This window comes from Equus caballus, chromosome 1, assembly GCF_041296265.1.
Source record: "Equus caballus isolate H_3958 breed thoroughbred chromosome 1, TB-T2T, whole genome shotgun sequence".
Lineage (NCBI taxonomy): Eukaryota > Metazoa > Chordata > Mammalia > Perissodactyla > Equidae > Equus > Equus caballus.
Window position 1 is genome coordinate 115,036,868 of NC_091684.1, and position 144,179 is coordinate 115,181,046.

Genomic DNA, 144,179 nt, shown 5'->3' on the forward strand with positions numbered 1-144,179 from the left:
TGTTCCTCCATCTGATAAAGATCATCTGCAAATAACGTATAGTAATATCATATTTAAAGGTGAAATATTTACTGCTTTAATATAATCAGAACAATAAAATAAAGATTCCCACACTTACAATTTTTATTAAGCTTTATACTAGAGGTTCTAACTGCTGTAATAAGGAAAAAGGAGAAATAAAAGATGCAAAGACTAGAAAGGAAAAAATAAGATTCTATTTGAAGATGTCATGATTATTTACATTTAAAAATTCTGAGAAATCTACTAAAACTAAAAAAGTGAAATAGAAAGGTCTAGGGTTCAAAGTAAGAGACAAAAACCAAATGTATTTTTGTATACTAGCACCAAATAATTAGAAACTGAAATAAGCCATTTATAATAGCACCAAAAACATAAAACACTTAGACAAATTTAAAAGAGATGTATGTCATTTATACTGAAAACTATAAAATATTGCTAAGGGATATTAAAGACCACCTAAATGAATGCAGAGATGTATTATTTTCCTGGATTAAAAGATGCAGTGTTTTTCCTCGAATTGATGTAAATGTTCAAACTAATCCTAATCAAAATTCTAGCAGATTTTTTTAGAAAAAAAGTTCCAACTTTGAGAAGATGGTTCTAGAATTTGTATGGAAGTTCAAACCAGCTAGAAGAGTTGTATTTAAAAAAGAAGAATCAAAATATAAAATGTAACTACTTGATTTCAAGATTATGTGGTGTTACTGAAAGAACAGACATTCATATAAATAGAACAGAATAGAGAGTCTAGAAATAGACTCACACGAATATGGCTAATTGATTCATGATAGTTGGGAATGAGAATTCTTTACAATAAATCACACTGAAACAACTGGACATCTGCATGAAAAAAAAAGTGGCCCTTATATCACACACAGTATACAACATTTACTAGAATGAAGCATATAAAGAATGCCAAAGGTAAAACCTAAAACAAAGGAGGCAAAAACTTTTACAACATTGGGGAAGGTAAAGATTTCTTAGCTTGGACAACACACAAACCATTAAAAATGATAACGATGACCGTTTCAAAATAACATGTGGGTTTATTTAATAAAATGAAAAACAAAGCACAGAATGATAGAACAAAAAAGTTTGTAATTCATATATTTGGTGAAGAACTCCTACTCAGAATATATAAAGAACTCTTATCATTTAATAATATAAAAAAAGAAACAACTTTTTAAAAGGCAAAAATTCAAGCATTCTTCACAGAAGAAGATACATCATCAAAAGATATCACTATATATCCATTATAATGGTCAAAATTAAAAAGACTGACAACACGAAGTGTTGGTGAAGATGTGGAAGAATGAAATGGGACAGTTACTTTGGAAAACTCTTTGCAGTTTCTTAAAAAGTCCAACATACACCTACTTCTAAGCATTTACCTAAGAAAATACTTATACTTCTAGTATTTATGTAAGAAAAATGAAAGTATATGTCCGCACAAACACTTGTATAAGAACGTCCAAAGCAGTTTTGTTTTAAAGAGCCAAGAATGGAAGCCACCCAAATGTCCATCAAGGGTGAATGGATAAATAAAATGTAGTTTATGCACAATATAGAACTCTACCTAATAATAAAAGAGAACAAGTTAGTGACAAGCAATATGCATCTTAAAGTAATTATGCTATGCTATGTTAAAGTGAAATTTTAAAAAGTAAATACTGCATGCTTCCACTTACATTAAATTCCAAAAAATTGCAAACTAATCGACGTTGACAAAAAGCAGATCAGATCGTTGGTCTCCTTGGGGCAGAGGAAGGAATTGACTGCAAAGAGACATGATGAAACTCGCTGGTGTTGGAAATTACCAGCATCATCATTGTGGCAGTGGTTTCACAATTAGATGTGTTTGTCAAAATGCACCGAATCGTCAATTTAAATGGATGAGTTTACTTCATATAAATTATATCCCCCAAATTGATAAAAATATTCTTCTGCAGCAATAAAGAGGAATACATCTTACCGGATATTGAATTATAAATTATCTGTAAAGAAAACTGTGTTTTGGTACATGCATAAATAAGCAGATGAATAGAACAAAACGTAAAATGCAAAAAGAGGCCAAATGGAAATATGGCATATATAAAAGTGATATCTCAAAAATTGGTGGGAAAACAAGTGAACTTTTTAATAAATGGTGTTAGGATCATGGATCACCATATGGAATATGATAAAATTTGATCTGGCTTCACACTTTACAGCATGATACATTCCAAATGGATCAGAGATTTTAAAAAGAAGTGGAGAAACTCTTCTATAACCTCAGAAGGCGAAAATTTTCTAACTATGACTCAAAATCAGTAAATAATGAGGGAAAGAATTATAAATTTGACTATAACAAAGAAAATGCATTAGAATAAAAGAAAAACACCAAGAGTACAGTAAAAACGCAAATGTCAAACTTGGGAAAATATCTGCAATTTATACTACTGATGAAAGATTTACATCCTTAGTATGTCTAGACCTGTTGAAATAGAGACAAAAATGACCAAGAACCTGATTGAAATATGAGCAAGAGATATGAATTGCCAGTTCACAGAAATAGGAAACCAAGTGACCCTCAAATATATGAAAACATACCAAACTCACTCATAAAAAGAGAAATGTGAATTACAACTACTCTGACACACAATTTCTCACCTATCAGACTGGCAAAAGTCTGAAAGTTTGGCAACCTGCTTTGTTGAAGTGGCTGTAAAAAACACTCACTTTCGAAGTTGCCAATGAGACATACTACAATTAAAATAAGTAAATTAAAAAACACACTAGTACAGCCATTTTGGAAGACAGTTTGCAGTTTCTTACAAAATAAAACATAAGCTTACCAGAGAATCTAGCAATCCCCCTCCTAGGTATTTTTTCAAATGAGTTCAAAATTTGTGTCCATGAGAAAACCTACCTATGAATGTTTATGGCAACTTTATTCATAACTGCCCAAACTTGGAAGCAGCCAAGACGATCTTTTAGTAGGTAAATGGATAAACAAACTGTGGGCCATCCATACAAGGGAGTGCTACTCAGCGATAAAAAGAAATGAGCTATTAAGCCACAAAAAGATGTGGAGGAAGCTTAAATACATATTTCTAAGTGAAAGAAGCCAACCTGTAAAGGCTACATACTATATGAATTCCAGCTATATGGCATTCTAGAAAAAGACAGTATAAGCTCAGGAGTTTGGCATAAGGAAGAGAAAAATGACTATGTGGAGCATAGGGGATTTGTAGGGCAGTGAGACTATTCTGTGTGACACTGCCATGGTGGATATATGTCATCATACATTTGTCACAACCCATAGAACTGTAGCACACCAAGAGTGAACCCCAATGTAAACTATGCACTTTAGTTAATAATTATGTATCAATATTGATTCATCAATTATAACAAATATACACACTAATGCAGGATGTTAATAATAGGGGAAAGTGAGGGGGGAGCTATATGGAAATGCTATTTTCTGTACGATTTTTATATAAACATGCAAAATTTTTTAAATAAAGTATTTTTAAGTAAATTAGGCTAAACAATGATGAATGCTTTGGAATAAACAAAAGAGAGAATGGAGAACGGGAGATGGAACCTTGAGGTAGTGCAAGGGGGCAGGAAGGCTGGGTGTGGTATTCATGGTGGGGGTAGGTCTCATGGAGACGGTGAGACTTGAGCAGGTTTGGAAGGAGGTGAGACAGTGCATTTCAGAGGCAAGAGCATGATGGGGAGAAGGAACAACTGAAGGCAAGCTCCCAGAAGAAGAGGCTTAGCAAAGAGCCAGGAGGCCAGGGTCACCGGAGCCGGCCATTATATGGACAGAAGACTTGAAACCTTGAAGAATGAAGTGACTGGCCTGAGGTCACATGACTCACGATTTTCAGATTGGTAGGAGAGAAACACAGCAACTCTCATGTTGGGCAGCCCTGTGCCCCGTGGCCTCAGTGTGAGCTGTGTAACGGGGCCTGCTGAGACACCATGCAGCAGGATCTGCAGAGCTGTGCACGGTCCCGGACAAGCTTTCCTCACACACCCATATGAGTATTTGGCCTCTTCCTCCAATCTGCAGACCATGTGGTTTCACTTTATTTCTTACCGAACTCAGATGGCACCCTCAACTCCTTGTTATTAAACTAAAGGAGATAAATTATTTTTAATCTGAAACCCCTCATTAAGAGAAAAGAGGCAGAAATTTTAGCTCTTGGCTGGAATGCAGACAGCAGGGAAAAATAATTGATCTCATTCACAATGTGGCTGGAGGCAGGAGCAGGTCTACAACAAGACAGGAGGACAAATACAGTCTTTTCTAATGTTTCACTTAAATGTCTCCTGAGTATTTTTGATGGCGAGTGTCAGAGGCCCTTTCCGAGTCACAGAGGGCAGTCACACGCTGGAAGGCAGTTGGATTGGCAAATGCCATGATTGAAACAAGTCCTTGTGTAAACGAAATGCCAAAATAAGTCCGCTTGCTTAAAAATGACATCAACCCAATTTCTGCTTATGTCTCAGCTCCCCTATCCCAGAGAAATGACGTAGGAGAGATAGCTAATTCCTTTCCACTCTAGAAAATCATCATCATTTCTTAATAGGCTTTGGAGGAAGATTAAGCAAGTTGCTGTGTGTAAAAAGCTCACCAGCGCCTGACAGAGAACGAGTGCTCAGTAAAATTTACCCTAAAAATGAAGCTGTGGACCCTGATCTGGGCACAGGCTTCTCTTTATTCTCACCAGCAAAGTAATCATGAAAGAGGAGAAATGCTTCCACAGAGCCCAGAGAAGGTTCATGTAGCTTCTTAAAGAGTGATGCCAAATTGCCATCCTTGCAAATCTAGGGTCCCATGAAATGTTAATAGCTGTTCCGTGGTCAAATGTACTTGAACAAAATCTGTCAAAACAGAAAAGAAAATGAGTTTCTTTACTTTTTTGTAGATTTGAATAAGTTAGTATTGAAGATATAAAATGAAATGGCATGCCTTGGCCTGAGTTTCAGAAGGATGACTTTGGCACTAGGACAGGTGGCTGGAAGGTCACCAGACTGGACAAAGGGATGAGAAATGATGCAGGCCATGGGAAAGGGCATGACGGCATGGATGTGGGCTACACCGGAAAGCTGGTGCCCGGCGAAAGGTCAGAGGCACACAAAGGAGGAAGTTTCCGTTTTCCTTGGAATGTGGCAAAATCTAAGACAAAGAACAGAGAAGGAAGGGAGAAGGTAACAAAGAGAAAGAGGAAGAAAGGAGAGGAAGAGGCAGATTCTTTGTCTGGAGTTCACATTACACAACAAAGATTATTAGATCCTTAGTTTACTTCGTCCTCAAATTTCCAAAAGGTTAATATTTATCATCTCCACTTTCCAGAAAAGAAAACCGAGCCTCACAGAAATTACTAACTTGCTTGTGTCTTTGGAGCTAGTTATGAGCAGAGCAGACTCTCAGATCCATGCCCTTCCATCTACTACAACCCTCTGCTCATGAGTTCGCTCGTAATATGGCAGCTTTATCAGAGAGTTACCGGAAAAACTGTAAGAAAGCTTCATCCCTTTTATTAAACCACCTTAACTCCAGAGAGTCAACTTGAAATCTATTACTGTCAAATGTGTTTTGAGTGTGGCTCCCTGCTTGGAGCAGCAGAGACCAGCTCTGCTTTTGAGCTGAACTGATCGTCCTGAACTGGTCGGAGCACAGAAAGGTGCTACACCCCTATCTTGATCCCTGAGACTATCCCTCCATGAAAATATTTCATGTAGTTCCACAAGACTCAATTTATCCCGTAAAATAAATAGCCAGGGGCCGGCTCCATGGCTGAGTGGTTAAGTTCCCACGCTCCGCTGCGGCGGCCCAGGGTTCAGATCCTGGGCGCGGACATGGCACCGCTCGTCAGGCCAGGTTGAGGCTGCGTCCCACATCCCACAACTAGAAGGACCTGCAACTAAGATATACAACTATGTACTGGGGGGGTTGGGAAATAAAGCAGAAAAAAAAATAAAAAAGATTGGCAACAGTTGTTAGCTCAGGTGCCAATCCTTAAAAAAATAAATAAATAAATAAAAAATAAATAAATAGCCAGTCCAGGCCACTGTTATTTGATGATCAAGTTTGAGGAATAAGAACACATTTGAAGGTATGTTAGAGATAATGCCTTCTTTGTTGGATGAAGGAATGGTGTGGTCAGGAGTCTCTTGTCCAGATAGCCCCCTCTGCCAGAACCCACCTAATGACCCTCAAGGGCAAAGTAGTTCCACTTCTGACCCACCTTGTGAGGTGTTTGTGAGGATCAGGTAACTAACACACCAGTGAAGATACATCCACGTGGCACATGTGAACCCCCCCAAACCAAGGACACCAATTTGACCCTTTGCTTTTCAAATGTATCCCCAAATCCTGTGATGTGGGAGTGAGCACAAGTGTGTCAGAGACTCACTTTCGGCCTCACGGGCACTCTCTAAGGAGAGTCATGAGCGGTTTTGCTTCATAAATCTCCACTTTTCCTTTGGTGACATGAGAATAACAATGATCTGTCCTTAGAGTGGCCAGGAGAAACGAATGTAAATCACTGATCAGCCTTTAACAAACAAGTTCCCTCCCACCAGGACTGGAACAACGCAAGAACTTAAATTAGGATGGTGGATGCAAAGGGGGCTTCTAGTTACTCTGGAGGCCAAATAGTATGCCCAGCTTCATCAGGAGTAAGACTGGTAGGACCTGCGTCCATCCCCCTCACTCCTATGGGTCTCGCCACACCTTCTGCTACCCTTCCTCCTGCAAGCACCATTAGGGGAAAAAACAATTAAAGCATAATGTCAAAATACATTTGACTGTGTCATAACCTCGGTGTAATATGACGCAATGTAAATTTAAATTACACAGTATGCTTTAGTCCAGAAGACCAGAGGCATTGGGGGCACCCCTGAGTAATTAGCAGCTAATGCAATCCAGGCAGGCACACGGTACTCTATGGTCGTCAGCATTTATGCCCACTCGGAGGGCAGCCCCTTTATGTAAATATAAAAGGGTAATTACGATGGGAAAAAGATGGAGCAGGTATTGTTTATTGCAGCCATGAGGAGGAGCGGGGTTTTGAACGCACAAAGCAGCCAGGCAGAGCGCAGCCACTTCAAAGAGCGACAGAGAGTGGAACCCGAGGCTCAGCCGCTCCAAAATCCTTCTCTGCTCAGGACGCATCAGTGGCAAATGGACACACGCAGCGAAGAAGTTGCTGGAGCTTATTTATAGAAGCTTTCCCTCATGCCTTCTTTAAACATAAACAAAAGAGAAGTCACAGCACTGATTGGCTTTATCAACGGCATATGGAATAAATTACGCCTCATGACAGGCTCCAAGCCACTTTGCCACCACGGCGCGCGGATGCTGCGCTTAGCGGAGTCCCGTTTGCCAGTCCAGCCACAGGCTCTGAGAGTCCCCTGTAACTGCACAGATGAACGGGGGAGTGGAGGGAGCAAGGCTGGCTAATTGAAAAGGGGGAGCACTTTACAAACACCATTACATGAAATGTGAGAAGTGTAACGTGGCAGGAAGCAGGCAGCACCTGGTGTCAGCGGCTAATTGTGTTGTTTGGTGGCATGTTAGCCCAGCGCGCTCCTGCGAACCCCAGCAGCTCACTTGCCTTGCAGGCGCCTCGTGCTCTGACTCAAGGCTTGGATTACAGGATGGACCAGTTGGGTGGCAGCATCCCCCAGGACTCAGGTTTCATTGAAATGGACGCATGCACAGATGACATGCCTTGCTCTTACCCTTGCGGGGCTAGGACAAGAGTCATTTTTCCCACTTACGTGGAGATGTCTGGTTAAAAGAGGAAAAGTGAATTCGAGGAGTTTATTGGATTTTAGTATGTTCGAAAAAAAGAATATAAAATGATAAAAAGAAAAAGAAGAAAGGAGGGAGAGAAGGGGGGCCTAGGAGGAGAGGAGAGAGGAGAGGAGAGAGGAAAGAAAATGGAAAAGGACCGAAAAAAAAAAAAAAAAGGAAATCAAGCAAGAAAGCAATCAAGCAGAAAAATGAATTTTGCATACAAGAAGATTCTTTTCAATTATAGTCGATTTTCCATAAGACATGGTAATATCCATAAATGTCCCCCATCCGTTGTTAATATTTGTACACACAGGCATAGGAAATAAAGACAAATCTTTTCAGCAGAAATTAATCATATTCTCAGGGAAGATTGACCTTTGGATGCCCTAATATTCCATTTATTCCAAACCCTAATATAATGTGCATGTGCCCTGTTTATTCAGGGTTCCTTACTAGAAAATTAGCATTCAGTCAAAAATTTATATTTACAGAGAAAATTATCAGAATCAGAAGGAAAACTAATGAAATGAGATATTTCATGTAGTTTTTACATAGTAACAGCTCATAATCTGTGATGGACATGTGTAATAAACTAACAAAAGTCAAAATAATTTTTAAAAAGATCAAATTTTACAATTTTACATGCAATATATTTTGGCTAGTTCTGATTTTCTAGTCACTTTTTTTGAAAAGCTTACAACTTCTGGCAAGTTTATTTTCAGATTTAAGTCTAAGATACATTGTTAAATGTAAAGCAGTTTCAATGGATGTGACAGACCTTGTCATTGAAAGATGAGGCATTTGGGAGTGAAATAGTTCAAGCCTATAGTCCCATTTGCAATAATTTATAAGCTGTGTGACTTTAAGCATGTAGCTCAACCTCTCTGAAATTCAGTTCCTTCATCTGTAAATTATGAACAATAATGTCCATTTTGTAAAGTAGAATGAGGACTAGAGAAAAGATGAATAGAAGGCTGAGCACAGTACCTTTCGTACGTTCAACTTTAAGTTGTTTTCTTTTTTAATTTGAAGTACTATTAGTATTTAGGAGAAAACCAGTGGATGTCTTCTGATTTTTAAATAATGTTAAAAAAAATACTCCAAAAAAGCACCCAGTGCATGAATATATTCTTCTAAGCTTCAAACACCAAATAGAAATGACAGACAATCTCTCCTTTGCCTCAAGATAATGTAAATTCCGCAAGCAGACGTGAGACTTACCCCAGAGTGGATCTATATCGAGTGCTTATCCCCAGGGACATACTGTATACGTAACTTGATGCGTCTGTTACTGTTGTAATTGGGAAGAAGGAAAGCCACGGTTGTGTAGAATGAGAGGCGAGGCTCCCTGCAATGTCAATGAGGTAGGATCACAATGACATTTCCAGCATAATGTTAGCCAATTAGATGTTGGAAATATGTATGCACTGCTCTGAACCACCTGTCATGTGCCTGGGTTCCTAATGGGGAACAGGAGGAGGTCATCAAAAAGAAAAGCAAAAAGCAAGCAAAAAAATGTGAGGGTATAGGCAAGATGGGCTGAAAACAGCAGCACTCAGGGAGAAAGTTACAAGGAAAGTGGCCATTGAATAGTTTTTTGGAGAATTGCGATGGTTGCCCAGGGTCTGCGTCAGGGTGCCCTGTTTTGGAGAAAACTTTGTGGTTGCCCTCCTGGCAGCTTAATGAAGCAATGCTACAAATCATCTCAGAGGCAACAAGAGGTGCTAAAACTGGCCCCTTCTTAAGCTGCCACCGAAAATTTTTTTTTTTTAAAAAAAGCCCATGTTCTCCCAATGAGGTTTTTCAAAAATGAATTACGCCATTAAGTGCCAAGAAGAAAATTAGCTATGAGCTTTTAAATTTAAAATGATCCCCTTTTTAATTGTAAAACAGTGGCACTTAACTGCTATTGATCCTGCTGAGACACATTAGGGAACAGGGTCACCATAACTGTTAATATTCACTGCTTAGTGAAAGAGCATCAAAGGACATTTTAATGTCACAGACTTTCTTGGGGAGTTTTTAAAGAAGGTTTGAACCAGCCAGCCTATGAATGAAAAGGACATGAGGTAGACAAATGTAGAAACAAATGTGATAGCAATTTTCTGCTAATCAAATCATAACTCAAGATTGATTTTTTGGCAAAACTTTATGTCATATAGATTTCCAAGGCTGGTCGACATTTAAAAGTCAGAGTATATATTTTCTATAGACTGGGATTTTTCAGAGCATTGTCCAATAGGGAATTTTTGTTTGTTTTGAACACAGACGTGTAAGAGAGAGCTTCCCTTCTGGGGAAGACCATTCCACTTTGGCATACTTCAGAAATAAGGGGTGTGAAATGTCAATGGCATTTTATTCAAAACTCAGTCTGCCCTACTTTTTTTATTGGATAAGACAATAAGCCACAGGTGAGTGTTCAGTTTTTCTAAAGGTAGAAATTACATTTTTAGAACACATTCAGAGGTTTTCTCCTTTTGCCCAGATCCTACATTAAATTTGAAAATATTGAATTTGTGGCATTGTTGACTTGTAGAATGCTGAACTTCACCCAGATAGGGAGCTGAATAAATGTGCTTGCTGTTAAAATTAAAACCCCTTATTTCAAAGCCCTCTGTTACAGTCAGAGACATGTAAAAAGGTAAATTTAACATTGCATTGGACTTTAAAAAAAAAAGAAAACTTCAATCTTTATACCTCAACTCACGTCTTTACCTCTTTCCAGTGCACATTTCTCACTATGCTAACAGACTCTTGCTAAAATAGTTCTATCATTATTTTAGTCCCTAGTTTAAAACTATATGTTAACCGCCTACAGAAACATTTTTTCAGGTATAAATTTTGCCAAATAAAATCTTACAGGAATTGCCAAATAGAAAGCTAATTAACAAAAGAAAATAAATAGCTTCTTTGGGTGGTTTAAATTCTCATTGTTTAGAAGAAGAGATTTCATTCTTTCTGGCCTCACTGAGGCGTTCTCAGGTGCACTGGGGACAGGTAGAAAAGCACCGGCCTCCAGAATGTGTTCATTCGTAGATTCATGTACCAAAGGCATATTCTCTGATATGTTGCACTGGGCCCTAAGGAAACGAGGGAAAACAGGAAATTCTGGTGTGAATGATGCCCTAACACAGTTCAGATCAGAGTCCTGTGGGAATGCAGAGGATGAGCACCTAGCTGGATTTGAGATGAGAGAAAAGGGTTCCCAAGGGCGTGATTCAGGGGCTGGAACTCTGAGGATAAATTGAAATTGGCCAGATGAAGACTTAGTCTTTGGGCATTTCAGGCACACACACACACACAAAAAGCGAAGATGTGGAGCTAAGAGTGAGTATGTGAAGGGTACCAAGTCAACAAGGAAGACAGACGCCAAACCACATCTTGCTGAGTGTGAATTTTACGCTGTAAAAGAATGGGGGAACCATAGAAGAATTGTCAGCAGGGGAATGACGTCACTAGATTTGTTATGAGAGTTAGTAGTTATTCTTCTGGTAACATGGAGAACAAACTGGAAGGGACAAACAAGGTTGGAGGCAGAGACCACAGTTGGAATGCGTGGCAATCCAGGTGAGAAGTGGTTAGACACTTAACTACAGAAAGAGCTCTTGGGATGGAAAGAAGCCTGGTCTGAGTGATTAACTGGAAGTGGAAAGAGAAGAGGAGAGAGGAGGGGGTGCCAAGAGAGTCTCTCAGATGTCTGGCTTGTGAATGATCTACCATTCTACCATTTACTGTAGTTAGGTTTACTGAATGATTCTGCTATCTACTGTGACGTGAAATATCAGAAAGAGAGGTTATTTAAAATGCATAATGAGTCTCATTGGGGGCGTGTTGAGATTATCATCAAAGTGTTCGTGTCCATCAAGCAACTGAATACATAGGTCTGGAGGTGAGGAAACAGAATTAAGATCCAGCTAGATTATCCAGGAGGAGTTCCCAACCCCAGAAGTCCTCAGATGGGCTTCAGGACCCTCTGAGCTCTCTAAAATTCTTGTGGAATTATGCATTCTTCTATGTACATTAATATAAGGAAATTCATTATTTAAATAGATTCTCAAAAGGATCAATAACCCTCAAAGAACTATTTGTATACACAATAAAAGAGAGTCAGATGTGGAATTCTGAGCATTATCAATTTTTAGGAAATTGCTGTTTGCCTAGAATGTGAAGCCCTTCAAAATTTGTCTCCATTTCTGTTTCCAAATTGATACTGTTTTACTCTCTCTTCTCCAGTTAGTCAAATAGCTTTACTGTTGCCCGAGACACCAACGCTGTTTCTTGCTTCCAAACTTCTCCCTCTCGATGCCCTGTGTATTCCTCTGCCCAGCCTAGTCTCACTCTACTGAAAGATCTAACTCATGAAGTTTGTGGGGTTTTTTCTTTCACCAACACAAATGTCCCCTCCCTCTTCTGAATTTCAGCAAGAGCACTTACGAATAGGTTTCATTTGTTCCTTACACATGCCTGGCACTAGAAGATTTTTTCAAAATACATATATAAGTCATACCTTGAGATAGCTCTTGATATGCCATTTTGTATGATTCTTTAATGATATGTGTACATATGTATTTGCATATATTTATATATGAAGAATATTTGTGTGTATTCTGCTTGCCAACCAGACAATAAACTCATTGTTGGCACTGTCTTTATTACATTTATAAGTATAATTGTGAGCATATATTATTTACAGTCTAAGGGGTCAGGAAGATAAAGATAAAGGGAAAGAGGTGGAACACCACATTCAGAAGAAAGAGTTTCAAGCTGGATTTGGAAATCTAAGTACATATTCTGTCTCACCCACTTTTAGAATTTTTGCCCTCTAAAATAAAGAAAAGATTCTTGTGAAGATCAAATGATATAACATATATAAATACGTTTTATAAAATGGAATAAAGAAGGGTCAATATTAATAAATAGATATAAATAAATTAATTATAGAAGGAAATGTTAATGGTAGTCCCTAATATTGTTATTTCATTTCCTAAGTATTAAGCACAGTTTAAAATAATTATAAATTAATTGAATGATCTTTTAACGTGAAGTAAATGGGATCACAGTAAAATGTTTAGCAAAATTTAAGTGGCCTACTCAACTTCTGTAATTAGCTAACAATTCTAGCTAGAACAAGTTAAAAATTATAATTCCCTAATTCTGGTGAAAATAAACCAATCATTTTTAGAAGAGGTGGAGTGTAAATATCCTGCAATTTATTCAGAAAGAATGTTTCCAGAAATTGATCAGAAATAGATTTATGGTAAATCAAAATAATTTATTTAGAAGAACTAAGGGAATTCAATTTAGAGACTCTGGCAAATGTCATCCTGGAATAAGAATAATTTACTTCCTCAAGAGATTTTTTGGTTTAGATTTTACATAACAGTTTGCATTAGAATCTATATTAAATATTCATAAAGTAAGGGCATAACTTCACGTTTGTTTTGCATGTCAATGATCTGTTTGTTCCTTAGTTAATAAACACTCAGAATATACTAACTTTTACAATGAGTGAATTAAAAGGAGTAGGTGAAAATCTTTATTTTATTTATTTTTTATACAAAATTCGAGTCCATGCAGCCGTATTTCTGGATACCTTTTACAGAAATAATTTTGGTTCACATATATGTGAATTAAGTCACTGTAGTTGGGATAGTTAAAAAATGTTTTGGGAAAGGAAAGGACGTGAATAGTGCAGAGCAGAATAAGAAGAGATGTTTTTGGAATGATCTCTTCAGGGAGATTATAGAAGCAGATTCTAAATGAATCTCAGTCTCTGAGCTGTTGTCCCAGGTGAATTACTAGACACTGGCCTAGAGATTGTGAGACGGGCAGATGAACCAAGTGTGGACTGTTTTCCACCGTATCCTGAAGCCACGACTCCCAAATCCACATTCATCTCTTGACCTTGCCCTCACAGCCATGAGAAGGTGTGATTCGGGCTTTGTGGAATCTGAAGCATATACTGTTGCGGGAGATCACAGCAACATTCTTGCAAGGCTTTAAGCTTAGCAAGAACAAGTTACAAAATGGGTGGCTGAGAAATATGGGATCTGCTGATTCTCATAAATTACTATGCTAGATTGTTTGTGCTTTTGATTCAAAGGCCGGAAGGGAGTATCTTATCAAACATGAAGGCAAGGGGCTTAGGAACGCCCGGCCCTTGCAGGAACAGAACGCCTCTGCATAACTTGCTGATTGTTCCTCGGATACTCCCTAAGGAAGGAAGACTAGAACTGCTGAGCTTTGACTTGCATATCCCTGCTGGCATGAGTTCCTGCTGTGCTTGTGTTTCTTTGCCTGCAAATAAATACGTGGCGATCAGAGGGACCTCACCTCAGTCCTTGAGGCTGATGGTCCCCTGTCCCATTAAATAATATAGAGTGTGTTGTGTCTATTACATAGACTGTGTTCTGTCTATTAATTCCGTCCGCCCCTTCAGCTGGCTGCCTAGCTGGTCTCAGCAGCAATATACATCTTAAAGAAAGAAAAAAATGAATTACAAATACAAAATTAGTTATGAATAGAAATATTTATTTAGAATAAGAAAAGAAATCACAGATTTTTTGAGCCATAGATGTTTAGGTCCATTTTCCTGAGGTAGCATCAGGCAGTTTTCTAGAAATGCTTGCAGAGCAGTGGTTCCAATGGTAAGGTGGCTTTTTCTTCACCTGGAGAGGGCTCAACTCCTGGCACCTCCCAACACTCACAGGGACCCACTCACAGAGGCCCTGAGCCTAAATTCCATGGGCTTTGCTGGAAATCCGCCTGTGGCACTGAGAATCGATAATGAGTCTTTGGCTAGTTACCTTTTATGGCTCCACATTCATTCAGTTCATCCCCTGTTATAGGCTCAGGAAATGTTCCATGAAAAAGACAATGTCTGCATCTTTGAAATTCCAGTCTCCCAGGGAGGAAAAAATGTTACTGTGGAATGGACTGTGGGCTTTCGATTCTTGCCTCCAGCTTGCTCACCTCACTTTGCATCTGTCCCGGTGCCTGTGGAGAGAAGTCTTCAGCCCTCCCATTCTGCGGCCATGTGGGTGTAGAGCTTGTGTGTGTGGAAGGGAAGGTGTGTTCCCAGTTGTTCACAATTTGGTCCTCATGCTGCCAATATTACAGATGAAACGTGGCCCAAATCCAGTTGATTGCAACTGTTCAGTAGTCACAGTTGGCAGCAATGGGCCCAGTCATGGAGTTGCAAGTGTGAAGATATGAGTTGATTGGCCTAAACCTCCAACCTGACAGGAGTCAGGAAGTCACAACACCTTTCTCTCTGTTCTCACAGGTCAATAACATTAAATTTGCTCTAAAGAAGTAGGGCATCATTTAAAACATAATCAAATCGCTTCAGTAACTGACAGCCAAGATAGTTGAAGAATGTGATTAAGGGTGTGGACTGTCCGTTCCAGCCTCTCAGACAGGAGGATGGAGTGCGTTAGAGTGGAGAGGTTCAGAAAGATTCACCTTGCGGGTAGATGAGAGGGCAAGACAGGAGAGGGCCAGACAGAAGACAGAAATGGGATGCAGAGTATCAGAATCCAAGCAGGCAGGTGGACATGGCATTATCAGATAAAACACAGGACACCCAATTTCTAAATTCAGATGCACATTAATATTTTTAGGATACATATGTCCCCAATATTGCATGGGGCATATGAATGCTAAAAAAAGCATTTCCTGTGTATCTGAAATTTAACTTTTACTCAAAGTCTTATATTTTTATTTGCTAAGTCTGGCAACACTAGCTGAAAAGCCAAATAAAAGGGAGACCCTAAATTAGCCAGGTCCATTCAGTTCGAAGAAGTAGAAAACCATGCCAGACTAGTGAAAGCAAAAATACAAATAAACGTTGAACAAATATATGGTCAATTGGTTTTTTACAATGGTGCAAATATAATTTATTTGGAAAGAAAAAAGTGCTGAAAGACCTGGGTAATTTCATGGAAAAAAAGTAAAATTTGACCCCTTATCTTACATCATGCATAATAATTAATTTGAAATAGATCATATGCCTAAATGTAAATGCTAAAACTATAAAACCCCTATACTCATACATAGAAGAATATCTTTACAACACGGGGTAGGCAGAGACTTCTTAGGGTACAGAAAACAAACTGAACATAAAAGAAAAATTGGTATTAAGAGTTCCTTAAAGGCAGAACCCGAGACGCGGACTCTTGTGTGAGTCACTTTGAGTGAGCGCTTGCAAGCGACATCTGTAGGGAAGAAAGGGGAGCAAGACCAGGCAGAGGAGGAAACTCAGCAAAGAAGTGGGGTCAGCTCAGGTCCAGCCTCTGCCTGATCCCACAGGGAACTCCAGAACACAGATGGCACCTCTCTGTTGTCGAATACAAGTGTCCCACACAAGAACTAACCACTCTTACATACAGCGATATAGATATACCTCAGAAACACGTTGAACAAAAGAAGAGAAACACAAAAGAGTAACCATTTCATGATTCTATTATGTGAAGTCCAAGAATAATCAACTAATCTATGGACCTGGACGTAGAAATCAGAATGGTGGTTGCTTGTAGGGTGGAGCAGGAGAGTGAACATGAAAAGGTCACAGAGGAACTTTGTAGGTGATGGAACTGTTGTATGTCTTGAAAGACGAGGTGGGTTGCAAAAGTATATATATTGGCTAAACTGTATCAAACTGTATACTTAATATCTGTCCTGTGTGTTTTATATTAAATGCAAACTATACTTCAATAATTTGTATTAGTTTATATAACCAGAATTTTAAGGGCTAAATGGGTTTCAACGATAGCTGGATCCCAGAGTTCAGACAAGGTCATCAACTCCCTCCCTCCAACACCTCCACCTCCACTTCTTTTTCTCTGCTTGCCTCTTCTTGCTTCCCCATGTCTTGATTCTGAATAGCCTTGTTCCCCAAACCCGTAAGAAAGCACCGCACTGCTTTTAGGGATCATTTGATGATCCACAATGTTGACGTTACCCTGGGACTAAAATGCTTTATTGGCTGAACTTACGCACATAAGAAACTCAGCACATGGTAATTCTTGTTTTAATTGAGCTTCATAGCTAATTGTCTGGGCTGCTGAAGTTGTTCTTGGCAAACCAAATCTTAGAGTGGACACTAGTCGTGGCTTCTCTGATCTATGCAGGTAAGTGAAGTACCAGTTTGGAGATTGCCCCCAGCCAGTTTAAGAGAATACTCACATGTTATTTGGAACTGCTCATTTATCTGGACATGTATTGCTGTTTTTATAAAAGTCATGATAGGCCTTAAACATATCACAGCCAGGGGTTTTGAGACAGATGCATTATTGATTTTGCTCTCTGAAGAGGTCACATTGAGAAAATGGAACAGGTCTGAGCGGGAAAGAGGATGACTCGGAGTTTCATTTCAGACGGAACTGTGCTGCATAACCAAACAGTAAATCTCTGTCTTTTACTCCTTTCTGTTTACAAATTTGGTTTGGCTTCTATATGCTTCTCTTCCTACAAAAGTTCAACAAGTTTTTCTAGAAACCATTTGCCCTGAAGTCGCCAAATAACGTTGTCAGATCATTTCTTTCTTAGGTCTTCAGCCAGCTGAGGATAGACTTTTTTTTTCCTACAATTTTTTTTTAAACTCAAAGCTAATTTCCTTCATTTGCTCTTTACATTCCTTAACTCAGAAAAATTTGCCCTCCTGAAGTTCCTTGCTTGACTTTTTTCCTCTCATCTTCTATATCTTTTTTTTTTTTTTTTTCAGAAAGATTAGCCCTGAACTAACTGCTGCCAATCCTCCTCTTTTTGCTGAGGAAGAATGGCCCTGAGCTAACATCCGTGCCCATCTCCCTCTACTTTTTATGTGCGACGCCTCCCACAGCATGGCTTGAGGAGCGGTGCCATGTCTGCACCCGGGATCTGAACTGACGAACCCCAGGCCGCCAAAGCGGAACTTGCACACTTAACCACTGTGCCACCCAGCGGGCTCCTCATCTTCTGTATCTTACTTAGGAGGCACAACGTCAGGATTCAAGGGAGTAAGACTTTGGATGCTCGCTCCCTCTAGGCTCTGTCTAACTACAGCCCATAAGGCAAATCTGGTTTTGTAAACAAGATTTTATTGGAGTGCAGCTTCACCCTTTTCTTTACATATTGTCTGTGGCTTCTTTCATGCAACAATGGCAGAGTTGAGTAGACGAAAATGGTACAGTATGGCCCACAAACTACAATATTTACTACATGGCCCTGCAAAGAAGTTTAGCCACCCCTGACCTACACTAGCACCTGCCCACACTTCCCTGAGCAATGGTAAATCTTGATCATTCTCCTTGGAATGGAAGCAGAATATCAGAGCTTAATAGAAAAGCCAAGTCACATAGGGTTGTCTGTATCTCTTTATCAGGTACATTATTGATACAGAAGAGTGTCTCATAGGGAAGAAAATCCCATATCAGCTAACTTTGGGATTTTGCTCTTCTACCAACACCTTAGTGACACTTAAGAGCAGAATATGCCAGCAATTCTCTCTGACCCACCTACTCACCCGTTCAACCTTCCCCTCATCATCAGATCTCATTGGAAGTTAAATTTTCATCTGGATATAAATATGTTCTAACATATATATGGTCTCTCAGAAAAGGTTTTCTGGAATCTCCTGTTAAACCTAACAATAGGAATTGTGCAGAAAATCCTTAAAAAGATACTAAAATAAATTTTTTGATCATGGAAACAACCTTAAGAAGTCAATAAACAGCTTGGCAATGGAAGCCTGGTGTGGGGAGAAGTTTGGTCGAGAAGGATGCAGAAGAAAAGAGGGACTCATAAAGGAGGCTCAGAGAACTCAAGAGAGTTGTTTCCCTCTAGATTCACAGTGTGTGCAAGAGTAGGAAGAGCCTTTTGAGCTGGCTTTCTGCCTGGTCATGCAGAATGAAGGTCCCAGGGAAAAGGTAATAAACAGTGAACACCACTGTCTGAGTATTCCCATGGGAACCGATGTCTTAGGACTACATATCCTCTCCCCTCGGAGATGGACAACCTCAAACAACGAGCAGAGCTGTGCACAACTCTGCCACTGACACCAACAAACCCACACGCCCGTCACCATTATCACCTCCATCTTGAGTAAGGCACAGCAGAGGCCCCCCCACCCTATTCCCAGTGCTCTTTTTCTCTCCCCAAATCATGTGGTGTTTATCATGCCCATGCATTTTTTACATTTTAATACATCTGGGTCCACAAACAATGTCAGTTTTGCTTTTCAGTTTAAATAAATTTACAGCATTGTATGTTTCATTCTACATCTTGGCATTTCCACATTATGTTTTGTTCTGTTTAAGATGCTAATATATTGTTTCATTTCTTCAAGAAGTTAATGATGATACCTATATGAGTGGTCTATATGTTTTGATGCTGTGTATTATTCCATCTGTTATGATAAATATTCAGGTTACTTATGATTTTCCATGATTGAAAAACACTGCTCTCTGGATATCTTTGTCAGCTTATCCATGTGCTGTGGACAGGAGTTCCCCTAGAGCATACCTACCTTTCAATTTTCCATTTTCTATTCAGGCTGAGTGTCATATTATATCATCATTGGCCATTCAGATTTCTTCTTCAGTGACCAATCTGTTCACATTCTCTGTTCTTTTTCTATTGTTTTGTTCTTGTTTAATTGTAGGTATTCTACATATAACCTGACCACTAATCCTTTACTTGTATTTTGTGTTGTAAATATTTTTTGTCAACGTCAAGCTTGTCTTTCAATTTTTATTAGTTGTTTCATTATACTGAAGTTATAATTTCTATGAGTCTAATTTATCTTAACTTTTATTTATTCTTTGTAATATTTTTATCTTAGGTAAGAAAAAATTTTCTTTACAAAGATTATGGACAAATTATTCTATATTTTCTGAAACTTTGAGAGTTTTATTGCTCATGGTTATATCTGTAATCCATTTGAAATATCTAGTTCCCATGTGTATACCCAGTGGTCCCAATGCTGTATTTGACATAATCTATCATTTCTGCACTTATTTGCAGTGTTACCTCTGTCATATATCAAGTTCACATATATTCATGGATCTGTTCCTGGGATCTCCATTGTTGGCACATTTATTCCAATATTTTAGAATCAGCTTGTCCAATCCAACAAAAAAAAAGTCCTCTGGGGATTTTAGCTGACATCTAATTTACTTCGTAAACTTAGTTTAATAAGACTCAAATATTTAGACTGCTAAAACATCCCATCCAATAACATCATAATTTCTCTAAATTTAGATGTTCCTTTTGTTAGATTTAGTATTATGTAACTCAGTGGTTTTCCTGGATATGCAGCACACTTTTTGGCTTTTACAGTATTATTTTTATGATGATCTTATAGCTAGCCAACTTGTTGAACTTCCTTATTAGTCCTAATAATTTGTCTATATTGTTTTGTGATTTTATATATATGGAAAATCATATTGTCTATGAATAACGTCAATTCTTCCTTTTTAACATTAATACTTATTTCTAGTATTACAGTATTATCTAGAACCTTGAACACAATTATGAATAGTAGCATTAATAGCAGATATCCTTGTCTTGTTTCTGACCTTAAATAGATGAATCTTAAGTATTTTAATTGTTTTATACTATTAATATAAACCACATAACCAAGTAAGGAAGTCCCTTTCCATTTATAATGGACTAAAAGTTTTTATTATAAGTAATGTTGAATTCTGTCTAATGGTTTTTCTTTATCTACTGATATTTTAATATATTTCTCCTTAATCTGACAATTTAGTAACCATATTAATAGGCACTCTAATATTGCACCATCCTTTCATCCCTGGGTTAAACCCTACTTGTTTATGATATTTTCATTTTAATACATTGCACTGTTTGGTTTCTTGATATTTTATATAGAATTTTTAACCATATACCTATTTGTGAACTATACTATCCTTGTCTATATTTAATAGCAAGATTATATTGGCTACTTAAAATGAGTTAAACAGGAACAGCTTCCCTTCTTATTCAGTTTCTGAATTATTGAAAATATGATGATTAAATCTTTCCTTGAAACTTTGGTAAACTCACCTATAAAACCATCAGAGCCTGATGCCTTTAGGGATTTTATTGTTTCTTTGTTTTTTATTCCATCTTTTACTTTTTTTTTTAATTTTTGTTTTCATTTGCCCCTCCTATTTTTTTAAAAAGCTTATTCATGATGTGAGAATTTTTTTATTTGTATTGGCTCATTCATTTTCAGCCTGTTTTGTTTCCTAATATAAGCATTTAACATTCAGATTTCATTAAAATACTCATTTACAAGTTTTATTGTATAAAACTATTCTTGTTGCTTGGTTGTTGCTTATTTCTAAATACTTCAGTAATTTCCATTATGATTTCTCCTGTATCTCATGAATTATTAAGAAGTATGTTCTATGTTTTACATTAATGTTTATGATAGGCAGGCTCAAAGATGGCCTTCAATGACCCCACCTCCTGGTAGTCATGCCCTTGTCTAATCTCCTCCCTGTGCATTTAACTAGAACTAGTAACTCTTCTGGAATTCCCTTCTAGTGAATATATTATGGAAAAAATGATAGACTGCCCCTTCCAAGGTTAGGTGACAATAAGACTGCCTTCTGTCTTGGGCATTCACTCTCTCATCCTCTCTTGCTCACTACTCTGAAGGAAGCCGGATGCCTTGTTGTGAGTTGCCTTTCAATGAGGCCCACATGGCAAAGAACTGAGAGAGGCTTCTAGCCAACAACCGGGGAGCAACTGAATCCTGCAAACAGCCAGATGATTGAGTTTGGAAGTGAATCCTGCCCCACTTGCCAGGCCTTGAGATAACTATAGCCCGGACAGTTTGACTACAGCTTCACAAGAGAACTTGCATTATAGGACCTCGCAAAATTGAGCCTGGATTTCTGACCTACAGAGACTGTGAAATAATAAAACTTTGCTGTTTTAGGCGCTGGATTTTGGTGTAATTTGTCACACAACAATAGATAAATAATATATATTTTGGATGTGAAAGTGAAATGCTACTGTAAGGAAAAACCTAAGAGGTGGGGCTGGTTTTAGAACCATACAGTGAGTTTTGGAAGTTCACAAAAGCTTAAAGTGCCTTTGACACACTATACCTAGAATTGTGGACTTTGAGGACACTGCAGGTGGGAAACCAAAAAGACATAAAGAAGTAATACTGAATAATGTCTTCTATTTCAATTCATAAAAGAAGAAATAGTTTACGCTTGCTAATATAAATACCATTGATCTGCCATAATGATAATCACTATCATTAACATATGTAATTATTGATTGCATACTACTACTATGCTCTTTCTAGTTTCAAACCTTGGCTCCTGCAGGAGCTAATCATTCTACTCATGACCAAAATAACTATACATGAATCTTTCAAGGGGGCTAGTATGATCAGATTTCTCAATGAGCTGATATGATATTATGGAAATACCATATGCTTACCAAGTCAGAAAGTCCTAAATTTGAATTTCCTTGAAATCAAGTGCTTCCCAAATCAGCATAGCTTTGTTTTTTTCCTTCAAATTTAAGGTTCTAGAAACTCTTCCTGTTTGACATAGAGCCATGATCTTCAATCCAATACAAAACTCTGATCAAATAACTTCGAAGGTGTTACACAGCCTTTCTCCATTGTGGATATTTACAATGGACATCAGCACTGTGGTTCTGAAAGTTCAGTCGATCAACTCCTAAGTCTTCTTAAGAGGCTTTCAGGACATCTGCAAGGTCAAAAACTATTTTGATAATAATATTTTATAATAATAATACACATTATTTTTCTATGTCACTGCACAAACATTTGCACTGATAATGCAAAATTAATAGTTGGTAAGGCTGCTGGCACCTCAGCAGAAATCAAGGCAGTGACATAATAATGTACTAGTAGTCATATTCTGCACTACACATAAGTGCAGTAAAATATATACATACAACAACATATATTCTTACATCAAAATGCTAGTTCCACAAGAATTTCTTGAAAAAGCAATAAAAATTATTAATTTTATTAAATTTCAATATTTGAATACATGTCTTTTTAACATTTAATACTAACAAATGACAAAATGGGATGTACCCTAAATCCCTTCTACCTACCTAGACACAACGGTTTTCTTGAGGAAAAGCACTTGTGCAATTGTTTGAGTTGCAAGCTAAACTAGCCATCTCTTTCACAGCACATTGAACTTTCATTAATCCATCATGAATAGTTGACAGACATTTTCTTGAAAATAAGCTAAGTAAGCCTATCATTTTCAAGGACAACTTATAGTGCACTGATAAAATATAGGTTTTCTAGAAAAATCAAGAAGTTTGAAAACCTTGTATCTTGATCTTGACAGCTTCCAAATATTTAAAGGCTTTTTGATGAAATTGGTGTTGATGTTAACAAATATAAAATTTTGATATTATATACTGACTGAAATGTGTTAACATCTGGATGCTCTGCATAACTTTGCGATTCAATCTTTTCTGAATAACCAGTGCATGATATTACAAAACCACGCGTGGGTAAAAGAACTATTTAAAAGACAAGACAGAATAGTGGATTTTAATACAGAGAGGTGAAAATTTCATTGATATTGTTTTAATATTCAACATTGCAACTAATCTTTAATAAGCTATGAGTTCTAAGGTTTCAGTATATTATCAAAAAGCCATATCCAAAATTGTCTATAAATAGCTTGCCCTTTTCCAACTATGTATAGTATAAGGCTAGATTTTTTTTATGTATTTTGACTAAAACAATGTGTCATAACTGATTGAACGCAGAAGCAGAGTTAAGGATCGCGCTGACTTCCATGAGGCTAAACACAAAGTAATTCTTTTAACTTTAAGGCAATATAACTGTTCTCATTAATTTTTTTGTTTTTGAAAATATAGTTATTTTCATAAAAATAAATTATTTTAACATTAAAAATTTTATCATTATTGTTTTTAAATGAATTACTATTTAAATAAATACTAAAATGCTCAGCTTAATTTCTATTATAATAAGCATTGACAGATAGAACCCTCCTAAATGAAAGCCCTTTGGATGTATCAGTAATTTTTAAGAGTGTTGGGTATCCTAAGAATAAAAATTTTAGAACTATTGTATTAGCATATTAAAAACCATGAGGAGTCCAGTGGTATAGAGACTTGCCTAACTTTGTTAAAGCCCAATGTTTTCCAAACATATGTGACCATAAGATTGTTTTTTCACATAATGTCTCTTTACTAGCAGTGAGGTGACAATGCCAAGCCCCCAAATCAAGCATGTAAGTGAGAAGTGTGTTTCTAATTTAAAATGAATTACATATCTGTACCTGTCCTTCAAATTAATTTAGATAAATATAATTAACATAGTATATCATTATAATTAATCACGTATATATGTAAAATGGTATTGTTACATGTTACACCGGCAAGAAAACACATTTAGAGTTAGGTAAATTTACATCAAATCCCCACTCCATCACTTAGTTAACCTATGAGGATTCATGGAAATAGTGTTATCTGCTCTGTGGGTTTCAGAGGTTACTCTGATCAAGTAAAGAAACACTAGAAAAGCCTAGCATATCAAACACGATCAACACATTTCTGGAAAATATTTTCTAATTGTAGGCAAATAGAATATGTAAACTAGAGCCTAGGATTATTTTCTATCTTTGCCACAAATTAATCTGAGACTTTTCTTTTTTTAAAGATTTTATTTTTTTTCCTTTTTCTCCCCAAAGCCCCCCAGTACATAGTTGTATATTCCTCGTTGTGGGTCCTTCTAGTTGTGGCATGTGGGATGCTGCCTCAGCGTGGTGTGATGAGCAGTGCCATGTCCGCGCCCAGGATTCGAACCAACGAAACACCGGGCCGCCTGCAGCAGAGCGCGCGAACTTAACCACTCGGCCATGGGGCCAGCCCCTTAATCTGAGACTTTTATTTGGACACATGTTAAAGACTAGGAAATACTTCTTTGAGAGTAGGTAAAATGTATATTATGTATATTGGGATTCTCCCATTTTGGGACTTTTCTTCTCTTATGACCTGTATATTTTTATTGCAGTGCTTACTAAATTGAATTATTGTTATTTACCAAAATATTGACAGTATCATGATATTTTGAAGAAAAATAAATGAAACTGGAATTTTCTGGGAAAATCATAGCCACATGGTCGCAAAATGTTTCCTTCCCCTAAGATCTTGCGGTTTCATTGTAAGCATGCAAAGACCTTACAAATTGATCACCTTAACTCTGTATTATGTTGAATTTCCCTTCCACAAAGATTTCCTTTGCTTTGATATAGAACAGATAACTTCCCAACTCAAATGTTTCTTATTCATGACTAAGGTATTTTCAGTTGTTCACAAGTGTCATTAAGAGATGGAAAGAGAGATATTGGCAAGGTTGAGAAAAGAGGAGAGGTAGGAAAGGAGTAGGGAAGGGTGGATGTATGGCCATAGAGAACAAGATCATCAAATTAGGAAGTCTTGTCAATCATGAACAGAGCCTATGACTTGGACCCAACTGGAACATAACCATGTTCCGGAGCGGCAAGAAAGGGAAGAACCAGAGGGTGACTGCAAGCTTTGGCCTAGGGAACAACACAATTCAAAATCAAGGAAGCCCAGATCAGTCACCAGCCCAGGAGGCAGCCACAGGCACCCAGCAAATGCAAACACAGAAACAGAGCTGGGAGCAAGGGACCAGGAGGGGAGGAGTTGGCACCTCTAACACAGCTGCCGCTGGGAGGTCTTCAGAGTCAAGATCCTTCAATGTGGATGTGGGCTTACTGCTATCTGTGTTGGGGACAGAGGACACAGTGGCCAGGGAGACAAGTGAGTCATGGAATTACAGACAATAGGGAGCCCAGAAAGGACCCTGGACTAAAGCAGGAGTCGTAGAACTAAGGAAATGACAAGGTGACAACATCAGCTTTCACTGATAGGTTCCTACCAGGCAAGGAAGAGGATCTGGGGCAGTGTGCATTCTCTCTGCTATTCAGATGGGGATTCCGAGTCCACAGATGATGGCAGAGAAAGGACCTATAATACAATTTTCATTTCATAATTGAAAATAAGATACAGTGTGAGTTTAGGTTGGGAAAATCCAAGCATGTGTTGGTTGGATTCAAACTATTTCTTAAATTGAATTTGAATATTGGGGTATATTGTTCCCATTTCTCACTTTTAGCAAATTTTATGGCAATATAATAAAGCATGGGCATATTGACCATTACTCATTTATCATCTTAGAGGACTATCTTTAAACTAAATAAGTCGTATTACGTAAATTAAAGATGCAATGCACAGGCAATATATTTTTATGTCTTCACATCTGAGACTGGCAACGTCTGTCAGCAAACTAGTTTTGGAAACTTGAAATTTGTTTGGCTAGATTAGCCCTGGATTGTCTCGGTACCACATGAGTGGTCTAGCAGAGCCTTGTTATGGCCTCTTAGATGCTGGCAAGCCCAAGAGGTGAGCTGGAAACAGGAGGGACTGTGGGACCGAGAAGACTTGGACATAATGGTCACTCGGTCCTCATCAAGCTATGTGACCTCGGGTGACTCTCAGACTATTTCTGAGACTCTGCTTCTGCCTTGATGAACGGAGGAGAAACACCATTGGCTGTTGGCAATCTCTCACCTCTCTACAAAAGTTAAATGTGAAGCTGTTATGAAAATTCTCAAGACCTCTGTAAATAGAACTTACTTTTATTAGTGATCTGTGAGGTATCAACACTGATCTAAGAATTTGGAGGCTCACGCAAAATCCTAATCTAAAAGCAGGATGTATTTGGGATGTCCTTAGCTCTAGGAATTGCCTATGTCGACTCTTGCAATTTGTCCTCCATCCAAATACATCTTCTAAGAAAAGTAACTATATATCATCTAACTTCGGAATGACAATAAGATAAGAACACACTCCTGAAGCCAGTTGCTGGATATCAGAATTAAAAATCCAAGGGGAATGGCAGGTTGGCTGGAGTAGGATGTCTAAAGCCAAAGGTAATAAGATAATTAGAACAAAGAAATAGAGCCTAAGAAAGGTTAGAGAATTAAGGAACTAACAGGGCAGAGACACAGATTGTAGTGGATGGAATGGGAGGCGGCACAGTTAAAGAATGGCTGAGTTTTTATGTAATTCTACCAAAGAGTTACAAGGGCAGTTGAGCTCCATTTGCAAATTCTGTCTCCGCTGAATCTCAGGACATGAGCTCTATATTATAATTATTTCTGTTCTATCAGAAGTTTACAATCTGTATTTAAGTTTTCGAAAGCACTATTTGTCTAAGGGTGTATCTGTATCTGTGTAAGAGTGAGTTGCACTGTTAGGAAGATGTATTGAATAAATTAAAGACGCTTTGGAAAAAAAGTATATGAGTAGTTTCTGAGTGAGAAGCATAGTGATCAAGGGGTCCAACCCTTAAACTGCAGGAGTAGAAGCCCGGTGAGAGGCACGGCAGAAGCAAGATGGGAGGAGGAGGGTGGAACAAAGGACAGGCACCCTCTATGTGTGCTCTCTGCTGGATTAAGGCCATTGGATTTGGAGCCCCATGAAAGCTGTCCATATCTGACACTTACTATCACGGATCTAACTATAATGCCAGGGACAAAGCTAGATAAGAGGAGACGGGAACCAGGCCAATCTATGATTCAAGTGTGATTTGTCAAACCCAGGGTACAAAGTGACTCTTTGATTTGACCCAAGTTAATAAATCTTTTCATGGAGACTGGTCCCAAGGTTGCAATCAGAAACCTCAAGACGCTTTCTATAACCACGAGTTCCCGGGACCACACTACTCTACGCCTACTGAATCTGGATCTCCACAAATAAGCCTGTGAATCAGTTAGGGTACTACAGAGCGGAAGTAAGAGAAGACTCATCTCAGACTGGTGCAAATGAAATGGTTTATTATCTCACACAAGTAATTCAGAAGGAGGGCAGCTCAGCCACATCATCAAAGACCCAAGAGCTTCCTCTCTGCCATCTTCAGTGTGCTGGCTTTTGTTTTCAGTCTGTCCCTTCTGGTTACACAATGGTTGTCAAAGCTCACATCTTTATACAACATGACCACAACTAGAAGAAAGAGTCCCTTCCTTGGTCCTTAGTCTCTCCCATTTGACTAACTCTCACCCGCCTTTAGTCAGAATTGTATCTCAGGTCCATTCCTGAATAACCTCTGGTTAGGGAAATGGAATTAACACTATTTGTAACTGATTAGGATTCTCCACCCTGGATTTGGGGCAGATCTAGTCTTACCTGACATGTATGGCTGCCTCGTTACCAAGGGATGCTGTGGGGAGTTATCACTTGGATAGGCAACGAAAAATGTCCACCACAATCTGCATTTGTTACAGATCCCCTGGTAAAGTTTAGGCAGCCAGCCTGGCACAGGTCTATAGAAAAGCAATTTCCTGAGTTCCTCAATTCCATTAGGTTATATTTCGCCACACAATTAAATGCTTGACAGCACACGTCTTTAGGGTGGCTCTTTTTCCTACTTCACAACACCTCACACCAATCCAGAATTGGGTGGCTTGGGGGGACCAAGAGGAATCACTGTTGTCCTGATCAAGGTGACTACTGCCTTCAGTAAAATTGGCATTGCCCACTCAAATGATGCTGCAAGCAGAGAACACAAAGGGTAGGTTAGATGTAGCTGTCTCATTAGTACCCTCGAGGACCCTTTTGTCACTCCCCAAAATATTGAAATTGGGGGATGGTGACACTGCAGGACAACTAGAAGTCTTCAGTGGCAGATTGGGCCAAGAGCAGAAAATACAAAATTATTAGTAAACACTTGCTTCAAAAGCAAGAGGTCATTTGGGAGATTTTACATAGACAGATAGATATATGATACATAGATGGATAGAGAGTTGATCCTCATTATTCACAGATTCTGTATTTGCCAATTCACCTACTCGCTAAAATTTAGTTGAAACCCCAAAATCAATATTCATGGCACTTTTGCGATCATTTGTGGATATGTGCAGAATGGCAGAAAATTTGAGTCACTTGATATCTGCCTGGTTCCCAGGGAAGCTGAATAAAGCGATGTTCTCTCTTCTTGTTTCAGCTCTCATACCGTGAACAAGTGTCCTTTTCACTGTCTCTCTCACCAGTTTTTGCATTTTTGTGTTTTTTCTTCGTGGTTTTATTGCTTAAACCCCCCCCCCTCCCCCCCGCCCAAGCATAGTGCTTAAGTGCTGGGTAGCATTCCTAAGTACATGGTTGTGATGTACCTTATGGAGAAAATACGTGGGCTAGATAAGCTTTACTCGGGCACGAGTACAGTTGGTCATGATTGCAATGTCAGTGAATGAATGATATATATTAAATAAGATGTTTTAAATAGAAACACACACAAAAGGAGGCTGTGTATTGATTGGTTGACAAAAATGTGAGCAGAGGCTCGCAGGAAACTAACCCTGGATTTCTTCTAAGAGCAATGGTTCAGCAGTCACCAAGTGTTCATGGTAACTTTGTAGAACTACCGTGAATAATGAGAATTGACTGTAGAGAGAGATGGATAGATAGAGATAGAGATGTAATGTAGAAATTATATATATTCGACTATATATAAAATTAATCAAAAACTCTATATATTATTATATAGTAATATATATAACAATGAGAAATATATACATAGATATATAAAAATCTCTCTAGCAGAACTTTTTTTTTCAGACAGAATCATAATCCCTTTATCTTTCCCACCAGTACCTCTGAGTTGTCGGGAATATATAATTTTACTGTCTGCTGGGGTCCAGATTTTAACATAAGGAATTGGGTATATGGGTGCTGGAGTACTTGAACAAAAGAAGAACACTGTGTTAAATAACCCAAAGATAATAACTGGGGGAGTAAAGGAAAGTGGTTGTGGGTATCAGCACCTGGGAGCTCAGAGGAGCATCTCCATGGTGCTCAGGCTCAGACCTGCAACGACGGACCGCCGCTGAGCTGCTGCTCAAACCTCTAAAAGGGCATAATGAGGCTCATTCTGTAAGTGGCACGTAAAGCTGCGCCAGGAAACAACTGCATTGTTGGAGTAAGACTGAAAGCAACAGGAAGCAGAGGCAAGAGCTAATCCACCTTCCTCCTCCAGCCCTACCATCTCTCTCTATCGCCCCCTTTTGGCAGACTCTATAACAGGGGCTAGGAGCAGGAGCCGACAAAGCCAACGTGTGGTTTCAGAGTCTCCCCCTGCCAACCAGACAGAATGTGGGGTTGGAACTGGGAGACAATATGTAAATGACTGGCATTGCATTAGTTTCCTTCCCCTCAGCCTCCAATAATATATATCCAGGGGAACAATGATTTTAGTTAGAATTCACTCAAGAAACATTCTGGGAAATAAGTTAGATACTATCTGCTCTGGATATATTTAGCACTGACTGTTTCAAAAAAGAAAGACAAAAAAAAGCTAATACAGACATTTTCAAAAACAAAAGAGTGTTTATCTGGTGATTGCTTTTGTACAATTGATCTAAAATATTACCTCTTCGGGCCAGCCTTGTCACCGCGTGGTTAAACTTCCACGCATTCTGCTTTGGCAGCCTGGGTTTGTAGGTTCGGATCCTAGGCATGGACCTACTCCACTCACTAGCCATGCTGTGGAGGCATCCCACATCAAAACAGAGGAAGATTGGCACAGATTTTAGCTCAGGGAAAATCTTCCTCAAGCCAAAAAACAAAAGAGGAAGATTGGCAAAGGATGTTAGCTCAGGGAGAATCTTCCTCGCCAAAACTATAAAAAATATATATATATTATCTCTTAATTCACTCAGAAATACAATTTATTCATTTCTGATATGTATGATATTAGTTTATAGATCACTAAAAAAATGAAATAAACTTAAAACCCTCACAGTATATCTACCTTTTGTTCTGTATGTCTCTCACCAGCCTGCGGACAGAAGCAGAACAGCTCTGGCCTGAAACATGGGAAAACTTCATGAACACAGAGCATATTTCAGAGAACTCTAGTCACAGGTGTGCTCATTTGAATTTTTTTAACAACATTTCCTACATGTGTGCTTAAAATCTTTCTACCAATGAAAAAATGAGTACTTTCTATTAAATAAAAATGTCTGCAAGAGCTCTTGTCTCATTGGGCTGTAAAAATACATTTGGAAGTAAGTAAAGAAATTTGTTGCCAAAGCATATGACCTTTATTGGGATTTCATCTCTGAGTAATTAAAAGATTGATTATGTTTTGTCAGCGATTGAGACAAAGTTTGAGTCTGAAGTCAATAGAGGATTTCATTATCCAACTCTACTGCTTACTTATCAGCTTCCATAGAGGAAATTTGCAAAATAAAACGAATATATTGCTGCATATCAGGTTCTTTGTGCCTGGGTTGCTGACTCTCCTCTTTTAAGTGTCCATAAAGATCACCCCTCACAGGGACCACAATAGAAGGGAGATGCAAATAACCAAAGGAGGAAATAACTGGACTGCGTCTTTTTACCCTATGAATCGATTTCCTACTCCTGCTTATCACAATGCTATGAAAGAATAGGAACCAGAGATATTAGCAGAAAAATAGAGAGACAAAAACTAATTTGCCAGTCTCTTCAGCAATGTTAGGGTGCTTATTCATTTTTCTCCAGTATTAAACTAAAAAGGAAAAAATATGATTTGTAACCCACTCTCACCCTTATATTCCACCCCACCATAAAAACTCTCCTCATGAACAGGGAGGCTCCATCATTTCTCTCTCTCTCTCTTTCTCTCTCTCACACACACACACGTGCGCGTGCGCACACACACACACACACGCACACATACACACACACACACACACACGGCAAATTATGTTGCACTGAAGGTGATTCCCTGCCCTCCAGGCTTGGCTGGCAAGGAGATTTTATCTACAAAGACCTTCAACTTGAGCAGTTCAAGTGGAGCTGCTCTTCACAATGGGATGAGGATTGATAACTGAGCCCATTCTCTTTTTCACGTACAACATCAGGTCATTCTTCACTCTTGGAATCTGTAGAGTTTGTTGTACGCAATGGGGCAGTTAGTCCTGCCTCTGTAGTAAAGATAATGTAGTTAAAACTCTCTGTGGAGTGAACTAAAGCCAAGGGAGGAAACCATAAGTCTATCCTGGAGACAGAACACAGGAGCACATTGTTCAGTGGAAATGTCTTCCATCGTAAGAGAGAGATGGAAGGACAAAGGAAGGATTAGACTGTGAGTGATGAGGGGATTCCAAGTCTGCCTTTCTTCCATACTATTAATACTTTTCTTGTCTTTCTCAACTTCAGTCTTGAGAAGAGCCATTCAGGGAACCTAGAGTTAGAGATAAAGGAAGGGGAAAGCCCAGTGGGTGGGTGGAAGAGAGCGCTACCCTTTTTTTCCCAAAGGCCATTGGTACCATTGATAGTTCATTTCTAGAAAAGTCAAATAGGTAATAGTCTTCTGGGGTCTGCATGCAGACACTCTCTTTATCTATATCTGTGTCTCAGGGTATAATGTCAGGCTGTGTGGACCTGTTAAAACAAGGGCTCCTAACATAAAACCTGTCTGAAACCATCACTCTGTTCCTTGCCCCCATGAGGTACTTATGGCTATGGACCTGAGATCCAAGGTCATTCTGGTTTTAGGGACCGAAGGCAAATGGCTTTCTGGCCTACAGAGCAAAAAGGAAGCATAGAGTGCAATTCCGGTGATCCTCTACACCACCCAGAGTCCAGGAGGGAGCACTCATCCTCCAAGATGGGCTGCACAGTCCAGGCTGTGATATCTTTTAAATATTTAAATATATGGCATGTGGCCTCCAACTGTGCTCTTTCCAGGGTACGTGAATTTTAGGGATGGCTTTGGGAAAGTGCTTCATAACTCTTGGTCAGAACTGACAGTAATTAATGCTAAATTGCAATTAGTTGTGATCTCTGAATTGTTTGTAAATCCATAATTTAAAAGTACATGTTTTTAGTAATTGTCTAAGATACATATGCTAAATGCTTGTCTATATGTGGATGGAAAACATGTCTGAACTGTTGAGGCAGGCAATCCCAGTTGACCGATCTCCAGCTGAGTGTCTTGAATTCAACCCCAACATGTGAAGGGCATTTTAGCTATGATTGTGTTATATGCTGATGATAGTGATGATGATGATGATGATGATGATGATGGTAATAGTTTTTATTATTATCACATGATAATAGTTATTTTTAAACAGCTACTATTTGTTAAGCATTTACTAGGCTCTAGTTCTAAGGATCTTATACATGTTAGCTAATCGTCACAACTACTATATATGATCGATCGATATTTACCACCATTTTATAAAAGAGGAAACATAAGCACAGAGAAGTGAAGTAACTCACCCAAAATCACACAGCTAAGAATTGCAGAGCAAGCATCCAACTGCAGGCAGTTTAACTCCAGAACATGGACGCTTAACTAGCATGCTGTAAAGTAACTCTGAGGAGGCAAATCTTCCATTTAAAAGCATCTGAAGAATTTTGCAATGTACCTCCAAACTCCATCACCCAAGCTCAGTGGGGATATACTGTCACACTAGAAAGTGAATTTCAGAGAACTGAGTGCTAGCAGTTCCTAGCTAGGTAATGTTTGGAAACATCTATCTCATGATGAAGTCATTCTATCATAATTAGGTCAGAACTTTTATCCTATGAAGAAGAAAATTTAAGGAAATGGGAGGGTATGGTATAATCAATGGGAGAAGAAAAATAGCGAACCTACAGGGGGATTGGGATGCCACCCTTCAGAAGGAATAAAGAACCACTGAGGCGAGTCATGCCTAACTAGAGGCATCATAGGGGTCAAAAGTCTACACACATCAGAATCCTTCCAGCCCTATTCTCACTAATCAGGAAACTGATGCTAAAACAGGAAGAGGGATGGCTGAAAAAGTCAATCTAAACTGAGAATTAGCTCTAAGTTTTACACTGTCCTTGGCCCTTCAAAGGAGAGCAGTGATGAAATTCTAGGGCCCTGAAGTCAGCCAGTCCCTGGTTCCCACCCTGCCTCTGTCACTGACTCTCTGACATGACTTTGGCAAGTTACTTTGACTCTGTAGAATGGGGAGGATCTTTACATCTAACTCATGCTGCTATTTGATGATTGCATGAGTGAGATAGTGCATACGGAGTGCTTAAGACAAGACCTAGCACAAAGCAAGGAATCAGTAACCTTGGCCAAAAATCTTGGAGTGATTCTTGACTCTTCTCTTTCATCCCCTACATCAGATCCCTCAGCCAGTCCTCTGCCTCTACCTTCAACACGTATGCAGGTTCAGTTCTCGCTCCTCTCCTGCGCCATGGCCACCTGGGCCAACCCGAGGCGTCTCTTGCTTAGATTATTGCAATAACCTCCTAACTGCTCTCCTGCCTCTTCCCTTGTCCCTTTCAGACAATTCTCAGAGAAGCCACTCTATTTTGTTAAAACCTTAGAACATGTCACTTCACTGCTCAAAACTCTCCAGTAGTTTTCCATCTAGAAAGACTTAGAGCATGCCCCGTCCATCATCACCTCTTTTTTGCTGGTTTCAGTTCCTTCAATTCTCCCCCAGACAAAGATTCTCTCCTGGACCAAACTCCAGCCAGGCTCCTCTGAGGCCTCTTCTCCACTAGGCCCCAACCTTGGTCTGTAAAGTCTTGAACAAACACTAACACAGCTTCTAACAGCTCAGGGTAACATCCCTAGGACAACCCTAACCCCCGTAAAGTCCCTGCCTGAGAAAATTCAAGGCTGCTAGCAGAATTTACTGTCTGTTCCAGCCAGGACCTGGGGATAGGGCCCCCATCTCCCAGCCTCTGTGGGAGGGTAGAAGCCTAACTTCTGTGTCAGTTAGCAAACCCAGATGGGTTTACATGGACCAACCCTCCTTCCCACGTTTTGCAGTTTTTCACTTTCCTGACTCTGCTGAGCCTCTGCTCACCTCCTCCCTAATCCCTCATTCTCCCTTTAAAACGTCCAGTCACCTCCGTACAAATTGAAGTTGAGTTCAGTTCCCACTGGCCTGCAATAGTATATTACTGATTTAAATTTATCATGACCACTTTAGCTAGTGGTCAGCTCTGTCTATCTTTGACACCCACTGCCCTCCAGTCATCCGGGGCATCCGGCTGCTCTCCAACCCTCCGGGCACAAGTCCTGTCTTAAGGCCTTTTTACCTGCTCTTCCCATGGGAAGGTACTTGCTAGTCATGGTCACAGGGCCCCTGCCCTCTCCTCCCTCAGGTCTTTGCTCAGATGTCAGCCTCTCAGGGAGGCCCCACCTGACATACCCGGATCTGCCTTTCCTCCGCCCTGCTTTATTGCTTCCCCCCCACCCCCGGCACTCACCACCATTGGGCACACTGTATAGATTTCACTTGTTTATTTCTTGCTTATCTCCCCTCACTACGCTGCAGGCTCCAGGAGGACAAGGATTTGATTACCATGATATGCCAGTGCTGCACAGCAGTGCCTGGCACACAGTAGGCTCTTAATAAATGCTTCTCAGATAAATTGATGATTAAGTACTATCAACTGTTATTTTTCAAGAAGTACTGTTATTTTTAAATGGCAGTAAGTAATTAGCTGGCCAGTAAAGCTGTTCGGCCAAAATGGAATAAATCTGACGTGCTGTCAAAAACACAGGACATGCAGTAAGGAAGGCACACCCACTGTCTTCAAGAATCCACTTACAGGAACATCTCGGGGGGTGGGACAGAGTAAGAAAGAAGAACACTATTTGCAAAACTCATCTCTGCCTTAAGAAAAAAATTTATTTCACATAATAGTAACTACGAAGGGAAGGGTCTCAAGATATATCAGAAAATATTTTTCTATTGTTACTTTTACTTTAGCCATGTTTTTTGAAGTAGTTATTCTGACAAACTGCTGTATCGTTGTATTTACTAAGGGGTAAACTTACTCTCCCTCTTCAGTCCCTAAATGAAAGTCTCATACACACTGGTCTTCACAGGGCCTCAAGATTAGTGAAAAGATTCTGTCAACTTGTTCAGGTCATTTCAGCAATGAACTAAATAAGCGTCTCACAGTGCAGGATTATTTATTATTCATTTATCATACATAGGACAGCGTAGCATAGGTGAAAAACAATGGGGGAAGTGCAAACATCCTCCAATGAAGCAAGTAGCATCGGTTCACACTGGCACCAGGAAGGCCAATGGGCAACCCATATGGTGGAGGCAACAGTTCCTGTCACAAGGCAGCCATTTCCCTATGGAACTCAGAGATGAAATCAGGAATTAGCGTAACCGAAGATGAATCTAACAGCAGCTCTATCGTCTTATTCAAATCTAATTCATTCTAAAAATTTCCATTTCCCAAAGAACTGAAGTCTCCTGACCTGTCTGCCTAGCCTCTTGGGTTAGTGATACACCCCAAGCTATTCCCATGTTACTCTCACACCTCTGGGAGTACACATCCGCTCGCCACCTCTGGCCCAGATGCACCATACCACCTATTCAACACAGGGGGTTGTTGTCAGGCATAAAGCTATCTGAATGCTGACATCAACTGTAGGGTATAAATGAGACAGCCGCCTGCCGCCATCCCATGATGCGGAAGTTGAGTCAACTCAGTCCTTTGAAGCTGACGTCTCTGTCCTGTCATAAATCTCAGTGTCAGAGATGAGAGCTCTCCCTTCTACCTGCCAGGTGGCACCTGACGTCTCACCTGTCACCAAGGCCCCTTTGTGACAACTAATTCCCTGTCTAAAACTTTCATACCAAGGAAGGCCCATCCCTTTGAGGTGCAGAGATGGAAACCTGATCACTCCAAAAGCCGGCAAACCACCTTCCAGGGGGAGGAAAAGCTGCCTGTGAGCTTCCCTCCAGGTCGGGTGTGGCTCACCTTCTCTGATCAGGGCCCTGATGACCCCGATTCTCTCCGCCTCAGAGCCGGAGCACCAAGACTGCAGGCTACCCGGTTCCCACTCTCCATGCAATGAGCTATTTATAACTGCAGGATGCTGGCTTGCACAGAGCAGTATGACACTTCCAGAAAGTCACACTGCTATTTTAGCCGTCTCCTAACAAAGAGCTCTAACAGACAATCCTTGTCAGGCAATGGGAGTAACAGTGCTCAGGAAGAGGAAGACTGTAATTTGGGTTTGTGTGTTTTATTTCTTTACCTGGCATACCATTTAGAAATCTTACAGGGGCTCTCCTCCTCAGCACCAGCCCCCCAGCCCCAGATGTCTTGATTAGTGGCTCTGTGTATGCTGGTCAGATCTGGGGATTAATGATGGCTAATTTGCCCGAGGTTGGTGCAGCCCAGGCAGGCAGCAGACTCTGCACGACCAGCTTTTGCTGCCATATGGGCGGAAGCAGCTGTTTCAATTACTTTCAGCGCCCAGATGTGTCAGACGAGCCACAGTTCTCTGCGGGGTACACAGCGCATGGCAGCTAATTGCTTCAATCGCGGTGGAAGCGTGGTGCTGGGTACTGTGAAAGGGGGTTTGGGGGACAGCCGAATGCCAGCTGTCGTCACAGCTCACAAGGCCTGCAAGCAGAGAGGCTGTGACTAGACTTCCGCCTCCACTGGCTGGCCCACATGACACCTGGGCTGGCTGTGTCTTTGTCAGGTGCACACCACACAAGGACAGACAGAGGCAAGTAACACGCCCCGGCTTTTGATGTGTCTGCCTCCCTGTAGACCAGATATGCTGGGAGCAAACGGGTGTGGGGCTATGCTCTGTGGATGCCAAAGACATCCAAATTGCATGATTTCAATTAACATGCAATTCAGGTTGATCATTTGAATCTGAAGCTTCAAGGCACATTTTTAAAGGTTAGCATCCCCCTCCTGGCGCCCAGACAGTGATCAATGAATCAATGTGTGTGTTATGTTTTCTGGTGTATCAGATTGAGGCGAGAGGAGAAGGGAAATGAAAGGTCGGCTACCCGTTCCCCCTGAATTCCCCCTTGGTTCTTGGGAAAAGAATTCAGAATGGAATGTCAGGCAAGGATGTGTCTTCCCGTTGTCTGGAGCAGGAGTGATGAGGAGAAAACCTGGGATAAATAGGAAGCTGTTATCTTCATCATAATACATCTATTTAGGAAAAGAATAAACATTTGTTTTGTGCTAATTCTATGGTAATCAGGGTGATTGTACTGTACTTAGCTACTGGTTGTTGCCATGGTTATTCCAAGCAGTTTGTGCTTATTAATGGCCTGGAATAATCCACAGTGCTCAGTTTGAGACCCTTCATCAGAAACGTGAGTGTTAACTTCGTTGTTATGTCTTAACCATTTTGGAGCCCAAACTAAGTTTGCTTTCTCTTAGTTTTGTGTTAGGTGGCATCTAACCTGTATTATGAAATGGGCTGCTCTCCTTCACATTGCATCTCATCAAAAACACCCTTTTACTACAGGCCCACAGGGTAATTAACAGGGCTCAGCATTTTTCAAATTGATCTATCGATGAATACATATTAATGCAACTTAGCCAAAAGTGTGTTGAAGGAATGGATGTGTAATCTTTGTTTAGGAACTGCTTTCAAGTAGATAGGCCCAGAGCCTGTGAACTGCACAGGAAACCAGAGTCACAACTGATGTTGAAACCGTAGGGGAGGAAGACATTTCCTTTACATTCTCTGGGTCCTTCTGGCTGGAGAATGAATTAAATTCACATGAGACAAAATAAAAGGAGAAAATTAAACAAAGCTTTATAACATGTATACATGGGAGAGGCTCAGGCAACCTGAGCAATTCACCAAAATGGCTGAAGCCACCACCTTAAATATCATCTTCAGCTAAAGACAAAGGAGGATGCTGGGGTGGGGGTAGTCAGTTATGGGAGGTTACCAGACAAGTACAGCAAACAGGAGTAAGATTATTATGCAGATTTAAATCCTTGCCTTCTGCATTAATAAGAGGCATTGATAGGAGATTTTAGAGATAATGTCATCCCCCCTTCTTCCTGGTACAGAGAGGAAGACATTTTTACAGATGGAGATTTCCCTTACAAATGTAAATGTCTCTTAACAAAGTTTATTTATTTTTGCTTTTCAGAGTTTCTTTCCTGTCTGCAGTTTTTGAAAGAAAACAGCTCAAAATAATCCTCATGCCAAAGAGACATATCTTGGGCTGGCCAATTCTAGTCCCCCATAAAACACAGGCCTCTGTGCCTGTTATATCTCTGAGTTGAGTCTTCCTTGACTGTCTAGCACAATCACTGACTCTCCTTCTCAAGCTGGACGTTCAAAGCCAGTCACAATGTATTGCTTTTTTTTTCATGATGGGTGATGGTGGCGGTGGGGTGTGTTCCTGTATGTTTAAGTTGATAATTATAAAGAACTATGTTTCTTAAGAAAAATGTCATCAGAACTCAGAGACTGAGCATTGACTGAAATACTTGTGGTCACAAGTACCAGCCAAATGGCACCAGCTCTTCCCAAAATCAGGAAGATGGCGTGCGTTTCACCTCTGTTGTTGCATAACAAAGGACCTCCAAATTTAGCGGTGTAAAACCCAGTGACCTATTTCTTATGCCTCAGTGGTTGGCTTGGACAGTTCTGCTCCCCACACTGTTCACAGGGACCCCTCAGGCGGTGGCATTCAGCTGACATGGTCTCCAAGCTGGCCTCCCACATCTACCTGGGTCTCATTGCCAGCAGGACCAGGCTCTCTTTCCCACGGCCCCTCTCTCTCTATGGGCCCTGTCTCCTGGGCCTCTCCACATGGCCTCTCTCTAGCAGGGGAACCAGTCGTCCTTGTTGACAACTGATTTCCAAGAGTTTAAAGTCAGACTCTCCTAAACTTTTTAAGAGCTAGGCCTTGAGCTGTCACAGACCATGTGGTCACAGCAAATTCGAGGACCAGTCCGGGTTCAAGGTGGAGAGAGGACACTCCAGCTCTTCATAGGAGGATGGCCTGCATGTACAGCGAGGGGACCAGGGGAGGACTGTGGTGCCTGCTGTGAAGTCCCCAAGTGTCTGTTCAGAGTGAGGGTGTGCAGGTGGGGAATGAAGTGATTCTATTTCAAATAAGGAAATAAGCTGGATTGTCCTTATATTAATTTCATGCAATTTTTTTTAAAAGAAAGCTAAACAAACCAAAAATCCTTTGCATTCACAGTATTATCGTGTTTTGTTAGAGCATATAAAAAACTGAAAAACAGAGGTTTTCTTCTTTTTAAATCTGGCTTCTGAAAACTGCCAAGTGATATTGATTAGAATATTTCCCATGTCTTTTGTCTGCCTTTGAATAGTACAAATTGAAAACCATAATTTACTCTGTAAGAGAGGCTCAAAATTGTCATTCATAGGTGACTAGAGGAAGAAACTCTCCGAATATTCTCACTCGCATTTGTGCTCAGTTGTTGCAGAGCTGAGCGTGCGTGTCGATGCTCTGGTGGCAGCTTCTTCCTGATGGCAGGAAGATGCTACCTCCGCCTGATTGTGGAGTGAGCTGTGGGTTAGGAATGACCCCATTATCAGAGCCACATGCATCTGGGGGTGGGGTGCAATCACGTAGCTGAGTATTCCTCTGAGAAACTGTGCCCTTGGCCACAGCAGAGAAAGCAAATCTGGCAGTGTCACCAGGCTCTTGACTAATGCAACTTGAAACTTTTAAACAGACAGAATCAAAAAGTAACCATTGCAGGGCCGGCCCCATGGCCAAGCGGTTAAGTGTGCATGCTCTGCTTCAGTGGCTAAGGATTGCACCGGTTCAGATCCTGGGCATGGACATGGCACCGCTCATCAGGCCATGCCGAGGCAGCATCCCACATAGCAGAACCAGAAGGACCTACAACTAGAGTATAACTATGTACTGGGGGGGCTTTGGGAAGAAGAGAAAAAAAAAAAAGATTCCCAGCAGGCGTTAGCTCAGGTGCCAATCTTTAAAGAAAAGAAAGTAACCATTGTGCATAATAGTGATACTTAGCCAAGGCTGTACATTAGAATCAACTGGGAAGCATTAAAAGCACAAACAAGGGGCCAGTCCCGTGGCCTAGTGGTTAAGTTCAGTGAACTTCTCTTCAGCAGCCCAGGTTGGTAGGTTTGGATCCTGGGTACAGACCTATACCACCTGTTGGCTGTGCTGTGGCAGCAACCCATGTATAAAGTAGAGGAAGACTGGCACAGATGTTAGCTCAGGGCTAATATTCCTCAAGCAAAAAAAGAGGAAGATTGGCAGCAGATGTTGGCTGAGGGCCAATCTTCCTCAGCAGAAAGAAAAAAAAAACAAACAAACGAAAAACCGGCTGCTGGAGTCCCACTCCAGGAGAATTAAATTAGAATCTTTGGAGGAATGAGCACCCAGAGTTGCTGATGTTTAAAAGCTCTTCAGGTGAAATTAGAGGAAAGAATAATCAGCTACCCATCATTTTTACTTTTAATGAAATAAAATTTTGTACCGATAAATCCATGTTCAAACCTTAGTGTTCTTTTTCTACTATTAATAATAATAGATAATGTTTATTGATTGCTGACTCTGTGCCAGGCACTATGCTGAGTTCTTTACATATATTGCCACTACTTGATCAATACCTCTATGAATTAAATACTAGGGTTATTCCCATTTGCTAGATGAAGAAACTGTAGTCATGAAAAGTTAGGTAAAATGCCCATTGTCACTCATCAAATAAGCAGGGGTCCTAGATGTGGACACAGAGTGTTTATGACCCAGGGCACACTTATTTTTAAACTCTTTATTTTGAGAAAATTTGAATGTTGGCACACAGTTATGCAGAAATAATAGAGATCCCCTGCACCCTTCACCCACTGATAAAATCTTATGTATTTTAGTAAAATATCATAACCGAGAAACTGATATGACAAATTGACATCAATAAAACCAACTGACCATATTCAGATCTCACCAGTTTTACATACACTCATTTGTGAGTGTGTGTTAGTTCGAGGCAATCTCATCTCGTGTGCAGGTACACGAGACCACAATCAAGATACAGAACAGCTCCATCACAGGAATTCCTTATGCTGCCCTTTATAGCAAGTCACCTCCCGCTCTCCCTGTTCCCTAAACTGACAAACCAACCACTAATCTCTTCTCTGTATCTTTAGGTTTTTCATTTCAGAAATATTACACGAATGGCATTATGCAGATGTAACCTTTTGGGACTGGCTGTTTCCACCCATTATAATTCCCTTGTGGTTCATCCCAGTTGTTGCGTGTATCCATTGTCCATGTTTATCACTCAGTGCTATTCCGTGGTCCGGATGTGCCAGTTTGTTTAGCCATTCACTGTTGAAGAACGTTTGAACTGTTTCCAGGTTTTGGCTATTATGAATAAGGCTGCTGTGAACCTTCCTGCACAGGTGTTTGTGGGCCATAAATTTTCACTTCTCTGGGATCCTTGCCCCAGGTGCAGTTGCTGAATCCTCTGGTGAGCACGTGTTTCCTTTTTCAAGACACTGACAAACTCTTCTGAAATGACTGTACCATTTTACATTCCCACCAGCAATGCATGAGTGATGCCGTTTCTCCGAATTTTCACCAGCATTTGATGTTATCATTCTTTTGTTGATCTCAGTCATTCTGATGGGCGTGCCGCAGCATCTTATTCAGTTCGCGTTTGCATTTCTCTAACGGTTAATGATGTTCAATAGCTTTGGCTGGGCTTATTCGCCATGTGCATATGCTCTGCAATAAATGGTCTGTGTGAGTCTTTTGCGCATTTTCTAATTGGATTGGATTCCCTCTTTTGACCCCGTTTAGAACTGAACAATTAACTGCATTTTAACAGTCATTTTCTCAGTAAAGAATAGTTTCAATTCCACAGGCTAAATAATGGGACATAATATTTCTAACTCTTTTCCTCTGTCACAAATGAACACTGGGAAACTAACAAATCCTGTGTTTAACATCTGACAACTTCAAACTCTAGGAGAAATTGCCCGATTTATTTTTTAATCCTAAGGAAAGACTCTATTTACCTGACTCATTTGTATAATTTTATTTGAGTGCTTTCCCCTGGATCAATTAGCTATGGGGCTTGAGGAGCATCGTCCTGCATATCTACAGCGAGAACCACATCATTAGGATGGCGGATATGCAGTTCCCGCAAGGAAGAGCATAACGAACCTGAAGAAGATGAGAACATAAATTAACTAATCAATTAGTTAATAAATTAAGTTTAAAAATTTCTACTACAGTCCACCCCTTGGCTTTCCAGGAGACGTGTATCCTTCTTTTCATATATATGATATTTCTTACAGTGCCCTGGACTGCTCTAAAATGACTTCAACATGACGTGCAGGAGTGTTTTCTCTTCTTTTCCAGGATTTGATCATTTTTCTTAATATCATGTACTACCAGAATGTGTTTATCTCCAGCTATTCCAAATAGGAATGATCTAAATGCAAAATAGCTAGTTTATCCAGAGGCGATTTCATAGGCCCACTCTTTCCTTTCAGAGGTATTCCTATTCCTTGTACAGTTTAGTCTCAGTCCCTCTGCATAGAGCTCCTTCTGCACCTGAAATGTATGACATAAATTTTAAGTTAACTAAGCCCAGATCATTGGAGATACAATGGTGAAAGGCAAGCAGAAACAACTTCAGTAAAACTCTCATTTAGAAAAAGAAAAAAGCAGAAACAGCAAATTGTCTACCCTGCTATACTGCATGCCATTTCTTTCCAATCAGGAATGTCAAGAGAAAAGATTTGTTCAAAAAAGCCTTTGGGTATCCATTAGTTGATTCACTTTCATGATAGCAAAGTGAATTCTCTCCTCAGCCAATGTGGTTTCCCCATCCTTTGCCCAGGGTGATGTTTTCCTCATTCAGTATCTTTCATAGGTGGACATCAAATGGAAAATAGCACGAATTCTCCCATGAAGAGTGTGCTCTCCTAGTATTGCATTTGTACTTGGTGTGTCTAGGGTAGAGTGAGGAATGACTTAAAGCAGTCTCCCCAGACCACCAGCATTGGAATCTAGGAAGGTTAAAGATTATAAAAATGTAGCTGATTGGGCCTTAACGCAGACCTGCTAAATCTCTAGGTGTGAGGCTTAGCAGTTGACCTGTTAGCATGATCCCTGGTTAATTCAGTAAAATTTGAGTGCTACTACAATTGAGCTTAATCAATCAAAGTTCTTCTGATTAAATCTTAGTCATCTGTGTATCAGTTTGAAAATGATGGTCTTTCTAAGCTTGCCAATAATCAACAATATATGTGGACTAGCCACGCCCTTTGAATCTGGATTTTGCACTTTAGTTTCAGTCTCGTAGTCCCAGACTTAGAGACTCCGCTTTGGGGTACATTTAAGAAAAAATACTCTAGGCTACCCAAAAGAGAGCTGATCCAGGCTAATGAGAGTCTGAAGGAGTCTCTGGAGGGCAGGAAGTTAACGGCGATAGGTGCTTGGACGAGAGATGGTAAATCTGATTTTCTGGAATTCTTCTGGTTCTTCTGGAATATCTCTATTCGAAACTAAAGATTCCAAGATTCCAAGTCAGTGCTCTAACGTTAGGGAAAGGCAAGAATTTGCTGAACTTCTAAAAAGACTGTGGACTTCACACAGAAAGTGCTTTGCAAATACATTTTGATAATAAAAAAAAATCCTAATACTCGCAAATAAAGCTAACCAATAAAAGGGATAGAGTGATCTTTATTGTCAAGTTTGGGGACTGGCTAACAAGCTTACCTGAGCGTCAACTGGCCATTTACCATTGCTTAAGGTATTTTGCAATCTTTTAAAGATTGATGTTCATTTGTACAAAACTGATAAACTATAAATGACTTTTGTCCAATTGCAATACAAATTATTGCTCAGTAGTAACGCAAATGGTTTCTATCTTATAATGATGAAAATGCTTTCTGTTCAGTACAAAGATGACCCTAAAGTTTATAGCTTAATTTCTCCGTGGGATTGTTTATCTACCTCAGCAATGCGTTGTCCAGCATTTGTTTTCCTTTCACTAACTATATATGTATCATTTTCTCATGTCTTTCTCTAAAGGCAGCAAAAAACTTTGATACGTTATCACAATGTATTTGAATGAAAATTATGTATTTTTTAAATCTTGAAAATTATGCTTCTTGACTATCTACACTGGTCTTTCTCTTTCCTGCTCGCTTTCAAATAAGCCAGTTTCACTGGCACCTTATTAAAGGCCAGGAGTAGCGGGTACACTCAATGTCTCCACATTCTATACCAAGTTGCCTAAAGCTACAGACTTCGCGGACATATGGTCTGAATCCCAAGGGACCACTGGCAATAGCTGAACTGACTGCTTAGCTACAGCATAATGAAGACAAAACTAACTCGCCAGCACCAAACAGAAAGATTCTTACTGCGTCCCACCCCACCTGAGCTGGGCTAATTCTGCATGATAAGGGTTGCCACATAAAACATCTCACTTTGGTCTTACACAGGATCCTGATGTTTATCAGTGAGAGAAACCCAATTATGGCCAAATTAAGGAGACTAGCTCATGAAAATCAAATGTTGAATATTCCAACAGTGGGACACAGCTTCATTTTAAGATTAACTAGGAAGAGACACAGGCAATACTACTGTCCTTGCTTTTCCTTTCTCTCTCTTTCACACACAGACACCCTGCTCCTCTGGTGCATGGCTATTCTTCTCACTCTCGGTACAAAAGCTTTCTCCATAACGTGGCTGCCAGCAGTTCCCACTTTTTGTCTTACAATTCCTCCCATCAGAAAAGAATGACCTCTCCTTCAAAGTCCCAGTTTAAAAAAAGAAAAAAAACAATCCTAGAGGACGACTATATTTGGCCTGGGTTAGGCTCCCATCCCTGTCTAAACCTAATGTGGCAAAGGTCATGGAGTGACATATGCAAATGCCAGCTCCTAAGTAACCCTCTGGCTGGAATGTGGGGGCCAGCCATTCTCATAGAAGCCAGAGGCAGGGCAGAGAAAACAAGAGGCGTCCCCTGCAGGAAGGGTCAGTGAGAACCAGGCTAATATAGGGTCCCGGCTATGAGGGGAGGCTTAAAGGAACAGAGGGTATTCAGGCAGGGGGAGTCAAGTTGCACAAGGGGAACATCAACTCTGCAGTGAATAGTCTGGGGTCCCAGTCTCCTTTAACGCAGCTAGGGGACCTGAGGCCATCGCTTCTCTGAACGCCAATTTCTTCATCTGAAAGTGTCAATAAAGATCTCTCCCAGGCTGCACTCTTGACAGGATTCAGGAGACAATTCAGGGAACACATCAAGCATGTGCCTTGTGCAGCTCACATTCACTAAATAGAAGCAGTTATTTCATCTAGAAAAGAAAAAGCTCGGGGAGGGAGACCTGAGAACTGCCTTCACATTTTTAAAAGCCTGTCATATGCACGTAGGTTTCAACTTTTTCTGTGTACTCTGGAGCATAGAGCTCTGTCAAGAAGTTACAAGGCAGTGAGTTTTACTTCAAAAAAAAAAAAAAAAAAACAGATTGAAAGCACAAATGGACTGGGGAGAGCTGAGTAAATTTCTCCAAAGATTTTTCAAGCAAATCTTGGCTTTCTCCTTCCCAGGGATAAGGTAAAGAATTCGTGAGTCATTTGGAGGTTAGCATAGAGGGCATCGTCAGTGCCTCCCCGCTGGATGTCTGTGCTTCTCTCCTCAGGGAGTGAAGGGCATCCAGCCCAAAAGCCAGAGGTGACACCTCCAAATCCAGGTGACACGGCACACCGACATGTGTCCCCATCCACGTGCAGCTGGCTAAGAGAAGTGTAGTAACTGCAACTCCATTGTGCAGTGCTGTTTTTAAGTATCAAAAATACTGAGTTATAATTTATATCTCTGTTGTATCCGGAGAGTTATAGTCTGCCTTACCATCTGAGATAGAACAAAGATGCATTGTTTGAAACAAATTCGCCACACCCTTCCCTGTTCAAGATCATTCCTCGTTCCAAAGCATTATAGTTTTCATTTAAATTCCCGTTTCCCAGCTTATTAATAAGATTAGGCATCTTTTCTAATGTGCACGAATGAAAAGTATTTCCCGGAGAACTGGTTAAGCCTCCCTGTACTCCAGAGGTCTGGGGGTGAGGAGTCAAAGAAGTGGTAAGGAAAGCAGGAGCAGAGCGTGGTGACCGGAACAGGGGGCAGGGGCCTAGAAAGCGATGAAGAGGGTCGCTGGCACAATTCCTAACCCTTCCAGTGGAACCTAGCCACATGCCCTTCCCAACTCTCTGTTCCTCCAGCGCCAGATCCATTGTTTTGGAGCTAATCTGCTCTCCCCTCGGATATTTTATTAGACCTCCAACCTTCTTCCTTGGTGATCCTTTCTGGGGGAAATTCCAGCAAGAAGCACAGAGGACCTCCGCCTTCCACCTTGGCTTTCTCTCAGTTGGAAGTGTAGAATTTTATAACGGCAAAGTCACACTTTTAATAATGTATCAATACCAGTACTAGTATTCTAGTATTATACTTTAGTACTCCTTAGTACTAGCGTGGTTATTTTGCCCTCGTTTGCAATCACTACTGGCTACCTAGTTCCCACGTTGTTATAGTCGGAGGGAACAATCGTGTGCGTGCGTGTTTTTCTTTTTTTTTCTTAAGAACAACAGAAGGTACAGTATTTCTAAGGTTGTTCCTGTTCCAAATGAGTCTATTCTTTTGGAAATAGTCATGCAATTCTTCTAGTGCCAGCCTTCAGGTCATAGGCCAGGGTCCAGGTATCCAGGGAGCTAGGTATCCATGCCTTTGTTCCATGTGTTGGGTGCTCAAAGCAATTATTGGAGCACCTTCCCAAGATCAAGTCCGTCTCAGGCATTCTGAACACATTGTCTTCCAGCCTGAAATCCATATAGAACCGCTCTCTAGTGATCTTACTGATAAGATGATAAAAAGCCCAACTAAACAGATCACTGTAAGGCGACTCAGTGATTGAACCTCTAATAACACCAATACAATCTGGCCATCCTTTCTAGGGTTACATTTACGCAAGTTTGCTTAAATACATTTTGCTGGAACAGCAAGTTTATGTAACATTTTGCAGAGAGACACAGGAGTGGGCAATAAAGGGAAGAGAGCAGAAGGAGTGGCAGATTTCCATGTGACATTTGTATGTGATAAATCAGGTAAAATAGATTAACACCACGCTTAGTATTTTAAAATGTGTTGTAATTTAATGGAGAAGGTTAGCCTCTTCAACAAATGGGGCAGGAGCAAAGGACATCCATGGGCAAAAACTTCAGCATCAACCTGAACCTCACGCTCTATACAAAAATTAAGCTAAAATGGATCACAGACTTAGTTGCAAAACATAAAACTTTTAGAAAATAAATAAGAGAAGATTTTTGTGATATGCGGCTAGGTGAAGAGTTCTTCAACTTGACCCTAAAAATATGACCTATAAGACGAAAAAAAATTGATAGATTGGACTTCATCCAAACTAAAACTTTTGCTCTATGGAAGACCAGTTAAGAGGATGAAAAGATAAGCTACTGAGTGGAAGAAAATATTTGCAAACCACATATCCAACAAAGGACTTGTATTGAGAGTATATGAAGAACTCTCAAAACTCAACAGTAAAATAAATCCAATTAGAAACTAGCGCAAGGATGTGGATGGACATTTCACTGAAGAGGATATACAGATAGCAAGTAAGCACATGATAAAACGCTTAACATCTTTAGCCATTAGGGGAAGACAAATTACAACCACAATGAGATATCACCACACATCTTCTAGAATGGACAAAATAAAAAAAAGGAAAACAATAACATCACATTGCTGGGAAATGTAAAATCATAGAGCTACACTAGAACATAGTTTGGTGGTTTCTTACAAAACTAAACATGCACTTACCATAAAACTTAGCTATTGAGCCAGAAAAACAAAAACTTAGGTCACACAAATAGCTGTACATGAATGTCTATAGCAGCTGTATTCATAAACGCCAAAAACTAGAGACAACTCAAATGTCTTTTAACGAGTGAAAGGTTAAACTAACTGTAGTACAGCCATACAATGGAATACTACTCAGCAATAAAAAAGGAACAAACTATTTATATGTGTAATAATTTGGATGAATCACAAGGGAATAACGCTGAGTGAAAATGGTCAACCACCAAAAGTGACATACTGAGTAATTCTATTTATAGAACATTCTTGAAATGACAAAATTAGAGAGATGGAGAACAGATTAGTGGTTGCCAGGGTTGGAGGTAGGTGAGATAGAGGTGGCTGTGACTATAAAAGGTAGAAGGAGGGATCCATGTAATGAAAATGTTCTGTATCATGACTGAGGTGAGGTCACACTCATCTACATAAGAAATAAAATTACATTGAACTAAATACACACACCCTTATACACAAATGAGTGCTAGGAAAACTGGGTAAATCTGTTAGGAGACCATAACAATGTCAATATCCTGGTTATGACATTGTACTGTAGCTATGCAAGATGTTACCCATCGGGGGGAACTGGGTGAAGGGTATGCAAGATCTCTCTGCTTTATTTCCTATACCTACATGTGCATTTGCAATTTTTTCAGAATAAAGTGTTTAAAACTGCACCAAGGTATGAGTACTGGCTGTGGGTGAGCCAGCTCATGCATCATAAATATATTGAAAATATCTGGGTCCACCACTTCCCTATTTTCCTCCTGTGATCCAAAGCCACTGGGGCTGTGTTTTGAGAATCAAGGTTATGCATTAAGAATAAAATAAAGAATTTGCCATTGTTTGTTCAGGATTATGCTGGGTATTAGTGTGTTCTGTTCCCCTTGCCTGAGAACACTGTTCCCTCGGGGCTTTCCCTTCCCGTGTAACATAGCTCCGTGAGTCTCTCCTGCAAGAACTTCTCCAAGTGGAGAGGGAGGGAATAGAGGTCCTCCCAGTGTTAAACTCAGGTCAGTCCAAAATAATCCTGAATGAACAATGGCAAATTATTTTGTTCTTAATGCATGAACACGATTCTCAGAGCACAGCCCCAGTGGCTTTGTTAGGAGAGGATTCCAGCCTCAGCCACATTCAGTATCTGGAAGTGCTACCTCCCCAGATAGTTCAGTTTCGGTATTTGAGCTTGGGTCTCCTAGTTTAGACTTCCTCCTGGGAGGAAGGAGACCCTGTGGCATTTCAGATGGGATACCGCTATCATCAGAGATGCTCTATCAATGTTGATCTTCAAAAGGATGAGGTGTCTGAATATTTATTCTTTTCTTCCAGAAGCTTCCTTATCCCCTTTGCACACTATTTCCCAGCTATCTTCAAGAGTACATAGGATGCACAACATTATTAAGACAAAGACATATTCTATTGTTCTAAATGAGATCATGAGAACAGCGGGATGGTTTATTCTACACACAGAGGGCCTCACAAAACCAAGTGGGCTATGTTCTCAAACTATAATAATAATTGTAATAATTTGGGAGTACTCAGAAAATGCCAGGCTCCTAGCTGAAAAACAAGCCAAAGCTCCAATGCCAATTCGGATCCCGAATAGCTCTTCCAGACCTGAACAGAGAGAGAGTTTGTTTTGTTACTCTCCAAATTGACAGATGAAAAGCTGCCATTTACCTGACTGCAATTATTCCCTATCATCGCAGCCTCAGGTCCTCAGAACTATTTGCCAAAGCCCAGTCTGATGTTAGGACTTTTCCGGGCAAGCTTCCTGCCTTGCTTCTGACCTCCCTCAGATTCTCCAAAGCTAGATCCCTACAGATAGGCTCTGGGTATCTTCATAACTTGGAGTCCGGGCCAATTTGACCCCATTCCAAGTAGGATACTTGCTCTTCCCTCTCCTTGTCCCTTGACCTTGTCCCAAGAGTGATTTCTTCCTCGGACGATTATCAATGGGAACATCCATTCCCTTTGGAGCAAATACTACTACAAATTATCGTAAAGTCTACGTTAGGTAGCTATGCCATGGTGCTATGTTTGCTGACTTTAGGACTCAGCGTAATTCCAACAGGTCAATGCCGGAAATGGGAATAAAGTTGCAGACAGGGGAGACCCCTGGCCCACGTGCATCCACTGTGCACACAGGACTCAAAAGAGATGAAACTTCCAAAAGGTAGTTTGGGGCCAGAGGCGGAAGGTCTTGAATGCCATGCTGAGGAGCTGGGGTCTTATTTGGCAAGCTTTTCTAAGAAAGATGCAAAAGAAATGTGCCAAATTGTGAAGAAGGCCCTGCTCTAACCATTGCTCCAATGTCCTTCCCAGAGCCAGGCTGTTAGAACGGCTACTCACCTTCTAATTAGTGGCATTAAATGGGCTTCAGTAATGTCTGCATTTCTTGATTTAGATGTACTTGAGCCTGACTGTTGGAAAAGTGAAAGTGGCCTTGAGGAGAAACTTACACCAAGGACAGAATGATAAATAGGGGAAATGCACGCTCCAAGCTTAGGAATATGATTTAACAAAAAAATCTGTCAAGCTTCCTGAAAACCAGGTGGTAAAGGGAGATTGTCAGTAAAAAGGATTCAAATGACAGTAGAACCTTTTCTAGTGCTTGTGCCTGGGGATGAGGAGAAACTGCCTTTGCCGGCAAATGAGAGCTTTGTCCATATGGGGCCACAGCTCTCGGGGTTTCCAGACAGCTCATAGAACGTTATTCTGTTTATTAAAGCTTGTTAATCAAATGTTTGATTGAACATAATTTTATTTTAAATTTCTTTAGAAAACCTCTCAGATAAATAAACTTATAGAGTAGGGGCGGGGGAACACACCTTGTCGGGGCATGTGTGGCAAAGGCAGGTTTGGTGACCCAGGCACCATGCTGCCATCTCAGGGGGCAGAGTGCTGCAATGATGGCAAACAATGAACACAGGTGAGCGAACTTCACCAGTGGTGCCCTCTCTAGAATAACGTGAGATTATAATTAAATCATACATTTGTTTATTCGTTCAAACAAAACAGATTCAGTGCCTCTCATGTGCTATGCACTGGGGCTACAATGACAAACAGGACAGACACCATCCCTGCACACACAGAGCTTACAGCCTAGGAAGAGAGGGACCAGAGGCACCCTTCAATGAGCAGTGACCGTCAAGTGGGTGTCACGACAGGAGAACAGCCTCCCAAAGGATCACACGGTGGCACCTACGCCAAGGTGGGTTTTCCAGGGGCGATAGCATCTGAAACTTGGAACTGAAGTTAGTCTTTTAGGCGGGGTCTTTGACAAAGAGAAGGGGGTCCAGTGGCCTGGAGGGGAGTAAGTGCTCAGTGCATTTCAGCAAGGAAAGCAAGGGCGGGGATAGGAAGAAAAGATGAAGGGCGAGCGAGGCCAGATCTGCCGGGCATCGGGAGCCGTGGCAGGCAATTCGGACTTGACAAGAATAAGAATAGGAATAAGGTTTGCGCTTCTTTCCCTTCGCTTGACATAAGCTTTTGGGCAAGAAATCTTGCATATCACACAGATCTCCATTCTTTGCTCTATAGTGAATAAATTATCAAGGGCACTTTTGTGTCTCTCATGAGCTTATATTGCTTAACCTTTTAGTCCTTAGTACTCATAAGTGAATTTCCCATTATCTATAGTAGGTCCCAAAAAGTATTGAACTGTGGTTTCTTGAAATTAACTCTTCTTTGAAGAGAGAAAGTATACACCCACGGGATTTCTAGTGTTTGGCCTCTCATTTCCTTTTCTTATATAGAATATTTGATTCACTTAGTTTCTAAAATGCTGTTTCATGAAATCACCTATCCATTGATGAAAGCTGACTGTGATGCCAAAATTATATCCGATTAGATATTGTACAATATAATAAAATGTGTGTTTACACTTAAATTCCGTGAAATATATTGCTTTTCTAGGTTTTTAGTAAAATTACAGATTACCAATATTTTTATGTCAATTCGGTTTTTCCCCCTTGGAATTCAATATGAGTCCCTCAGACTGTGGAACCTTGAAACTTGGCTGCTCTGTCATCTCAAGAGACAATGGGGTATAGAGTTGAAAGCATGAGTATTGACACAGGTTCAAGTTCTGCCTTCACTGAGTGACGCTGGGCAAGATGCTTACCCTCTCTGTTCTTCAGTGTCCTCATGAAGAAAATAGTGTCCTCATGGGTTATTGTGAGAATTGCATGAGACAATCACGTCAAGTCTTCCAAACAGAGCCTTGAGGGGAGTAACTTCTCAAGATATGTGGATTATTAATGTTTTTATTAATTATTATTTCTTTCTAACACTTACGTAGCGTTACTGGAGGATAATGTATTTCTAATGAGTAAATTTTCTGGTGATTAAAGCTTAACACTTTGAGCAGCCAAACATACCCCTTTTTGAATATTTTGGGATGGAATTCTTGCTCACTGTGCAATGTGTTATTAGCACATAGCAAAATAATTACAGTCACCTTTAAGAATCTTTATCCTGAATATCAAATTTAGCCATAAGCTGCAATAGAAGTGCCCTCAGGAAGACAGTTTACCCCTACACTAAATGACCCTAAAAATTCCTGTTCTCTAATTGCTACTTTTTTAAAATGTTGTAGCTGTTTTTTCAATCCTCTCTTGCTCCCAGGCTATCAGTTGGCGATCCATGTGGCTGTCGGTTTACCTGCCTCTAGTAACCTGTCAAAACTTCTATTTTTGTTATTAATATGCTGTGAATTAGGAAACCAGGGAGATTAGCTTGTTGTAAAAAGAGTAATGAAGATTTCAAGGAAAACCTTTGCAATGAGTCAAGTCTATATATTTTGTGCTCCAACTTTTATGGTTTCTACCTTTTCCCCCCAAATTCCTGCTGGTACGGTTTCTCTTTTAAAGGTATTTTATATTGGAAGAACGTGTTTAGTTTATAATAAGGAACTATAGCCCCTCGTTCACTCTGAGAACTGTCTAACAGGTTCGTGCACTCGGAAAAATAATGAAAATGAAACAGACAACTGCTCACCCCATTTGAACCTAAGATGGACTTTAGGGCATGTCGACATCTACAATGTGTAAGTTAAACTTAAGGTCTCACTTAGAACTAGAATAATCATATCAATATCATTACTTATTTAAGTGTATTTATAAAAAGGAAACAGTTTTGTCTGTTGAACCTGAAATCAAATATACTCATACATACACAAATTCAACAGCGACAACCCATTTTTACGTTTTTCTTCCGTTGATCAGCTGCTGAAGTGTTTGGGCTACAGCCGATTCTTCAAATTGAATGATGAGTAGAATTACCGCCGAGAGATCAGCGATAGGATTAACATACATGTCCATTCTCATCTCCAAGAAAACATCCATGTTTCACTAAATACCCGATTTTTATGGTGAGTTTGATAAGGCACGAGGCAGTCACGCTGTGGAGTGTCGATGGTAACTCCAGGTCGTCGTGTTTTGCTGTCTGCCCAAGTGGCCGGTTGCTTGACGTCATGCAGGTTTGCACCTGTCTGAACAATAGCAGCAGGCGAACGATGTATTTTAGATGAGTTACTTGTTCCCAGGGCTGGTCTAATAGCAATAACTGCAGAAGTAATAAATTGCCAGGTTGGGTTTTTAAAGGTTTGGTTTAGAGGTTAAACATTCATGTTAACTCTACTGATTGAAAAGTGAGACTTTTCGGGGCCGGCCCTGTGGCCGAGTGGTTAAGTTCGCGCGCTCCGCTGCGGTGGCCCAGGGTTCGGATCCTGGGCGCGGACATGGCACCGCTCATCAGGCCACGTTGAGGCGGCATCCCACATGCCACAACTAGAAGGACCTGCAACTAGGATATACAACTATGTACCGGGGGGCGGAATTTGGGGAGATAAAACAGAAAAAAAAAAAGTGAGACTTTTCAAGTATTGTTTCTGCTTTCAGAAACGGAGAAGGCAATTTAGTTCATGGAGGGACCGCGAAAATTCTAGAAGAAAGTTGGAGTCAGATGGTACCATTTCACCTGCTAGAGGTTTCTGGTAACAACAACAACAATAGAGAAAATCAATTCAAAGTAAAGTTTAGCTAAATGAGCTTTAAGGAAGGAGTGTAATGGTGTTAGAAAAGGACTATGTGCCATTAAGAGCAGTAAAGAGATGGAGTGAAAAGCCCAGATCAGAAATGCCAAGAAAAGTCTCAAAGAATTGGGCAGGAAGTTATATAGCAGTTACACTAAGAAGTCACAAATATAAACTCACTAGGGGCTGGCCTGGTGGCGCAGCAGTTAAGTGTGCACGTTCTGATTCTCGGCAGCCCAGGGTTCGCCGGTTTGGACCCCGGATGCAGACATGGCATCACTTGGCAAAAGCCATGCTGTGGTAGGCGTCCCATGTATAAAGTAGAGGAAGATGGGCATGGATGTTAGCTCAGGGCCAGTCTTCCTCAGCAAAAAGAGAAGGATTGGCAGTAGTTAGCTCAGGGCTCACCTTCCTCAAAAAAACAAACAAACAAATATAAACTCACTAAATCTTCAAAATAACCCTATGAGGCAGGTACCATTATTTTCTCCCAGGCATCCTGATCATCATGTTTACCCCCTTCGCCATTTGCTACTTTGAAGGCAGCCTGTCCTTCATGTCTGTGTCCGAGCACCTCTCCCTCGCCTGATGCAGAACAGGCACGAGGCGCAGGTCTGCGTGAAAGCATCTTGATAGCGGGAGTGAGCATCAACTTCAGAGGCCAAAGAACACATGCTGGCGTAGAGAAGGAACACTGGACAGATTGTTCTGCTTTCTGTTTCAGCAGAAGCCAATCTCAACCCCTGCTAGTCCAAAGCTTGCAAGGCAAATCAAAAAGGAGGAACTGGTGAGAATAGGGTCAGATTCCAAGTGAGCTCATGGGTTCATTCTTCTACTCAGTTGCAGTGTTTAGAGCAACCTACTCAGGCTTATGCATCTATTTCATGGATATTTATTCTATGACTCCTTGGTGCCGGTTAAGACAAGTCAGGGCATAGAGAATGGGGGGTGGTCAATAAGTAGAAAATTCAAGTTTCCTCGAGAAGGTGACGTTTGGGCAAGGATGTGAACATTAAGAAGGATCCAGCCATCCAGTGAGCTGGGGAGGGAAGGGCGTTCCCAGCAGAGAGAACATCAGGTGTAAAGATTCTGGTATGCTCACAGAACAGGAAGGAGAAGGGCAGGTAGAGCCTCCTGGGCAAGGGGCAATAAACGTGGGGTGCAGGCAGAGAGCAGAAAGGGCCAGACCATGCAGGACCTTGTGCCCATGGAAGAGAGTTTGGAGATCGTTCTAAGAGAAATGAGAAACCTTGGGAGAGTTCAAAGCAGGGAATCATTTATGTTTGAAAATGATCATCACAGATTCTATGTGGAAGATGGATCAGTCAGGGCAAAAGTGGAAAGAGGAAGGACGTTGCCGTAGGGTCTAGGAGGGAAGATGGCTCTGGGGAAGAGAGCAGAGGATGACGGAGAGCTGGAGAGGTGGTGAGAAGCTGACAGGTACTACCAATGAGATAAAATTGCTACTGCGCCGTATTTGGGGAATAAGAGAAAGAGAGGACTCAGGGATGTGTTGAGCAGAAGGGGTTAAAGTGACGGCGTGTGTTGACGAGAAAATACAAGGGAAAGCTGAGGTGTGGAAGAATAAGTCAAAAGCTAAAACTTTAACAACAAATAAATACGGTGTTTCACCTGATGGAAAAACTCTCTTGCAAATCAGGGTTTGCACAAAGTTTCAAATGAAAGTAATCCTAGCCATCAATAAATATAATACAGTAAATGAGATATTTGATAAGATGATAATAAAACCATCTCTTTGAATAAAAAATACTCAATATTCGGAGGTCAGGCACAGTGACTACTTCATACTAGGTGTTCAGTAAATCTTTGTTTGTTCAAATAAATCCAAATTAAAGTCAAGTGGTGGAAAAAACCCAAGTCAGGAATAATAAGGTTATTTCTAGGCTCTGCCACATCCCGAGTGAGTGACTTGGGGGAAGTTAAACACTTTGAATTTCAATATTCTCATATGTGGAATGAGGATAGTAACAGGAGATCACAGTGGTTAAATAAAATATTATATTGGACCAGCCCCGGTGGCCTAGTGGTGAAGTCTGGCACACTTCACTTCCACAGCCCTGGTTTTGTTCCTGGGTGTGGACCTCACCACTCATCAGTGGTTGTGCTGTGGTGGTGACCCACATGCAAAAAGAGGAAAATTGGTAACAGACGTTAGCTCAGGGCAAATCTTCCCCAGGAAAAACAAAGAAATTATGTAAAACCAGGGGCACATAAGGGAACCCTCAAACCCCTGTACTCCTTTCTACAGCTTCAGTACATTTGCTCCCAAGTTTGTCTGTACGCATTTTTACACAATCTCTACATCTACTTTGATAAAATTTTGTCTTAGCATCTAAGACAGCATTGTGCATAGAGAAGGAATTTAATTTCTCTTTGCTGATTAACCCATTCCTTTAATTAAATATAAACCCTCAGAAAGAACACATAAGTAGTACAATGTACCACAGTCTATAAGATTCTGTCAACTGTCATTGTCCTAAAGGTCCCCCTTCTGCCCTCTTCTTATTGACAGACACCGAAGAATGAGAATTTGCCTTTCAGTCTATTGTGAGCAAAGTGAAATGATTCTCTTCCAGCATAACAAACCCTATATGCAGCTGTAAAATATAATTTCCTTTCAGCTTCTTGACAGACTTGATATAAATTTCAGTGCACAGTGAAAAAAGAAAAAGCAGGGGCCACTTTAAAATATAAATTTTATCATGTATGTCTGACAATAGTGTATATGTTCAGAGGCCCCTTTATTAAGAGAGAGAGAAAAAGACTATGCTTTTAAACAATCAAAGGTTAAAGTTAGCTCCGTCATTCACGTGGTCTCATTCTTTTATGCAGATTGAAATACCTCAGAAAGATTTATAACTCTGGTTCAGACAGTTGGAGTTCCAGTAAACGAGTCCCCTTTTTGAAGGTTAAATATTTATGCTCCTATTTTCCTGCCTGATACAGACAAGAGCAAACCCACATTAGCCAAGGAGCCATGGGGACAGGCCTGGTTAGGACGAGAAATGGCAGCTGACCCAAGATCCAGAGCATCTTCCGCTCTCTTATATTCTTAGAATGAATGAGTGAGTGAATGAAACCTCACAGATGAACAGTCCCCATAATCAGAAGTAAATCTCTTTGGAAAACCTAAGTCTGAGCTAGTCTGAAATTCCCCGTATGTCCAGCCTAGTGACAGATCTTAGAAGATGACAATAATTATCTTTTAGAATAACAGCAATTATAGTGAGTGAAATACTTTTATATACACTTGAGCTTCACAGAACTCTATGAAATGGACAGACAGAAATTATCATTTTATCTTATAGATGAATAACTTGACGGCTTAAGTGTGTGGATGACTTGATCTGTGTCACATAGTTGGTTAGTGGCAGGACTACGACAACTCCATTATCTTGATCTGTATTATGGTGATCTATCCATTGTTTGTTTCTAATTAGGACAACAATAGCAATAACAAACATTTATGTAGTGAATTACAGTTTAACAAGAGTGTACCGTGTTATCACATTCCATCTTTAGAGCAATCCTTTGGGTGTTTTTTTATCTTATTTTAGTTTTCACCTAACGTTCATTTGTATAAAAGCAAAATAGTTATATTATGTAAAGTCCAATAAAATGGAAACCAGCAGATCCTTGACTCTTCACCCTCAAAACCTATTCCTGAGAAAAAACCATTTTCAGCTCTCTCACGTAGTGCTTCTGGTACTTATCCCCATGTTTATAAACGTGATATTTTTGCATTGCTGTTTCCCAGCTGTTCGGTTTTAGACATTACCTCTTGACTCCTACTACGGCACATAAGAATCAAATACAGAGCTCTCTTCCCCAACGCACACAAATACACACTCCCCAACTCAATTTCTCAGTGTAGTTATAAAACAATTGTGGTTAAATCAATATTTAGCGAGTACATTGCCATGACCACTTACATACTGTTTGCAGTTATGGCAGAAAATACTAAATTTCCTTTATTGCTCAGTTTTGCTCAACTCCTTGTTTTTGTTTCTTTTCTCTCCTGAAGTCAATAAGGGCAATATTTTTTCTTAGTTTCCTATGTCCTTATCAAAAAATTACTCCAAACACCTCTCAATATGGTGATACATATTATCAGGTAATAGTACTGTGGTTTTTAAAAAAACATACATTCCTCCTGAGCCCTCAGGCCCATCCCAAATTGGACAGTTTGTTCTCCAGGCCACAGCACAGCTGTGGTCTGGGCATTTCCTGCCCCTCCCTGTGTATTGCATCCCTATGTAATGTTTCTCTTCTCTCCACTTACTTCCTTATTTGGGTGGAGCACATCCTCTTAGTTTCCTGAGAAAGGAGAATGGAAGATAACACTTTGAGAACTTTTAAAGCTAAAATTTCCTGTTTTTGTCCTCTCACAATTGATTAGTGGTCTAGCCCTACCTTAGGTTGAAAAAATTTCACCCAGAATTGTGAAGACATTCCTCCACTTTCTTCTCTTTGGTCTTGCTGTTGAAGTGGCCAAAGACATTTTTTTTTTCAATTATTTTGAGGCCATAATGGGTTATAATATTGTGTGATTTCAGGTGTACATTATTATTTATCAGTTTCTGTATAGACCGCATCATGCTCACCACCAATAGTCTAGATTTTATCCATCACGGTACATGTGTGCCCCTTTACCCCTTTTGCCCACCCCCTTCCCCCCTTCCCCCCTTCCCCTCTGGTACCCACTAACCTGTTCTCTTTTTCCATGTGTTTGTTTATCTTCCACATATGAGTGAAATCATGCAGTGTTTGTCTTTCTCTGTCAAGCTTATTTCGTTCAACATAATACCCTCAAGGTCCATCCATGTTGTTGCAAATGGGACAATTTTGTCTTTTTTATGGCTGAGTAATATCCCATTATATACATATATATATATATATATATATATATATATATATAAACTATATATCTTCTTTACCCGTTCATCAGTCTATGGGCACTTGGGTTACTTCCACATCTTGGCTATTGTGAATAATGCTGCAGTGAACACAGGGGCGCATAAGTCTCTTTGAATTGTTGATTTCAAGTTCTTTGGATAAATAGTGGGATAGCTGGATCGTATGGTATTCCTACTTTTAATTTTTAAATCTCCATGCTGTTTTCCTTAGTGGCTGCACCAGTTTGCATTCCCACCAGCAGTGTGTGAGCAAGCCCTTTTCTCCACACCCTCTACAACATTTGCTATTTTTTGCCTTAGTCACTATAGCCATTCTAAGAGGTATAAGGTGATATCTCACTGTAGTTTTGATTTGCATTTCCCTAATAATTAGTGATGTTAAACATCTTTTCATGTGTTTGTTGGCCATCTGCATATCTTCTTTGGAAAAATGTGTGTTCATATCCTTTGCTCGTTTTTTGATCAGGTTGTTTGGTTTTATGTTGTTGAGTTATATGAATTCTTCATATATTTTGGAGATTGACCACTTATCAGAAACGTGATTTGCAAATATTTTCTCCCAGTTGGTGGGTTATCTTTTAATTTTGTTCATGGTTTTCTTTGCCTTGTAGAAGCTCTTTAGTCTGATGTAGTCCCATTCATTTATTTTTTCTTTTGTTTCCCTTGCTTGAGTAGACATAGTATTCAAAAAGATGTTGCTAAGACCGCCGTCAAAGAGTGTACTGCCTGTATTTTCTTCTAGGAGTTTTATGGGTTCTGGTCTTATATTCAAGTCTTTAATCCATTTTGAGTTAACTTTTGTGTATGGTGTAAGATAATGGTCTACTTTCATTCTTTTGCATGTAGTTGTCCAGTTTTAGCAACACCATTTACTGAAGAGACTTTCTTTGCTCCACTATATGTTCTTGGCTCTTTTGTCAAAGATTAGCTGTAAGTAGATGTGTGATTTTATTTCTGGGCTTTCAATTCTGTTCCACTGATCTGTGTGTCAATTTTTGTGCCAGAACCATGCTGTTTTGATTACTATAGCTTTGTAGTATATTTTGAAGTCAGGGATTGTGATGCTTCCAGCTTTGTTCTTTTTTCTCAGGACTGTTTAGCTACTTGGGATCTTCTGTTGTTCCATATAAATTTTAAGATTCTTTGTTCTATTTCCATGAATAATGTGATTGGGATTATGATTGGTATTGCATTGAATCTGTAGGTTTCTTTAGGTAACATGGACATTTTAACTACTGTGTTTATTCTTTCAATCCATGTGGAATGGAATATCTTTCTATTTCTTTATGTCATCTTTGATTTCTTTCAATAATGTCTTATAGTTTTCAGTGTATTGGCCTTTCACTTCCTTGGTTAAATGTATTCCTAGTTATTTGATTCTTTTTGTTGCATGAGAAGAGAAACAAGGGAAATATGGAACAACCAGAAAACAAGAGATAAAATGCCACTGTTTCCAAAGAAGATATACACATGGCCAACAAACACATGAAAAGGTGTTGAACATCACTACTCATTAGGGAAATACAAATCAAAACTGCAATGAGATATCACCTTACACCTGTTAGAATGGCTATAATTACCAAGGCGAAAAACAGCAAATGTTGGAGAGGATGTGGAGGAAAGAGCATGCTCATTCACTGCTGGTGGGAATCATATATCAATAATCACTATAAATGTAAATGGATTGAATTCTCCAGTCAAAAGACACAGAGTGGCTGGATGGATTAAAAAACAAGACGCAACAATATGCTGTCTCCATCTCAACTCTGAAAACAAACACAGGCTCAGAGTGAAGGGACAGAAGACCATACTCCAAACAAATTGCAAGCAAAAGAAAGAGGGTGTTGCCATACTTATTTCACACAGAGCAGACTTCAAGATAAAAAAGGCAGTGAGAGACAAAGAGGGACAGTATATTATGATAAAAGGAACTTTCCACCAAGAGGACATAACACTTATGAATATGTATGCACTTAACACGGGAGTATGAAAGTATATAAAGCAACTATTAAGAGACATAAAGAGAGAAATTAACAGCACACAATAATAGTAGGGTACCTCAATACCTCACTTACATCAAGGGATAAATCATCCAGACAGAAAGCCAACAAGGAAATAGTGGACTTAAATGAAAAACCGGATCAAATGGACTCAATAGATATATGTATAGAACATTCCATCCAAAAACAGCAGAATACACAGTCTTCTCAAGTACACATGGCACATTCTCAAAACTAGACCATGTGTTGGGAAACAAGGCAAGTCTCAATAAATTTAAGAAGATTGAAAGCATACCAAGACTCTTTTCTTACCACAATGCTATGAAACTAGAAATCAACTATAAGAAAAAAGTGGGAAAGTCACAAACATGTGGAGAGTAAACAACATGCTACTGAACAACCATTGAATCAATGAAGAAATCAAAGGAGAAATCAAAAAATGCCTGGAGACAAATGAAAGTGAAAATACATCATACAACTCTTATGGGATGCAGCAAAAGTGGTTCTAAGAGGGAAATTCATAGCAATATGAATATGAATAGCCCACCTCAACAAACAAGAAAAAATCGCTAATAAGTAATTTTAAACTACACCCAACAGAACTAGAAAAAGAACAAACAAAGCCCAAAGTCAGTAGAAGGGCAGAAATAATAACAATTAGGACAGAGATAAAGAGACACACACACACACCAGTAGAAAGTGCCAATGAAACTAAGAGCTTGTTCTTTGAGAAGATAAAAAAAAATGACAAGTTCTTAGCCAGATGCACTAAGAAAAAAAGAGAGAAGGCTCAAATAAAACAAAATTAGAAATTAAAGATGAGAAATTACAACAGATACCACAGAAATACAAAGGATTATAAGAGAATACTTTGGAAAACTACATGCCAACAAATTGGATAACCTAGAAGAAATGGAGACATTCTTAGACTCATACAACCTCCAAAAACTGAATCAAGAAGAAATAGAGAATCTGAATAGACCAGTCACAAGTAAAGAGATTGAAACAGTAATCAAGAACCTCCCAATAAACAAAAGTCCAGGACCAAATGGCTTCTATGGAGAATTCTACCAATATTCAAAGGAGAATTTAGTATCTACTCTTCTCAAACTACTCCAAAAAATTGAAGAAGACTGAACACTTCCTAACTCATTCTATGAGGCCGACATCACCCTGATACAAAATCCAGACAACGACAGCACAAAGAAGGAAAATTACAGGGCAGTATCACTGAGGAGCATAGATGCAAAATCCTCAACAAAATATTGGCAAACTGAATACAACAATATTCACTTTGCATGAACATGTATGAACACCCTAATCAAGTGGATTTATACCAGGGATGCAGGGATGGTTCAACATCCACAAATCAATCAATGTGATACACCACATTAAAAAAATGAGGAATAAAAACCACATGATTATCTCAATAGATGGGGAGAAAGCATTTGGCAACATCCAGCATCCATTTATGATAAAAACTCTCATTAAAATGGGTAGAGAAGGAAAATACTTCCACATAATAAAAGCCATATATGACAAACCCATAGCCAACATCATATTCAACAGGGAGAAACTGAAAGCCATCCCTCTGAGAACAGGAACAAGACATGTGTACCCAGTCTTGCCACTCTTATTCAACATAGTACTGGAGGTTTTGGCCAGAGAAATCAGGCAAGAAAAAGAAATAAAAGTAATCCAAACTGGAAAGGAAGAAATGAAATTCTCACTGTGTGCAGATGACATGATCTCATACATAGAAAATCCTAAAGAATCCACCAGAAAACTGTTAGTAATAATCAACAGCTACAACAAAATTGCAGGGTACAAAATCAACTTGGAAAAACCAGTTGCATTTCTATACACTAATAAAGAACTAGCTAGAAGGAGAACTCAAGAATACAAAGATATTCTGATTATTCATTCTTTGTATGTGATCTGTTCTATCTATATGAGAGCTTTAAAAGCATCTATCCCTGAAGTTCTGAAATGTCAAAATATGGGACCTGGATGTTGGTATTGTCTCATTCATTATTTTAGGCTCTTAGTAGAGCCATTTCAATCTGGGAATTCTTATCCTTTGATTCTTAAAAAGATACATTTAATTTATAATTTCATCCTATTGGTTTTCTCTAGAAATCTTATATTTGTTAAATTAGTTAAAATAAATCCTAGATTTATTGTATATTATTTTTATCAATTCTCTTCTACTTTTTATTTATTTGCATTTTTTAAATTAAGCTAAAACATATAGAGTAAAATGCAAAACTTTAGGTATACAGTTGGATGAGTTTTGATGAATATATATGCCCACATAACCATATAATCACCCACAATTAAGATAAGAACATTTCCATCACCCTCTTCTGGATAATCCTCACTCACACTCCATAAGCAACCTCTATTCTGATTTCTGTCACCATAGATTAGTTGTGCTCATTCACGAACTTCATAAAATTGGAATCATAATGTACTCTCTTAGTATTATTTTGTTTGACATCTAACCCAATTGCTGAAATTTTATTTTGGCTAAAACATTTTTTAATTTCCAAGAGTCCCTTCTCATTCTCAAATTGGTCCTTTTCATCTCAAATTGTTCTTGTTTCATAGGTGAGATATCTACTCTTACCTTTCTAAGGATATTAAGTATATGGTTTCTTTTTTGGCAGAGTGAGGAGGAGTTTTCTTCCACTGTCACTGCTTTCTTTTCTCTTTTCTCTGGGTTCTTTTTCTATATTTATTTTAGTTTTCTTTCATTTTTGATGGTTTCCTCAATTGTCTTCTGATTCTTGGCTGTCCCTTCTTATTTAATGGGCAATAAACTTTGGTCAAAGACATATATGGGGAAAAAAACGTTCTTGACTGGTAAGATTCAATTGTGAAACAGTTGAGGACCAAGAAATTATGTTAAGGACACCCTTCTTCACCCAAGTGGCAGTATCAATTGTTCCTGTTGGCATTCCAGAAGCTAAGTTGGAAAGATGGTCTGTGTGAGTCATGGTTCAACCAGAAAAGTGAACCAGTAGGAGATATAAATACATAGATGAAAATAAATATGTAGATATAGATATAGTTCTAGATCCATATCTATCTATAGATGAACATATACAGAGATTTATTACAAGGAATTGGCTTACACGGTTGTTGGGGCTGGCTAAGAAAGGTCAAAGTTCGCAGGTCAGGCAATCAAGAAGGGAAGATCATAAGCAGGCTGGAACCCTATGGGCCCTGGTTGAATTTTTTATTCATACGCTTCAGGCAAGAAGGAAGATGGGGGCAGGGAGAGCAATTGCAGAGATAGCAGCAGCTTGGAGTCCCTGTGTCCCTCTTTCAAAGGGCTTACCTAATCAGGTAGATCTACCCAAAATGATCTCTTTTTTGATGAACTTAAAAGTCAATGGATTAAGGGCCTCATTTACATCTTCAAAACATCTTCAGAGTAGTACCTAGACTAGAGTTTGATTTTATACCTGGGAGACGGATTGTGTGTGTTACACCATGACTGTCCTTCAACTGTCCCTTGTCACTCACCTTAACAAGAAACACTAGAAAGGGAAGTCAGACTAGTCAAGTTAAAACATCAAACCTCCATCACATGGTGACACTGATGACATCTGCTTAGTTCCTTTGTTGTGAGCACAGCACCTAGCCTTCACTCCCAGCTGTGCCCTGTGTTGAGTTCCAAGCCTCTAATTCAGTTTCCTTAGAGAATAAACCTCCTACTTCCTGTCAGGGGAAGGACCTGGGGAATCCAACTATCTTTCATACAGACTTTCATCCATTCCTCTTGCTTTTAGCCTGTTTATCTGTCTCACCCTTTAAAATTTTGGGAACCTCCAATTCCTCAGAATTTCTGGTCTTCTACAGCTCAAGGGGTTTCCTTTTGTTGGAAAACCATCTGGTTTTAATCTTTCACCAATCTTATGGAACAGTTTCTACTCATTCATTCACTTGCTATCTTAATTTTCTAAGAGAGTAGATTTCAGGTACTATTACCAGCAAAAGAAAACAAAAAACAAACAAAAAAGGTAACTATGTGAGATGTATATGTTAATTAGCTTGACTGTAGACATCATTTAACTATATATATCAAAACCTCATGTAATACACCTTAAATACATATAATTTTATTTAAAAATTAGAAAAAAATTAAAAACAACAAAATTTCTTGACTTCCTAGTTTATCTCTTCTCTTCCAGTCTCTTCTTACATTTTAGAAAATTTCTTCCTGAACTCTTAGTTGGGTTTTGGCAGTTGAATGCATGAATTCAATCTAGAAAAGCCAGTTAGGTTTCTTTTTTTCTGTTTTGCTAATGAGGGAATAGAATTCTACTGAGAAATTAAGTGACATAAAGTCACACAGCCAACACATGGGCTGGGCCTCAAACACCGAGTCCAGCGAATCACCTAATTCTGGTGAAATGTTAAGGGCATTAGTGAAGCAAACTAAGCAGTTTTTTAAGCATGTTGAAAATATTATCACTCATTAAAGTTGCCTAGGAAAGTTGAAATAGCATTTCCTGATCATACCATGTACTTATCATCCATAAGCAGTTGGCCTAAGAGAATACTGGAATGTATTATTGACTACTCAGCTGTAAGCCCAATTGTTGAATTGACCACCTTGCAAGTTTGCCCTACATGATATAGCATATGATCCAAATAAATAAACAATAGATAGCAATGTTTCTCCCATAGTCAAAATAAAAGAACATGGGAACAAAGATGCCATCATGCACAATTACAACTCATGACTAATGCTCAAAATGTTGCCTCTTCTCATAAAGACTCTAGTTCTGCTAGAGTTTAGATTAGATTAAAAGTTTTAAATCTAAGAGTGAGATGCTTCCATCATGCTATTAAATAATAGTTTCTCTGAATTGAAAGCTGATACTGCCACATGGCCATTTTGGACCCCATGGAGTTTTAGTTCAACAGGTGAGGAGTGGGAGAATGTTACTGGTCACAGTCTCTATGATTCTGATTGTCAAGGGAATAACAAAGAGGGGCAGAATATAGGTTAAGTGACTTAGGTAATTCTTTCAAATTAAGGCTACAAAATCCTTTGCAAAGAGCATCAGACTAGCCTTAAATCCTGCATCACCCTCCATGAAAGTTGTGGTAGATTGGATTATGGGTCCCTACATTTTGATGAACAACAAAAATATATTCACACCCTTTGCCATGTAACTTTCATGAGCCCTCCCTCTTTGGGTGGGATCCACTTCCCCACCCCACTGTAATGGGCTTTGTGACTCATTTTAGCAGACATAATGGCAACAGAAGCCATAAATATGCTTATGTTGACTCCCTGGCCTCTTATGCTACAATAAACACCTTGACAGCTGGGCCCCAGAGTGAGATCTATGGGGGGAACATACCTGAATCCTCTGGTAGCCTGGAGTCCAGACTGGCCCAGCAGAGTTACAGCTGACCAACAGACTTGTGAGCGAAAAATACATGTTTGTTCTTTTAAGCCACTGAGCCTGGGGTTGTTTGTTACGCAACAGTATTGCAGTAATAGCTGAAAAGTATAGAGGTTCAGCTCTGTTATGCTGTTCTAATCTAGTTCTTGGATTGTCATATGACTCTACTCATCCTCTCTTGTCATAAACTCCTCCATCTGAGCAGGCTTTAGTGAATCTTCTTTGCAACAAAATCACCTTAAATAAAAGAGGATGAGATAATTATTTCTTTTTTGTAAGTTTACTGACCTACAAGAAGTCAAATCACGAGTAATAATTGAGATAACCAGATAAATATCTAAATACATACCATGAAAAAATGATACATATTAATTTCCATAATACTAAATAGCCCTCTCTTGGTAGGAAACAAGTTTAAAATTTAGAACAATTTTACCTCTTAAAGAAGTATGGTAGACTTGTCATAAAACATTTAAAAATATGAATTAAAAAGAATATCTGTAAGAGATCCTCTTTTTATTACTGTGCTTTATCACCTTCTCTCTGCTCCTTTCCCAAATATGTGCTGTTTACCTGATCCTCCTATTTTTGTCAATGATGCTTGCAGCAAATATCTCTAGCTTTTGCCTTCACAGTATAATTTTCACATGGAGACATGCTGAAGGCAGGGGTAAAGAGGATGAGAAGTAAATGCATGATGTGGAATTTTTAAAAAAAATATTATTGAATTGATTATTCTAATTGATGTTTACAGATCTAAAAAAGAAAATGTTTTGCATTTATGGAGCAAAGATAGTCAATTCTCTTCAACAAAATGACGAGCCTTCAAGTTTTTCAAAAGTATTGATATTGATAATGCAATTGCAACAGGAAACTGAAGTAATAATAAGCTAGAATATTTAGAAATGTCTTGAAATTTGGAATCAGTATTTACAAGCTGGATGAGTGTTTATAGTGATGAACAGTTAGTTGCATTTAAAAACATTCCTTGTTTAGGGTATAATATTTATAAATATATCTTCATATATTTATGCATATTTCCAAAACCAGGAAAATCTGAAATAAAGTTTTAGGTTTGCTATGTTTAAATTCTTACTAACATTTCTACTAAACTTGTTTTTCACTATCCTTTTTTTCTTAATTCTGTAAAGCACTTGTAAAATGACTTAAATAAGTAAAAATAAAATTAAAATGGTCAATACCACCCACATGGTAAATGATGATGACTATATTTTTCTTTTTTTATATTTTTTTACTGCTCTGGATGGCCTCTTCAGCACATTGTTGAATAGAAATGTAGATAGAAATAAAAATACTAACTTGAAAAGATATATGCTCCCCCATGTTCACTGCAGCATTATTTACCATAACCAAGATACGGAAACATCTTAAGTGTTCATTCATGGATGAATGGACAGAGAAAATGGAGAGTATATATATATAGAATGGAATACTATTCCTCCATTGGAAAGAATGAAATCTTGCCATTTGCAACAACATAGATGGTACTTGAGGGCATGGTGCTAAGTGACATGCCCTGAGAAAGGCAAATAGTGTATAATTTCACTTATATAGGTAATCTAAAAAAACGTTTTCGAAAAAGAGAGCTCATGGAAACAGAGAACAGATTGGTGGTGGCCAGAGGTGGGTGATTAGGAGTGGGTGAAATGAGTGAAGGAGGTCAAAAAGTACAAATTTCCAGTTATAAAATAAATAAGCTATGGGGATGTAATGTACATGATGGTGACTATAGTTAATGATACTGTGTTGCATATTTGAAAGTTGCTAAGAGAGTAGATCTTAAAAGTTCTCACCACAAGAAAAAAATTTGTAACTATGTATGGTGATGGATGTTAACTAGACTTATTGTGATCACTTTACAGTATATAAAATACTGACTCTTTATATTGTACACCTGAAACTAATATAATGCTATATGTTAATTATGCCTCAATAAGAAAAAAGAAAGGAAACAACATTTTTAAGAGCCAGTTAAGGGCTGAAACTGTCAAATGTGCATGAAAGTCCTGTTCACATTAAAAAGAAAATACGTATTTAAACATAAATATTTAAAACAAACCAAATTATACGTAAACAGGACAAGCTCTCAAAAAAAGATTGGAGGTAGAAAAAAATAACAAAATAAGGAACCAAAACATAGCAGAGAAAATAAACAAGCCAAAAGTTTTCTGTATGAAGGAAAAAAATTCACGACATCAAGGGACATGTATAAGAATGTTTATGACACAAGTGTCATAATAGCAAAAAATAATAATAACCATTAATACGTAACCATCTGAATAATAATAATGACCACGACGACCATTTACAGAAAATAGATTGATGCATTGTAACATATGCACACAATGCTCACAGCCACGGTGGATAAAACTGGTTTCCAGCCACATGCCTCAATAGGGACTAATTTTATAAACATATTGTCATTATTGATTTATTCTGATCAGGATCCACCACAGAGCCAGGGGCAGGGAAGAAGCGTGGGTATCCAAACAAAACCGGGTCTCTGTCACCAAAGAGGGCTGGGAACGACTACTGAATAAACAACCACAATGTCTGCCTAAAATGTCACTCGAAAAACGCAATCACTCAAAGCAGCATTGAATGTACATATACTAAATCTTTCCTGCATAGCTGGGTGATTTACAGATTTGTAAGCTATAATAAAATAAACATGGCCTGTTGGATTTCTTTATTCTTTATGTATTTCTAGAATCATCTCTACAGATACATGTGGAAAAGAACAGTTATTAAATCTTCAAATTTTCTTCTTTCAAATTTTGTTCTGTCATAACGATAAAAGATTAAATAAGATTTTATGTTATAGTAGAGAACCTGTTTCTGCCAAATGCCAACTGTGTAAACTTGAAAAAATCATTTAAACTCCTAGATATACCAACTCTGATGTAATGGACTACATGATGGATTACTATAGTAGTCAAATGAAACCTTTGACAATAAAAGTATTTTCTAAGTGGTGGCGCTGAAGCTGTATACCAATATGTTGGATTGTGCTGTCTAATCTTTCACATGGGAATTAAATCTTCTGTAATTTTATTTTTGTTGAAAAACACTAAATAATCACCGAACCAATTTATAATTGCATAAAGCTTTACATTTTACATAGAATTTAAAAATACAAAATTTTCTTTGGGCCTGATAATATTTTGCCTTCTTTTCATCTTCATTGTATAGATGAGACATCTGAGGCTCAGGGATGTCAATGACTTAGTTGAGGGACTAGGGTCATATGAAGTGAAGGTGAGATTTCAACCCAGTTATTCTGACATGAACATCCATTCTTTCCTGAAACACCATGGTAGGCAGTGATCTTTGAGAGAGAAGAAATAAATGAAGTGAGCCCTATGATTTCTTCAACTTACAGCCTGGAGAAACCTTTCAGGCTGCAATGCAGAGAAAGGGAACCCAGTTAGAGCCTAGTGGTCTCTCTGAGATGAGCGGACAACACTAGAATTCTAGGGAGATCAAAGGAGCTAGAGCTCATAAGGCAGGGTGCCAGAAAAGGAAGAGCTGCATGGAGAGAGAGCTCCAGAGATCAATAAAGGGTCACCCTTCAGTTTTCAGCTAAGTACTTCTGAGCACATGCGTGTGAGGAAAGAAACACAAAGATCAGGAAAAGAACCACCTGAAATCAGCAAGAAGAACAAGACCTGGAGCTTACACAATTCACATTCTCACTGCCAGTATGGAAAACTTCGCAATCCAAAGGGAATCAAGCACACAACTTAAAAGGGTATTGCCTCAGTAGTGCAGCAACTGATCCCTGTAATACTGGTGCTCTGATCCCTCCTAATAAATTTTAAAAGCAAGCCACAAAAGTTCAATGTTTTCCAAGTGACTAGGGTGACATACAATCCCAGTTTGCTCTGAATAGGAAGGTTCCTGGGATGCAGAGTGTTTAATTTTAAAACTGGGACAATCCCAGGTAAATTGAATGAGTCATTTGCCCTACAAAGCTCAAGGATATTTACAGAAATATAAAAATATCCAGAACTCAATGAAGAAAATTTTACAGAATCTGGCATTCAACAAAACATTAGCAGGTATACAAACAAGCAGGAAAATATGACCCATAGGAGGAGAAAAAATAAATCAATAGAAATAGACCCAGAAATGACAGAAAGTATAGAATCAGTAGGCAAGGACACAGTAAATGTTATTATACCTATATTAACTTGTATTAAGAAAGTAAAGGAAACATTGATCATACTAAGAAGAGACATGGAAATATAAAAAAGAAAAAGAACATTTTTAACTTCTAGAGATGAAAAAAACATAGTGCAAGGATGATAAATGCAATGAATCGGATTAGCAGCAGATTAGATGTTGAAAGAGAAAAGATTAGAGAACTTGAAGTCATAAGATAATCCAAGATAAAACACAAAACTAAAAAGACTGAATGTATTAAATAGAACTTCAGTGAGGTTTCAGACAACTTTAAAGTTTAGATTTAGTATAAATGAAATTGTAATCCCTGAGAAAATGGAAGAAAGATGAGAGAGAAAAATCTGAAAAAATTTTTGAAGAAATCATGGCTGAAAAGTTTCGAAACTGATGAAAATGATAAACCCACAGATTCAAGTTCAAAGAAATCCAGGCACAAGAAATATGACAAAAACCATACCAAAATATACCATAATTAAATTTCTTTATGAAGTAAAAAAGAAAAAATCTTAAAAGCAGCTAAAGGATAAAAGACATATTCCTTACAGGGAAGCAAAAATATAAATGACATGGATTTGTCAGAAGCAATTCAAGCCAGAACACGCTGAAGAAATATCTTTGAAGAATTGAAGGGGGAGATTTGGAATATTTAGAAGGCGGCACAGTGTTGCTTGGTTGTATGTGCACATTGGGTGACAACTATTTTCATCATTCTACCACATGTCCATGAATGACCGCAAAAGTGCTGTGAGTATTGATTTTGGGGAAGGAAAAAAGGTATTGAAAAGGAAAAAAATGTCAACCTAGGATTATAAACCCAGCCTTTCTAAGTGAGGGCAAAATAAAGGACTTTTTCAGACACACAAAAGCAGAAAAGTTCAGTAATAACGGATTTTTCACTACAATAAGTATTAAAAGAAATTGTTTGAGGGACCAGCCCGGTGGTGAGGCGGTTAAGTTCCTGCGTTCCGCTTCTCGGTGGCCCGGGTTTCGCTGGTTCGGATCCCGGGTGTGGACATTTCACCGCTTGGCACGCCACGCTGTGGTAGGCGTTCCAAATATAAAGTAGAGGAAGATGGGCACGGATGTTAGATCAGGGCCAGGCTTCCTCAGCAAAAAAGAGAAGGACTAGCAGTAGTTAGCTCAGGGCTAATCTTCCTCAAAAAAGAAAACAAAAGAAATTGAGCAGAAGGAAAATGACACCAGAGAGAAATATGCACCTACAGAAACTAATGAAAGGCATGAGAAATGGCAATTATGTGGGGAAATAGATTTTTTTCTCTTTTGTTTAAATAAGAAGCTTGATTGTATTACCTAATCTTATACAGAGAAAGAAAAAATTGTTTAAAAAATAATGTTTTGGAGGGGTTGTAATATACATAGAAGTAAAATATACAACAGTCACAGAAAGGCAAAAGGACAATGGGAGTATCACATGCTAAGGTCCCTGTGACGCATGTTAGCTGGTGTGATAGAACTTGAAGGTGGGCTTTATTAAATCTGAAATGCATGCTATAAACCCTAACACAACCACTGACAAACCATTCAAAGAGTGATAGCTAGTATACTGGTGATGGAAATAAAAGGATATCACAAAAAAAACTTTAATCCCAGGGGATACAGAAAAAGAGGGGAAAAGGAATAAAAAAATAGATTCAACACATAAAAAACATGCAGAGATGTGGATATGCAAATCCAATCCTATCAATTGTTCAATGTAAATGGTCTAAAAAGCCAACGAAAAGCCATAAATGATCATTTCAGATAAAATTGCAAGATCCAACTGGAAAGGAACTTAAAATATAAACACACAAATAGGCTAAAAGAAAAAGAATGGGGAAAGATACACTCTGCTAACAATAGTCAACAGAAAGCTGGAGTGGCTATTTTCATATTAGATAAAGTTGATTTCAAAGCAAAAATATTACTACAGATAGAGGGAGATGTTTTCTGATGATAAATGGGTCAATTTATCAACAGTAGGTAACAATCTTAAATGTTTACATATCCAATAATAGAACATCAAAATACAAGAATCAAAAACTAATAAAACTGCAAGGAGAAATATTCATAACCCCAATTATAGTTGGAGATGTTATCAACTTTCCTTAGTAAGTGATAGAACAATTAGGCAGAAAATTAATAAGGGGGGCCGGCCCAGTGGCGCAGTGGTTAAGTGCACACGTTCCGCTTCTTGGCGGCCTGGGGTTCGCCGGTTCAGATCCCAGGTGCGAGCATGGCACCGCTTGACACGCCATGCTGTGGTAGGCATCCCACATATAAAGTAGAGGAGGATGGGCGCGGATGTTAGCTCAGGGCCAGGCTTCCTTAGCAAAAAAAGAGGAGGACTGGCGGTAGTTAGCTCAGGGCTAATCTTCCTCAAGAAAAAGAAAAAAGAAAGAAAATTAATAAGGATATAGAAAGTGAACAACACTGTCAGTCAAAACATTTGGCTGACTTGACACAAAAGCCCTACCCCAAAACAGTAGAACATACATTTATTTCAAGTACACGCAGAATATTTACCAAGATAGACTATCTGCTGGGCCACAAAACAAATGTGGATAAAATTTTAAAGTCAAATCATACAAAGTATATTCTCTGACTACAAAAGAAATAAATAGAAATCACTAATAAAAAGATATTTGGATAATCCTCAAAGATTTGTAAAAAAAATAACATACATAAAAATAACCCATCAAAAGGAAAAGTAGGAAGTATTTTGAACTGCATTAAAACAAAACAGAACATATCCAACTCTGTTGGATGCTTCTAAAGAAATAATTACAGAGAAATTTATAGCAATTAACAACTTATATTAGAAAAAGAAGAAAGGTATCAAATTAATTATCTCAGTTTCCACCTTTAAAATAAGTAGGAAAATAGGAGCAAATAAAAAAAAGTAGGAAACAAAGAGAAAATAATGAAGATCAATGTGGAAATTAATAACGTAGATAACATACAATAATAGAGAAAAATCAACGAAACCAAACCTGTTTCTTTCATGAGACCTAGAAAATTGACAAACTTCTAGGTAGGCTTATCAATAAAGAAGAAGAAAGAAGGCACAGAATATAAATATCAGGAACCTAAGAGGTGGCATCATTTCAGATTCTACAGACATTACAGAGATAATATGGAAATATTATGAATAACATTATGTCAGTAAATTCAACAGCTTAGAGGAAATTGGTCAATTCCTTGAAAGACACGAACTACAAAAGCTCATTTTAGAAGAAATAGGTAGTCATAACAGCCGGTATCTGTTGAAGAAATTAAATTTATGGTTAAAAACTTTTCTGCGAAGGAAATTCCAGGCCTAGATGGCTTCATGGGTGAATATTGCCAAACATTTAAGAGATGATACCAATTTTTCACAAGCTCTTCCAGAAAATTAAAGAGGAGATAATATTTCCCAATGTATTTTATGAGGCCAGCATTACTTTCAGACCAAATTCTGACAAATAAATTACAAGAAAAGAAAAATATATTCTTTAAATAAAGAAGCAAAAATTCTAGATAATGTTTTAGCAGATAGAACTCAACAACGTATAAAAATGATAACACATCATGACCAAGTAGGGTTTACTATAGGAAAGCAAAGTTGGTTTTACCTTCAAAGATCAATCAATGTAATCCACTATTTTAGCAAACCAAAAACGAAAAACTATATAATCATTTCAAATACATGTAAAAATAAATATTCAGCAAACTCCATTTATGATCAAAAATTTTCAGCAAACTAGGAATAGAAGAGAACTTCCCAAACCTGATAACAGGAATCTACAAAAACTTACAGCTAACATTATATTTAATGGTGAAGGACTAAATGTTTTTCCCCTAAGAGCAGGAGTAAGACAAGAATGTCTACTCTCACAATATTTATTCAACAATGTATTGGGGATCCAGCCAAGTGAATAAGGCAAGAAAAAGAAATAAAAGGCATCCAGATTGGAAAGGAAAAAAATAATGTTTATTATGTGGATTCGCTCACAGATCACATAGTTGTTTGTATAGAAATCTGATGTAATCTACAAAAAGATACATTAAATGATAAGTGAGTTTAGAAAGGTTGCAGGATACAAGATTAATATACAAAATTCATATCTAGAAATATATTAGCAATAAGTAACCAGAAACTGAAATTTACCAAACAATACCATTATAATTACAGATGAAGGACCTTTCACAATATTCACACATGTATGCATATGTCAAAATTGATCAAATCATTGCACTGTGAATATGCTCAGCTCATTGTCAGTCATATAGACTTCAATAAACTGTTATAGTTACGGTAAAACCATCTTTTGTGTATTATTTCATCATATCATTTAGCCTCCATATGTTGCAAACATATGATTTGTTTCCATACTAAATTCTTCTCTATTTGCTTTATTGCCCCATGAAAATTAAAGAAACATACAATTTCAATCAATAACAGTGCATTTTTCTAGAGACAGTTAATCTTATTGTTCAGCAAAGTCAGCATTTTAGCACTTCAGTGTGCTGGCATTTGTACCCAGGCTTTTGGCTTTGTGGTTACAAGACAGCGCAAGAAGCTCCAAGCATCATATCCTCACACAACAATGGCCAGAGCCAGAAAAATATAGTTTCTTCCAGTGTGCCTTTCTTCAAGAGTAAGGGAAGAGCTCTAATCCTTACCTTCTCCCAAAAGAAAAACCAGAAGAGAATGCCTTCTTCTCCTGAATCACTCATTAAAGCAAATAAAACTTAAGTTGTGACTTAAGAAAGAGACTTTCTTGACCAGAATTGCCTCATCTTTGCATTCCAAAAACGCTGCCAGGGGAATAGCTCTCCATAACTCATTTATTTTAAGCAAGATGAACTCCCTTCCTTGCAGAAACTGGGGCAGAACCTGATTTTCCCCTAAACAGATAAATTCAAGGAAGATGAGACCAACAGTATTTGCTATAGTAGTGCTGGACAAAAGAAAGCTGACTCATGATCAATTGAAACAAAAAATAGAAGTCAAAAATAGCCCTCTAGTGTCCAGGATGTTGAGGAATGAAAGGATTCTTTAGATAATCTAGTCCAGGAATAGAAAAGTCTAGTATGCGTGCCACTATCCCTGTTGACGCACAAACACACACACACATACATACACAGAGCAAATATCAGTAATCTATCACAACAACTTTGTCACTGAGCCCAGACAGGACTTCAAATTCCATTCAACCTTGTACTCTAAGTAACCACTGCCATCGAATCAGTGGTCACAGATGAGATGAAAAATTTTTGCATTCCTCCTTTCTTCAAGAAAGAACACATCTAGGGGCCAGCCCAGTGGTGTAGTGGTTTAGTTCGCACACTCCACTTCAGCAGCCCAGGATTTGTGGGTTCCAATCCCGGGCACGGACCCACACACGGCTCATTAAGCCATGCTGTGGTGGCATCCCACATACAAAGTGGAGGAAGATTGACACAGATGTTAGCTCAGGGACAATCTTCCTCAAGCAAAAAGAGGAAGATTGGCAATGGATATTAGCTCTCTCTGCAGTGAAGATATTCTCCAAGTTTGGCATCCCTATTCAGTTCTCATTCTTACCTGGAGACAAGAGTCTATAAATGTTTAAATAAATGTTTAATTCCTCCTGCTGTCTTCCTAAGGCTGTGCCTTTGTGCGGAGTTTGAACCACATTTATAAGACCCCAGAGTACTCAACTTAATAAATGCTTCTCAGATTGTAGAAAAAATGCCAGTATAAAAGTGATCAGGGGCCCGCCCGATGGCGCAGTGGTTAAGTTCGCATGTTCTGCTTTGGCGGCCTGGGGTTTGCTGGTTCGGATCCCGGGTGTGGACGTGGCACTGCTGGGCAAGCCGTGCTGTGGTAGGCGTCCCACATATAAAGTAGAGGAAGATGGGCACAGATGTTAGCTCAGGGCCAGTCTTCCTCAGCAAAAAGAGGAGGATTGGCAGCAGATGTTAGCTCAGGGCTGATCTTCCTCAAAAAGAAGAGTGATCAAAAGGACTGTCTAAAATGAAAGACCAGACGTACTCTACCGCCAATATCTGAGTTCATCTTATTTCTCCCTAGAACACACTTTATCTCCAAAATGTGAGAAGGGATGTTCTTCCATAGTGTAGTTCTACCTCACCTAACTTAGGAAAGTCTCAGATATTTCTTAAGAAAAAACTCTCTCTCTACCATGCAGTCTTTTCTGTCTTACATTTCTTCCCCTCCCTCATTAATGAGAAATCAATAAACCTTCGCAACAGAGGTTTGTGGAATTATTCAACAATAAGCTTAAGCGTCATCTATCCTTTCCATGACGCTCCTGTCCGTGTCCTTCCAGTCCATTTGTGCTGGTCACTTTTGGAAAACCTGGATGGCAGCACCGCTGGCCTGCACAGCAGCCAGTTGGAGGCCAGAGATTGGCACCTTTGATGGTTTTGCTAACCCAGAAGATTTCAAGATACTTTGGAGCTTTCTATCAATCAGTGACCCTAACTGTATCCTCTCATTTTGTGATAAAACATAATTAAGGCAAAGGAGCCATTTGATCACATGCTGCGAGTATTTGCTGCATCGCCTGTGAGGAAACTGGTCAGAAGGACAGTAAGATCTGCTTAATAATTTTATATACTGAGTGCTCGAAACTAGCAATCCTTGATTTATCTATATTTTTGAGTCTGGAAATTAAGGATGAGTAATGATCTCCCAATTGCCCTTCGCAATCCTGATTCAGCCCGAAGAGTTAATACGCCACCTTCAACCGCCCCCCCTTCTCTGAACAGACATTTTTTCCACATGGATGAACACAAAGAAATAATCAGATAGGAGATTTTTCTTCTAAATTAGGCCTCTTGTTTGTAAACTGAAAGAGTGCTAATGCAGTTCAAACTCGCCTGTGCACCCCACATGCCAATTCTACCCAGGCTTATTACAAAGAGCGGGAGAATGGAAGGTTTTGTTCTATTCTTCAGGCTCCTTCTGCGTGAGAGGCCATTCAAGCGATCGGGCACTTCTCCCTCACTCCCTCTCTGTCTTGGCCCCTCTCCCGCTCACACTCTCCATTTCTCTCTATAATGCCAGCATTAGAGGCAAGCCGCTGGCTGAGAGGGAGCTTTGATGTCGACCTCTCGCTGCCACTGACAGACCTGCATTGGTGGGTGAGTAGCGGAGCCGTGAGGGCATGTGTGGGAGAGAGGAGGATGAAAGGAGGGGCAACTGGGCTGATAATGTGGAGATTCCTGCCTGTTCGCTTCGATTCTTCAGGAAGAAAAATGCCAAGCCTTGTGATTACAGAGGTTATGAACCAGCTAAACTTTAGCAATGACCATTAAAACTACTGCGTAACCAAAAGAATCAAATTATTGTTCAGGTTTTTGGTCTCAAACAAAAAAAGAAAGAAAGAAGCAAGCCACAGACAGGGCCAAAGAGATAAGGACATTCAGATGACATTCTAATGAGGCTGGCTAGTCAAGGGTGCCAGGAACCCAGCACACAGGCAGGGGCTGAGTGACAGCCTTAGGCACACTTGCTGCCTTTCAACTTTGGGCTGTATTGTTTTGATGACTTGTGCCAGATGTCAGGAATAAATCTTAGGCCCTAGTGGTAAGGTTACAGTTATGACACAGGCAGGCAGCACATGAGAATGTCACATTAGCAGTCTACTCCGATCTCCATGGACCAGCACAGTGAGGGACATCCAAAAGCATGAGCCCACAAGGGAGCTTATGCCCTGGACGAATTCTTGGCATTCAAAGGCTACCTTCGGTTAGATCATGAAGTGGCTGTGGCTCTGTCTGGATTAAAGGCTTTTCATTACCAGGTTGTCAGAACAGATCGGACTTTGTTCTCCTGTAACCAACACTTGTTTCCTTCTCCCTCAACCACCTGTTTTGTTAATCCCACCACATAAAGGAATGAGAGTCTGTCCTTGTCACTGATTCCCAATCACGTAGAGTCAACTCTCCAGCAGGTTTGGGACAGTGGAATGAGGCAGAGAAATTCAACACCAAATCCTTCCACTTTTTTCTTTTCTTGTTTTATTGACTCCCAGAGTATGTTATTTCAAAAAAATAGATACTGTCACCAAGAAAGAGGTCCTACTATGTGCAAGATCCATATTAAAGAAATCTACAATTCAGAAGTTGAAAGGAAAATTATTTCACTCTGCATTCAATCTGGAACTGACTTTCTGTACTAAAATAAGTCTCTTACTATAGAAATAAGATGTTTTAACATAAAAAATAAAAAAGACAAGTTCTATATTTCTCCCACCACATCTGTTCTTGGACTTTACATTTGCACGAGTGCTGCTCACCTGAGATGAGATGGTCAGTGTGTGTTTGCACACTGGTCAGAGGATTCCCGGGAACTATTTGCCAGTGAATCACTGTGGGTGCGGTCAGGAGCTAAATAAACTGCGTGCTGCCCATCAGAATGTCATTTCGACAAGACCCTGTTCTCTGTCCACAGAGACTGACACATAGCTTGCTTCTAAGATGCCTTCAAAGCTAAGCCTGCCTCTCCTTTACCTCGTCATTTACAACCTAGGGAAAAAAGGGCTTGCAGTCTAGTTGGCTCTATTCTGGGTCCCTAGGGAGAGGCAAGAAGATGGTCTTTGCAGGGGAGCCTCAGCTCAAAGCAAAACCTCCTTATGGGATAAGGTGAGATGTCTCATTATCAGACTCACCACCACCCGAGAGCTTCTGGGCTATGAATTGGCTTCATGGTTGCAAAAATTGTTGGCTCTCTATTGCTTTCAATTGGTGAAACACAAAGGGATCTGGGTTAAATAGAACCATTCATTTTAAAAGATAAATATATCCCCAGTGATAGACTATGTGTTTGGGTTAACTATGGATATCTTGCATCTGAGTGCTTTTGTTTTTGAAACCATACCCTAATGTGGAGACTTACTGTTGCGAAAATCACTGAAAACAAAATAAAATAAAGCAGGAAAATTGCATGGGCAACTGAGGAGCCCCCCTTTCACAGCCCCACAGATACTCCGCCTGCCCCTCGCACAGCAGGTCATCTTTGGTGACTTCCCAGGCTCCCCTCCACCCCTCAATTATGAAATCAGCAAACCTCTCAGGGGAAGAAGACCCAGAAAGAACAAATGTGGCAGCGAGAGACAGAGGGATCAATACCTTCAGAGTCTGAGAATGTAATGGGCCCTGTAGGTCTGTTAATTATCAAACAAAAATTCTGTTTCAAGAAGGGGAAAAAATGCATTTTAATAGCAGCTCTATAATTAGCCATTTCTGTTCATGGTTTCCTAGTAGTTTTTATGTTTGTCTGCCTTCACCTTTATTTCCTTTAACAATGTTCACATAAAATGGCTCAGAATTGCTGTGCCTCTAATTATTTACTGTAACAACAGCAAGCTGAGAGAAAGATGACGAAGTCGTAAAGAAAGATCTTTGTACACGGTGTATGGACTCACAACTGCTTCCTTCTCACTCCTTGACGGTTTTTTGTTCTTTTTCAGTGCATAGTTTGTAAGTATGCATAAAACACTCACCTGTTTTATGTTATGATGATGTTAGACTTTTAGTGAGTTTACTTTTAATATAGTTACGTAGTTTGCTCAGCCTTCGGTAAAAAGCAGTTTCATTCTCTCCATTTGCAAAAGTCACCATTTGCCAAGATGGAGCTGGTGTGACTCGTGTGATGGGAGGGGCGAGGGGGGCGTTCAGAAATGCAAATTTGACAGCTAAGAGAAGGTAGGAATTTGGATGCCTAGACTGAAGCATAAGGCAGGGAATAACTCAGGAGAAACGATCAATATCCGATTCTGGGAAAGCAAATTAGAAATGAAACCCTCAATGGGGCAAAAACAAGAGGCAAAAATCCCTAGGATGAATCAGGGAAAAAGCCACGATAATCTGATGAAGGGAGGAGATTCATAATGACTGCAGTCACCCAGGTATCATGTCGTCAAAACTGAAATTGTTTGCATCCATCTTCCTGAAGTTTCACCTTAAAAACGTGAGACTGAGAGTTCAGCACCAGAAACTATGAACTTTGTACTGTGAATGGGAATGGCTCTATACTTGACTGACAACAGATATATGGAAGAAGAAGGAGTTTAAGGGTGAGAACATGGGCCCGGGAGGCAACGGGTGCAGCCACGATTCACCATTCAACTATGGATGACATGAAGTGGCAATTCTCGAGTCGTCATTACTAAATGATAGGAATATTAAGGGTGAGATGATGACTTGAAATTTGAAGAAATGAGAAGGGCCTAAAAATAAAAGTCTGAGGGGTGACCACTGTCACTTCTAAAGTAACCCATGCAAGTAGCTTCCAGGATGAAGAAAAGGCCACAGAAGGCCAGGCCACCACCAAAGCTGTTTGCTGCCTCTCGAGTGGTTCTCTATAAAAGCAACCATGGGGACGATCCATGGGTCTTTTCTGTATTGTCTCAATGCAAATTATCTTCAGAGATGAGTCAATTCTCACGTTGACATAACACACGTGGGATATTACCGGAAAGGTCTCCCTTCTCTGTAAGTCCAGGGCTTCCCTCTGGGATGATCATGGGCTGGCTCCCCTTCAGCATGAAGCAAAGTCCAAAGTCAGCTGAGTTATGCTGGAGATCTCCAGCAAGATTCAGAACAAAATAAATTTGGCTCTGTTCTCTAAGTAGTAATGGTTCTTGATAATAGGCTTTTGCTGTACTTTATTGGCCCATCTTATAGTTTATTAGAGTGCAGCCTGTGTCAGGACTTCCATTATAAACTCATATTTTCTAGGTTGAAAGATCAACAATAAAATTGGGCTAGTATTGAACCTTAATCTTGATATTCAGTGCCTGCTCAAGAACGTAAGAGGAGACAGTAAAGAAAGAAGGACAGAGATAGAGACAGGCAAAGAAAACCCCGTGGATGCACCATAATAATTCCAGTATTGACACATTTATCTCGGAGTTTTTTGATCACTAGGCTCACTTTGGTTTCCCTATGCTTCTATTTATCATGGGACACATTTGATGAGAAGTTATTTGAGAGAGAGAAATTAAAGATAAAATCAAACCAGTTTTCTCTCTACAGTCACCATATTTGTGTGTCCACAAAATAACCGTGTTTCCCCTTTTAAGTTGCTACTCAAGTCACCTAAAGTGCCTGACGTTTAACATTGTGTAAAAGCCAATAGAGAAAAATGTAGTAGTGTTCTCGCTTGTTGAATTTTTCATAGTTTTTTTCTTTTATTTTGGGTGATAATGGGCCATTGACAGACTTCTGATAAGATGAACTTTTATACTTTTCTTCATTTAAACAAAAACCAAAAGTACCAATGTTTTTGTTTTACTCATACCATACTGAAGAAAATTATTTAAGCTTGCTTAAAGTGCTTCCCAGGGCGATGATAGCTAAGAGATATCATTTGTAAGGGATCCATTTCAAAAAGCACAGTCTTGCTGTAATGTCCACTATAGAGAGAGACCTTAGCTTAAATCATACCACAGCTATTTTAAATGGATTTTTAAATTATCTACCTTTGCATTTCATCATGAATGTTTCAGGGAAATTATCCTGAGATAATGCCAACAAATGGCTGCAGACTTTAGGTTTATAATTGCTCTGTTCATTTAAGGTTCCCAGCAGACCATATCAGGAAATTCAATGCCTGGCAAGGCGGGGTTGATAATATACCGTAACTGGCATTTTCTTATTAGACGAGCACCCAAATCAGCTTTCATTTGTAGCAATGACCCTAATTAAGAGAACCATGATTTAAAGTGGAGTCTTTGCATTTTAAGAATCAGATCTGGATATGGTAGTGTTAGCCAAAGGGGTATTTTTTTTTCCTAGAAAATTGGCATAATCTAACCTTAAGTTTAATTTTTCAAATGCATATCACATTTTTTTTCAATTCCTTTCTCAAAATGGGAGGCTTCCTTCGAGCTAGTGAGTATATATATGAAAAGGTCAAATATTTACGTACACACGTTCCCATGCACCTAAGTATACTCACTTCTGTCTTCACGAAATGGCTCAGTTTTAGAGCTGCAAGAGATCTTAGAAAAATGGTCACCTAATGCAATCTCCACCACTCCCATCATCCTAAGTGGAAGAACTGATGGCTTGGAAGCTACTGCAGTTTGCTTTGGATCATCAGCTGGTGAGAGGTAGAACCTGGACTATGAAAGCCCCTCGATGAGAAATGCATAAGAAAAAGAACCACTCCCTTCCCCAAACAAGCCGGTTAAAGATGCTACCTGTGGCTTACGGTGATACGCCTGACGTTTTTTTAAAACTCTTCCAGTCAACAGAAATTCTTAATTGCTGTGGCTACAAAAGTGTTCACACTGAAATTTTATCCTAACATTGCCCTAAGGGACCATTACCATAAAATCATCTTGTTCCAAGGATCTTTGAGTACTCCATCTTGATGTATATATAAAATTTGGTAACTTGTTGGGTGAGATCCAAGGTCAATCCCCCATATCTTATAGGTCAGTGAAAATGAGATGCCACAAGAGTAATATCCAACGTTTGCAGATTCTTCCACAATTCAGAAAGAACTCTTACCTATATTATTTCTTTACCTATGGTCATCTTCACCCCAACACAGTGAAAATGCAGTGCAAGGACAAGAATTTTCATATTAGATTATTATCATCCCCATGGCATTGTTTGGAAAATAAGAATGTTTCTTTAAGTGAAAAAAATCCAGATTTTCAAACCATGGATCCATGTACTCTCCATTGTGTTATCCTGTCTTCCTGATGGGAATAATTATTATTGGTAATATATTGTAAGCAGAAAAAGTTCATGTGATTTATCAATTATGGTTATGATAGTGGCAATAACAATAGCCATTGTGATTGAGCACTTTGCTTCAGGTGCTGCTCTGAGCAGCATCTTCCACACACACACACACAGACGTGAGCATTTATATGGTAAGTATTTATCACACCAAATTTGGTGATGAGCAAGCAGAGGTTCAGGAAAGTTAGAGGACTGCTGTAAAGTCGTGGGGCCTCTAAATGGCTGAACCAGGATTTGAACCAGGTTAACTTGACCCCAACTGTTCTTAACTATTTGTTGTACTTGCTTCATGATAAAGTAACTCACGTGTTCAACAAGGTCCTAGCGCACTGGCAATAGATGTACAAACAAATCAACGCTAAGACCTCCTCAAGGTTCAGTTAGTACAGGAGAAAAACTTGCCAGAAAAAGAAAAGTTTACATGAGGAAAGTCTCTGAGTGTATGCGTGTGTGTGTGTGTGTGAGACAGAGAGGCGCGTGTGTATGTGTATATATATATATATATCTCTCTCTCTCTCGCATCATATATATCATATATGTATAAATGATACATATATGTTTATACCTATATTTTTACTTATGGATCTTTGTGTATAAATACATGGAAAGTAAATATTTTTAAAAAAAGAAGAAGAACATAATACAGATAATATTATTAAGATCTTTCACAAAACTCCAAAAAAATTCAAACTAAGTAGAATTTATTTTGTAAGCTTGGCAAAAAGAGACAGAATTCCTACCAGTGTCATAGGCAACTTTTTAGCAGAATGTAATTGTTAAAGTTGCTTCATTTCAAAGAAAATGATTTAGCCCCCAGGATATGCAGATCACTATTGTAATAAGCCACGTTTTCTAACGAGGGGAGGGCCTTGAGCTATTCTTGCAAGAGCAAAAATTTCCAGGAATTATCCTTACTGCTATTATAAATTAATAAATTTTAGTAGTGCCACACCGCAAATCTTTGGCACTGACCTATATAGAAACATTAATATCTTATGATATTGATTTCAAAGACAAAGTCCAGAACCTTATGGTAAGTCTAGAGGAAGTTTGTCTCTTATGATAGATGCTGCCATAAGATTCGCCTAATAATATCGGAGTAAATCATAATCTCCCCTGGAGCTCAAGACGGGCTCAGTGAGCACACACATCCTCCACAGGGGTCTCTGGGCACTCATACGCCCTGGGCACATTTCCTATAAATGGCCACCTAAAGCATTGCTGGCTCCTGAGCTCTCTGTAACTGTCACTGATGGACTGAGTGATAATCCAGCTCAGGCTTGTGAAATTCACACCGTCAGTGCCATTCTGATCTTCATCTGGGGCTTCAGATGTGTCCCCCACCCCTCCACCTGCACTCCGCCAAGGCAAGGACATTTGCAATACACAAAGTGAGTACCACAGAACTGCTAGAAAGAGCTGGGAAAAGACCCAGGAAGGACCACGGAACAAGTGTGCTTTGGGTTTTGACAGCTCAACAATCTGGGCACTAATCTTTCCAGATACACTGTTTGTGTGTGATTGCATGGAAATAACCAGCCCTTAAAAAAAATAAATAAATAAGCTGTGCAGCACATGAGGAGTTAGGAACAGCAATGCTTCCCTTTCTGCCCTCTCCCCGCTGCCCTCCCCACCTTGCCCCCAGTTTACTGCCTTGAATTATGACTACAATTCACAAGCTACTAAATATGTTTTCCAACCATGGTCCTTTTTAAGTGTTAAAACTAGACAGCAGCACATATAAATAATCAGAAGCATAAATAGGAAGAGTCAATAAGTAAGCCAGCCTCTACAAGTCCCCTCAATGTCTGGGGCTCAGGAGGAGAGGGCAGGAACATCTTCCAGCATCTTAGCTATTAGCCCCACAGGCCATTATCCCAAAACGGCCAGGCTGGGTAAACATTTGAGACAGATGTTTTCCAGTTTGTTTATCTTCTTCCTGTCACTTTCACTGATATTCTCTGCTCGTCTTGGCGGCTGACCTTTCACAAACGTTGGTTTTGTTTTAGAAATGTCCTTTTGTGAATAAGAGGGCAGAGTTCACACAGCAAAGGCCAACGTGGCTAGAAGGCTCTGTGGGGGCCGAGGAGTCCTGTTTCATCTGCCAGAGGGGAGCGTTAACCTGCCCCCAGCCACCGGGAGAAACAGGGGTCGGCCCCTGCTTCCCAACGCTTCGTCCAAGCGTACTTTCTTAATATTCCCCAGGAGAACATAATTAACAGTACGAAACAACACGTTGGTTGGCAAATCTGTTTGCTGTGGGCTATTTTTAGAAATAAGGGTCAGTGAATAACTGGGTAATTTTTATAGGAAGATGTTGGGAAATAAATCAATATTTAATGTGCTGGTATTGAGAAATGGAAAATGTTCTATTCAAGATTCGTATTTTCTGTGTTGGTTAATTCTTTCAGCCCAGGATCCCTAGAGGACCAGAGCTGATTTGCCATGTAATGGAGTTGGTTTGAATGGAAATCATTGTCAGATATGCCCCAACTCCATTCCTATTAGCTATGGGATTCTGGTTGGGTGAATCAAATGACTTCTCTGAGCCACTGTTTCTTTAGCAATAAAATAAGCTTAATATTCCCTCCTCATCTGCCGCAAAATGTTGTTGAAACTCAAGTGATATCATGCATATGGCAGCACCTTGTAAACTGCAAAACACTTAGAAAGGATACTTGGCACTTGAGCTAATATCATTCACCAATTGATTTACAAAGTTTCAGATGCTCAAAAACATGGGGCATTCCAAAATTAGGAGAGTTCAAATAGTGTCATCCTTGGGGGACTTGATACGGGGGGAGCAGATAGTAAGTTAGCCAGTTCTTGCCAAGGAGGACATGGAAAACTCAGTGTCTGACGTATACTGAGTGAAACTGAAGTCATCGAACAGAAATGTCTTCTTCCTTGTATCTCAGGAAGGCAAATGATCCTCAGGGGTGGAGTTCAGAGGCCACAGTGGCAGCCGGAGGCTTTCCGGGGCTTACCCCTCTCAGCGATTGCTCAACCAACAGAACACAAGGGTGCTGATACTCCCAGATAGGAATTCCCATTTGATTGTGTTTCTTGGCAGCATCTCTGGATGACAGCAACAGCCAGCAAGCTTCTTCCACGCCGTCAAAGACTAGATCAGAGAGAAAGAGTTTTTCCCACACTCCTAAAACATCCATCTCATGCTGTGAGTTGAGGTTAGCTCAGAATGCTTCCTTTAGAGCAGGTAGAAGTAGACCTGACTGTTGCTTTTTTAGAAAGGGTCTCTGGAACAGAAAGCTTTGTAAAACTTCTGTCCAATCACCCCTCTATTCTTTCTGACTATTTCTCTTAACCACATCTCTTGCTTTTTTATTGCAGTTGTTGGATTTGAGGTCTTTGCCATTTCAGCCACATTTTCACATGTGTTGCATTGTAATTTTTGCTTTGTAGTGCTTTTCATTTGTCAAAGAATCTCTTTAAAGAACAGAATGGAAACAAACAGCTCTACAAACCGATTCAAATGAGACGTTTTGGAGTGTGTGTGAGTGCAGCCCTGTGGTAAAACCTGGCTGTGGCTGGGTGGAGTTTATTCATTCATTCAGTCATTCAACTTGGATTTGTAGCTCTCTATACTAGGGGCTGGCAACATAAAAATGAATAAGAAATCTTGGCTTCTTCCTTAGAAGCATGTGGCCCAAGCAAAATGAGACTCACTCCTCCTCCTCTCACTATCATCCCCATCAGTAGCATGAGCACTAACACTACATCGGACATTTTTATTCAGCGGTAACCCATTTAATGTGAATTCTTCAAGGCATAGTCCATTTCTAATCCTTCTCTAAATCTTCTACATAACCATCAACTGCTTTGAATATCTAGAACATAGCAGGCATTTAACAAACACTTGTGGAAAGGCAGTCTTGAAGAGAAAAATGGATAGCTAAAATAGGTTGACATCATTTTAACTAAGAGTGGGAAATCTTGGATGCATTGGTTGGAAGCCATTGAGGACAACTGAAGAATTGATGAAATAATTAATTGTCCTTGACCCCAGGCCCTTTGCACCCATCAGACATTGGCTTTCTTCTGCTTCCCTACTCATCAGCTAGATTCGGCTTTAACTGCTCTCCCCTAAGCACCTACAGTGAACCAGGGACTGTGTAGGTATTCCAGTATGGGTTGGAAATAACCACCTGAATTAAGTCCCATTGTTCTCACATTATTAGGGTGGAAAGCGTGGCTATAGATATTAAGTAAGTTATCTATGGTTTTGTCAGACCTAGGATCCCTAGGTAGTTCAGCACGACCCCCAACACAACTGACTGAGATTTTGTTAATCTTAGGAATCAGAGATGCATCTTGAACCATGAATAATAAATGGGAAAGACCCACCTAGTTAAAATGACTGTAATTTTTTAATCCATTTGGATGATTGGAACAAAGACTTTAAAAGCATCCTTAAAAAGATCAGACCAGCTGGAGTCACCTCCCCTTTGCAAGGAGAAAATAGTACAGGGCTGACTCATCCTCCTACCAGGGGAGTCTTTGTGAGTTTAGTTCATAACTAGTTCATCCTAGCATGGCCCTTCTCTGTGGCCTCAAAGCAAATGACTGACTGAACCCAGGGTGACCTTATAGATTTTTTAATTCAGTAGTTATTTAAAGTCAGTGAACAACTTATTTAGCAGACATGATAAAGTTCACAGATAAAATGTGCAGGCAGGCAAATGTAAAATATTTCTATGTGGCACACGAACGTCTGGTATTATGTATTCCAAAAGTCTTCAAAGTGCTATGCACATCCTTATACTTTTCTGTATTCCAAGATGGGATTATAGAGATCTAATTTCCCTAAATTAAGTTCTCATTGCTGTTGAAGCCTGCATTGAATGTGGAATGATTTGAAATTAAGAGCGTATCCTTCACCACAGTTTGGTGTGTCTGGAGGACCCGTGTCACAACAGCCGTGGGGGGATTCTTCAGATCCTTACTACAGAAGATGGATGCTTTTGGAGGAGAAGAGGATGATCAATAGAATGCTGACTGATGTCAAATGATGGGAGAAAAGGTCACACAGGAATTCAGGGCCGTGGGGCGTTGCATGACTCCAGAGGGTGTCACTGGCATTGGAGCACCTCCTGCACTTGGTAAACATGGTGGCCCTATAGACCCCTTGTCTTCCCTATTCTCTATACAGTTACCCCTAGTTAAGATGTGAGATGGTGGGGCAGGCAGGGGAAGGAGAAGCCACTGCATGTTGTCTTGACCCCAACTTATGCAATATCCATACAATTCAAAACCCTGTGAGTGCCCACAAGAAAGAGGCTGTAGGAGTGAGGACTCTGCGTTTCATGGCTCTGCCCACAATCCCTCCCCAAAGGGGTGGATCCTATGCCCTATCTGCACAGCCAGTGCCTCCTCGGTGTGAAAGCAGAACAATTCCTCTCTACCTTTCTCAATTCTGCTTTTGTCAATAAGTGCGGAAGACATAAAAAGGGAAGACGGGCTTCGCTCCTGAATGAGAGCTATTTGACTTTCAATATCAAGACGTGGCAAATGCCTTCAGAGGTTGTGTGCCGCTGAGCGTTTTCAGAGGCAGATTTTGTCTGAGGAAGGCTCTTTCCTCCTCACACTAGACCCAGAGAAGCAATCTCTACTTAATTTGACCTTGTGGATGCCTCTTGGCATGCCAAACTGTGCCCTGGTAATTTGGTGGGAATGACGGGCTCTTGGCAATTTTTCCTGAGACATTGTTGGCCGTGCCATAGTGAGCAAGGAGTCCAGCTGCGTAAAGCTCGCCCATCTCCTGGATTTGGGCTGCTGCCCTCTCTCTCTCCACACAGCCTCAGAGTGGCAACATTTCAAGACAGAGCCTTAAAGTGGGCACGAAATTGCCACTTTGAGACACTATGCTTTTTGCAAGCTCTGGGGCACACACAGAGAATTTAAATGAATCTCCAAATGGCACTTGGTATCAAGAACGATACCTTTAAGCTAGTCTGTAATGAAAGTTTGAGGACAGAACAGGACCACAAACACAAGAATTGATGTGTATGACTCACGGGTTCCTCCCGAATCAGTACGAAAGAAAACAGTAGGAATTAGAACATTCTCTCTTGACAATCTTCAGTGCAGTAAAAGGCACTTTATATTTATGCATAATGAGCTACTTCTGTGCTTTACAGACCATTTTGCACATGGTTTGTACCTCGTATTAAATTTGATGATGTATATGAAAGTATTTTATAAACAGAAAATTGCTATACAGATTTTAACTATTATGAAAATAATGATAAGTAAATAACTTCAGTTAGTAAGATTTTCATTGGCCAATTTAGAAGCCTCTCTCCCCCTCCTCCCCGACCCTACCATCAGATGCAGAAAAAAAGCCTTGAAAGGAATTTTAGGATGTGGGGTTTTTAAGTTATTGGCGCTCATTAATATTCACAGAACTGAGCATTAAATAATAAGGTCCCATTTCTAGCATAAGAGATTGGCAAAAAACAAAAAGATTGAAAACAATCAGTGCTGACAACATTATGATGAAATAAGCAGTATGAAGTGTTATATTTTGAGAAACAGTTCTGACAAAATTCATTAAAATCTTAAAGACCCTACTATTTGGTACAATAATTCCACTTTTGTGAATATTTCCTGCAAAATGAAAACGTCAGTCATTATATCCATATATCAATAGGTAGTAGGTAGGTAGGTAAGTAAGCAGATAGATGATAGATAGATAGATAGAAATAGATCTATATGAATGTTCATTGTACTATTGTTTGTGATTACAGAAAACTGAAAACAATGAATAGGTCAATAACCATTCTCAAACAACACAACTTTAATGTCTTTGTACAAATGCTTTGTCTTCAGGAAGCACTATATTTACTGAGCCTTAAACTTATTTTCAAGTGTTTAAGTTGATTCTGATTTTTGCCATTATAAAATAACACTGACATAACCTTGCACATGTCTTTTTCCACAACTTTGATTATTCTTATAGTATTTATTCGCAGAAAAGGAAATAAAGAGTATTTCAGATTGCGATCAGAGCCACGTGGTATGAGGAAATTGGCTAGAGCAGAGGAGTGGAGTGACAGCAGGTCTGACAGCACACTTTGCATAGGAAGGTCAGGGAAGGAAGCCTTCACTGAAAAAGGTGTGCTTGAGCAGGAGACCTAGATGATGAGGTCTAAGAGTGAGGCATGTAAAAGACTGAGACAGCAGAAGTCACGGCACGTGCAAAGGCCCTGAAGCAAGAAAAAGTTTCCAAGGTTTTTGGAGTTGGGGAGAGGAAGGAGAAGGCTACATCATGGGCCTTGAAGGTGATGATAAAGGGCTTTGGTTTACTGTAAGAGTTGTAGAAACCTCTTAAGCTTAAGCTAGGAGAATGGAGTGGTATGATGTATGATTTTGAACTGCTCACTTGGGGGTGGATATGGTTGTAGGAGGCTGGGAGGAGATGATGAGGAAGGCAGAATGAGAGGCATCAATGATGCTGGCCTCAACTGGGGGAGGGAGGCAGTATAGATGGAGAGAAGTGGACGATGATGAAAGAGGAAGAACTCAAGGGCAGCTACTTTTCCCATGCAACTAAAAGAGTAGATGCTGGCTCCTTCCTGAGATGGGACGTACTAGGCAGAACAAGCTTGGGAGACGGGCTGCACTGAGTCTAGGCAGGGTTACGGTCCGTTTGGTTACACTGTGCCAGAGGGACCTATTAGAATCCTAGTATTGGTGCCAGGCAGTCAGCTGAATACCTTAGTCTGGAACTCAGGGGAGGCGTTAGGGCTGGAGGTGTGGATTCGAGAGTCAGTAGCTTATAGAAAATACTGTAGGGAGGAAAAATATCTTTTTTCTTTTACTCTTCTAGGTCCTCAGCTGGGTCTCTATAACAAAAGACCGGTTAATAAGAGAAAAGCATAAAAATTTATTTAGTATAGGTTTTATGTGACAAGGGAGCCTTCAGAAGGAAAAGAAGACCAGAAGAAGCAGTTAAACCTAAGAGTTTTCATGCTCAGTTTGATGAAGAGTGGACAATCTTGAGAGAAGGTGATGGGATGACTTAGAATGGGGGGAAACTTCGCCACACCTGTTTGCTTGAGTCCCTCCTTCTGCAGAGGTAGGATGCTCCTGTCCCCAGGGATAGGGAGGGCGCCTCTCACCTGAGTATCTTAAGACCTGCTTCACAGGAAGGTCAAAGAGTCCTTATGCACCTGCCATTCTCAAATTCCTTTGGCTTAAAATATTCGATATGCCAAGGTGCCATATTTTGGGGTAGCATGTTTTGAACCCCATCAGTACTTAAAGTCATGGGACTGGATGTGACGAAACAAGAAGAAAGATAGGGGAGAGAAGAAAGTCAAAGACTGAACCCGAGGTTAGTAGAGGAGAAGATGCAGGCAGCAAAGAGGTTAATTAGGAATGGCCAGTGAGAAAGAAGAAAACTCAGGAAGAAAAGAGGGGAGAACATTGCAAATGATGCTTTAAAGTAAAGATAGAGGAAGCCACTGAATTCAGCCGCTTGAGGCTCATTTGGGTCTCTGAACACCACTTCAGGGAGGCAGTGGGACCAATCCTGCCCTCTGGTAGGTGGAAGGGTGGATGGAGGAGGGGAGCCAAGCTAGGGAGTGGAGAGCTTTCTCTAGAGAATTTGGACAGGAACGGGTGCAGAGGAATGAGGTGATGCCTAGATGGGTATTAGAAGCTAGGTAAACTTAATTTTACTCTTTCTTTTTTTTAATTGAGATATAATTGACATACAACATTGTAATGATTTCAGGTATATAACACAGTAATTAGATATTTGTATATATTGTGAAATGATCACCACAGTAAGTCTAGTTAACATCCATCACTACACATAGTTACAGAACTTTTTTTTCTTGGGATGAGAACGTTTAAGATCTAATCTCTCAGCAACTTTCAAATATACAATATAGTATTATTAACCATAATCACCATGCTGTAGATTATATTGTCATGACGTTTATTTTGTAACCGGAAGTTTATCTATTTTGACCCCCTTCACCCATTTGGCTAAACTCTTACCGCCTACCTCTGGCAACCACCAATCTGTTCTCTGTATCCACATGTAAGGGAGATCATGTGGTAGCTATCTTTCTTTGTCTGTCTTATTTCACTTAGCATAATGCCATCAAACTCCATCCCCATTGTCACAAATGGTAGAATTTCCGTTTTGTTTACGGCTGAATAATATTCCGTTGCATGTGTGTGTGTGTGTGTGTGTGTGTGTGTGTGTATACACACACACATACATATACCACATTTTCTTTATCCATTCATCCATCCATGGACACTTAAGTTGTTTCCATATCTAGGCTATTGTAAATAATGCTGCAATGAACATAGAGGTGCATATATCTTTTCAAGTTAGTGTTTTCATTTTCTTGAGACAAATAACCAGAGGTGGAATTACTGGATCATATGGTAGTTCTACTTTTAATTTCTTGAGGAACATTCACGACGTTTTCTGTACTAGCTCTACCAATTTACCTTCCCACCAACAGTGCACAAGCCTTCCTTTTTCTCCACATCCTTGCCAGCACTTGTTATTTCTTGTCTTTTTGATAATAGACATTCTAACAGGTGTGAGGTGATATCTCATTGTGGGTTTGATTGGTGTTTCCCTGATGATTAGTGATGCTGAGCATCTTTTCATGTACCTGTTGGCCGTCTGCATGTCTTCTTTAGAAAAATGTCTATTCAGATCCTCTGATCATTTTTAGTCCGATTATTTTTTTGCTATTGACTTGTCTAAGCTCTTTATATATTCTAGATATTAACCCCTTTCATATATATGATTTGGAAATATTTCTCCCATTCAGTAGGTTGACTTCTTGCTTTATTGATGGTTTCTTTAACAGTGAAGAAACTTTTTAGACTGATGTAGTGTCCTACTTGTTGATTTTTTATTTTGTTGCCTTTCCTTTTGGTGTCAAATCCAAAAAATCATTGCCAAGACCCATGTCAAGGAGCTATTTTTTCTTAACAATAGAAACTATGACATATTTGCATGCCAACACGTATGATACAATAATGAGTGGAAAATTAGTGATAAAGGAAAGGATGTAAATGGAAAAATAAAGTCCTTGAGAAGGCAAGAAGAGATTGACCCAAGGCACAAATGGTTGGATTTTCTTTTTTCCAATAAAAGGAAGGGGGAAAGAGGAGGCAAGAAGATGAAGTTAGAATCATAGATGTAATGGGAACGATGAGTCAAAGCCATCAAATGAGAGTGGGAGGACAAGAGGAAGGTTTAAGGAGGAAGGAAATGGTATGGAAAAATTGTCTCCAATAGGGGATAAGTGAGCTTATCAGGGAACTTACCAGAAGGTGTTCCAGAAAGCTTTGACTGCTCTTTTGAGGTGGCCAATTTAAAGTGAAATCAGGGGCCAATCCAGTGGCACAGCAGTTAAATTCGCATGTTCCACTTCGGTGGCCCAGGATTCTCCGGTTCGGACCCCAGGTGAGGACATGGCACTGTTTGTCAAGCCATGTTGTGGCAGGTGTCCCACATATAAAGTAGAGGAAGATGGGCAGGGATGTTAGCTCAGGGCTAGTCTTCCTCAGGGAAAAGAGGAGGATTGGTGGCAGATGTTAGCTCAGGGCTAATCTTCCCTCCAAAAATAAAAATAAAAATAAAGTGAAATAAGTCAGCTCATTTGTGCTATTTTCTCTGGGCACATTCTGCTGTTGGCTGTAGACCATGAGAGGTCAGGGTAACTAGGCTCACACAGGGCTGCACTTTTGCCAGATAAGCACAACAGAGGGGTGTTTGCAATGCTCTCTGTTTGCCATGTTATGATTATAAGGGCATATTTTCAAAGCAAATGAAGGAAGAGAAGTCATAAAAGAGGCTGAAGGATCAAGAAAAAATACTCCTCAATATGAGCAGGAATTATAGCAATTAGGGTTCCAGAGTAAGTGAGCTGAGAAGGTGAGGTGTGGACAGAGTATTGCACGTTTAAGGTTAAGATTTCAGAGGTGGTGAAGGTCCAGGGTGGGAACCTTGGAGCACGTGGTTGAAGCACAGCAAAAGTGCAATTCACCTGCCATGAGGAGATGAAGAAAACATGTGATCACATGTTGGAGGAGCCATCCATGATGACGGCAACATCAAAGAGGGTAACAGAATCAAAGATGCAAAGTAAAACTCTGAACCAAGAACTACCATCTGCACTGAATGAGTACCTAGGACATGGGAATTCTAGCAGAGAGACTGCAGGATGGCACAGCCTTTAATGGTTGTGGTTTTTAAGCAAGAATAAGGGGGAACTGTGGAACGGGCAATGAAAATACTCCATATCCAGACTCTAAACCAGGAGACTATAAGTGAAAAACAGTCTTCCTAGAAGCCTTACAGCGTTAGAGGTGTCCTCAAGCAATAGCCAGGCTTCTAGCACATCCACATCCTAGAGAATGTTCCACAAGAGAATGAAGGTGTAGGGAGTTCTTGCTGATCATCACTGCACTAGAAATCGAGAAGCCAAGATGAGAAAAATTTTGGAGGGGGGAAGGGAGAAGAGTGGTGGATTGGGGCCATTTAAGGGATACACAAAACACTGTGGGGCGATGGGAATGCAGAGTGTAACAGGAGCCAGGGAGCCTGGACTCCTGGCAACATGGAGATAACTGCTGATGTGAAGTGTTCAGCCATGAATTCTAGCATAGCAGTTCTGTCTTCTCACCTTGATGCCACTTCAGGAGGACCCCTCCCTCCTCCAGGGCTGTTGATATGCTATGTCAATTCGATCTTTTTCAACACCAATTGCCTCAACTTCATCTTTTGGAAAATAATTTTTCCTCCCTAATTTGTGATGCCACCTTAAACCTGTGCTGAATGAATACATCTAAATTAGGATCTCTGTTAAGATGCTCTATTCTTTTCCACTGGTCTATTCTGTTGATTCTTATACCAATGCACCTTTCTAAATCACTGCCAATTAAAAAGAATAATTCAGTATGTACAAGGGCAAGTCCTCCTTAATTATTCTTTTCCCAGTGTGTTGGGTTATTCCAGCTCTTCATTCATCCAGTGACCTTTCTAATCACATAAAGAACATACCATTGAGATTTTGATGACTTTGTTAAAACCATAAATATGTCAGCATGGAATTCCAATAGTCATGGCTCTCCTTTGAAAATGGCTCTTCATTTACTCATGGCTTTGTGTGCCCCTCAATCCTAATCCTAATTCTCTCTTTTGAATTAGATGTTTCCATTATATTTCCAAATGTTTGTTGCTTATGTGTAGGAAACATATGAGAGTTTTACACCAATTTCATTGGTATTCAGCTACCTTAATGAACTCTCTTGTTAATGTTAATATTCTTCCTAAATAGTTTTTTCACGTTTTGTAGGTTAAAAAATTATCTGCAAAAATTAAAACTGTTTTTCTCATTTCTAAATTATTTTATCTGATTCTTTCATTTTTAACACATTCTGTATAACATATAGAATATCATTAATATCCTTGTCTTGTTTCTGATTCTCATATGAGTATGTGGGATGTGGTGTTGATAAGAATATGAATATTAGTTGTTTAAAATGTGTAGTTCCAGTTTTATAAAGCATATTTGAAATTGATTGTATTTCTTTTCATCCTGGGATAAGCTATGTTGTATTCTTGTTTGATTCCATTGGTTTGCCTTCTGACTCTTTTTTAATGCGTAAATATTTATTTCTGTTTTTTTATGATATTAGCACACCCAGGTTATTTATTCATCTGCAATTAATAGCAGGATTTTATGTTTTCTGAAAAAGGAAATCATTTCTTTTACTGATCACTTCAATTTCTTTAGTGTTTGTATAGAGATCCCTTATAATTTCTATCTCTGCCACAATTTTTGTTAGGCCTTTTCTACATTCTTATTTTTTCATTTGTACTGTTTATTTTATTATCTTGGGGAGAATTGTAGAGTTATACCTGGAATTGTTTTCCTCATGAAAATATTCTCTTAGATTTACTCGAGCATTTACTTATGGATTCTACTCTCTACCAATATTGCTTCTTTGTAATTATAGTTTTATGTACTTTCTTGAATTAAATGATTAACTTATTTCTTTTCATTTTGTCTTATTTAATAATGCTATGAATTTGCTTTTCACTACAGTTTTGGAAGCATCCAATACATTTTATGAGTTGTATTCCATTTTTGCTTTTAAAATAATGGTATTTATCATTTTTTTCTTGACCTGATAGATATTTAGAATAGTAATTAAATTTTCTAAACAAGTTGATTTACATTTTTTTTACCCTGGTAAGTTTTTTGAATTTTGGGGAGGATTCTTATTCGTGGTTTAAACATCATTCTTTGTTTCCCCCTTAATTTCTCGGTAAATACTAAAAAGGAAGTATTTTTACTGACAGGGTAAAAACACTTGTCCTTGAGCAGCTTTGCAGCGTTATCTTTAATGGCACTGTCAGCCTAGCAGGGCTAAACGATTAGCAACAAAGACACCTTAAGTGGTTAGGCTGGCTCTTTCCGTATTAAGGTGGCTTTATTTCTTTTTCTCCTTCTCAAATTGTATTTCTCTTTAGTTTCAGATACAAACACTAGTAATTAGCACTTAGTGTAATATTTGTGTTGCTGCTTTCATACACAGCTCTGTTTTGTGGGAAGCCTAATTCACTACTTGGAAGTCACATAATCTCTAAACTCCCCTCATCTCAGCGACCTAAACTACCCCCCTCAGCACCCCTCCCACGTAGTAGCCATTCTCAGAATTACAAGTAGAGGGGCTCAGCATGAAAATCACTATCTGTAGGTTTCAGGTCTTTCAAATGTAACTTGATTCATAAATGGAAAGAATCACAATAACACATTAGGAAAATATTTCACTACAATAGAAGGGTGGTAGTTATTTAAGCCTGTTGTGTTATGTTAGACTGAAGTACATTCTAACATTAAATTGCAGAACACAGTTTGTTTGTTTTCCCTGCAGGGTTGAGGGAGATAAAATCATATACTTGAAACTAAATGTGCTATATCTTCTACACAGGTACTAAAACACCAGGAGTAACTCAAATATTGGTAGCATTAGAAATCCTTAGGAATAACTTCTTTTGGTTTTGCTTTTAGGTTATTCACGTAAATTTTAGGAAACGTCTCTGCCCAGTTTCTCCTGATCACTAGGTTTGATAGCATGACACACTAGGTGGAGAGACGACAGCTGAAGCGGCTCCATTACGTGGCTCGGGTGTGAAAAATCATGAAGGGAAATGGCAGCTTTTGCAACATTGCAGGCACTGTCAAAATGTAACAATAAATCCCACGTCCAAAGCTGATGGTGCTACTAGGATGTTATCAGTCTGAGGACAATTTGAAAGGAACACTTTGATTTTAAAAAAGTGCTTTGGGTACAACGGCGGTGGATGTCCAAAGGAAGAAGTAGCCACAGCTTTTACTCCTCATTAATTTGTGAAACCAGCTCGACAACTTGCAAAACCAGTTTCATCCTTTCCCTCAGCCTCCTAACATCTACCAATAACTGTTAGCTTTTCAACTAAAAACATGATTTCTTATGTCACAATGCTTATCAGAATAAAATCATCCAATATTTTAATCTCTCTTATGGATTCCAAGATAACCTGGTTTGTATTGTAAGGCCCCCCAGGGGAAAGAAAGTGTTTTGCCATTCTAATGCTTTTCTTACTCACCAAAAGAGCATATTCTCATCTGACCTGTGGCCTGCCATCAGTATTCTCCTCAAAAGGACAATAGCCTGCCCCAACAGTACCTTAAATATCTAAACAAGGCAAGAATTCAAGGTACCATTCATGGCAGAGTTATGGTTTTAAAATAGAAAGATTGAAACTCAAATAATTGTTTTGTATGTTATACAAGAAAGGGTAGTGGGCCTTTTAATTTTTATTATTATTATTATTTTAGGTTTTCTCTATAGTAGGGGAAATTTATTTTGGCGCTAAGCAAGGAAAAAGTGAGATGAGACACATGTCGAAGGGGTGAGTTTAAAACGAGAAGCAACAGAGAGCAATAGAAATAAAGGGGAAAAGTACTGAGATGGTGCATCAGAGGATAATGGGCAGAAGTGGTCCCATTGAGGAGGCTGCCCTCCCCCAGCCACCCCTCACCCCCAATTCTGAGGAATTTTCAGTACCACTCAGATCCCAGCTGTAATAAATTGTTCCAAATAAAGATATTCATTTAGCCATATAACTGTAGAAAACGACAAACATCATTTTAGCTGTCTTTATGGAAGCATTTCATAGCATAAAATGATGATAAAAATTTTAAAGGATGCAGATATAGGCATATATATACAAATTAATAAAGCATTAACTAAAACTAAGAAGCTGCCGTCAGCATTGGCAGCCCATAGCCCTCCTCCTTAGAAACCTGGGCAGGAGTTCACTTCCAGGCTGCGGGCCCAGCGATCAGAGAGAGGGCTGGTCCTCTTGGCACGCAGCAGCCCAGGCGACCTCACTGGGATTGTGACGGGGCTTCTGATCTCCAGACTGAGAGCAGCCTTGGCCAGGCCACGTGCTTGCAGTGGGAAACGCGCTGCACGCCCAGCTTTAAGTGCAGTATAAGGCTCTGCGCAGAATTCGCCAGAGCGTCGTGGCTGTTTCCTTGGGAAGGCAGCGAGGCGGCATCTGCAAGGCCTGAGCCAGACCCAGGGGGCCGCACACACTCACCTCCACCCAAACTGCCAAAGAAATTGTTCCAAAGTCCTCTGCATCATCATCAACATCATTATTACTAATTCTCTATTAGCTCCAAATTGTCACATTTCAAGAGTATGAAAATTGTAAATAAAACAATATTTGGAGAGAGGATTTTGTGGAATTGTCAACCCGTCCGAAGGAGCACACAGTGGCAATTTCTTAAGGAGCCTTATTCCTTTTATTTCCCAGTTGAAGTAGTGAAGTCTTTCCAATAATTTAGGATAAGCATTAAGTAATACAGTTCTGGACCAAGGCAACAAACCAGTCATAATTTTCCTTTAAACTATTAAAGGTTCAAGGAAAAAAGGCATTAAAGACGTGAGTCAGGAGCACACGGGAAAAGAAGGACGTCGACGGTCCCTCCGCCCCCCTCCTCCAGAACACACAGCGCTGTCCTGAAGAGCCCTCTCAGGGTCCTCCTTCAGCCCCCGCCTGCCGCAGCCCTCCGCCGCATCCCATGAATGAAAACAAATTGTTTTCGACTACAATACCACGGGACTTCACTTTGACCTGCGTGGTACAGTGACACTGTGCGGCTTGAATTTTTACATACAGCTGCGTAAAGCAATTTTCATGTAAATTTCTAGGTAAAGCAGCCTGCAGTTGGTCTATTACACGGACACATACACAGAAACCATTAAGTTTGACGGAAGATTAGAAGTTGCCCTCGTTTCTTCGGTTGCCTTTCCACTGGGCCTTTGACCGTGTTCGAATTAGAAAAACAGGAATGGGGAAAACGCTTCAGCGCCACCCATGAGCCGGTGCTCATCCTTGCCTGGACATCCCTAAGGCTGGGATGCAGTGAAATCAGAAAGGACCTTTCTGGGAAAGAAGGAAAACTTGGTATGGAAATCAACCCTCAAATGAGCAGAGAGAGTCAGGTCATTCTCTCGCCCTGCCAGGGAACTGCTTGGCCACCTCCCCGTACCCTGACTTCTTCCGGAAGATGCATCGGATGCAAGTAAACAGCCGCCACGGCCTCCAGCACCCGGCTACTCTCGCCGGTGCAGGCAGGCTGGCTCAATTAGCCCACAGCAGGTGGAGAAGTTTCCAGGGTCAGAGGAGTAAATCAGTTCCTCAGAGGTACCTTTCCCTGGGAGCTGGGAGCGGGCCCTTCCTGCACAGCCAGCAACAGGAGTTAGGCAGCCCACCCCGCCATCTGGCAGCAGTCTATCTGGGCCCTCGATCTAAATGCCTCCCTGCCCAAAGGAGGCACATTTCTTGAACATGTTCTTTTAAGGCACCAGCATCCACAGAGCGCAAAGGGAAGGATGTCACCAAAACCTGGCCCAGGATGTTTGTTTATGCAATCTTTAAATAATTCATCTTTATCCCTATTGAGCCCATCACAGCATGTCAAAAATAAATGTGTCGCCTTGGCCTATTGTTTGCAGCTCAGGATTGTCAAGCGAGAAGAAAATATTACAGAGACAGAGGGAGATACACGCAGGAGTGTGACCTTTAATGGCACTACCTATAACCAATCTCATCAAATTAAAGCACTGTATATTTTCCTTAATAATCTCTGATTAGGCTGGGGCTATGAGTGGACACGAACACCCGCCATTGCTATGCAGCGGGATGTCTGCTTAGCACCAGCAAAGCGTTTGGGAATAAGTGAGCAAAATGCTTTAATTTGATAGGGTTAGAATCCTGCAGGCTCCGGGGTGAAAGGTCCCCAACAGCTCCGCTCACACTGAATATGCAGAAATAAAAAAGTAAATTGCTTACATCTGCTGCCGGCGGCAGGGAAAATGATCTGATTGGACGGGCCGAGGGCTCTCCATCTCTTTTGGGTTAGAGAGAGGGTTTCAGAGCATCAAAAGCTTGTAATTGGAGTAATTCTGAATTAATGGACACACACACACACGCACACACGCACACACAACATTTTGAGGCAGCTGTTTGCAGAAGCCTGCCTGTTTAGGAATGCTTGCAGATTGCAAAGAAGCAACTTTAAAAATAATCTTTTCTTTCCCCTCAAATGAATCCTAACTACGGGTTGGAATTTGACAACAGGTAACAAGTATAACATTCTTATCTGGCTCGTCCTTCTGCCACGGAGCCTGGGAGCTATCAGACCTACATATCTGCTCGCTCACTTTGTACGTCTTCCTGAAATATGTGTGCACTCTCGTTCTCCTTCATGCATAAAAAGATGACTCGGAAAGGGCTTTGCCAGGATTCCTAGAAGTTGACAGGGAAAGCTGAGGTTTTCCCTTGCCGTGTGATGTGGGATTTAATCTGCGTATTTGATCAATACGAATCAAAGGCAGGACTCAAGGTCTTTGGGGCACAAGCTGATTCAGTTTCATGCAGGATGTCAGGAGGCAGCCTGCCGTGTCACCTTGATGCGTTCACAGGACCCTTTTCGAGAACCTGCCTCGCTGAACGCATTAGGCCTCTCTCAATCTGCTGCTTTGTCTCCTGTTTCATGCAGACTAGGCAGAGGTTGCATTTGAACTTTGTTTTTATTTTATTTTATTAGCTGACACCATCTCGCAGATCTAAATAAACGTTGCCTTGTCCCATTGTTGGCGGGCTCCTGTCACACGCTGAAAGCAGTTGTGGCCTCTCGTGGTTGAGAGTAAGCCCCCAAAGGAGGAAGATTTACTGAAACTGAAGGAACCGAGGGAATGCATCCTGCGAGGCCAACTTTCAAGAGCTATTTCTCAGCCAGGCATTGATGGGGGAAGGCAGCCCGGGCCAGACCAGCGCTGAAGCCGATGGAGGTTCCTGAAGGCCCTTGGATGTGCTGGCCTTACAGAGACAGCTCCCGGATCCTCTGATATTTTCATAGTTAATGGGGCTGATGTCCAAATGCAGAATTTTTTTCATATGCTTATTACTGCCCAAGGCTCTTCGAAATTTTCTGAATAGCCTATTGTTTCCTGAAAGCATCAGCTTGATAGGTTTTATAATACCATAAACAAGCTAAAAAATATTCTAGATATCAAATTTTATATATACGTATACACACACACATATAATTTTTTTTTTTAACATGGGCAAATCAATAGACTTGATACAAGGCCGCACAAAAAGGAGTCTGGGGACCTCCCACCCTATCAGACTCCGTGATACACGGAGACAATGAGTCTTTTTAATTTCTCAATTTAGGCGGGATTGCTCAGGGTTGGCAATGGAGATGCTGTGACCTGGTTTCTCTCAGAGGGGTTCTCTAGGAGCAAAACTCCTTTCCTCTGTAAGGTTCTGCCTCTACCAAATGGCTGGGCTCTGGTCTCTATCATCCTGAGATCTCCTTTGTCTGCCGGGCTGCCACAGTCTATTGGAAGGTATTTGTCAACAATTATATGTCTATTAAGGAGTAGTCAATCAGTGTGGGCCCAAACAGCCAGGCCTCCAGGGCCCAGCTATTGATAGGAAACTGTCAATATCCTATCCAGTCCTTTTCTCAACAAAACACACAGACACCTCACCCAGATCATTGTCTGTGAAACCTCGCAGGCCTGCATTACTTCCCAGGCCCTGATTTCTCCACTTTCTAAACTAATGCTTTGAATGAATAAAAGCCTTTTAAAAAATGTGAATAAAGGATACTTATTAAAATGCTATTTCAGCTGGGTGGGGGGTAGATATTTAATATAATTAAGCATGTGATGGGAGGACTGTGCATGTAGGTGGCTGCAATTACTCCTGAAGATTGTAAAACCAGAAGAAAATTAATAAGGGATACTTTAAATTAGCTTGACGGTAATTAATATCCAAAAATACTTTCCATTCCACCAACACAAAGTTTAGAGTTATTTACCTAATTTAGGACAAAAGGTTGTGATATTAGCCAATATATTTTCATGCATATTCAATTTACAGATCTTGCTGCAGAGTTCGTAATTATTGTCATAAAGGTCTTGTCTTTTCTTGGAAGAAGAAAGACCGGGAGTTTCATGGGAATATTTTAAACCAAAGCCTCCCCAGCAAGAACCACAGTGTGGGAGTAGGGGAGGGAAGAAGAAAAGAAAGAAAGAAAAGGAACCCTAAGTAAGGCTGTATCCTTTGAACTGGCAACCCTCTTGCATCACAGAACACACTAGTTGTCTTTTAACAAAGGACGCATCAAACCATCTTCACAAAGGCCTCAGATACCCAACAATATTTAAAGCAGATGCAATATTTAGAATCTCTGCCCTACGTAAGATGAGCTCTTAAGATCTGTTACAGCCAAGGTTTGTTAAATTTACAAAAACAAACATTTTCTCCTTTCATTCAAACGTTGCCCTGCCATTCTCGGACTCCTCCATGAGATGGAGAAATTAACGTGAGGCAGACCCGATGGCTCAGGGTTCAGGTAACAGGCAAATGAACTCAGAGATAATGCATGATCAGACTTGTCCCTCTAAATTGAGCCTTCTTTCTTTCTACTCCATCCATGCTCACTAAAACCAAACAAATCAGATATTGGGATAGAGCAAAGAAAGGTCAAAAAGAAACCCAAACAGCCAGGAAAAGTTTTTTGGCTTGGCATAAAAATACGAAATAAAAATTAAAAGTAACGGAACGAACCGAGATGGCTCAGGTCTCAGGTAGAGGAGAGTTTCTGCCCATTCCATTTCCTCTTTTCAGAATCAGAACAGAGTAGATCAGAGGTATGCTAACCAAATTACCTATCTCCAGTCTAAAGAGTGTTCCCCATAACCCAGGAACCCTGGAATCCTTTTTGCATTTTATGACCACAAAGTAATGGGTTTTAATGCATATTTAGTTTTACAAGGACTGTTGATGCTTGAATCTACTGTTAGATAGTCAGATCTCATCTGCCATATAGATTTAAAGGAGACCTGCAGTTCAGTTTAGATGCTCGTGCAGGGAAATTATAGACGGCCTTAAGAAAATGTTCCAAGAGCATAAATAGTGAAATGGGCCGGGTCAGGAACCCACGTACTAAAAGGTCCCTGAGTCGTTACTTCCACAGCAGACAGTCATGGCTGCAAGGGGCAGCTGATCTCCTCTTTTGAAAGCTCCATTATGTGTATTTACAAAATAAACAATGCATGCAAGTTCATGATTGTCATCATTAATAATATGCATTATAGCAAGCCGTTAAATAAATATACGTGCCTTAAGATGCCTGCCAGACCCACCACGCCTTTTTTCCTACATCAGATCCAATGCATTGTCTTTGTTGTGCTTAAAAAAAAAAAAAAAATTTCATGAAGCAGCAGCAACAACAAAAAGAAATCCTGATTTAAAATAACTCACCGGTATTCAGATGCTCCGATTTTAAATCAGGTAAGCCAGCAAGTGCGGAGTTGGGGCGAGAACTTGGTCTCATTAGACACAGGTTTGCAAGGCATGACCGCAAACCGGGCTACGAAATGTTCTCAATGCTTCAATAATTAACTATCTCTCATAGGAAAAGACAAACAAACAAACAAATAACATGATCTCATGAGTTCAAACTGAGCAAATTGTTTGTTGTGAAACGCTTCTCTCCTGACACTCTCCTAAAAATGCTATTTCTGGAGCCTACGAATTTTGCTCGCTGACTAATGCTTTCCCATCAAGGTACGTTTATAAAATGATAGGACGTATCTTTAAGACTTTTGACTCGACAACCTAGAAATCTGTGTACAACTGCACAGAGGTTTTACAAGGTTCCTTGGCTGGAGCAAGTCTCTAAATGTTTTAAATTACATAATTTTTAAAGTATGTCTTATTCCAGCCTCTCATTAAGTAACACTCAATTCAAAACCCAGAAAGCAGAAAAAAAGTATTACTTTAAAGCAATACTCTAATTGGTGAAGAATTATACATTAAAAAACTAAGACTTGTAAGAAAGTTTAAATTTTTCTTAGTCAAACTTTTTAACACGTGCAGAAACATTGAAGCAGGAAAAATATGTTGCATATTTTTTATAGATTGTGTCTACTCATATAGGAGGAATGTATATTTCATAGAAAAAAAAGCCCATTAGCATTATTTGCCAGAATCAAGGAGGACATTGAGTCTTCTCTGATTTTCTGCTTAAAAAGGGCAACGCAAAAGCTTTAAAGGGAAAATGCATAGATGACCCTTAATTATGATTATTTTACTGGCCAAGAAGAAACGCTTTGAAAGTATAAGTGTGTGTTACTTTCTTTTTACATAGAGCCTTTCTCTCTTAAGATAGTCATAACAGAACTTTTCAGACATTTATTTCACAAATCTTTGCCAAATTTCAATCAACGGGAGAGCAAACATGTCGATAGCTCGACTGACTCAGAACATTGAAGGACCTAGCAAAGGTCACACAGCTTCTCCGTGATGAGCGTGGGTCTCCCAGCTTCCAGTGACCTCACAGAAGAGTACAGCTTTGCTCGAGTTTCCCATCAATTAAAACAAAAATGAGAAAGACAGAGAGAGAGAAGTGAGAAAGGAGAGAGAATGAATGAGGAAGAACACATGTGAGCGGGTGGCGTGGGAAGCCTGTGCAGAAACTAATTTTTCGCTTGGTTTTTATCTACAAGAGTAATCTTAGAAAATATCTGGCTAAAACTCTATCGGGGCCCCTCTATCCCTGGAATTAGATCTCACAGTCCTGAAGAGTCTCAAAATGTTAGCAAATTAAAACAATTTGTCTGCCTGGAAGCCCAGGGTACGTTTCCCTGCTTTGAATTGAAGAGGAATAAGGAACATGTGCTTTTGTGACTAACTGCCCTCTACTTAGAACTTTTTTTGATATGGAACCAGCCGAGAATGTGTAAAACTGACACATAGCGTAAATACACTGCTTAGAGGTAGATGGTCATAAGGGGTTGCTGTGTTAGGTACATATGAACCTGACAGGCATTCATGACATGCTATGCTTTTTGAAAAACCAAAAGAAAAAAAGGAGGAGGTAGTGTAACGACTTTATCTGCCTCTTTCCAATTTAAAGACCTGTATGCTTTATTTTCCACATTTTGGGCGCATATCCATTTCTAAAGAATATTTCTCCACTCTTGCATGTCAGAAAATGCAGGCCCTTCTCTCTATTACAAAGCTCCTAAAGGTGTTCAGTGGGGGAGCAAATCTCTCACAGACGAGAATCTTCCATGCTGAGCATTCCCTAACAAAACGCAGTTTTAAAAACTACTAGAAAAACAGCTTCAGTTCAATGCATTTATGAAGAACACACACTTTTATTTTAAAATGCCTAGATATCTAAGTACAAAAATATGCTTGTATAAGGAAGAAAAGATTTTTCAATAAATTGCTTTGTAGAAACATTTTTTATTCTATTCAATAAGGCATTTTTACACAAATTTAAGATGTCATTAAATTTTGGAATTATTACAAACAAATCAGACCTTTCATCCTTTCACTTACACACACACACACATGCACACACACACACACACTTCCTACCACAAATTTTTAGAGACCAGTGAAGAAACATTGTGGTATCACCAGCATAAAAGAAAAGTACTTGCTAATTATTCTTGTCCATTTAATTAGAAAGTATTATTTCCTGTTTTTCAAATCAGCGATTTCTCTCTGAACAATGGGTTAGGACACACCTTCAAATAATAATTAGAAAAAAATCATCTACTTCCAGAATATTTAAGGGTGAAATTCCAGATGCTACTGGCAAAATCCATGGTATCGTACCGCCATCTACTGGCCACTGTTCAAACGTAAAGATTTAAAGGCACAGGTTTAAATTCATGGAATTAAAACATTTTAGAACCAAAACCGTTTGACAGCTCTACTGGAAGAACCCGTCACTTTGAAGCTTGCTCTAAATGCTTGAAAATACTTCCTTAATCTGAGCTGGACTCTATCTGCCTGTAACTTCCGCCTCCCAGGCTCTGAGTCCCCTCCTGCCACTCTCATGAGAATCTGGATTCCCTGTTTAACCCTTCAGAATTCTGAGGGCAGGACTAAAGTCCTTTCTCCCTCACCACCCCACTCAACACACACACACACAGTCTCTTCTCCATACCAAGCAGCCTTTTTTTTCTTACCAGCTCCACATCTGACATGGTTTCACGACCCCTTGCAAGCCAGCTGACTTTCCTCTGAACGTACTTCCCTTCATTTACTCTGCTCTTGAAATGTTGAATCTGAAAGAAAATCCTTTGCAGAATAGGTTGATCACCTCCCCTGCTCTGCATGTTCTACCTTTGTCAATGCAACCAAAGGTCATGGTAAATATTTCGGCGGCCGCAAACACAGCGTAATGATTTGCACTCAAGAGATCTCCCAGATCTTTTCTATTTGTGCTGCTTGCTGCTAAGCTATGCCCTCTTAATAGGCTTATGAAGTTGGTTGGTGTTTTGGGGGGGATTTTTTTGCTCATTTTTTGAAACTAAGAAAATGTCCTTACATTGTCATACAAGATGTATTCTTATTAGAGAGAGCCCACAGTTCCAGCCTGCCAAAGTGTTTTTGTATCTTAATTCTACTATCTTTTCCAATTTTGTAGTGGTCATTGCTATTTAGCAATAATATTATTTAATTAGCATCCCATCAACTACTCCCGTCCAAACCACTTTTCTATATTTCTAGAGACCTCATGCAGTTTGATCAGGTGCCTTCTGGAAAAGTGTCAAGGATGTCATTTATGTGCCTCACACAGTGCCTGGCACATCATAAAACCTCTACAAATCATAGCTGTTCTTATGATTGTCATTAATAAAAATAATTAGTGCAGATGCATGATATAAATGTGACATATGATATAACTTGCCATTATGCCAATATCTGTTATAATAATAAAGCCATTCAATCAGTGACAATTCTTAACTTGAAGTCCATCTTCTTCCTTTTTTACTTTTCACAAATTCTCACAAACAGGCAAATGATCTGATCATCTTCTTCAAGAGGATTTTCGGCTTCTAGGGGACAATCATCTCATCCAGGAGCCTCAGCACTTCCACTGCACCCCGCCCCAGCTTCCAATCTTTTCCTAATATGTGAGGAGAAAACCATACTGAATCACAGAGAAGGCAGAAGCAAAAGAGAAGGAGAAGAGACTCTGGCTTCTTCCTTTGCCCCATGACAGTTGTTGGAGCCACCTGCCTGAGTCAGGGCCTCTCCCTCCCTTTGGTTCCTATTCTCGCTCCAAGAGTAACCAGAGCATGACACTCAGGTCCCTGAGCCTTGCAAGTTTCAGGTCATTCCAGGACTGGCATGGACTGACACAGTTCCAGTACTCATCTCCTGCTTTCTGCTCTTTGGAACAACCCAGAATAGATATATTTAGGCCAAGATTATTACATTTTAATAGAGCTCTGTATGTTTTGGGGTCTAATAAGCCACTTTCTAACTCTGGAAAATTGGATCAAAATAGATAGCATTTGCTTAAGCCACAACATCTCCAAAGGGTTAATTGAGGAGGGGGTTAATGTCTCTCCCACCAGGCAAAAGAGAAACCAAACCATTCACCAACATTTTTATCTCATATATTCTAAAAAACGCAAAAATCTAGTTTTTAAATATTGAAAACAAAAAAGCCTAAAAAAATGACCCAATGAGTAAAACAACCCTCATATCCTGGTAAGTATCCTAAGAGGCATCTAAAACTTTCAACTGCTTGCCAAAAAGGTTAGATTCTGTAATACCCAATTTTCATGACAAAGTTATAAACTATGGGAGGAACAGAAATTAGCTGAACAGGCAGCAATAAAGCCTGATAAAAAGACCTTCTTGGAGCATGTGTGGTTTAGCGTAAGCAGAGGGCAGAGTCCTATTAGAACCATCACCCTCTCTCCTGATTTCTAAACCTCTGGAACCAGGAGTCTACACCAGTTAAATTTCTGGCTTTAACCGATCCAGATAGCATAATGCCTGCAGACACACAGGAATCTGTTGACAGCAGGGCCGAAATGCCAGTGGAAAGAGCAGACAGAAGATTCTATGCATTCTGCTGTGTGCTCTTTCCTGCTCTAGTCTCCTACCTAGAGCACAAACACGTTGAAACATAATAATTACTTAGTGTTCTCCTTCGACCACTCTATTGCTTCTCCTTTCCTCCTTCTGGAAGCTTCTCCAAAGTACAGCCTCATTCACTGGCTCCAGTCTCCCACTCTCTCTCTCCCTCTCTCTGTCCAGCTTTCTCTCGGATTTTCTTTCATTGAAGTTTTATTTTTAAATAAATGTATAATGTTAGCAAATGATAAGTTAAAATACACCTTAAGACAGCAAATAGGATAAAAGGCTTATAACGCAATGAAGCTCTGAGCCTCCTGCCTCACCCCACCCCAGTTCTGTTCTCCAGAACTCTTTTAACTTCTTTCGTTTTTTTCTTTTTTGTGGTTACTTCTAGAACCTCTAAAAATTTTTATATTTTTTATATTATATTTTTTATATTTTTATATTCGTATTTTATATTTTATATTAAATTTCTTGATTTATCTACTTAAGACCTTACCTAGTGAATTGTGTGGGTTTTTTAATCTTCTTTCTTCATTAGAAGAGAAGCTCGGTGGGAGCAGTATCTTTCTTTGCCTGTTGTGTTCTGTGTTGTATCTGTGGATACATTTTGAACAACTGGAAGTTTTGTTCCATCTAGTTTCCATTTTTTTCCAAAGAAATAACAGGATGAAAAGTATGGATGTTGGCACTTCCTCATTTGGACATCTAACAGAGAAAGACCCTTTTGCCTAAAGTGCTTATTAAACTAACCCTCTCTACTGCATCAGCCATCAGGGTCGCCATACTTATTCCGGGTGAGAAAAAGTGAGAAAATGCCATTTTTTCTACCATTACATCAATCATAGCTGAGATTACTAAATTTTTCTGGCTTTAAAGTTCATCTTTCTCCGTCTTAATTTGCAGGAGAAAAAAAGTAGATTACTTAAAATTTCAAAAACATTAACTTGGATTAATAGAAATTCAAGTAGCACAGAAAATACTTCTTAACAACCGTGCTTGAAATCAAAAGGAGATTCTGATGAACTCTGAATTGTGGGGGGATTGTATTATGGAGGAGCCTCAGCTTGCTCTCGCAGCCTTCTTGTGGCATCCCAAAGAAAAAGAACTCAGAAAAGAGGCCAGTGGGCTATTCATCCTTCATGTCTACCTAATCTTTTTTTTTTTTTTTTTTGAGGAAGATTAGCTTTGAGCTAACTACTGCCAGTCCTCTTTCTGCTGAGAAAGGCTGGCCCTGAGCTAACATAGTGCCCATCTTCCTCTACTTGATATGTGGGGCGCCTACCACAGCATGGCTTGCCAAGTGGTACCATGTCCACAGCCTGGATCCGAACCAGCGAACCCTGGACCACTGAGAAGTGGAATGTGCGCACTTAACCGCTGCGCCACTGGGCCGGCCCCCATGTCTCCCTAATCTTAGTCCCTCCAGGACACTCTATATGCCACAGGCAAACCACACACCCCACCTGCGCTCTCATGTGCCCCAAGCACACACCGGATCCCAGATACACACACGTATATCACACACAGTCTGTTTAAAAATCAGATATACTTTGTTTTGTTTCAGAGGGAGCAAAGAGAACCAACAGGCCAAAAATGAGAATATACAGACACAGATGCACGGACACATGGACACACACACACACACACACACACACATATATATATATATATATACAAATTATGACTCAGCAGAAATTGTGGCTTCAATGGGGAAACTGCAATTTGTGGGATATATTTGCAAAAAGGAGGCAGTTGCATAGTCATGGGGTTATTTTCCTCCCGGGGAAGCGCCCCTAGCCCAGGGTCTAGCACACGACTGGCCTTCTATGGATAGTCTCCTTCTCTATTCTTCTTCCTAAAAAATCTGGTTTCTTTAGTTCATGCATACAAGTATTACATTTCATATTTGGAATAAGAGAATAATCTATTGGGAGTCCAATATATTGAAATAAATGATGAATTTTGGAATAACAACCTCAAGTTGAGAGCTTTCCGCAATAGACTCACCCTGACATGGATCTCGCTCCGTAATGAAATGAGGTGCCCTCATCCTTGTAGAAGAGGAAGGAGACGCCCACGGCGCTGGAGAGCCCCAGAGCATGTGGCGATGTGCCGGGGGTGTGCCTAGGAGCACAGCCGGGAGCCAATAAGACTTGGTTCGAGCTCTCCCTCCGCACTGTGTCTATGTGTCCTTGGGTACCCTCTCTGTCTACGCCTCATGTGTGGCATTTGTGATAAAATGGCAAGAATTAAATGAAATTTTGAGCGTGAAGCACTTAACACAAAGCCTGACACAGAGTAATTGCACCAACAATATTAACTATTATGGTTTTTTAAAGCCAACACCTTGTTTTCGGAGCTGGTCAGTGACTCGATGTCATTACTTGCTATGTCAGTATGAAGCTCGACATACTTGAATCCAAGGAATAGGCAAGAGGGACAAAAGTAAACACCATAACATGTGCAAAGATGTTATTGAGTCAGGTAGAAATAAGCAAATGTAAGATCAAGCTGTTTGGAATTAAAGGTAGATATTTTAAAGCTGATGTTGCGTGATGTCCATCATTTTCAACACCACTCTGAGACTGTTCAGAATGCTCATCTCTCATTTGACAAAGGACGAAGGCAGGGGACAGGTTGCTGCTGACTCACCATGACTCAGCTGCTAAGTCAGAGGAGGCCGATAATGTAAAGCAAGATGGGGATATCTTGTTCGATCTCCTCATTTTCAATCACAAATATATGAAACCCAAAGATCTAAAATTCCGTCCATGTAACTTATCCATTGAATGTTTGAAAAATTTTACATGCTAAATAAAGTTTGAAGTTATTTTTCATTTTCAAAAACAATAACACTCAATGTTAATAAGGGTTCAGGAGATTTTCTAGAAAAATATTCAGTCTCATAGAAGGCTAGTGGAAGGGTCATTCCACAGCTTTTCTTAAAAGCAGTTTGACAATATGTTTCAGTGCTTCCGAAGTCTACTTCCCCTTGAATCATGTAATTCCATTACACTAAATTTATGCTAAAGAAATAATCAGATGTACATAAGGATTTGTATGCCAGGATGTTTACTATGGAATTATTTACCATAATTAAAAAAATAGGAAAAACAACATACGTATCCAATACAGGGGGTATTTGTGACACATCCTTGTGATGAAATACTCCGCAGCCAAAAATAACATTATACAACGTTTTCTTAAATAAGAAAATTCCCTAGTATGTTGTTAAGAGAGAAAGAGAATTTAGAAAATAGCTTATCCCACATGATCTCTGTTTTATTGAAAAATAATATGCATGATACTGTTGTAACCACCACAACGTTACACCTCCATGATGGGGTTCCGAGGGTTTTACTCTCCCTTTTTATATATATTTCAGATCTTTTTTGGTATACCTGTATATTTTTTAATCTGAAAAATATTACTAAAGAAAAAATATAAATATACATGATAAGGGCTAATGAAATCAATTGCGAGCAAGTGTAGGTGCTACGTGGGGAAATGTCAGAGGATGGGGAAAGCTGGGTGAAGACTTCTGTTTACATTGTTGGAGTAGAGCCAACAGAGTCTGCTAGTTAAAATTATGGCCAAATTTTAAGAGCACCCTATTCTTTTCAGTCTCCCTTCCTTCCGAGACTGCAGCTGTCTTCAAGCAACCTATGAGTAATTAAAATGTGGCCCACGGGCAAGCTTCTGCATTTTGATAAATACATGTTGATAAAAGACAGACAGAGAAATGAATACGTGTTTCTTGTGAAAATAATCCCTTCCAAATCTGCTGTAGTATTTCCCCGTAGCTCCGCATTTATGGTGGATCACTAATATACTTTTGATTAAGAACAATATTTGTATCATATATCATCCACTTGAAAGAAAAAAAGCTCTGGCCCCAGAAGGCAAGCCTACGTCAAAAGCTTGGCCTTGGTTCGCTGTGAATTAGACGCCCTGCTCTCCAACACTGGGCAGGAGCCAGCAACACTCCAAAAGTTGAACCAAGCACAATAATTTCTAATACATTAGGAATCCCAGCATCTCCAAATGACTCACTGTTTTAGCCTGAGTGATCCCTGTGAAAGCTCGATCTCCAAATGATGAAGGTAAAGAAGTCAGACTTAATGTACAGATTTCCTGAGGCCTTGGGAGGGTGGGGTGCTGAGAACAGCTAGCAAAGAGCATTTTTTTAAAAATGTAACAGGATATTTAAGTGAAACTTCAGCTGTAGTACTAAGATAATAGGTACCACCTTTCAAAGGGAGGTCTCAGACTTGGATGCAGCATCTTGAAAAAGACAGCTAAAAACTGGTTATGAGATGACTTCGCATCTGAAGAGTTATTGTCAGGGTTAAAAATAATGTGTCGTGGTGCCTGGTGTTCTGAAAGTACTCAACAGATATTAGTCACAGCTGTTCTTGTCACTGAGAGTACTGGCAGTAGCAGACGTAGTAGTAGGAATAGTAATAGTGATCAGAAACTATAAGAAAAATGATGACAGGACATTTGCTTCCATCAGTTTATGTCTAAGTAGGCAGACAAGACTCAAACAGAAAATAATTCGAGATTAAAGGGAGTCCCCAGAAGGGCTCAAAATGGTTGAGAACATTTTCAGAGAGGTAACAGCCTGAAGGGTGAGCAGAAGTTGGATGGGCACAGGAGAGACAGGAAGGATGGTAAGCACAGCCTATGGCTGGCAAGAGCAGAGGCTAGGAAGATGGAAGGCGCCCAGGATGCCGGATTGAGGCAGCACCGTGGGAAATGAATTCATGAGCTAGAATCACTCTGCTCCTCAGTGCCAGTTTCAGAACCAGGAACTTGATGGCCAAGTCAGTGAGGAGTCCTATCTGGCTGCCAATGAAATCTATTGCTTATTCATTTACTGTTCTTTCAAAGGACATAAGTCTCTAGAATGTGTCGGGCCCTGTACTGATAGAGCCTTCATAGAGGTAATCAAGTTAACATGAGTTCATCAGGATGGTTCCTAATCCAATAAGGCTAGTGTCCTCATAAAAAGCGCAAATTTGGACACAGAGTCAGCCACAGAGGAAAGATGATGTGAAAACACACAGGGAAAAGAGGACAGTCTACAAGCCAAAGAGAGAAACCTAGAAGGGTACCTTCCCTCATGGTCCTCAAAAGGAGCCAACCCTGCTGACACTTTGATCTTGGACTTCCAGCCTCCAGACCTGGGAGACAATAAATTCTGTTGTTTAAGTCACTAATTTGTGTTACTTTGTAACAGCAGTCCTAGAAAACTAATATAAATTGGAAACTCTATCTGAAAGATGCATTAATATGTGCCTATTTTTAATTTTATTTGAGAAAGCCATCAGAGCTGTGACGTAGGGGCAATGATACTTGGATCTAACCTATAAGTCTCTGTGGCTCTCTGCCTGGTATGTCCTAGTTTCCATCTTCTGAGTGATCTCCTCTCCTTTGAAATCCCATTCTGACATCACCTGTTCTAGGAGACTTCTCCTGGTGCCCCCACATCCCATAAGGAAATCCCTTTTTCTTCTATTCTGTTATACTCAGATTTTATGTCTTTTGTTTATAAGTTTTCCTCCTCAACCAAACAAAGAACCTCTTGAGGTCACAGTTTATTATTATTCATCAACTCTGTACCCCCAACACAGGAACTGATACATCCTAGGCACTTAATTAAGATGTGTGACAGAAGTGTGTCTGTGAATGGATCACTAGAGACTATTACTTCAAGCCAACCGCTACATCTAGATCTATGAAAAGTATAAAATAATAACTAGGACAGGATAAATAAGAATAGACTTTCTCCACAAATCCCTGGACAACAGAACTACCAAGACATCATCTAAACCTGACAGAGGTGGATAGAGAATACCTAAAAAGATGTGCTTCTTGATTTTGATTTTAAAGTCATATTGTATCATCAGTCCCTATTGCAGCTGCTTCCCACTGAAATAGAGGACCCGGAAGTGGGTTCACTTCACCCAGAAGTGAAGATTTCTGGGTAGTCAGGTGGCCATCCCTCTCCTGCATGCTCACTGAGGCATTCAGAGGGCAGTTCTTCTTCCCAGTCCATCATCATCACTTCTATTCCTGTACCCATCAGAAACTAAATTTTAAGAAAATAATTGCTCCCTGGGGAGAGCAGTTTTCACAAATAAAATGTGATAGGGAAGAACAGAGACAGAAAGAGCATATGGTAGAGTCTGTCATTTTCCATGTGCTTTATCTGTTGAGAACTCCAGATAACCAGGCAGTTGTGGTGATGTCTAGGTCAGCGTCACAGAGCTGTGAATTGAGTTAACCACATTTTTAAAGTGATACCCAAGGATTTATGCCCTTGCATATTCCTGTCCCCTAGATTACAAGTGGAACTTTTGACGTGCTTCTAACCAATATGGAAAAGGTGATAGGATGTCCCATGATTACCTTACAAGATTTTATATATATGACTCTGAGCAGACTAGAGTAGGAGAGATTCTCCTGCTGACCTTGAAGAAGCACACAGCTATGTTTTGAACTAGATGGAAGGCTACACGGCAAGGAACTCTGAGAGGAGGGAGACTTGCTGGGAAGGGGGCCCTAGGACCCGAGGGTAGCCTTCAGCCTCTAGTCAATAGGAAGACGGGGCTGTCAGTCATGCAGCCCCAAGCAAATGGACTCCGTCACCAACCTGAACGAACTTGGAAGTGGACTCTTCCCCAGAGTCACTAAGGAAGCTCCCAGTGAAGGGAGCCCAGCCATCAGCTTGATTGCAACCTTGTGAGACCCTGAACAGAGAACCTAGTAAAGCCACGACCTGAATCATGGAAATTGAATTGCAAAATAAGTGTGTTGTTTTGAACCACTAATTTGGTAGTAAGTTTTAACACAGCAGTAGACACTAACCTGCCATGGCACTTGTCAACCCATTATTAAGCTATAGATCTGAGAAGGAGAATGATTGGCACCCAAGTTGCTAAGAGAGGGATCAGGTACAAACACAATCGTTTCCTAAGCATAGTACTAAGAACCTAAAGGTCATTCTTCGTTTAACTGAGAACACAAAACAAAACACAAAATCCCTATCAGTACTATAAGGAATGATTCAGAGCAAAGGAAGTAGACTAGGAAAAAAACAGATCTCTGAAAATAATTTGCTACAAAGTCAGGAAGATAAATTTGTTGGCAATCCTAAATACAGTTTAAAAACCAAGTGGTCTCTATAAAACAGAGCAGAACAAGGCAGGGATATGCAATCATGGGAGACAGATAAAATAAGAAAGGATTGCAGGAAAAGCAAGCGTGTAAACACATTAATATCAGCTGCATCAGAGCAGTAAACAGAAGAACTAATCCTTTCATTTAGCACAAATTTACTGAGTATCTTCTGTACTAGGAAAACACAGAGAATAAAATTGAGAAGGTTCCTGTATTCATGGAGCTCACTTTCTAAAGTGGAAGATAGACAATGAGCAATTAAGCAAGTCAATAAATGAAATAATGACAGTTGTGCTTATAATGAAAAATATGCTTCTGCAATAGAGAATGAGGGAGAGCAGATACTTTCAATAGGATATTTGGGGAGGAGATATTTAAAGATGAAAAAGAGCCAGTCATGCAAAGGGCCTGGAGAAGAATATTGAAGGCAGAAGGGAGAAATAGAAAATCAAACAATAATAGTTGGATCTTCAATATATCACTCTCAGTAACTAGTAGAACACCTAGGAGAAGCTCAACAAGAAAACAGAAGACTTGAACAACATTATAAACCAGCTAGACCCAACAGACATCAATTGAACCTTTTACCCAACCACAGCACAACTCATCTCAAGTGCACACGGGACATTCTCCGGTATAAAGTATATGTTAGATCATAAACAGGCCTCAATGAATTTAAAGGAATTGAAATCATATAAAGTATGTTCTCCCACCACAAGAAAATGAAATTAAAAATCCATGACAGAAGGAAATTTTAGAAATTCCCAAATATGTAGGAATTAAGCAGCACGTTCTTAGATAACCAATGAATCAAAGAGAAAATCTCAAAGGAAATTAGCAAATAATTTAAGATGAATAAAAATGAAAACGCAATATATAAAAATGTATAGGATACAGCTAAAGCAGTGCTTACAAATGGAAATTTGTAGTTACAAACACCTATATTAAAAAATAAGAGGGGCTGGCCCAGTGGCACAGAGGTTAAGCTTGCACATTCCGCTTTGGCGGCCTGAGGTTCGCCAGTTCAGATCCCGCGTGCGGACATGGCACCCCTTATCAAGCCATGCTGTGGTAGGCGTCCCACATATAAAGTAGAGGAAGATGGGCACAGACTTTATCTCAGGGCCAGTCTTCCTCAGCAAAAAGAGGAGGATTGGCAGCAGATGTTAGCTCAGGGCTAATCTTCCTCAAAAAACCCCAAAATAAATTTAAAAAAAATTCAAAAAAAAGAAGAAGAAGAAAGATCTCAAATGAATAACCTAACTTCCCATCTTAAGAAATTGGGGGGGAAAGGAGCAAACTAAACCAGTGCACACACAGGAAAGGAAATATCATGATAGAATGGAAACAAATGAAGAAGGGAATAAAAAACAAGGAGAGAAAAATCAATGACATCAAAAGTTGGTTCTTGGGGCCAGCCCTGTGGCTGAGTGGTTAAGTTCATGCACTCTGCTTTGGTGGCCCAGGTTTTCGCCAGTTTGGATCCTGGGCAAGGACATAGCACCACTCATCAGGCCATGCTAAGGCGGCGTCCCACATAGTAGAACTAGAAGGACCTACAACTAGAACATACAGCTATGTACTGGGAGCCTTTGGGCAGAAAAAGAGAAAAATAAAGGAGATTGGCAACAGATATTGGCTCAGGTGCCAATCTTTAAAAAAAAACCTTGGTTCTTTGGAAACATCAATGATATTGATAAACCTTTAGCTAGATTAACCAAGAAAAAGAAAGAAGACCCAAATTACTAAAATTAGAAATGAAAGAAGGGGCTTAACTATGAAGCTTACAGAAATAAAAGGATTATAAGAAAATATTATGAACAACTATAGGCTAACACAGATAACCTAGGTGAGTGGGCAAATTCCTAGAAAAACAAAAACGACGAATTGACTCAACAAAAAACAAAAATATCTAAATAGAACAATGCGAGTTAAAGATTCAGTTAGAAATTTTAAAATTTTCCAGAAAGAAAAGCCTAGGACCAGATGGCTTCACTGGTAAATTCAACCGCATATTTTAAAAAGAATTAACATCAATCCTTCTCAAACTCTTCCAGAAAATAGAAGAGGAAGGAACACTTTCTGATTCATTCTGTGAGGCTAGTCTTGCCTTGATTCCAAAACCAGACAAAGACATCACAAGATCAATGTTCCCTATGAGTATAGACATAAAAATCCTCAAGAAAATCCCAGCAAACCAAATCCAGCAATGTAAAAAGGATTACACACCATGACCAAGCGGGATTTTCCAAGGAATCAAAATAGATTCAACATCAAAAAAATAAATCAATGCAATACAGCATAATAATGAAAAAAGACAAAACCATAGGATCATCTCAGTAGAGAAAGAGAAAGTGTTTGACAAAATCCACTCCCATTCATGATAAAAACAAACAACAAACTAAGAATAGATGAAAACATTAGAAAACTAAACCTTATAGAAAATATTTACCAAAAAAAAAAAAATGTTTACAGATAACATCATATGTAACGGAGATTGATTGAGTTCTTTCTCCCTAAGATCAAGGTGGGTGGGGGGAACAAGATAGAATGTCTGCTTCTCTCCATGTCTATTCAACAGTTTTGGAAGCTCCAGCTAGGGCAATTAGGAAGAAAAGGAAAAAGGAAATAAAAAGCATCCAAATTAGAAAGGAAGTCATAAAAATATCCCCATTCTCAGATGACATGTTCTTGTATACAGAAAATTCTTAGAAATCCAAATCCATACACACACAAACACACACACAAACACACACATTATTAGAACTAATAAAGGAGTTCAGCAAAGCTGTGAAGCGTAAGATCAATATATAAAAAAATCAATTGTATTTCTAAGTTATCAATCAATTTAAAAATGAAATGAAGAAAACAATTTCTTACACTATCATCAAAAATGATTAAATAGTTAAGAATAAATTTGACCAAATAAGTTTAACTTATACACTGAACACTACAAAACATTGCTAGAAGAAATTTTTAGAAAACCTAAATGAATAGAAAGACACATGATGAAACTTAACACTTTATGCTAAGTGAAATTAGCCAGTCACAGAAGAACACATCTTCCATGATTCCAGATTTCATTTATATAAAATGTCCAGAATAGGTAAATCTTAGAGACAGAAAGTGTATTAGTGGTTGCCAGGGGCTAGGGAGAGAGAAGATAAAGAGTAATTGCTAAAGGGTATAGGTTTTCTTTTGGGGGTGATGAAAACATTCTAGAATTAAATAATATCATGGTTCCGCAACTATCTGAGTGTACTAGAAAACACTTAATTGTACACTTTAGAACAGATGAATTTTATGGTAATTGAATTATATCTCAGTAAAGTTGTTACTTTTAAAATGTGCTATGGAATTTTTAAAAAGCTGAAAAGGCTGTACAAAATTTATTTCAGTACAAAGAATATTGCCAGGCTTCAAAAAATGTGATGTCCTCACGTAAAACTATCAATACCAAGAGGACATAACATTCCTAAATGATTATGTACTGTCTTAGTCCTTTGGGCTGCTAGAGGAAAACACCATACACTGGGTAGCTTAAGAACAACAGAAATTTATTTCCCGCTGTTCTGGAGGCTAGAAGTCCAAGATAAAGGTGCTGGCGGATTTGTTATCTGGTGAGAACCTGCTTCCTGGTTCACAGACAGCCATATTTTCCTTATGTCCTATTATAGCAAAAGGGGCAAGAGACCTCTCCGGGGTCACTTTTATAAGGAGTCTAATCCCATTCATGAGGGTTCCACCCTCATGACCTAATCACCTCCCAAAGTCTTCATCACCAAATACCATCACATCGTGGATTGAGTTTCAAGATACTAATTTGGGGGAGACATAAACATTCAGTCCACAGCATATACTTAAGAAGAGATCTTCAAGATACACGAAGAAAAACTGATAGCACTCCAAGGAGAAACAGATAAATTTACAACTGTTGTCAGAGATTACAATACTCCTCTCTCAACAATTTATAGAACAAGAAAACCTAAGTAATACTATAGAAGATTTGAACAACACGATCAACCAACTAGACCTCACTGATATTAATAGAACATACCACCCCAGGGCACAGAATACACATTCTTTTCAAGTGCCACATGGAACAGTTCCCAGGGTATACCATATTTTGCAACACAAATCTGTTTCAACAAATTTTAGAAGATTCAAATCACAGAGTATATTCCCTGGCCAAAATGGAATTATATCAGAAATCAATAAGACATATAGATATAAGATATATAGATGTATCCCCAAATATTTAGAAAATAAATAACACGCTTCTAAATAACATATGTGTCAAAAGGATCCAAAGAGAAATTAGAGAATATTTTGAACTGAAAGAAAATTAAAACAAAACTTGTCTTATCTGTGAGCTTTCTTAAAGCATTACTTGCAGTGAAATTTACAGTTTTAAATACCTATGTTAGAAAAGATGAAGTCTTAATCAATGACCTCAGCTTCTACCTTAAGAAACCAAGAAGAGCAAAGAAAATCTAAATCAGGCAGAAAAAAGGAAATAATATCGATCAGAGTAGAAATCAACGGAATTTAAAACAGAAAAACAATAGAGAATCTATGAAGTCAAAAGCTGGTTATTTAAGAAAATCAATAGAATTGGTAAACCTTGTACCATGCTGATCAGGAAAAACAAAAAGGAAAGACACAAGTTACTAAAATCAAGATTGAGAGAGGTGACACCCTTATGGATTATACAGTTATCAATAAGGTAATAAATGCTAATAAAAGCTTCATGCCAAAAATTTGACAAGTTAGGTGAAATGGAAACTTTCCTTGAAAGACAAAAAGAAACAAGATTTACTAAGAGGAAATGGATTAATCTCAATAACCTTGTTTATATTAAATAAATTGAACTTGTAATGATAAACCTTCCCAAGGGGAATACTATAGATACCTTCACCAGCAAATTCTATTAAACACTTAAGGAAGAGAGACTATGAATTCTAGAAAATTTCTTTTGGGAAACTGAAAAAGAGAAAATTAATCCCAAATCATTCTGTGAGGCCAGAATTATCCTGTTATCAAAACACAACAGAAACAGTACAAGAAAAGAAAACTGTAGAACAATATACCCAATGAATGTAGATGCAAATATTCTAAGCAAAATTTTAACAAAGTGAATCTAACAATATATAAAAAGGATAGTATATCAAAACAAATTGAGGTTTATCCTAGGAATGCAAGGTTGGTTTATATTCGAAAATCAATCTATGTAACTTACCATATTAACAAGGAAAAATGGAAAACCATATAATCAACTCAACAGGTGCAGAAAAAGCATTTGACAAAATAGAATATTCAGCCCTGTCAAGAAATCACAACAAACTAGGAATAAAAAGATACTTTCTCTACCTGATAGAAAGCATCTACCAAAATCTACAGTTAATATATTTATGGTGAAAAACTGAATGCTTTCCCCAAAGATCAAGAACAAGACAAGGATATCAACTCCTACTACTTCCACTCATCCTTGCACTGGAGGTTGTAGGCAGTACAATAAAGCAAGAAAAAAGAAATTAAAGACACCCAGAGCGGAAAGCAAGAATTGACTGTCTCTGTTTGCAGACAACATAATCATTTACACTGGAAATCCAATGGAATCTACCAGAAGGCAAATAGAACTGTTTCATGAATTTAGCAAATTTCCAGGATGTAAGATTAATGAAGAAAATCAGCTGTAGGTCTATATTTCAACAATTAAAAATAAGAAATTTAAAGTGTAAAAAATCAATAACATTTACAATATAAAGCATATGAAATAGTAAGAGAGAAATCTGAAAAAATATATGCAGGATCTGTGCCCTGAATTTTACAAAACAGTGCTGAGAGAAATTAAAGGGAAGAGCTAAATAAATGAAGAGATGTACCACGTTCACAGTTCATTAAACTCAATATTGCTAAGTAGTCAATTGTTCCCAAATTGCTCTATAGAATAAACGCAATTCCAATCAAAAGTCCAGGATAATCTGTTTTACAAGTTCACAAACTAATCCTAAAATCTATATGGGAATACAACAGATACAGAATAGCCAAAACAGCTTTGAAAAAGAATAAAGTTGGAGGACTAGTGCTATCTTATTCCAAATTTTATTACGAAGCTGCAGTATTGAAGATAGTGTACTTTGGGTGCCAGGATAGGCAAATAGGTCATGATATAAAATAGAGAGTCCAGAAATACACAGACACACACGTAACCAACTGATTTCTGATAAATGCACAAAAGCAATTCATTGGAGATACAATAGTCTTTCCAAGAAACAGTGCTGGAACAATTTGCCATCCATGTGCAAATAAATAAATTTTGATATATACCTTGTAAATGTGAAACAGTTAACTCAGAATGGATCATAGGATTAAATTTAACTATAAAATTTCCAGAAAAAATCAAAGGAGAAAATATTTGTGACTTTACATTAAGCAAAGATTTCTTTGATATGATACCAAAAGAATGACCCAAAAAAGATTTGATAAATTTGATAATTTTAACTTCATCAGAATTAATAAGCATGCTCTTTGAAAGATACAGTTAGCAGAATAAAAAGACAAGTCATACCTTGGGAGAAAATATTTGTAAATCACATACTGATAAGGGACTTTAATCAAAAATATATATTGAGGCCAGCCCCATGGCCAAGTGGTTAAGTTCGTGCGCTCTGCTTCGGTGGCCCAGGGTTTCCTGGGTTCAGATCCTGAGCGTGGACATGACACCACTCATTGGGCCAAGCTGAGGCAGGGTCCCGCATGCCACAACTAGAAGCCACAACTAAAATATACACCTATGTACTTGGAGGATTTGGGAAGAAAAAGACAGAAAAAAAAACAGAAAAAAAAAAAGAAGATTGGCAACAGTTATTACTTCGGATGCCAATCTTTAAAAAAAAAGAATACATAAAGACCTTACAAAACTTGATAATAAGGAAACAACCACATTTTTAAAAACAGGTATAATGTTTTTAAAAACACTTCACCAAACAAGATATGTAGATGACAAATAGGACAAGAAAAGTTGCTCAACATCAGTAGTCATTAGGAAAATAGAAATTAAAATTACAGTAAGAAACCACTTACATACCTATTAGACTGGCTAACATTGAGAAGTCGGGCCATTCCAAGTGTTGACAATGATGTGGAGGATCGGACTTTTCCTGCAAATCTGGTGAGAATGTGAAATGGTAGAATAACTTTGGGAAAACAGAACATTTTTTAAAATGTTGAACATTGATTTACCATATGATCCAGCAATACCACTTCCTTGATATTTTCCTCAGATAAATTAAGTGTGCCCATACAAAAATGTTCAACAGTCAAAAACTGGAAATAACTTACATGTCCATCCGCAGAAGAATGGATAATACATGTGATATTTCCATAAAATGGAACACTACTGAGTAATAAAAAGAAATGAACAAGTGATATCCACAACATTAATGACTCCAAAAATAATTATATTTGAGTGAATGAAATAAGGTGATAAAAGAGTTCCCAGTCCAACCCCAGTGGCCTAGTGGTGAAGTTTGGGGTGCTCCATTTCAGCGGACCGAGTTAGGTCCCCAGGCATGGACCTACGCCACTCATCTGTTAGTGGCCATGCTGTGGCAAAGTCTCACATAACGAAAAAAAGAGGAAGATTGGCAATGGATGTTAGCTCAAGGTGAATGTTCCTCAGCAAAAAAAGAGAGAGAGAGTTCCTACCACAGAAGTCCATCTATATAAAATTCTAGAAGATACAAACTAAATCCATAGTAACAGAAAGTAAATCAGTGTTTGTATGGGGAATGGTGGTATAGGGAGAGGCAGAAGAGAAGGATTACAAAGGGGCATGAGCAATCTTTTGAGAGTGATGGATATGTTCACTATCTTTATTGTGCTATGATTTTACAAGTATATATGTAGGTCAAAAATTAACAAACTGTACATTTTAAATAGGTGCAATTTGTTGTATGCCAATTATTCCTCAATAAAGCTGCTTAAATATCTCAAGAGTTGGAAATCAGCATACAAAATAATTCTTCCCTTTTAGAAATGATTTCTATTATACGAGATTTCTTAACACAACATGATATGGAAAATACTATGGATAGGATATAAACATCACATAAAGATTCAAAGTAAATAAGCTAAAGTATTTATGTGAGATTGCAGGTGAACTATTTTCTTGTTTTTATTTTTAGAAAATACAAATGACCTACAATGAAAATCAATTGCTTTCCTAATATAAAAAATAATAAAAATAAGGTATTGTACCACTTGCCCACCCTTTAGATAATACACTCATGGGATTTTGCTTTTAATCTTGGAAGCTTTTCACTACTAAAAGCCATGAAAGGTGAAGACACAGTTTTAAAAAGATGTATGACATGTTTAACCCACCATTGAGAGATATTTTGGTACGATATGTCAGATTCTCTGAACTTCAAGCCTTGAACTCCATCCTGACCTTATCAGACATGGCGTACTTGCATATTGCAGAGAGGCAGCATAACCTGACCCAGTGGATCAGTAGGGGCTATCTTATAGATCCTAAGTTCCCCAAATTGCATATGATAAAAGATGTAAGAAAAGCCAGATAGTGACAAAGCAGTGCAGCCAGGCACAAAACCCAACTCTCTTTCTCAAGGAAACCCTCAGACAAATTTGGTATCTTAGAAAGAACTGAGGATTGGAGCAAAAGACTTGGCTTCACAGGAACTGCTGCTGTCCAGATGCATGACTTGCAGGCACATCATTTTACCCATCAGAGCTCTGATTCTCCTGCAAGATGCAGACACTGAACCTCTCATGATCAGAGGTGGTGGCATCCATGAAAGCACTGTACATTCTGTAAGACACGGTACCAGTTAGTTTACCGCATCTCCACTGTTCTCTAGCGGCTAGAGCTGAGCCTTTCACCAGGATGGGGGAAGTAGATTGTGAGAGCAGAGACAGCAAGCACAGAGACAGCACGCCTACTTTGGAACCCACAAGTCGGCTTTCCTGGCATACTTTCCTCCTCATCTGACCATCAACACCTGTATCCTTCTCGCCTCTTGACCACAAGTTTGATTTGTTCTCCTTGATGTGCTCCAATGATTCCAGTTGTCTTTAAAAAGACACTTGGGCATTGCGTTTGACATTGCCAACAGAAGCACTGATTTTTAACCATGTAGCAGAGCTAGACAGGAAAATATTATATTAAGAGAAACAGCATGACGAACTGTGTCCAAAGGAAAAAAAAAATCTTCTTCCAATGTTTATTAATCCTTTCTCTCCACTTTGATCTTGGGGTGATATGGAAGAGAGATGTGAGTTAAGAAATGACCCAAGTCCTATAAATCCTTCTACTGCCGATAATAAGTGAACCGTGGTTTTATGTAACCATCAGATGTTGTCTGTAGGGCTTAATCCACCAATGACAGAGAAAACTCCCTTAATTTGTATACCCTTTTTATTAGTGATGAAAGCCTTAAAACCGAAAATAAAATCAATTGCTTATAGTTGAAGAATTCTCTCTCTGCTTTTCCAGAATGAGGGTCACTCTGCTTCTCCATTACCAAAGCCCCCTGCCTCTCTTTCTCCAAGTCTGTAACTTGCCCATAAAAATTAATGCATGGGTGAAGCTTGGCCTGCACGTGGGATAGAAGCTAAGAGGAAACAGGCTTGTTTCTTCCACCTCTGAAATACATTCTTTAGGCAAATCACCCGCCCATTCCAAGCAAAGCAAAGCTGCCTCTGCTGTGAATATTTCCTTTCGCTTTTGCTCAAACAATTGCTATTCACAAAAAAAATTCACATTGAGCTATTTTTTGGGGGTATTTATAAACATCACAACAGCTTCTAAACAGGAAGAACAACAAATCAGACTTTCAGAAATGTGCTGGGTTTTTTTCTCCGTGAATATAAAAAGACCGCCGCATGTAGCTGTAAAGAGTGAAGGCATATTTTGTGCATGTGCTATACATAGAGAAAGATATTCTAAATTCCTTATTTTCCCTTCTAAGCTTCAGGCAATGTTTCCAAGTGCAGTCAGCATTATGGACCTGTGAGAGGAAGTAACTGCATTGTGTACGAGCCTCCTGAGTCCTAACGAGAGGTAAAAGGGCTGTTTGTTTCAGACCGATCCGAAAACCGTCCTGAGAAGGATGGCCTCCACCTCAGCACGCAATGAACAAGGCCCTTTGCCATCCCGTCTCCGCTGGCTCAGGAGTGACGACAGCATATCAAGGCCACATGCAACATGCAGTTCGCTGTTTCTTCTTGTTCATCTCTGTGGATGAGAGCTTATGTGTGGCAAAAGAAAGGATGGAAATTTGTTTTTAACAGAAATATAAATAAATCAATGCAATTTTTAATTGGCTTCCTCCAAGAAGACTTTGATCAGAGGAAGCATCTGGCATGCTGGGAGGATGCTGTATTTGTAGCCAATTTTCCCATTGGGTAGACTGACACTGAAGAAGTGTTTGAAAGGGCCAAAGTCCCCACGTATAAGCTGAGTGGTCCCTAATCCAGAGACCTATGACTGAAGGTCTAATCTACAACTCAGTTTTAAAACTCCAGTATAAAAATGATTTCATATCTAATCTACCATTTATATACCAAGATAATTAAAAACTAAACCAAATATAGCTAACTCTGTAGTATATCTCTGTGATTCACTATTATGCTGGGGAAAGCAGAGTTGCAACCAGAAAGTCCCCAAAAGCAAACCCACCAGCTTCAAGTTATTGTTCCAACAGCTTTCCAAATGGTTTTATGGCTGGTTGATTTGCTTGGAAACAAATAGACACTTCCATATTCTACCTCCAAATGCCTGAGAGAACGCAAGACTGAGCATTCATTGTGGAAAACCTAAGAAAGCATAGGACAAGAGCCCTTTTCGACTCAGCTTCCTGTGGCCCTGTCACAATTTTGGCCTTCACTCTTGTCTTTGAGTCAGGATTCCAATACATTATGCACAGGAAAGCCAACTCTCCCAACTCTTCCTTTGTCTCGAATCAGCAAATCGACACACATTCAGCCTACGTTTATTGAGCACCACCGTATTTAATGCCTATGCTAGGTGCTGGTGAGATGCAATGACAAGGATGCCTTGATTCCTGCCAGTATTTAAGCTAAATAAGAACGAGAATCGATTGTTCACTATATGGTGATCTTTAAAGAAAGGGACGGTGTATTATTATGGATGAAGTACAATTCTCATGATCCTGTTAGAAGAGATGCTTTTCATTTGACAAAAGAGAGAAAAAAATAGCTGGTCTTACGGAACAACTAAGTTGGGGGGCAACACCTGATTCAGTGTATGAGGGCTACCACGATAGGCAATATTTTATGACAACCACTGATGGTACTGGTTATTTTCTTTGTCACGTAATGAATGAAGACATGGCCTTCCCACCTTATAGGGAATTGACTACTACCTAAGAAGAGGGAAAAATTCCTGGAGCACTAACCTAGGGAAAAATTTAAAAGTTTGATGTTTCTATTCAAGGTAGAATCCATACACACATTTAACTTTTTTACTGTGTTTTGTTTTGATTGAACTCTTTTCACTTGTTTTACATATCAACAAGACCATAAGCAATTTGTAAATCAAATTTCTAAATACATCCCCTCTTTCTTCATTTGATATATAAAATAGTTTTATTTGTGAATAAATAATAAATCCTGAAGATTTACAATTTAAAATGAGATGTACGTTAGGATGATGTTAGTATGATGGTGACTACAGAGTCTCTTTGGAAAGGGAATTCCACAAACAAAATTCTCAGAAGAATGATCTGAAGTAGAAAATGTATAAAAATTCCACTTGTTTTTGCAATTCTAAGTCAAATGGTTTTTTTCTATAACATTGGTCAGATATCCACGAGAAAAAGGGAAAGCTAAGAAATATTCAAATGAAGGGCAAAATTCACATTTTTCTAAAATATATGGAGATGGTACTATAAAGTAAAGAAAGAAAACATGAAAATTTGATTCTGGGTAACACAACTGTAAAGAATTTTATTGAACTTTTCCAAGTTTCTGGAGCTAAAGGATATTTTCTTGTTATTTTCTCTACAGAGAGTTTGTAAAATAGAGTTCCAAGGAAAAATTTTTTATCATTTTGGATCAATTGAAAATAGGTTAAATGAATGATTTCCTCTTTAGAAGTGAGCCAAAATGTCACAGCCTCGCAGATAGGAACACAAATGAGAGATGTCAGGAACTTTAACATCTGTTAGGTTGCCTTCAAAGAAGAGAAAAGCATGATTGGGTTGTGGCTCTGATGCTGTCACTTATAACTGAATAAAGTTAGAAGAAGTAGGAAGTCTCTCTGTGCTCTATTTCTTCTATGCGCTGAGAGCATAGTGAAGCCGCCCCCAGGAATCGCAATGTGGAGTATAATCTATCATCAACGTTAATATAGCGCAGGTTTGCCTGAATTCAACAAATTCCAAAGATAATTATAAAACCTTCTCAGTGAATGTGTCTGCTCACGAAGTAAGCAAAGACATTCTGAATGCGGTTCTTGCCTATTGACAAACATCTTCTCTACGCTAATTAGCCGATTCCAGTCATGAGGGGTTTATGGAGGATCTCTAAACCAAGGAGTTCTTCATCAAAACTTAAAAGGGATTACCGTAGCCACAAGTCTCAGAATGAGAACCATTATTTGTGGAGAACAGACATCCTTAATCACTCTAGCAACTAGGTTGACATCAGAAGCTCCAACTATTTCTAGTCAATGGAAATTATCATCACGCTTGAGGGACCAGAAAGGAAACAGGCAAACGAACAACTTGCCAGGATGATTTAAGTTCTGGCATTTAGAAGTTCCTGTTTCCATTGCTCTTTTGATGTGGCTCTTGGCTGTTCCTCTTCTGGAAGAAAGCTCTCACATTTTTACTCCCAAACTGCCTGCATGTGGGGATGTACAAAACCAAAGCAGAAAGATGTTCTATTCAATATGGCAATTGCTTATGGGTGATGGACCATATCCTAAGGACCATCCACAATGGTCCTTAAGAAGATGATTCTGTGAGTTGGCAGGCAAATGATCCCAGTTTATCCAAATGGTGAGCAACAGCTGTAGCTTTAGGATGGGAAATATTTGAACGAAAACTGTAAAGCTAGTGAAATATCTGGATATTTGGACTTCACTAGTGGCTAGATGGTCCAGAAAATTGATCCTTTTTTCACAGTTGTATCTTACCACATATAGACCCAAACCGAATGTAAATTTGATCTACTGAAGCTGATGAACCAAAAAACAATTTTGCAGCAGATATATCGGGGCAGAGAAGTCAGTTGACATGGAGTGTTTTCAACGCCTTACCTAAGAGAATGCCCAGAATAATGAAGCCTTCGAGATTATATATCTAAGTCCTTCCATTACAGAGGAAAGGACTGAAGCCAGAGAGATCCTTCTCCCTGTGACAGAGCTGATCAGTAGCTGGGCTGGGACTAGAACCCAGACCTTCTGATGAGCCCAGTGCTCCCCTTATTCCACCTTGCCACCTTCAAGATGAGTGTGACCCTCACCAACTGTCCAAGTCACTATTGCCACCCTCCAGTGTTATTTTGATAACTGTCAAGTAGCGCACACTCATAGGCCGTGTCTGCATCGTCCAACACTGAACCCCCAATTCTTAGCATAGTACAGGGTAGTCGATCAATAAGGTTTTAGTTAAATGGAATTGAATTGAACTGAGAATAGCTTCAACATCAAAACAACAATGATAACAAAACACGCTTACAAAATGCCTACTATGGGCAAGGCCGTGTTCTAAGTGCTTTAGGTATTCATGAGTTATTCATGAGTTAATTAGATGTGATATTCATGAGTTAATGGTAACAGTAACCCCTGATGCAAGTGTTAGGAGGAGTCTAAACCATTAGTGACACGGGAAGGGTCGATTTTCATTATTAACAGCCCAGCAAATGCATTGCACAGTCAGGAATCTCAACCACAAAAAGAACACTCTTGACCCTGAGCTTGACCATTGTTACCGCATAGCAAGGCTGGGCAACCTGGGCCAGCTTGGCTCGGCCTGTGGTGGAAGACTAGCTGTACCACATTTGGAAAGTTACTCTGAAAGAAACCAGTATTTTAATAATATAAATTTAAAAAAATTGTTTAGACAAAGCTGGAAACCTCCTAGGGTGGGAAAGGCCAACAGGCCACAAGGAGGCCCTGCGGCGCCCCGCTAGCCTGTGGTTTGTTGGCATTTGCAGTTTGATGGTTGTTGTGGATGGAATGTTTGTGTTGCCCTCAAATCCACTTGTCGAAACCCTAACCCCCAGTGTGGTAGTATTTGGCTATGAAGCCTTGAGGGAAGTAATTAAGGTTAAATGAAGTCATAAGAGTGGGACCCTTATCTGAGAGATTAACATCCTTATATAGAAGAGATGCCAGAGAGCTCTCCCTCTCCCTCTCTTTCTCTGCCACTGAATGCGCCCAGAGGAAAAGCCATGTGATGACCCAGCGATAGGCAGCTGTCTACAAGCCATGAAGACACTCTCACCAGAACTCAATCCGGCATCACCTTGATCTTGGACTTCCCAGCCGCCAGAACTGTGAGAAAATAAATTTCTGTTGTTTACCCCTCCCAATCTGTGGTATTTTGCTATGGCAGCCTGAGTGACTAATACATGAGCTTTGTATCCTTGTTTGTTGTTCTGAGAAGGGAGGCAGAGAAAGAAAGACCCTCCCTGGCACACTTCTAGGCCTGTATCATCATCCTCATCATGTCATCCGAAGTCACTCAGAGGCAAGTACCTGCAGCAAGATGAAGTCACCAAAACATCAGAGTGGTGCCCCGCCAGAAAAGGCCAGATCAGGCTTGCATCTCTCTCTTGCCCCTGTACCCCCCACCACTGCCTCAATCCTTGCCTCACGGTGTGGCCATGAGGATTAAATTACATAACACCTGTAGAGCTCTTAGCACCTAGCCTGACATGTAACTGTAAATGGCAGTAGCTGTTATTATTGGCCGAGACTGCAGAACATTTGTGTAAAGGAGCAAAGAGCTTTGACACAAACTTGAGATTGAATGTAGGCCCCGTGTCCCCACTACCTTCTCGTAAGCAAGTAATTTCAGCCCCCTGAGCCTCAGTTTCTTCATCTGTAAATGTTCCATATTATCTGTCTTGTGGGGATCTTGGGACGCTGTATCACCCCCCGGCTTCTTCAGGTGAATGTGATTGCCTAGGCAGAGAGAAGTCTTACACTGAGGATAAGATGCCCAGCCTGGGGCCAATGTCCTATGTTTGGGGCCTTGGAGGGAGTTGTGAGGGAGGGGGACCAGTTCTCCTGGGCCCCTGGAAAGGCTCAACTCTGAGGCCCGTGCTGGGTAAAGGAGGGGGTGGTTCTGAAGCTCAACGTACTTCCTGGACTTGGCGACAGAGCACTGGGCTGGGAGCTGGGGACTCAGCACTTGGTGATACATGTAACCTCAGACAGGTGACCACGCCCTGTGGGCCTCAGTTCTTTCACCTTCAAAGGATGGAGAAAACATGAGCATTTCCAGGGTTCCAGCACCCCGTGACTGTGAACAATTCCTCCTCTTTTACTGGAGTCTACATTAGTCAAATGTGAACACAGGGCAATTTTATTCTGTACACTTGGTCAGAATGATTTGTATTCCACAGCCTCAGTGCCTCACAAAAGGTTGATGTGTGTTTTGACTGCAATAACCAAATGTTTTATATTTTATAAAAGCCAACTTAATGATGAAAACCCACTAAATGTACTTTTCCTTCTTCCAATTCAAAGAAAATTGAATTCTTTGTGTGTGTCAGAGTTTGTAGCTCACTGCCATTAGGAAAGAGGGGGTTATTTGAAATCTAGAGAAAGTGTTATAATCTGGGGAAGTTTCTAGTAGAAGGGACCAGAAGACCACATTTCCAAAGCTTGTACATATTCCACCTAGGCCAGTTTCCTCAGGCCGCAGTCTTGCTCAAAGGGGGCTGCTTAATCCAGAATGGGCCACCTGAGCTTCCACAGTGAGGAGCCAGACCACAGGAGAAAGAGCCCCTGCCAGGGAGCACCGTGGCATCCACCCAGACATCCCACACTAGGGCAGACACACCTCACCGCAAAGTTGCTTTTATCTAGGCATGAGGTCACTCTCCTCATCAAAGCACACCCAAGACGTCCAGTATGAGAGGAAAAAACTCTGTGAGCTTTAACTAAAGCTCCCTAAGCTGTGAGAAGTGGAGAGGGAGGCAGAAGGGGGAAGATAAAAAGTTGATCCCCCAAATCCAAGCCCAAGTCAATAGAGGAATAATCCTTCACTGGGGAGAGTGAAATCAAATCCTCCCCAACAGGAAAACATTCAGAGTCTACCAAGAAAGGAAAAAAAGTAGGCTATGAAATAAACTCAAGCACTGAATCCTATATTGTGTGTTTTCTCTGTTTTTCTTTGGTGATAGATAGATGATAGATTGATTGATTGATTGATTGATTGATATAGATAGATGATAGATGGACTAACTGATAGAAAGATGATAGATTGAGTGATCTAATTCTTGAAGAATAGGCACAAAAATATAAATAGTGTCTACTTTTAGGCAGTGGAATTACAGGTCACGTTTCCATTTATTCACTGTGCCAATGACTTAGTCTTCTATGGGTTGGGAACTCAGCAGTAAACAAAAGAGAGAAAATCTTAACCTCCAAGCACCTTACAGACAGAGTAATTTTATTTAACTAATGAATTTATTTGCTTTTTTGTGTGTTTTAAATTTTCTACAATGAACATGTATTATTTGATGGTCAGTAAAAAGTATGAATTAAGAAAACTAAGAGCGAAACCTCCTTGCTTATAGTTCTTAGCTTTTGCCAAGCACTTTCCTTCCTTTCTAGCCTTCATTTACAAAATCATAGCTTTGAGTAAAACGAATCTAAATTCAGATCCCTGCCCTGCCACTGGGCAGGCTACTTAATCTCTAACCTTTAATGTCCTCATCTCAAGTGAGGTGTCCACTGTCCTTGGTGGGATTGTAGTGGAAGTGACGGTTCCCATAGAGAACACACAGAGACGTGAGCACAAGGAGAAGTCTCAGTGATTGTGAGGTTTGGGCCTCCAAGAAGCCCTGACTTTCTAAAGAGCAGATGTAGCTGTTGTCCAATTATTGACGAGAATGTCATGTGTGGGGAAAGATGAGCAAGTGAAGCGAGGTAGACCTTGGTTTCAATCCTCACTCTGCCAATTTCAAGCTGCATAGTCCTCCGCAAGTTCCCTGACCTCCCTGAGCTGATTTCTGCAGCTGTCAAGGGATGAAAATGAAAATGCCTTCTTACACTGTTGCTAAGAATATTGAACGAGATGCTAAAAGTGCTTTGAAAACTGCATTGCCGACTTCGGTCAGTTGTGTCAACTGCGTAGTCAACTGTGTCAACTGCATAATCAACTGCATTGCCAACCACACTCTCCCAACCAGAACGCCTGCCTTCTTACAAGATTCTGGGAGAAGACACGAAGGGCGTGAGTTAATACCACTCTCTTGCCTTGTCCATATCCAGGGAGCAAGTGAACTTTTCATGATGTTTTAGCCTTCTGATGTTATCTGTTGTTCTCCCTGAGGATGGGTTCTAGGTGGTCTTGGGAAATATTCCCAGCAGAGCACCAGACACCCTTGTCATAAGAAGACATTTCCAGGTCAAATGTATTTACCAAGCTCATGTCAACCTGTCCAAATATGTCCTTAGTAGCCAAATAAATATTCATATCCAAAATGAAACTCACTTTCTCTACTCCACCAGACTTATGCTTGTATATCCTATCTTACAAAAAGACACTATCCACTATCCAGCCATTGCCTTGGACAGAAATAGAGTCTCCTTGGAACCTGCTGTCTCTCTCACTCGTCCATCAGCCCCAAGCACTGTAGCTTCAGTCTCTGAAATACCTCCCACCTGCCCCCGTCCCCACTGCCTTCACACTGGTATAGGTCCTCCTTTCCTCTCACCTGGAAGAAAGAAACAGCACCCTAGCTGCTCCCTGACTTCATGCTGCCTACAACAGAAATCTGGTCATGCCACCTCCCATCATGAGAAGTCTTCAGAGGCCCCTCTTGTCTCTCAAGGCACCATTCAAACCCCTTCATGTAGCTCTGCCTTTCACATCGGCCTCATCTTTCTTCCTTCTTCGCAACTCCTCCAGTACTTTCTCATTTCCCTGGGCTTTTGCTGATATTGTTACCACTGCCTGAGCACACTTTTCCCATCCTTCTTTGAACTCCTGAGCTCACATTTTAACTGAGCTCAAGTCTGTGGAGTGCCTCCCCTTCTGGGAAATGCTTGCACATCTGTGCCTCTCATTTTATTTTGAAGTGTGCCTGGCACCTGTGCTCACCACTCTCACAGTAACCAGCATGCCATACTCTTGTTCCGGTATCTCCGAAGGGATGGAAGCCATGTCTTATTGTCCAGTATGATCCTGGCACCCAGCACCATATTTGCTCCACTAAGAAGCTGGTGCTTCATATGTGTCTGTTGAATAAATGAGAGAGTGAATAGTGGCAAATGCACACCATGGGGTTTGGCTTCTCTGCTTCCCTTACAATCGCATGGCTTAGAGAACTTGTCTCTTCTCCAGCCAGAATGGAGTCTTCCCTGCTTGGTCAGTGCTTCAGTCAGCTCTTCTGGGCTGTTCCAGGGATGACATTTGGCCTCAGATGGAACAAGCCTGAAAGAAATAAGGCAATTTCGATCCTGGAAAACATCAGTAACAACTTGTAGTAGAAGTTTATAACCGTGTTGAGGTGCTATTCGGTTGCCAAGACTTGGAAAAGAAACGAGAAAACAAAGGCACCAAACGAGGTGTGGTGTGAGGAGAGGCATGTCATTTCTGAGAAGCGCTGCTGGGAAGGAGAACGCAGAAAGCAGCAGCCTCCCAGAGGGGGCCCCTTCTGACCTGGGAGAGAAGGCTTGGCCTTAAATCAAAAAGACATCCTGATGAGATGGGGTAGGTCAAACCAATGGGGGAGGGCTGGTCAGAAAAAAACAACCAAAATCAGTTCATCCAGGACAAGAAAGATGGAGAGGGGCCAGGAACCAGAAAGCAGCAGGACAGGAGTGATGAGGCCAAGGGGCTTGTCAGTGACCCAAAGGCCAGCAGGGGGCAATACCTTAAGGGCAGCCTTGTTGGAGGGACACAGCAGGTCTCTCCTGACTAAAGAGAGCACAACTCCTTAATCTGAGCGGCAGTCTGATCTGCTGTACAAAACCAAGAGACACAGTGAGAGAAGTTCATAGTTACGCTTGAGGAGGCAACACGGAAAAGGTAATGGTAAGGTTATTGTTGTTTCCTTCTGAATACAAATAGGAAGACTGTGGACAAACTTTGAGGTCAAGGCTGCCTGTACCCCAGCTCCACCACTTACTAGCTGTGGATCTTGGGCAAGCTGCTTGATCTCTCTGGCCTTGGTCTTCTCATCTGTGAATTGGCACGGCTTGCTCACCTCCCATATAATGTATGCGGTGGGAAGGTGTGGGATGCCATGGTTTGAGCACATTTTCTAGATTGAACTAAACATGTGTATGAAAACTGTAAAGATGTATTGAAAAATCAAATGTATATCCACGATTTTGGCAAAAATCTCCAAGCATTTTTAAAACCAACATCTAGCTAAATGCACGAGAGAGAAAGAAGAAAAAAATACGGAAGAACAAAAAGGAATGACAGCTGAGATGGAAGTCAAGAGGGAGACTTTGGGCCTGGGATTGGGGATGAGTGGGGTAACCACAATGTTCTAAAGACTTTTGACCCAAGCCTGTTAGAGCTGCCAGACTCTAAGATTGATGCTCTTGGAAACTAATCCTGATGTGGTTAGCAGGAAAGAACCGCCCACTCCTAACCAACTTGGTGCTATTTCCCTGCACCATTAAACTAGGGCCCCAATCTCAACAGCAACACCAATGAATAACTTCGGGAGGGTTCTATATATGGAGCAGATCAGGAAGCCCACCACTGCTGTTGCTGGTCCCTCTGAGCCAACGCTGAAGCAATACTTGGTGAAGAGGTTGGGGACTCAGAGCCTGCTTCTTTTCTAATCCAAAACCTCACTTCTTTCAGTCTCTTCTTTCTTGGAACCCTTGGTCCTAACCGGGAGGGTCATTATCAATGCCTTGGCACATCTTACATAAGCAGAGATATTAACCCAAAGGTCTGGGCTATATTTCAACTCAGGTATAATTGCATTCTGCCCACCAAGGTCATTTCTTGCAAAGACAGTCATTACAGTAACTTGGACACTTCCTCCCACCTCAAAAAATGAGTAACTCCCCTCCCTGGGGTCTTGGCCAGATGCCAGTTCAGGTCGATTTGATTGCATGCACCAGAGCTTTTCCAGGAGATTGGGCAGTGTGGCTGTTTCATGTTTCATAGGTCACAGGTTCAAATCCTGCTGAGGGGCCACTTTCAATAAGGCCTCTGTTACTGTTCAGGGGATGGAGAATGAACCTGGGAACACTTTCCTCACTTTCCTTTGTTTGCCTCAACCACTGTACCGCGGGGAAAGGTAAGGGCAGGCTGTCTTTCATTTCCCTTCCTCATATGAGGCTAGTGCCCGGAGCCAAGTTGGCCCTCTACCTTCCCATAAAGCATCAGGCTCCATTTCCAAGATCTTCAGTGGAATCACTCTCTCAGCTGCCTAGGGAAAAAAAATGGACCTTCATTTCCTATTCTGACTGATGATTTATGCAACAATATAAATTACTGTGAGCCAATAAAGTCAAGTTGTATAACAAGTACATTAAATTCAGGTGCTCAATATATGAAATAATGTAAAACGTCTGATCAACACATTCGTGACGTGGTGGCCAATGCTTGAAAACATTGATCTCGTATACGTATCACACACACCTGCTTATTACAGAGGGAGAAATCCTTCCACAAAAAACGCAAATAGTTAAAGCTGCATGTATCAAGTGCTTATTATGCGTGAGGCACGAGGTTAGGTTCTCTACGTGGATCATCTCAGTTGTTTCTCACAATATCTCTTTAAAGTCATCACTAACGTGATCCCCATGATACGGACAAAGAAACTGCCCAGGGTCATGCAGCCTGTAAACAGTGGTATCTAAATTCACATGCCAAGCATCTGGGTTCAGAGTCTATGCTCTTGAACACTGTATGCTGTTTCTTCCAAAATACAGAGATCGACAATAGCATCCCCTGAGAGGTGCGGCTGTGGGTCAATTTTATTTTGTTATTTATGCTTTTCTAAATTGTCTGTATTCTCTCTAATGAATGTATATTATGTTTCTAGTCAGGAAAAAATGATATTTTTAAGTCTTTCCTTTTTCACATTGTCTGCATTTCAGAGAAAGTAAAAAAAGTATCTCAATACCAAGGAGTCTTTGTAATAAAGCTCTTTCTGGAGTCTCTAGGACCAGAGGAAAGTATTCGAAGAAGTCAATTTGGCAAGCTTCTCCACGGAGATGTCATCTCTTTATAAACCTGCTTTCACTCCTTCTTAAGCACCCTGCCTCTTTTCCCTCCCCCAAACAACAGAGCCTCTTGACCCACAGACCAAAGAAGGCACAAGAAATTAAGGGGCAAAAAGTCACGTCTAAACGCCCAATCCTTCCACGCTTTATGAGGATGAACTTGGCCTCCGGGTACAGCGATTGTAAGGGCCTCAAGAACTTGGCAGCATTTTAATAGTATGAGATAATTCCCCAGCTAAACGGTAAGAAATATGGACTCGAGATCAATACAGGGTGAATTAGTAGTCAAGAGCGATCAAGTACGACAGAGAAAATATGATTTATTTCTTAGAAGGGCTAAGATCTCCAACAGTTTATTGAGGTGCGTTTGAAGATTGGGGCACTGAGCTGGGAGAACGCTTTCATTTAATCGACAAGTGGGTTTGTGGAGGAAGCACAGACACTCCAAGGCTTTTGAGACCTCATTTTCTCTCTCTCTTTCTTGCTGCGGCTGCAGTAATCTTATGGCTGTGCCTCCTGCAGCTGCTTCTGAAACCCCGGGATCAGTCCCAGGCCGGCAAAGCAGCCGACCTCGCACCTTACTGCACGAAACCGAAGTTTCCAGCTAGCGACCGGGACAGTAATTAATCTAATTAACAATTATTCGGTAGCAATGAAGTTAAGAATGTCGCATCTCGTGGCATACTTTTAATTTCTGATGGGCTTTCGGATGTGACTTTTCCTGACATTTAACTGCCTCGCTGTATGTCTTTCCTTTTGCAGAGAAATACAGTTTATTCATCAAGGATGCAATTTCAGTTTCCTTGGGTGCAGGAGATATGAACAAGTGTGATTATCTTAATATGAAAAGTGATGGCCCTTGGCATCAGCCTGAATATAAATGCTGAAAGGAATGGAGAAGTCATTTTCCTTGATATATTTTGCTATTAAGTCTGAATGTCAAAAAGGTTGGATCTAAGCCTCGGTGACACTAGACAGTGTTTTTGTAGATAAAAATTGATTTTTAAATAGTTTTAAACAGTGCTTAGCAAATAAATTTCCCACTAAATGCGTGCTCCTGTGCATACATAGGAGAGGATGGAGAGTTCATATCAGGAGCATTTACAGATCCACAACTTCCCCTTCCCTGCCATTTTGGCCATCCAGGGATGGAAGGCATACGGCCTCAGTCACTGCAAAAGTTCTCCAGCAAGGCTTTTTAGAGGATGGATTCAGAAGAGGAATGTGAAAGTCCATGTGCCTCCCCCCAGTGAATATTTTGAGCTCGGTGCCTTTAAAATCAATGCCTTGGGGAGTCACTAAGAACAAAACTAAACTCTAACTCATTTTGATGCGTCATCCTCCAAACGCTACCAACTCATAAAATGTTTCCTCAGGGCAGTGTGTTACTTTCTAAAGAGAGAAGCGGGTTTGGAGGTTAGAGAGCGAATTTAGAACTGACTTTGAGCACACAAAGGGAAGGACAGACTGATCCCAAACCAGCCAATGAAGTGGCCCCAAACTCTGCTGCCCTAAGAGAGCTCAGAGCCGACCCACAAGTTGAGTTGACTTAAAGGACGTTCTACAGATGAACTCCCAATAAAAAAGAGTAAATTCCAAAAATCCTGAGTGTTCTTCTGTCCCACCCAAAGTTTAGACTTTTCATGGAGAACCTACAGAAAGAACAGATGGTCACCAATATGGTTCATACTGTGTCAAATTACTTGCTATTAAAGTATTCAGGGAGTGGGATCCTGACCCTGTGCAGGTGAGCTAATCAGTGCCCTGACACTTTTCACCTGCATGTCTGCCAGGGACCAGGAAACTCTATGTTGGGCATGAAGCTAGGGGCGGGAGCATTGAAACACGCAAAAATTCCAAGGAGGGAACATCATGGGCCCTTTTAAAGAGATAGGAGCTAAGTTCCAGACAAGATAATGTCATAGTATAGTCATCCAAGTGATACATGGTAGAGACAGGATTCTAACTCATATGCAGCTCACTGGAGCACATCTTCTCATCTTCTTTCTACTTTACCAAAAAGCTGCATGCAATCGACATTCACTTTGCCTTGAGCATTATATTGACTATTTCTGATCTTTGTGGTTGTTTCAGTAATAGCTCAATTATCCAAAATATTTAGGAGATGGGGCATTCTGGTGAATTGAAATTCTACCTTAGCAAATAGAGTCTAATGGAAATAACTAGATTGTCAACACTCGTTCATTGCACGGCAAGTAGCTGCACCCACTCCACCATCATTATGTGCCTGATTTGCAACCTGCATTTCCCTTGATCATAACAGTGAACACACTTGATTGTAATTATGGATGTATCTTGTCTTCCTTGTTCTGCTGTAAGTTCAGCCCCATAGGACAGGGTCTTTCTTGCCACATTTTATCCCCAGTGCATGGCAAAGGGTAAGTCCTCAGTACATATATGTATATGTATACATATATGTGTATGTGTGTGAACACATAACATTGTGCATACATGTATACATGTGTGGATATTATACACTATATAGTATACATGCTGTATACGTATTATGTATGTCACATATTATATATTTACCATATAATTTTATCCTATAATATACTCTGCTACAGTATACTATAATTTATATGTGTAATATATTACATATTATAATATATAATACATTATATATCTATCACATACAAGCCTGTATGGGATATATGACAGAATGAATGAAGGAAAGCACGACAGAGTCTGAGATGAAAGTGGTGAAGAGCATTATCCTGAACGTGCGCTGGTCTGAGGATGTCCTCAGACACAGGGGACCCCCGGGGTTTGAATCCAAGCTCTATCTCTAACCAGGGATGTACTTGTGGGCAAATCCCTTAGTTACCTGAGCCTGTGTGAAACGAGGATGACCATACTGTGAGTTCACATTTATTGACACTTTCTTTGTACCAGGCACGGTGCTGAGCTCTTTGCGTGCCCAAACTCCATTAACCTCCCAATAACCCTGTTATTCAGGTACTAGTATTGGCATCATTTATAGGTGAAGAAATTAAGGCACGGTGAGGGCAAGTTATTCACTCAAGGTCACATAGTATTCTGGACCCAGGGTGCACTTGCTTATTTCTTCAGCAGGGACTAAATGCTACAGCACCCAGAACATGCCTAGCGCTCAGGAAATGCTAGCTATTGCCTCCGCTTTCAGGGACGACAATCTCTGGCTAACCACATGTGCTGCTAAAATTTGACAATGTATTTCTTTGCCTTGTAAAGAATGGAAGAAGAAATCAGCCTGTATAGATTTTATTTTCAAACTATCTATAAATAATAAGTTAAGGAAAACTTGCCTTTCTTATTTAAAGGTCTAATTTAGATTCTTTATCAAAATGATTTAAAATGCCTTTCACTAGGAAACCATATTTCAAAGACTTTATTTATTAGACTTCTTGAAAGTGTGTTTTTAATGCACATTCTGACTTTTTGCCAAACCTCTTCTCTGAAACAGTAAAATTAGAGCAGCCCCCTCTTTAAAGAGTTATATTTATTAGATTTTTACATATTGATACAGTACAATTTATCAAAATAAATCTGCGAATTGGCACATAAATCTTCCACTTTTCGAACCTTCTTTATGCCCGGAGTCTCTACTGTAATTTCCCTCTGATAAATGTTCAGAGAAGTCTCATGGCAAAGACCTTCTTTTCAAAAAACCAGAGCTGCATCTTTAAGAGTAACTTTTCTGTGGCCATATCACTTTCCTCATTCCTGTGGCTCCACTCGGGCCAGAGTGGATGTGTGTGTTTTATCTGACACTGATAATTAAACGTAATTACATTTTAAACCTAAACAGCTGTGAACGCTGCAAAATGTGCAGGACACATAAGCCAAGTCCTAAAACAATGTTCAACCCTCTTGGGAAAATGCCAGGAGAAAGTCTCCATTTTGCATCTTTTCATTCTGCTGCCTTAAAAACCTTTCTTCTTTTTTTATTTAAATTAAAGACAATCACTTCAAAAGAAGATGCCTCCTTCTGAAAATTCGGTGGTCAGATTCTGAGTGATTTCAAACAGTACACATGTTGCATACTTCACCAGCATAGTTTTGATGAGAGTCTTTCTTTTCTAGAATTCTCTGATACCCCTGGTGATATGGAGTAGACACCAATATGGACCCTCAGGGGCACTCACAGGTATCGAATTCGATTCATGGATTACTTGTTTGACAGCGTAGAGGTAAGAAATTCTAGTGAAAAACAAGAACTCATCTCCCTTTTCCAGGATAAAATCATTTAATCTTCAAAATATCAGGTCTTCTGAATGCACGCATTCTACCTTCTCTTTTCACAAACCAGTGAAATAGTCTGTGTGTCTTGGGGCTCCAGCTGCACTTCACAAGTGATGAGAAATGAAAAACTGATAATTTTTGTAGTCTAATTTGACCCTCTGTATTGAGGGGGGAAATAGGAAGAATGTGAGTCACTTTTGCACCACTATTGTTACAGACTGAATGGTTGTGTTCCCCTAACGTTCGTATGTTGAAGCCTTAACCCCCAACGTGATGGTGTTTGGAGAAAGGGCCTTTGAAAAGTACTCAGTTTTTAGAGGAGGTGATGAGGGTGGAGCCGTCAGGAGGGGATTAGTACCCTTATAAGCAGAGGAAGGGAGAGCGATCTCCACCTGCATGCACCAAGGAAAGGCATGTGGGGACACAGCGAGAAGGTAGCTGTCTATAAACAGGAAAGAGAGGTCTCACCAGAACCCAACCATATTGGTGCCATGAACTTGGACTTCCCAGACTCCAGAACTGTGAGAAATAAATGTCTATTGTTAAAGCCACCCTGTCTATGGTATTTTGTTACAGCTGCTCAAGCTAAGATAACCATCAGAAAAGCAGTGTTTGAAAAATGAAAATAAAGATGTGCTAGCATCCATGTTTGGATGAATACCCACAGCCTCTCATGCTCCTGTTCCAGTGTCCGCTCCCATCTTCCCGCCTCTACCATCTCCAACAATTGTGCTCTACTGGCTTCCATGCAATGGATCCAAACTTCCTAAGGCAGCGTCCCGGTTTCTCATTGGACCCTACTGATTTCTCCACTCGCTTCAGCAGTGGATCCCACCTCTAACTGACATGCCCTGCTTTGGCCTGCCCACTACCCATTTCTCTTTTCTAGCTAACAAGCATCCTGGTTTTCCGGTATTTCCAGTGGAAAGAAGTCACCTTAAATTTGACCTCCTCTCAATCCATATGTTTGATTGATGCGGACTCTTCTGAAGGTGCAGGGAGAAGTGTGACCCTCAGACTGAGTACATAGAATCTAAAATAATCAAGTGGATAGGTAGCTTTGGGAGGACGGAAGGCAGGAAGGCCAGCAGAAGGGAGGGGGGAGGAAAGGAGGGAAGAACAGAGGGAGGTAGATTCAGTCAGGGCTGGCTTCTCGTGCCTCACACATATCTCATCTGCTGCCTCCACGCACATCTCCTTGGGTCTTAGAGGGACTTTTTGAACAAGAGCTGTCACTAGGGTCATCTAGCGCCTAAGTACAGCTCAGAGATTCTTGCCACCCTGAGTAAAAGGAAAGAGGAGAAGTGAAATTTCTTATGAAACTACTATGTGCCAGATGCCATACCAAGTAATTTAACATATTCATTCTCCATTGCAATCCTGAAAAGCAGATTTTTTTTAAATAACCTCCTTTTATAAGTGAGAAAAAGGAAGCCCAGAAGTATTAAACCTCTTTCTCACAGAGAAATTCAGACTAGGATTTGAATCCAGACCTTGTTTCATTCAATTAACTCTTTTTTTGCTGTTTGTTTTTAATTTGAGTAGTTACTGAGCAAACTACTCAACTAGACACTGAGGTACCAGGAATCATATGACATGGCGAGTGTCTTCTGGTGGCTTCCAATCTGACAGAAAGGAGCACACCTGTAAACACAATAAAGCAAGAAAGAGTGAACACTATGCAATGAAGAAGTCCATATCGTCGACTTGTCTACACTGCCTGATGCACACTGAGCATCTGCTAAATGCCAAGACTGTCTAGTGGCTTTCCCATGTTTATATGTTTAGATCCTACAGAACTCTGTGGGATCAGAGTTACCAGTATTATATGCATTGTGTAGAAGGGGATCTAATTAACACGTCCACG